General features: G+C 39.3%; 6 protein-coding genes across 7 annotated transcripts; 4 read left to right on the forward strand and 2 right to left on the reverse strand.

Annotated features, from left to right (window-relative positions):
- Positions 1-72,421: 72,421 nt before the first annotated feature.
- si:ch211-153b23.7 lies at positions 72,422-78,791 on the forward strand. The gene is made up of 7 exons (XM_041048966.1): positions 72,422-72,709; positions 75,248-75,398; positions 75,788-75,931; positions 76,127-76,255; positions 76,376-76,615; positions 76,917-77,042; positions 77,405-78,791. Exons 1-7 carry the CDS (start codon positions 72,558-72,560, stop codon positions 77,630-77,632), a joined length of 1,170 nt encoding a protein of 389 aa, XP_040904900.1. The 5' UTR covers positions 72,422-72,557; the 3' UTR covers positions 77,633-78,791.
- A 689-nt stretch (positions 78,792-79,480) lies between these two features.
- On the forward strand, positions 79,481-82,083 carry LOC121188525 (L-proline trans-4-hydroxylase-like). 2 transcript variants are annotated; one of them, XM_041048330.1, is made up of 7 exons: positions 79,481-79,514; positions 80,339-80,510; positions 80,638-80,899; positions 80,981-81,072; positions 81,274-81,413; positions 81,507-81,611; positions 81,714-82,083. In XM_041048330.1, exons 2-7 carry the CDS (start codon positions 80,378-80,380, stop codon positions 81,798-81,800), a joined length of 819 nt encoding a protein of 272 aa, XP_040904264.1. In that variant the 5' UTR covers positions 79,481-79,514; positions 80,339-80,377; the 3' UTR covers positions 81,801-82,083. The 2 variants fall into 2 exon arrangements, with proteins under 2 accessions (XP_040904264.1, XP_040904261.1); XM_041048327.1 differs by having other exon boundaries at positions 79,485-79,514; positions 80,312-80,510.
- A 792-nt stretch (positions 82,084-82,875) lies between these two features.
- On the reverse strand, positions 82,876-85,505 carry LOC121188943 (glutamine amidotransferase-like class 1 domain-containing protein 3A, mitochondrial). Its single transcript, XM_041048892.1, has 6 exons — positions 85,399-85,505; positions 84,646-84,839; positions 84,116-84,228; positions 83,692-83,863; positions 83,372-83,573; positions 82,876-83,248 (listed from the first exon to the last, which is right to left on the reverse strand). The coding sequence occupies exons 3-6, from the start codon at positions 84,221-84,223 to the stop codon at positions 83,056-83,058; spliced, it is 675 nt and encodes a 224-aa protein (XP_040904826.1). The 5' UTR covers positions 84,224-84,228; positions 84,646-84,839; positions 85,399-85,505; the 3' UTR covers positions 82,876-83,055.
- A 58-nt stretch (positions 85,506-85,563) lies between these two features.
- Positions 85,564-89,457, forward strand: si:ch211-153b23.4 (uncharacterized protein LOC335392 homolog). Its single transcript, XM_041048893.1, has 9 exons — positions 85,564-85,618; positions 85,903-86,016; positions 86,146-87,822; positions 87,909-88,008; positions 88,098-88,246; positions 88,375-88,487; positions 88,576-88,665; positions 88,755-88,877; positions 88,967-89,457. Exons 1-9 carry the CDS (start codon positions 85,564-85,566, stop codon positions 89,171-89,173), a joined length of 2,628 nt encoding a protein of 875 aa, XP_040904827.1. The 3' UTR covers positions 89,174-89,457.
- A 3,696-nt stretch (positions 89,458-93,153) lies between these two features.
- On the reverse strand, positions 93,154-98,324 carry LOC121188940. Its single transcript, XM_041048886.1, has 11 exons — positions 98,298-98,324; positions 97,160-97,365; positions 95,606-97,075; positions 95,429-95,521; positions 95,224-95,328; positions 94,980-95,089; positions 94,685-94,876; positions 94,420-94,582; positions 94,150-94,315; positions 93,856-93,950; positions 93,154-93,764 (listed from the first exon to the last, which is right to left on the reverse strand). Exons 2-11 carry the CDS (start codon positions 97,314-97,316, stop codon positions 93,679-93,681), a joined length of 2,637 nt encoding a protein of 878 aa, XP_040904820.1. The 5' UTR covers positions 97,317-97,365; positions 98,298-98,324; the 3' UTR covers positions 93,154-93,678.
- Positions 98,325-98,668: 344 nt separating this feature from the next.
- On the forward strand, positions 98,669-102,967 carry LOC121188505 (cis-aconitate decarboxylase-like). The gene is made up of 6 exons (XM_041048301.1): positions 98,669-98,780; positions 99,294-99,348; positions 99,462-99,649; positions 100,055-100,147; positions 100,716-100,921; positions 101,557-102,967. Exons 1-6 carry the CDS (start codon positions 98,763-98,765, stop codon positions 102,479-102,481), a joined length of 1,485 nt encoding a protein of 494 aa, XP_040904235.1. The 5' UTR covers positions 98,669-98,762; the 3' UTR covers positions 102,482-102,967.
- The last annotated feature ends 18,929 nt before the right edge of the window (positions 102,968-121,896 follow it).

Raw genomic sequence — 121,896 nt, forward strand, 5'->3', positions numbered from 1 at the left:
CAGCTGGGGACTTTCTGCTTGGAGTGTTTCCTCCGGGTATCTTGCCTCCCCCCACAGTCCAAAGACATGCATGTTAGGTAAGTTGGTGACTCTACATTGCCCATAGGTGTGAACGTGAGCTTGAATAATTGTTTGTCTCTGTGTATAAGCCCTGTAATACACTGGTGACCTGTCCAGGGTGCACTCCGCCTTTTGCCTGGTATCAGCTGGGATTAGCTCCAGCTCCCTCAGCCGCCCTTAACAGGATAAGCAGTATAGCTAATGGATGGTTGGATGGATGAATTTTCACTGCAAAATGTCCAATACTTGAAAGTGACAGATTAAATTTTGATGAACTGATTAACTTATTTCTCTCTAGGACTAAAGACACGTACATGCTAACAAATTTAGTTCATGTCCTGAACACAAAAAAGACACCAGCGGCTAGGTTATCTTAGCAACAAAATATTTAGGTTTTCAAGCATGTGCGAGTGTTATGTAATACAAATGGATGTCTGACTAACAAGTACATTATATTTTTCTATATGTAATTTTTCCTCATTTAGCGAACACAGTCATGCCTCTCTGGTTCATTTTCTGACAGTAATGCTGCCTCATTTGTTGTCATTTTTTTCCCCCCAGTGCAGCTGTGTTCAATTTAACTGAGTCAATTAAATTCAGTTCAGATTAGTTTGGTTCAAATCAGTTGTGTTCACTTAAATTCAAATTAGCTCATTATTCTTTAATTTGGTGACTAGAATTTAGTTCACTGACAGAATTTACAATAACAACAACATGCATTAAAAGCGTAACAAAACATGTAACGCTTGACCACGATGGGTAGCCCGCCATTTGGACATACTGTATGTTATTTTGGCAGTTTCATTCAACAAAAGAAGGGGGGGCAACCTGGAGCACTGTAAATGTCATTGACCTTCCTGGTAACTTGCGCCTGGGATTTCAGTTGTATATGGCCCACATCTGTAATCTCATAGGTTATTTTCACTGGGCTCCCCAGTCAGCTTTTATTGTTTATGATGAGAGCACAAAAGGAGCTTACAAAGAAAAAAAACATCCTTTGTGCTATGCTGAGGCAGGGTGTTTCCCACTGGGCTTTGTCCAAGCCTTCACAGTTATCCACCAAATCCCAGCAAGTCAGAAAGAACAATCATGCAGTGTTTTGTGTGTGTGTGTGTGTGTGTGTGTGTGTGTGTGTGTGTTGTGGTTTAAGGTAAACCAATTGTGCTGCACTAAAATGATAAAAGCATATGGCCGAGGGCGCTGTCCTTTGAAAAGAAAGAGTCAATCCATGCTGTCCACTTTAACAAAAAATACAAGATATGTCTTCCTATAGGTCTTTGGCCAGGCTTATCAAGGACTCAGCTGTTATTATCATGGGGATGAGTCTAAAAATAGCTTGTGGGGCCCCAACCAGTCAGAAAGCAGCACAATAGACAGACAGAAAGCAGGCATGTCAGTACAGAAACTTGGGCTCTTGGGATCCTGCGTGGGTCCCGGATCAATTTGGGGGTCTTTTTGAACAGAAAACAATCTTGCATCCCCTCCCTTTTGTGAGAACAACAGGAGGCTTGTTTATTACTGATTACAACTGGCACTCTTGCAGAGCCGCAAGAGCACACTGTAGCCTGACAAATGCCGGCTAAACTTCCTGTGAGAGGATGAATCAGCTGCAGGAGACTGACAAATACTTACAGAAGCCTGTGTAACAGCCTAACAGCACAGTTTGAGATATGACATAGGGTGTGGCCCCCTAAAAATGCCTGAGCTACTCAGATTACCATGTAGTATAAGAAAGACAGCTTGGTGACGTGCATTACCTTCCTTTAAAAATATTTATTGGCATTTTTGATATTTACATTACTTCTCTTTGAGCTCAGAGCAGCCACGATTGCTCATCATTTTTAAAAATTATCGTGGGCAGTGTTGCAAATCAGTGTTATTGCTACATCAAAATATTGTCTTGTTACTCAAGATATATTATTAGACTGTTTTCTCAGTGTCATAATTTAGGGATCTTGATTTTCTTTGGTAAAAAAAAAAATCTCTGTGAGATTACAAATTGTGATGATCAAGTTCTGTTTTTCAAAAAATTTGTTGGCCATTAAAAGTTAATGGTGAAAAATGAAGTCAGCAGACAGTCAAGTCTAGTTTCAGCCAAATATCTATGACCTCAGCAGTCCTGTGCACAGCCATTGTTCCACGTTTTTTTTTTTTTTTTTTACCCCTTTAATCTCAAGATCCTAACTTAATTATCCTGTTATCTCTTGATAAAAAAAATTAATGGTTTTTCAAGGTCACAGTTTGAGCCTAATTGTTGTTGCTTTCATGAAAGGCGAGAGTAGACCTGATAGCGGAGCCACACTGTAGACAGAATAAAAAGTGGAAACGACAGACAGTCAGACAAGAGAGATCACGGCTGATCATCACATTACGTACATTAATCAGCATTTGATGCTAAGGTTGCAACTACAGTTGGTTACCAATTTAGCTGTGATCTCAAGAAAACAGTTTATTATACAAAGGTAACAAGATAATTAAATAAAAAAGGCTTTTGCATTTTGCAGTATATAAGAAATATATTCATGTCCTTTATTTGGCGTCAACAAGTCGGGATTCATTTGTTTTTATACAATGAAACTCCACAGGGTGCCTTTAAACTGTGATTTCACACCAGAATGAAATATACATAAACAATGACAGCATTTGGCGTCCTTAGTTCCTACTTTTCTGTCTGACAGAAAATTATAAGAGGTGCACAAGAGACTCTGCTGGAGCGAAGCTCAGAATATTCTGGTTTGCTTAATCACTGTTTTGTTTGTACATGCCCTCTGCAGTACACAAGCTGCTTTGTCTCAAAAGGCAGCAATTTTCCAAAGCTAACATTAGTTTGCTGCATGCTATTGTAGCTAATGATGTGATCAATGTTTATTTTTTTACATTGTAACTAATGATGTGATCAATGTTTATTTTTTTCTGTTGTAACTAATGATCTGATCAATGCTCTTCTATTCTGTAATTACAGATTATTTGAAGGGCTAAAGGCAAAGTCCCAAATGATCAACACACAGAGCTAAGAGAGGGAGTGGTAGAGGAGGAAACATCTGCATGTCAGTCAACCAGCAGTTGGCCAAGTCGGCCATTTCCTTTGAGCCTGTTGGCTGGTTTGCCATCGTTTCCACTGTTACACTGTAAAGAAAAAAAAATCACCATTAGCCCTGGAACATTGTCCTCAGTAAAACCACTATAAATGAAGTGCTTTGCATAAGAAGAGTACAGGAAGGGTTTGAGGTACAGACCAGTCGTCATCACTGTTTGCAGTGTTTTACTATTGACCAGAGAGAAAATCTGCCACCTTGGACACACATAACAGCCTCCATTATGTAACTTTTTAAATGTTAGAAAAAGAAGGATTTCTGGGTAATCTTAATTTTAATGCAATGCATGCTGACAAGTATGTGGGAATACGCAAACAATGTTTCTGAATAACTTAAATCAATGGGTTTACTAAACAATCCAGCAGACATTTTGTCAGTTAAACTCATGATTATTAGTTCTGAAAGTAATAATTAGAACTTTCTCTATTTGTAATAAATCAAAGCTTAATAGTCTATATTCACTTTTGTAGAAATAAGACAGAGGCTTCATCCCTTGGCACAGTTTCATTTATTACTTTGAACACTGATAGTTTAAGTTTCTAAAGCCTAACGACCTCAAATTGTTATTTATGCCAAAGAATAGAATTTGCAGTTTTTACAGTGTATGTTTGGCACTGCAGTCCTGTTGTTTTATGCATTACCTTGGCTCAGAAACTAAATTCCCTGTGTTCATGTTTGTCTACCACAAGAAACAAAACAGTTTTGGTAAGTAACCAACAGGCAGACTCACTGGCCTGTCACAGTCTGTCAGCCTCCAACACCCTCCGTCGATCTAAACCCCTCTGACCTGAGCCATCTGTCTGGGCCAGCTACTGGGACCATCACTGTTTACCTCAGAGCTCTGCTCTTTGTTCATCTCACATCAAGATGGTGATGTCACTTGACCTTTATTACTGTCTTTCAATCCTTGAATTAGTTCATACTCTTGTGGAATTTCCCCTGAGGAGGATGTTGCACTAACTATGACAACATTAATCCAAGGTCACTGAACCGTCCTGAGGTACGAATCAAGTCATCTATGAATAAATCACTATGACAAGACAGATAGCAATCTGTCACAACAGCAGCCGGACATGAATGAATGTAGAAGTGCTGTGAAATGACTGAGAATATGGGGATTTGCTATAACGGAAGTTTCTTAATACAGAGCATTTAAAACGAGCATTTTCAAGCTGTAGATGTTATTTTCTGAAAACAGTGTTTTAGGATTCATCCCCCATCCTTTCTTACCACCCAGAGGAAAATGTCAAAATCAGTAGAAAACAAATTCATTCTCCCAATGAGCAGCACCGGCTTGCCGTAGCTGCAACTATGCCTGGAAACCTCCATCTATCCTAATCAAAGTGGCATTCAGTAGAGGGTGAATGCTGAGAAGCTGAAGTTATTTATATTAAAAGTAATTTAGAGAGAAGACAAGAGTCCTTGTGTGCTCAGCTAAGAATTAGTACCTTATTACTAGCAACTGAGGTAGGAAAAGATAAAGAAACAGCTACCTTTTTTTGTGGTTGTCTGAAGGTATGATGTTGAATTAGCTTTTTAATGAGGAGATTTTTGTTTTGTGAAGATAAGAAACAGGCTGTTAAGTTGTTAACACGGTATTCTGTATACTACTTTATAACCAGACGTCATGTAAACAGTTTTCTTTCTAAGTTTTCTTTTTAAACATCAGGTACATAATGATTTGTTATGCGATCATTATAGAGCCTGTTGGTGCCTGGTGTCTTGTAAACCCATATGTGGCACCATGTGGCGTAAGACACTTAAATAAATAAGTAAAAAATAAATGATTTATATTAAATGTACAAAAACATCAATGTTAGCAGAGGAAAAAAGGCACAACAAGTACCATGCACTGCTTTTTTTCTTAAAGTTTTGAGACATGTCTACTTTACAGGCCATTTTCAGTGGAGATATTCAGTGGACTTGTCATTATGTAGGAAAAGCACAGATGTTGCTTATGACATCAAGCTCTGTAAGACATGACAGCGTGAGAGTCATTCAGCAAGAACAATACTAGGACAAGCAGCTGAACAGAATCTAGCCATTATTAATTAAATTACTTACGCCTGTGCTTTTCTTACTGTTACATGTCAGAAATTTTCCGTGAAAAAGGCTTGATATGAGCTACATGTTGCCACATGCTGTCGCTGTTGCCCACATACAACAAAACAAAACAGACCTTGTTCCTGTTGTAGGACATTATTCCAGATGGCGTGCTTACCAACCCACAGACATAATGTAAAACCAGTCCCAAGCTGGTGCAAACAGGCTACAGAACTGACACATTAATTGTAACAGAGAACTACAGAGCAACAATAATGCAGAGGAAAGCACAGGAGAACAACTGAACAGATAAAACAGTGAGGCTGTGACACTTGCTAACGTTAGCTCTGCTTGTTACAGCGGCTCCTAACGAAGGAAACAATTGACCTGCGAAACCAGCTAGCTTAACAAGCACACCTTTCCTGGGCTTGTTTCCAAATTATGTGGATGAAGGAATGAATGAATTTAATACCAAGATAAGGCAGATAGTTTATCTATTTATTATGTCTGAATTTGTGCTGTGTGCTTCTGCACAGAGAAAGGCAAAGAACAGACACCTGGTTAGATGAGCAGTGCAGTAGATTGTTGGGTTGCATGTCCAGTGCTTTGCTCATTGTAACTGAAAAAGTCCACAGCAGATGCATGAGTGATTGACCTGTGTGATTAGAGCAGATCGTCTCCTTTGATGCAGCTGATTTTATTTCACAGATTATGTCCTATTTGATCACAATATTAAAGTATATTGTGATTTAGTACATGTGCTGTAATATAAATTAAGAAATAGTTAATTGATTAAATGACCAGGTCCTTTTATTAATCCTGTGAATTTAATACCTGATAAATCAAAGTGGTACATCACGATGCATAAATATATATATAGTAATCTGATATTACCATGAAACACTCCTGTTCATTGATTTGCAACACTGCCCACAACTGGCTAATACACTCAGAGATATTAAAGCAATAGCTGTTATAAACATTATGATAAAATCTCTGATGGTAAACAAACTTCTAGTGTCACACCTTGGATTACAGTCTACATTCTGCCTGAACTATGCATTTGGAATGAATATCACTGGAATAATAAATGGACAATTGTGCCTACAATGGGAACTAGTTTTGAAATGATGCAGAAAAGTTTGTTGGAGAGGAGCACAAATGGCGAATGACCCCTACTGCAACTCAGTAGAAAATTTTGGTTTTTCCACCGAGACAGCAGCTTAAAGGGATTGTTGAGACCGTGGAGGTGTTGGCTTACAGAGCAATGTCATTTACAATGGAGCACTTTGCCCTTGAAATGTGTGGGTGGGTGTACGTATATGTCAGCTCATGTTTGAGGGCGTGTTTGTTTGTGTACTCTTCCCTGTGAGTGTCCTTGATTTTTGAACAGTCTCATTCTCCCGTCATCATCATCATCGGCAGCAGGTCTCAGCAGAGTAATGTAAGTCAGTCTCAGGGGAGGGTGAGACAAATGTGCAGTGTATCACGGAGTAATACAGTCTGCTGCGCCATCACATTATGATATTTTTGGGGGGTCTGCCGGGGTGGGAGGAAGTGTATTGTCATCTGTTCTAATCCAGCAGGCATTACCCTCCTTTTACTTTCCCTGCCTTTTGTTTCTCAAGGTATATTCTCTCCTCTCGCACAATTATCCTCCCATCTCCTCACATCCTGTTCCCTCTTCTCCTACTCATTAGTTGAGTAGACGGCCGTAGTTTAGGGTAACGAGTTGACCGCTTTGTGTGTGCCTGTTTACATGCGTGTGTTATTCCCTCCAGCTTCAGCCTGTCCGCCAGTAACAGGGCTGTGTCTTTAAAAGCAGCTCATTAGTGTGTCCACTTGGACTCCAGAGAGCCCTTTCTTCTTCTACAGCTGGTCCTGGGCACATTAGGCCAATGATGCTGTCTCCCTCTAATGGAGCAGAACGACGGGGCCAGTGCTGAGCTACTCCTGTTTGCTCTCCTATTAATTATCCTTCCCCAACCAACTTAAACTCCTACAGTCCCTCATATGCATGCAGAAGCTTTGTAAGGCTTTCTTTAACATTCACGTCAGTGCCAACACGCTCCTCTGATCATCACAATGTGCTGACTGCTGAACTATTTTTACTGATGTGCTCTTTGTAACTGGTGTTACGGTGCTTTCTCCCAGCCCCAGTCCACCTTGTGAAGGCCCATGAGGTGTACAAAGCGGCTGTTGACTGTTGTATGTGACAGGTTTGGGACTCATGCTCTGGGCTCTTGCTGATGATAAATTGGAGAGCCAGTTGTTGGCAAAGCATTTTTAAATTCCATGCGTTCTTCTGAGCTTTTGCAGGGGGAGAGCAATTGTGGTAAACATTTGCTGTGTTCAAACTGTTTGTGTGTTTTATTTTGCATTCACCACCTATTTATTTTCTGAAATGCTGTACTTGCTGCACCAATTTGGAACAAACTAATATTGGCACCACAAGATCATTAGTCAGTTTTTTCTAATTAGACATGAGAGCACCAGTATACTAACAGAACCACTCAAGTCCTTCAGAACTATAAACAGTGTTTATTAAACTCTCCTTTTGTCCACGGCTTTTAAATCATTCTCTGTGCTCTCTGTGCTATACTCAGGCCAGGTTTGGCTTTAGATACAGATGATGCCTGTTGGTGCACAATAAGACTCTTTTCTCAGCCTGTCGTATTTCTTCATATCGACTTTCAGTGAAATTGGCTCCACATTTTACTTTAAGATTTACTTCACTCAGCTGTCTTTACCATTTAAAACCTATTTATAAACTTAGAGGCATGTCGCCACAACAGATCACCATCACCAATCATCTGCATGTTTGATTTGGCAGACGTTTTCACGCCGGATGCCCTTCCTGATGCATTTTTGGGTTCTGGAGAGCCTGGGGGTTGAGCCGCCAGCCCAGGAATCGGCAGCCAACCTGCTCTACCACCTGAGCCACGGCCCCCCATAGGCACGTCCATCCAAATATAAACAATAAATAAATATTAATACATTTTGAGTTTCATAGAAAAATTGGAAACAAAACCTTGTGCTACCATCTAAGAAATGTTAAAATTCAACTTTCTGTTTATTAATAGTGGTAACTTTAGGCTGTGTTGCTGAAACATGATTGTGATGTTTTTATTTAATAACAGTATAAATCTGCAAAACGAGGCTGACAAAATCTTTTACTGACCAATCACTTCCCACATTAGCTCCTGGTTCCTGCCATATGCAATATAAAGGAGACTCTACATAAAGAAACATTACATGAGCCTGTAACCTTTCATCATTTCCCTCTGATCACCATAGTCTGACTACTTGCAATGATCCAGCGATTAAAAATAAAACTGCTAGACACTCATTTCCTTTGGAGTGGACTCCCTGTTGTCATGAGAAAGGGAAACAGTTTGTTGGGTTTCTCTAGTTGGGAATTTAGTGTGTGTTGGGTTCTCCCAGTTTATGTTTTTTTCATAATTGTGCATGTCTGTTTGTTTAGAGAGGGAGCCACTGCTGTGTAAGAGTGCTCCTCAAACTTCTGTATATTTCAAATTGCATGTGTATTTGAGTAGCGTCATCATCCTCTGTGGCTCTGACTCTTCCTCCCTTCTTCCCTCTGGTGATGCTGCAGCTGTTTACGCTGTTTTTTCTATTGCTGTTTGTTCCTGTGATCACCTTGATGATGACAATGGCAACTGGGGGCCATGTTCATGCTCTCCATCAGTCCTTTTTATGTTTATTCAGTGGATTTTGTTTACGTTTCATTTTGCTGTCAAAGTGTAATCTTTGCTTACTCTCTCCTTGAACCGCATGTCTCACCCTCTCTGTGATGAATCTGTGAGGCTTCTCACACTTTTTCTGTGAGTGGTCCAAGTGTAGAAATGGCTACGACTGGAATCAGAGAAAAAAAATATAGACCTGACTAACGAACAAGGTTAAGCAGTGTTCAGGCTCAGGGGGCACTGTGGCAGCACTGAGTATGCTGTTGAATTGAAACAAACCTTCAGCTAGGAAACAGGCACTAGTGCTCTCCCCGCATACACATGACTGTCTGAAAACAAGCTACAGGTTCATCTGAGACTATGTGGTAAAAAGAGCTAATTTCTTTAGTAGAAAACTGGTTACTTTCTGTGAAAAAGAAGTGCAAACCAACAAGGAGTATTTTCTCCATGTGATTCCATACAGTTATAGTGAGACTGTCAGAAAACAACTGAACCAAACGCATCTGTGCGTGTATCTGTGATAAAGCTCCCCCAAAAAACATGACTAAAATGAGAATGTTTTCCCCTAGGCTAAATCTAATGTGCTTGTTTTTATCTTATATAAATCACTGAAGTGGAATGCATGACATTTTAAACAACACTTGTTTACGTTGCATGTAGCAGGAGTATACTAGGTCTAAAAAAGTCTTGGTTGCGTGAACATTGCATGAGCTACAACATGTTTGAGGAAAAAGGAAGTGACTATAAAATTATTTCAAGTACACATTAGAATACATTATTGCCCTTTTAATGAAATACATATAGGGTGGCCTACAAATACTTTTAATGACATCTCACTTTGAAACTCAAAAAAAAAGAAAGTAAAGATGATGGCCCCTTTGAAGGCTTCATGTAACGTGTGTGTTCTTTAATCAGAGAACAGACTCAGTACACTCAGTGTTATTCTTGGAGAGGGAGAAAAGAGACAGGGATTCATTTTTCATGGAGCTATTTGATTTGCACATTTGGCTTTCAAGGATTCTCAGTGGCATGTGAAAACCCAGAGTATATTTCAGCGACTGAAAGCTCAGCATGAATAAGTCAACAGTGTCAAAATGTTTATTTATTCATTTATGAATCTCTCCTCACTGGTGCTCCTCAGCTGCATCCCTCAGTGGCACTGCAACATATGCTTTTGTCTAAGTGCATGCAAATTACAAAGCAACTATGCATTGTTTTATAAATGTGTGTGTGTGTATTTTTCATTCCATATTATATAAGCTTTTCTATCTTTCCTGTCTTCCCTCTAACTTTTTTCTATCTCCCCTTCCCTTACTTTATTGCAACATTTGCTAGAAAAACAGTCACTTTTATCTAATTGCTCACTGCTATACCAAGAAGTGACTGAAACAAAGGCCATTTAAACAATCCTAATAGGATTCTCAGTGTGGTGGATAACTCACGGTTGGTTGACATTTTGCTTTTTGGCCGGTGTTTTCCTTTGTAATATTTCACTAGCTGTTGTTAATCCAATCCTTCTTTCATAGTGGTTCATATTCTCACTGCCGTCTGAGCAGCTTGGCTCTCAAGAAGTAGAAACTGCCTGTAATAGGAAATAACTGGCGTGTTGAATGGGGGATAAAGGTTTGTAGGTTATGCCGAGCGTGTGTGGTGGCAACTTTCGTTTGCAAAGTCAGCACTGCTACAAAGCAATATACTTAAATCAGACAAAGAATTGTAATCCAGCAAATACCTATGTCGTACATACTCATCCTCGGCAGCCGGTGCCACCTGACAGCTCATTAATGTGAAAGAAGCAGAGAAAAAAAACAAAACAAAATGACAGTCAAGTCAGCAGCTCTTCTGTGAAAGTAGTCATCTGTCTATCCTTGTTTATATGGCTTCTGTCAAGTTAGGAAAACATTTTCTGGCTGGCAAAAAGCAAAATCATTAAAGGTGTCCATTTTAAAGCTCACCATTTTTATAAGAAAGGCAAAAACCACCCATTACCGGTCCATAACTGTCCGGCTGTAAGATTTACCTTTCAGAGTCACTCTCCTGCATCTTTCAGAGATGACTGTGATTCCTGTTGTCCAAATAAACTGGAACGGCTGGAATGTTTAGACATCTTGGACTCCTTGGCCTGAATTAAAGACACTTCTTAATACTTGTCAGTATATTGGGTTTACCTGATCATTACCGACATTTATGACATTACAGAATGATTGAAAAAATCAGAGTGCCTCACCCAAACCTAGAGCTGTAGGAGAGACGGTGCTCAGACCACCTGCACATTCAAAAAAAAAAAAAACATTCAACAGATTCAGAATATGTTCATTTCATGTAATAGTGCTAATGTTGGCACACATCCAAGAAAACTCTGTTAAGTGTCAGTGTAATCTGACCAAATCTGACTTAAACTTTTCAAATTAACCATTAAATAGCACCTGTGATGTGTAAGGGTTGTGAAGAGTTCAGACGTTTGGCTCTTTTTTGTAGGTTTTTTTGGTTATTTAGTTCATATGACAGTCCCTCCTGCTCTTACTGACATTATAATGTATAAGTATATATAAGTGGGCAGCTCTTTTTTTCGCACACAACTCATTGTAAAGATAATGTTAGGTCACTATATTGCTGTAGGCGCTTATTAGAGCACATCTCCTCTTCTGCTTAAACATAATAACACAGTGTTCCTGCGTTCCGATGCAGCCTCCATTCAAATTTAATTTAAATGTTCTGTAAATAAACATTGGTTAACAAATCAGAGAATCAAAACAAAAGCGGTGATGCAGACTCAAAGTTGATGCCTGTATGCTTCATTTAGTTTGTTTTGTTGTGTATCACAAAGCCATTTTTTTTTGTTTTTTCCCAGATAATTCTTTTATTATAGTAGAAAATCATACAGTGCTGCAAAGTCTGACAGCTAAGAACTTAATTGCATATGGCGTAAGTATACAAAATTTATTTTTGCTCAGAGATACTGCGGCGTTCACAGGGTGCAGGGGCAGGTTCAATATTGTGACTAATACAGTATAGCTGCTAATTTAGAAACAAAGCAAACAAACAGCAGGTGTCAAAACTCACCAAGATTCAATACAGGAGTAAATACAGATTGTTCTAGTGCTGCAATGTCTCTGTGCTGTACAGTGTTTGCTTGTGTGTATTTGTGCTAGTGCCCGCCTCAGTGTGTGTGTTTGTGTTGTAGACAGAGAGAAGCTTTGTGACTGCTGTTTTCTTCCTGCCAACATAGCTGTTTACATTGCTGTGCCGATAATTGGATCAAACTCTGCTTATTAGCAGCATATTGCAAAAAAGGTGAAATATTGCCAACAAAATTCTGTTGGATGTATAAAAAACACGTCTATGTTTTGTTTACTATCATAAGCAAAGGCTAGGATCCAGAAAGCTGTCATATGGTAATGAAGTGAAGATAGAAATACTTATATTTGTTTCCGAGACATAGAGTTGGGAAAAGAAAAAAAAAAAAAACTCTGAGAAGCCAGAACACCTTAGAGACCAAGACCTATCACATTATCTCTGTTCTGTTCTTCCCGCAGGCAGTACCCAATAGCTTTGCTTTCAGTGTCTTGGCAGCTTAATCAAAGACACAAAGTCTATAGTGGGTTTAGAAATGTGCAGGCGGGAACAGACAGCAAAGCACACTCCTCCTTACCTATAACTGTTGTGTCTGACTCGAAGAAACGAAAACAACCCAAATTTTGTGACTCAAAGAAAAGAAACATCCATTTCAGTATTTACTCAACCACCGCCAAGACCTTCCTCGCAAGGAAAACAGCATTAGTCATTTTTTTCAAACACACAAAACCCTCTCTGTTAACATTTATCCGACGAGCAACATCTTAAGGCTTTGTGGATAAAGCTTGTAAAGGTGGACGTTACAGAGGTGAAAGCCTCTGATGGGAAGGTCGGGGCAGGTGCGTGATTGGACCAACAAAGCATGAGACTTTGACATGAGAGATTGTTATTTGTATCCTGTCTCTTACCAGGTATCTATTGGTAATATCATGTGTCCAGCTGGCGATTATAAGATCATACACCTCAGCACCTGATTGTGACTAACTGAGCTTTTTGTTTCAACTTTCACCACTCATTAAACAAAACTCTTAAGGCTTTTTTTTCCCCCCTGACTCTCTGTAAAGCGAACATACGATGTGATTGATGTCATCTCGTTATCCACGTAGCTGACAGTGGAACGGCAGCTTCCCAACTTCTGTTTTGCACATGCTTGCATGTGATCTTACTGGTCAATCTCACTGTCAATCAACATATCATTAGCCCTTGTCCCTATAAGCAAATTAATGTATTAGGCTTAATGGGGGAAAGAGGCTTTGAAAGAGCTCACTGAACAGTTGCTTCTGTTATTTATTGGTAATGAGGCTTTTGTGAAATGTTCACGTTCTAGTTGACCCTTGATGCATCAGCTAATGGATCATTGTGCCTCTTGGTCTTGTTTGAGTGCATTTTGTGCCAGCACTCCCAAGACTCTACAGCCTCTTGCAATCTTTTCTATTTGTATTTACCATTTACAGGGTTTATGTGTTATTGACTAGATGGACAGAAACAGGATTTTACTCATTAAAGCCAGATGCTTCCATCACAATGATTACAGGTGTTTGTTTCAATTAACCCACAGCTCCGCTTTAGGAGACATGGGAATACTGCTTAACACCATTCAAATGAAATCTAATGCACTAGCTAATTACAGAATTTATTATCCTTTCTTTCACACTCACCTTCAACTTAATCACAGGTTTTTCTTTTATTCTCCACCGGGGATAGAGCGAGTTTCTGGGAAATTCAATTATCTAAGTGGAAGATATCGTTCTTTAACTACACGTGACTGGCCCCAATTCAATTTATTTCTGCTTTTCTCTGCACTGTGGTATCTCTCTTTCCCCACTTTCCACTGTATCTTCCACCAGTTGAATCCTGATACTATACTATAATGTCAGGATAAATAACCTTAAACCATTTCATAATTTAATAATTATATTTCTCATAGTGTTTGTTTCAAAGATGCTGTCTTTTGGGACGGAGCAGGTTCCAGAGTTCGGCTGCTTGAAAGAGGCTTTTGTCCAGGCTCATGTTGGACAAGGGAGGAAGGGAGCTCTAGAGAAAACCATTGAGAGCTAAACAGACAGAGACAGAGATTAAAAGAGTCTTCACTGCCACAGGCCTTTAATCATGAAACTCATAAAGAGCAGGAAACAGCAAAGTCCCATGGTTCTGCACCATTCTGTTAGGATCCAAAGCGCACGCCTGCCCACACACACACACACACACACACACACACGTATATACAAACACAGACATGTTGATGGCATAAAACACCACGCACCTACACGAGCGTGCACACACATTCATAGTGAAACCTGCAAACGAAACCTGACATCACCTGTGATGGAGAATCCCTGAGGTTTTTCTCTTTTTCATTAAAAGGCCCGGTTTTTCTTTTCTGAGGTTATGGTAAGAGGTCAAATCGTACAGGCAACAGTCTGTAGAGAACAGTGTACAATGTTGATGGTAAAACCCAACTAATAACCAACCAATAATCAACTAATAATCAAAAGCCTACAACAAACTTGGATGTTATTTCTGTGTAAAACAAGTTTGACTTGTCATATAATCCCATGCAAGATGGACCATTTTAATGGTTTTGTATTACACTTAACAAAATGAATTGTGCAGAGATATTTATTATTTATTCGTTACTTCTTGGATTCTATTTTTTTTCACGTTAAACTCAAAGATATTAAATTTTCTATCAAAAGACAGGAAATCTGTACAACTGGCAAATGGAAATTTGACAATGTTTGGTATCACTGCTTGAAAAATGACTTAAACGATTTATTGATTAGCGAACAATCAGTTAATCAGTTATTCACTTCAGCTGTACACTCAAACTTTTTGAAATTGCCTGAGTACAGTAAATAAGAAACTCAGTATGCAAGACACACCTTAAGCACTTAAGCCATTATTCTTCCTCCCTGGGTGAGACACGTTGTTGTGACACAACACAAGCTTCATCACCTGCAAATAAAAGCTGCCAAGTAGTGTAATGACACAATAAAGTTTCCTCCCAACACATTCACTCGCTGCTTTGACCTTTGATGTTTTTGACCTTCCTCATAACTCAGATAATGGCTTTTGATTGAATAGCTCTGGGAATGTGTAGGCAGGTGTTTGTGTGTGTGTGTGCGTGGGGAGTGGGATGTAAAAAGTAAGTTACAGACTTTGACACCCACTCCATCAGCTCTGTGAATTGTGGCAATGCATCGATCGTTGCGACAACATTATTGTGTCTTGCCGGGCCCAGCTGGGGAGGAAGATAACAGAGATAACATAGCTCGTTTCTCATGAGAGCATGCTTCTGTCTGTTTCCCTGCCTCTGCCCTAGGCTGTGCATCTGAACAGCTGTGCATGTATGGACGTGCTCTGTTTATGTTGGTTGGATGTACGGTAATAGGCAGTGTCTCAGAGGCAATGCTGAAGATAACACAGTTGAAGCTGGTGTGTGCATAAGAGATTTCCTGTGTTAAATATGTTTTCCGCTGCAAACAAGCTGATAACGGATTCAGGCATTACTGTCAGGTATGAAGGGTTTGAAATTTGAGGGAACCACTCATGTAAACACACACAGACACAGACACACACACACACAGACACACACACACACCAACTGATATAATCTGTCTTTTATTATACTGCAGCGTGAGGAGGTAATGGTGCAATATGTTAACCAAAGACATCTCCAAGGTTAAACGTTAGCATTCCTGTGTGCATTGCCCCTTCCCAGTTATGCTGATGAGGACTGAAGATTTCCTTCTGCATTAGCCTTTTTTTTTCTTTCTAGTCCTTTGGATGATGATGAAGTAGTGCCGAACATGTGCAAGCTGCAGGGTAGTAAGAGATTAGAGGAGGTCCTATGTGAACCAATAAAGTGCAGAGTACCTGAAGGTGGAGCTTTGAGCCGACAATATGCTTTGAGCATTATGGAGCGGTGGTACGAAATTTGCAACTGGCTGAAGAGAAACAAATGCCTTCATGGAAAGAGAAAAGATAATGAATGAGCACAGGCACATTTTTATCCCCCAGCCTATCTAGGAACACCTGAACCTCTCTTGCCTGCTCCTCTCTCTCCTATTTTCCTCTAAGTTGTATTTCCAATTTCTCAACCTTCTGCTTCTTTCTATTTTCCTCACCCTTCCTTTCAAACCAAAACCCTCATCTGTCATCGGTCCTTTCTTCTTGCTCTTCCATCTTGCCTTGCCCCTCTCCATTTTCTTCTTTTGTCCCATCCATGTCTCCGTCTATCTCTCTTCTTGTCTCACCAGCTACGCCTCATCTTCACCCTTCCCTCGTGAACTCAATATGAGGCTCGTTTCACTGCCGGTTCATTGTCAGGGAGAAAAATGAGAACATGAGACACTGAGGGACACAAAGCAGGCTTTTGACAGTAATGGGATTATGGGGTGGGGACTGAATATTAAAATAACAGAGGGGAAATACAAAATGTCAAATGGACATCTGAACAGAAGGCTAGCAGCACTTTATCAGAGCTAGAAGTCTTGCCTGCACTGCTCAGTGACTGGTACTGGATGCATGAGAGGTGACAGGAAAAACAATAAAGGCTCTCACAGTCTGTTAAGTATTCCATTATGTTCCATCTTGTGCTGCCTGAATGAGTGAAAGAAAAGGTGGTTGGAGAAAAGAACGCTGGAGAAAGACATCCCACGGTGGCCATGGCTCTCTCCATCATCCAAAGGCAGCTCGCTAATAGAGTTGTTTACATGCAAGCAGCAACTCCCTGTCTCTGTCTTTCCCCTCTTTCTCACACACGCAGGTCAGATCAGACATGTATTCCATTTGCATTCTTGACGTTGACGCAGATTGCCACCAATGCAATCTCGCCGCACGCTGGAATTCATCAGATGCTAGCTTTCTGCCTGAACTTGAACATGAACAGTATGCTATACTGTAGTGTCAACAATTTGTGCCTGTGTTTGTGTATGTGTTGGTGTGTTTAGTCAGCAAGGCCTGATCTGGGACAAGCAGGCCTGTTAGTTTAACCTTGTGCCCTGCATGCATGCCCAGCAGATAATGGGAACTGTTGGCAGGAGCCAGTTAGTATCCTCTGACTTTGCATCTGCCATGTGGTCTGTCCAAGCGTGATGCCAGTTTCTGGAGAGGCAGGCTGATTCGCCTTCAGAGTAATTTAATTCACACTTCTGCATCTCTATTTTAACACACTGCAAGCCCAAGAGCATGTGTTCGTCGATGTTGTCTCGATTGTGGTTTCTTTACCCTTGTTGCAGTTTTTACTGTAAGATCACACTGTCAGATCTTTCAGAGCAGCAGCAGGGTGGCACCAGGAGCAGCGAGAGACTGTTGTTTAATCAAAGGGCCCAGGCTCAAGCTGCTGTCAGGTCCTTGAGTAAGACACAGAATCCCTAATCCCAGAGGGGAATGCATCTGGCTGACTTTTTGGTTTCTCCGGCTGACTGGTTCGAAAATGAGATCCCTGGTATCACTGTTGACAAAATATCCTTTCGAAATGACAATTTCTGCTCTTGTTGTGTGCTGTGGGTTATTTAAAGGGCAGGAGCGTCTGTCTTGAGACTGAAATGTCTTTTGCAAGAAGAACTGGTTGACAGAGGCGCAACAGTAACATGGGGGAAATTTATATAACATAATGTAACAGGGCCAATCAAAACCAGAAATATTAGATTTGATCAGCTTTCATATGTATTTTATAATGGTGACATATTCTTATTGTTTAAAAAAATGAGCAGTTCAAATAAATAATTTCAGGTAAAATGTGCGATTGAATGAAAGAGTGAAATACAGTTTATTGGGGTGGGTGGAACAAGTATCTTAGTAAGGTCTTGGACCACTACGAGCCTAGACATCAGCTTCAGTCTGCCTTAGCATGGATATCTAAAACTCTAATGGAGGGTTGAACACCTGTCATTGGTTGCTGTGGAGATGATTGTTGAGAGCTCTGTCTAGATATACTTAAGGTGTTAAGCTGGGCAGATGTGAGGATGGCTGTATGGAAGATTGTGCCTTTCAGTCCATTCAGATTCTGGCTCAAAGGGACATATTAGAAAGGGCACAAAGATGCTGTTTTCCCATTGAATACCCAGGAAAAGACATTGCACTGTTGAGGTTAATTGTACACCAGAAAGCTGTCAGCTTTCAGCTCCATGTTTACTAGGTGTGTTGACCTGAGTGTGTCTTGTATGCCTGAGTGAAACCAAGGTGGCACAGGTGACAAATAGAGTGAAAGAACCGCCACAACAACCCGAATTATCGTCCACTTAGTGATAAAAAACAAAGTTACAGTCCACAGTAATCTTGAACCACTGTTTTAAGCTGATGTGAAATCTGTCTCATACAGTTATATTGATCTTCCATTTACAAAACTCAGTTCAGCCTGACGTGCAGTTTCGGTTGCACAAATAAAAATGTGCATTTACTGTGACGATGCCTTTAATTTTTCATTAGTCATGCTTAGGACATGATTTTGTACCAAGAGTCATAAACACACACACACACACACACACACACACAAACACACCACACTTAGCCTATGCCGGAGGCTCTATGGTGCAAAATAATAAAAAGACATTTTCAGTGATTAATACGCTTCTCTTCCAGCCTGTGGAACACTGACGCCTATACTCAATCATGTCCTGAATCTATTAGAAGTTATTGATTTTGTAGGAAAGAGAAAGAGAGAGAGGGAGAGAGATGGGGGGAGAGAGACAGAGAGAGAGGGAGAGTGAGAGGAAGAGAGAGAGAGAGAGAGATAGAAATGACAGAGATGGAGACAGAGAGACAGATGAAGACAAACACGGAGAGAGGAGGGGAGAGAGTCACAGACACCAGCAATAAAGTTGTCGTCTTTCATCAGTAATTGGAGAATTTGATGCGAAGAAATGCATCAAACTTTCTTCATAACTATTCTTAAATGCACTGACACATTTGGCAGAAGTTTGAGGAATGCGGTGTGGCTCACACAGTGCGTCTGGCCTCGGCAGCACGCTGTCTCTGATGTGACCCTTTATCTTTGGTGTCGACCGCGTCCTGTCTGCTGTGGCAGTGACTGATGTGGAGAGACAAGAGCGGAGTGGGGAGAGTCGCTTTCAAGGCAAAGTCATTCACCGAACCCAACAACAAAAGGATGGGTCAGAATTCAGAGTATTCAAAGACTGACAGATCTCCTCTTGAATCACAGAAAGTCAGACCATGTCCGAAATCTCTGTTTGGAGGAGAGGGGACGATGTCTAAAAAAAAATGTTTATATATTCTTTAGGAGTAACAGTTAGAAGTGTGAGTCTGTGTGGTTTGGGGGTCAATGTTTGATTCTAATTCCTACAGACAAGTATGGCATTTCATGGTGAGTTGATGCTGTCTGAGTCTGATGCAGTCATTCGATGACGGCATTGGTCTAATGTGCCCTGTCTGCTGTTTGGGCCACTGACTGTTCTACCTCACCAGATACCAGATATCTGCTGATACATTAGTCAGTAATCTGTAATAAGTGAGAGTCCCTCCTTGCTAAAGAGTGAGGTTGGTGAGTTGCGATGACGGACACGAAGCCAGAAATGTAGATCAAAGACAAGGTAAGATCAGGTTGTGGTTAAATTCAGGGCAAAGACACATCAAACATTGAGAGGCCACAAGGCACTGCCAATAAACCATGCACTCTGTCCACCGTGCAGTCCAAGTACAGATTTCTGCTTGCTTCCATTGTTACTGTAGGTGCACTGTAATGCATCCACTTAATCCAACACAATTATGAACAATAATATCCATTTGTTACCATCTGTTTTCTAGGGACTGCCTTTCAGCATTGATCCATCCTTTTAGAAAAACAATCCATCACATTGGAGGAGGATTCCTTTCTAAGTTTTTTGGAAGTGATACTTGAGTCACATTGGATCCATCTAGTTGAGGTATAAACATGGTGCAAGGTGAAAACGGACAGTGCAGTGGAGGGTGGTGAAAACACACTGCTGCACGTTCTTTTGATCTTTTGATCATTCACCCGAATCATCTGTGAGAGCAGGCTAATTGTGATTTTGTTTAAACTGTATTGCCGACTTGAGAGGGAACTGTAGATAAATAACTCTTACATCCTGTGCTGCCTAGAAACTGGATGATTTTCTTGTTATTTGATCCTGTTGAAGGCATGTCTGAAATGCCTGTGTTAATTACCTTTAAAGGCCAGTTTACAGCCTTAAATTACTACTCCAGCTGCTTCATTTGAAAATTGCTTTTCTTTCTTTTTGCTTGACAATTCAAATTGCGTGAGCAGGTATTTTAATGAAAAGACTCTTGTAAATGTGTCATTTGTAACAACAGGCTGTTGGTTTGATTTTGGGAACTGCAGAGTGAATTTCTTTCCTTTGTAAGAGAAGGCTGACGCTTTGTTCAGGGTGTATCAAGCTGATTGTTCTTTAATCACTGGGTTGTAAAAATGATTTTTTCTTTCACCATGACAAAGAGGATATGTTTTTAGGGAGACCTTGACAGGCAGACCTTGGGCCAAGGAACATTTTGATTAGTTTTTGTTGGTGGTCTGGAACTTTCCTATATAATATGATATGACATAATGATTTTAACCCATAACAACGAAGTAAACCGACAGAGATTTGATTCCATGTCCTAGGGATGCGTTTGCAAAGCAAAGAAATAACTCTAACCTGCCATTAATGTGGGAGGAGGAACAGTCTGAAAAATCTGACTATAAATTGCAATGTCCAACTCAGTCAAGTACTGTATGTCGAAGAGATTAACATGAGGATGACATGAGGATGATCTAACATCATCCTCTTTAATGCCATGTAGATTGTCTTCATACATTAGTTGAGTGCACATTCTAATATTTATCATCCAGTGAAGGACAGCCACTCCTGCAATGATGTGTTCCCCTCAAGTTTATCCAGACTTCTCCTGAACAGTAATGAAACAATAAAAGCAACAGAAAGATGCAGAAAACTGTCCATAATGTGAATGATGAGTCATTATTACCTCTCAGCTGTTCACTAATGGAGAAATAATGGTCTATACTGGATTTGTTTCCCTTTATTGGATTCAACTTGCCCTCGTTGCGGCTATTGAGTTCCTAACTCACGGCACTAACACCTTTGAACATTGACTAAGAGAGGATAGTTATCAACACAGCTGCCATCCTCCATCCCCTCTACTGTTGGTTGAATGTCACCTCCTTTAATTAGCCTCCAGGTTGGGAATCCGCCATCTATTCTGTGGCCAGCCTTGCCTCCTAACCTGCTGTCCAGGAGGGAGACCAGATGTTTCTTACTGTGTGATTAACTCATGAGACTTGACTGGTTTCTGAAACTACAGATGGAGTTCCCTCTAAGATTTCATTGTTTTATTATGTTTTACCAGATGCCAGAGCTGGCTGCTTGTGCCTATGCTAAAGATAATTTATACTGGTTTGTTGTTACTGAGCAGAAAAAAAAAGGAGAAAAAAACTTAGATTACTGTGAAAATTTTATGTAGTTTAACTCGCATTTCTCATAATCTGATATATTCAAAGAAAAACTCTTCACTGATGCCTTCATCTACATTTAAGTTGTCAGCACAAAGAGTGATGAAAAGTAATTTTTTGATTATACTTACAGTATAATTTGGAATCATCCAATCACTCTGTGGTTAACCACTGATCAGACACTCACTCTGATTACTGATTTTAATGTCCAGTGAGGCAGCAGGCTGTCATTCTGGACACAAAGGGCCTAGTAATCTTCCAAATATGGATTCTCCTTAATTCTCCATTCATCTGCTCCCTACAAAAGTAGCCGCAGATACACTTATTTTTCTGAGTGGATCCCTGTTTACTTTGTACTGTGCATTAGGGTGCACATGCACATGGATGAAATGGTACCCATTCTTTTCTACATTTTGAATTTTGGTGTAGCAAGCCAAGCAGTGCAGCAATGGCCCAACAAAAGCAGTGAAGGAGATGACTGTTTTCCAGCATATGTGGCAAACAGGACAGCTTAGTTTAGTTTAAATGTAAACATTTGATTTAGTTGACATGGCGATGTGTTCACTGACCATGCTGGGGACCACCCTCTTCCACACTACTGTAAATACAGTGATATGTACAGCAAATACTGTACATGCATGTCATGGTAAAGATAAACATATGCCTATGTGACACCCAGACCTTGATCTGGTCACGCACGCCCAGACAGATACAGACACACACTCACTGACATTCATTTATTGACATCTAAATTAATTTGACCTGAGGGTCAGAGAGAATATTTGGAGCCATAAAGAAAACCCCAAATGACAGCTGTCATGTACTTACAAAACTAAACTGTGACAGCTCTGACAATTTGAAGGAGATATATGTAGCTCATATTTTTTGCCACGGTCTCCAAATATAATAAACCATAACAAATGTACAGTAATTAACAAGCCATCTGGGTCAAAAGGAAATGTTATTTATGAAGAGATCTGCCTGACAGTGAAGTGACAACTTTATGAGAGCTACGAGGAGCTCTGAAGTTGATGTCGTTGCTCAGTTCAGAGCATATATCAAGACTTTTCAGTCCTTTCCCCATGGCCCTCTGGTCTGTTAGTGGGATTTCACAAGTGTCAGAGCCAGATGGTGTGTGGGTGTGTATCTGACTGTGTGTGTATGTGTGTGTTTGTGCATGGTTGTATGTTTTAAGCAGAATAGAACAGGTGTGCCTCTCCATGCGCTGTGCAATATTCAATAATTACAAAATTAACATTCATCAACATACACATGAAAGCCACGTTTAAAAGCCGAATACTAGCCTGAAACGCTCGTCTTACCTAACCCACCCTCCCCCTCCTCTCTCTTTGCTAACAGCTCTCCTGGTGTGTAAATACCAGCTTGGTGATTAATGGTAGGATGTAAGTCCTGTTGTGTCTCTGTCACATCATTGATCATACAGCCCAGGATGACCAATAGCAATGACAAGATGAATGGGCCTGATAAGCCAGGTCTGCTGGCCTGTTACTTAGCTAGCTAGAACTGTTCACCTTTTTGGCTACGCCTCTCCACCTGGATACTAATTACTGCACGACTCCAGCTAGAAATCAACTTGTGAGGGGGTTCTGGGTTTGTCAACTCTGATTCTAGCTCTTGTCACTTTAGCTGCAAGAGTAAATTTCGTTCGTAATGTATTATTTCTTGACTTCTAAGGACACACAAAGAAATAGATGAGCATGAAACGTCACTTCTATCAGTTACTACTCTAAAAAAAAATCGGAACCTGTTCAGAGTAAGTTTTCTCACTTTTGCTTGGATGAAGACCAAGTGCTATATTTTCAGGCAGGTGGTTATTTGTTCTGTACCCAAGTTCAAATGGCATTGTTCTCACCTGTCAGTATGAACTAAACTAGAGAAATAAATGCTCCACAGTGTGATTGAACCGCTGCAGACATGACTGGTGTGAACATGTCCTCAGGGCACTACAAGGAAGAACAGTGTAATCAGAGAGCCAACACATTACATCTGCAGCTGAATCCACATACCTCAAGGGCATGCCCTGCCCTTTCTGAAAGCCTGTGCTTTGCTTTTTTCCACGACAGGGCACTTGGCTCTCACCTTCACAGGCCCAGCCTGGTCATCACCCGGACTCCTCTCCCTCCTGCTTTCCAGTGGGGATCTGACCTTCTCACCAGTCGAAAAAGCAGAGTCACACCCTTTCTTTAATTGTCGTCTGAAAAGTCAAGAGGTAATCCATCACTTTTTTCACCTCTGCTAGCTGACTGATGCCCTGTTTTATAGTTATAAATTGCTCCTTTTGTGTTCTTGTGCTGTATCTAAGTAAAATGACAGTGCTGTTTACCATTTGTAGACACACTTCCTGCACTCCAGTCAACTCATTTTGTTTCCTGTAACTCCTCTCTTATTTGTTCATGGTAGGATTATTTGAATAATATCATACCCTTACATTCCTGGTGTCCTTTGGTTGCTGTAATGTTTTGATACTTAAGTATAGTCCACTGTTGGACTCATTGCAAGGAGCTCTGACTGAGAATATCATCATTCTCTCAGGCACACAAAGATAAAATGCATGTGCAGTGTACCATAAATATCATGAACCTTGCCTTTATTTCTCATAAATCACACACTGACAATCTGTATAGGCCTGTATGTCATACAGTATAATATGTGGAAAAATTCACTGCCCAGAGGTGCATTGTGGGCCATCCCACTGCTTAAAGAAATACCTTTAAGTATTCTATTCGCACTGGATGTATTACCTAGAGTCCTCCTGTGAGTTGTAATAATTGGTGTTCTTAACCTTGTGTAACCTGCTGAGTTATTAAAATTGTCCTGAAATGTAAAATAAAAATTTCATTGCAAGCACCCCAATATATTTGCCCAAACAAAGAGGTAAAATAATAATGAGAGCTTTGAAAGGATTTTGGATTTTGGGTCCAAATTCAGGACTCACACAAGGTCCCCCCAGATAGTTCTGGTCCAGTGTGAACAAGGCCAGATTCCATCACTTCGGAGCACCTCTCCTCAGGTTTGAGGTTCAGCTAAGTCCACTCATGTTCCCAGGGGTTAAGCACACAGCGCTGGCTGAGCTGGCAGATCCTGGCCGCCATGCTTGACCTCCCAGTGGTCTGAAGTAATTGGCAGTCAGAAAATCTCACCTCTCATCTACAATAGGATGAGTCTGTGCTCAGCATAAAAACAAGATCTCTTCCTTTACACTTCAGAACACCAGCACTAGGTGTCATTGAGCATCGCCAGGAGAGAATGAAGAGAGAAAGGCTGGAGGAGTACTCTCTCTGTCTAATCAAAGTGAGAGATTTTCATACTTCCAATTATTTGGTACAGCTGTATTTTATTCCTGCAGATTTTATGTTAAAAAATTAAAAGAAATTTTTAAAAAAGCAATTAGAGGATGACCGAATTTAAAGCCAATCAATCCTACAGTTATTGAGATGTTTCACTCAGGACCAAAGTTTTGGACACACTGACCAAATGAGGCTGTGTTCTGTCTGTGGTCTTATCTGTACTTCTGATCTCGTGGATTTGTGAAACCTCTTCAGACACAGCCTCAATAACAGGGGGTGTTCATTATCAAGGCAGTGATAGCAACAGAGAGTTCGAGCTAGAATCAATACTGTTAGAACTTTAAGTGTTATTGTGTAACGAAATAAATTTTTGTGTTTGTTTTTTACGTTTTTCAAACGGTAAAATAATCATAAAGATTGCTGATACATGGCTGATTTATAAGAATAATTCCTACTTTAAGGTTTGCTCTGACAAATTTGTGATGTGAGGACCAGCCCGCCGGTCTTAACCGGTCACCTCGGAGGCCGTGCTGTTAGCTACTTACAAGACAGTGACCAGTGCCGCCTTGAGGATTTACAGGTGGCGCATCGCTGTCTTCGTAGCATTTTGAATGTATAATCCCTTTTAGAAGATAAACTATGGCAAGGGATGAAGTGGGATTTGGCGGAACCCTAAGACCCCTTGAAGTTGACTCTCAAATTGATTTGTACTGTGAGTTCTGGTGGACTTGCTTTCTTTGTGGACAAGTTATGTGATCAGCTGTCCTTCTTTAAAGACCCCATTCGCTGACATATTTTTCTGAATCCCACCGGTCCAAAGGAGATCCAACCAGTACTTAGACCTTTTGTAGTTGTTTGTGTAGTGGCGTTATAATGTTGTTTATATAACAGAATCTTCTTTTACAGTCAGCACAGCTAACAGCAAGTGATTTTACTGCTTGTGTCTTTCTTTCTGGATGCCCTTTGATATCTCTGTCCAACACCAGAAAAGCTGATGTCAAAAAGGTCACAGAGCTGTGACCATATGTGCTCCTCCCCATAAAACACCGTTAAAGGTGACGGCCATGCTTTTGGCGTAAAAATGTTGATTTGGACAAAAAGTGATGTTTCATTCTCAGTCACCATTCATGTGCACAGGCTGCCAGTGAGTGCTTCATTAAATTTCTGGGGTTGATTGATTTCCGCCTTGAGTCATTTTGCACCCCATGGGAGCTTCCATGTTCACCAGCTTCAGCATTCTGTCTGTGCTGTGCTCCAGGATTGAATTTTTTTTTTTGGCCAGAAAAACATCAGTTTACCTCTTAGTCATGTCCCCAGCATGAGATAGAGTAATGTCCCTTGACTGCAAACTTTCAGACAAATCTTTGAGCTCCTCCAGAGAATCACGCATGAGACCCATGTTCTTTACAAAGTCACCTGACGACAGCCTTGTAGCAAGTTCTTGAAACATGCAACTGTCATGTGAATTGTGTTCAGTATTTTCACAAGCCCTGCGCAAATGAGAATAAAGAGCACTGTGCATTGTCCAAACATAGTTCACAGCACAGTATATGATGAAACCTCCCATCTCACACCGACTTGACTAATCAATAACTTTTTTTTCTGAAATCTTTTCAAGTATTGCAACTACCTATTTGTGACTGTGTGAAGACCTGTGTTCATGTATTTTTGTCATTTCTTCATTTGTTTGGCTTTTGGCGGTTTTGGCAGTCGCTCGAGTGCCTTTGTGATCCCTTTTTGATTAACACCAAGTGATGTAGCACTTTTGCACAAAGAGCAACCTAACTTCTTGTTAGAGACAAAAATAAATGGATATGTTTGTTTGAAATAATCACAGAGAGCAAATTCAGTTCTCTGTGTGTGTGCTGCTACTCTGGGCTGCTGCTGGGGCTCTGAGGTTTACTGCCCTTTGGGGATTTAGCCAACTGCATTGTACAATATATTAGCAGATGTTACAACGGATATCATACTATCTTTGCCTTTTTCCAGCCCCTAGCCATAGTATAAAAGTGGAATTTAGCAAGTGAAACCAAAGAGCATCATCACCTTAAATTCAAACTGATGACTGCTAATCTTGACCCAACCTAGCAGGGACCAGAGATAGCATACCCTGCACAAATTAGACCAGTACTGTAAACTTTACCACATAATGTTACTACATAATGTTCATATCCGCTGTCTGATTAATTAAAGCCAAAATGAATTACATTATTTATGCAACCTTTATGTTTCTTCCAGTTTATGAAATGTCATTTGCTGAGCAGTTCTTACCCTTAAAAACATGTCACGTTCCTCTTCTGTCCTCTCTCTCTTCCATCTTTTTCCATCTTTGAGAATGAATTAATCACACATAGATAGACCGTGATCTATCTATCTAATATTTATTGCATCTCGATCAGTTTGTTTAAAAGTTATGGTTCACATCTTTATTCAACTATTGGGGTTGTACGATCCTGCGTCCATGGACTTTTGGGTACTTAAATGTACAGAGACCACCAGATTTCAAAAGCAAATTATATATTCTAATAAAAAAGAACAGCAGTAAGTTGTGTATTAAATTATGTTTTACTGTAAATGAAGGTTCTTATCTTGATTCACATGATCAGTGCAGTTAAAATCTTTGAAATACATTCACTTCAAAAAAAAAAAAAAAAAAAACATGTCAGTGGACCACTGAGTTGAGATTATTTGGTCACACCTCAGGTGTACTTATGTTGAAGTGTAATCATCAGAGACCAGCTGAGCTGTTGGTGTCAGCAATAACGCTGCTGTTCCAAGTACAAACTGACCGTACCGTGTCCTCCTGTCCTATTTGGACTCCCAATTTGAACTTGCCAATTTTGAACTCCTAAGGAGGTGAGTGTGAACTTGAAATACTCTGCACTGAGGAGGGTCTACTCTCTCCTTGGAGCCTTGTCACAGTGAGGTTGCCAAGCAACCGGCAGCGACGCTGCACAGGTCTTTGATTGCAGCAAACAGAACTCCATTCACCTCCGTTATATTAAGACAGATTGTTCAAACTATCAACGTGGCCAGATATCACATACGTGAGAAAATATTTTTTTTCGTAATTTGTTTGAATCCTTTCAAACTTAACTCAGTAAATTAATGTGAAGGAAAAAACTTTCTTTTTTAAGTGAAGAACCATATAAATTGATTTGCAGTTAGAATCATTTGTGGATAATGAGCCATAGGTTTCTGATCTCTGCTCTGGGCTGAGACATGCAGCTCGTCTGCACACTACACACACACCTTTACATGTGACTGAACACCACAGCTCTCTTTGCCGTTTATTCATTCAGTTAAGTCGTGTCTCTCTCTCTCAGAGAGTGACCTTGCCGCGTTCACATCTGTCTCATTTCATGATGATCTCTGCCATCACACCTTTCACATCTGCACTCAGAAAAAAACACTGAACTATTCACTCTGCAGCCTTTTTCCGACCTCAACACACACACACAGTAGAGCCCCATTTCCATTGACACATTACAGCTTGCAGTATGCATGACCAACCTTGCCATTATCTCAATGCAGAAATAATTTGAGTGTCAGATGTTTCATCAGGAAGCAGAGATTATTCACCCTGTCATCGAATGTGGAGTTCAGACAGGTGTTGGGCTGGGAGTGTTAAATTTAGTACCTGTATGAAAATTACAGTGGTGATGGGGGAGATCTGACCAGGAAAATTAGGTTTATGACATATGGTCGTGCATATCAGGTTTTTAAAACATGATGTGTTATCCCAGTGTTAAGATCGTTACAGGAAAGTCCTATTATCTCTCCTAATGACCTCATCATTCAAAGTGAACAAGCTTTATTCATTCTCCTCCCGATTCACAGAACAAAAGGCCAGACTAGGGGGGAAAGCTGAGTGTGTTTTTATGAGCCCACAGGAAATCATCGACCACTCTCTGCTACTTCTCGAGTGCTATTGAGTGGGAAGTTGAAGAAGTTCACGGCACAGTTATACAATCTGTTTCTTTTCAGCTTGCCTCAGCTGGAATGATGGAAAAGAAAAGATGTTTCGTCAATTGAAACTTAAGAAAATGGCCACTTTGGAAAAAACTCCTTCCGGACAAAAATGTCTTGACAAGAAACATCATACTGGGAAATTAGGATTTATAGATGGCAACCATTGTACAAGTCTCCATTTCTGGTGCTCCAACGAATGACATCCTGACTGAATGCAGACAGCTCCTTGGATAGTGTGCCAGATGGGCAGTACTATTGGGGCAATAAGTTTCCTTGAACCAATGGTTCGATCAATCACAGGAAGTAGTGGACTCTGACCATGGTTTGATTCAGAGGGGACTGTACAGTGTTGGAAAATATGAAAAATATCTTTGTGGACACAGGTTGAGGGCTGATGAAATTTAACAGAGTAAACTAGACGGCTTGAGTTTCACTTGTGCGCACCCACAGCTTCTGTGATTGACAAGTGCATTAAACCCTCAGCAATCAAACAACAGGCTCCATCAGCTGTTGGCTCAGCATGATGGAGAGCAAAAAGGCTGCAGTATCTGATTAGACTGACTGACACCGCAACACAGGTTAGCCGACACACCGGGGATAGCCTGTTTACAAAGCTCCAGCCACAGCGGTGTAACCTGACTACAGCAACATTACAGTCAGCCAAAACAATGGTCTGAGACAGCTCCGAGGGCATCAATATTTAACCAAGCAGGCTGCCAGACAAAAAGAGATTGTCCTGGTTTATCTCTCCCAAGGGGGTCAGGCACTCCAGCAGACTAATTGCATTACATTACTATGCAGAGATGTAATTTACACCTTATTCCTTTGATAGCAACTAATGGAGGAAAGAGTGCATGTGCCCAGACATGACTCCTGAACCACTGAGGGCAACAAAGTGATCACTCTGCTTAGCTCAGGCCAAACTCCCAGGTGTACACAATGGTGTAAAACATTCTGAAGCTTTGTTGTTGCTGAGGGGACTGTGGATTAGTATTGTATGAATACACAAATGGCGACAGAACAGAGTTGTGCTGCTCTGTTATTGTTTTACAAAATTGTACTGCACAGTGTTAAAAGACCTTGAAATCAGGACACCGAAACACTGTAATATACACAAATTGCTTCTGTAATATTTTATGATCAATAGCCTCTGGGTGTCTTGTCTAAATGAAATGTTTACTTTTCAAATGGAAATTGAAATGCAAAGTAATTCATTATGCAAACATGCTGACTCTTGGTGTTTCATACGCTTAGATAAACTCCCTGAAAGTGGATCTCTTGTAAATGTCAGAGAGGAAGCTTTGAAGAATATGGGCGCTGTTACAGTCAGTTTCTGGCGTTTGCAGCAAAGAGGAGCTTAAATCACTATGCGCTGGCTTGCGGGCCAGTTGAGTACAAGACAGTTGTTTGATTTTGTGCATATCTGTACCTGGAAAAGTTTTTTCTATGATTAGATTGCCTTTGGTGTCTAAATGGAACAATTATGTATAAATGTATGTTCAGAAGCACCCAAGCAAATTCAAGTGTGCTGATGGATTTAAAGTCCTGCTTAACTGGATGAAGAGAATTGATGGTCTTCTCTCTCAGTCAGTGAGTGGGCAGTGGTATACAACCCCCCCCACCCATCTCTCTCTCTCTCTCTCTCTCTCTCTCTCTCTCTCTCTCTCCCTCTCTCTCTGTCTCTGTCTTTCTCCCTCTCTCTCTGGTGTTTTAATGCAATTCATTTTCACTCCACATGTTGGACACTTCTTTTAAAAGCACTGCTTTAATTGTGCACTTCAACCTGCCCCCTGTCTTTTAGAGTCAGGAAGAAAATGCCACATACCACTTGCTTCATGTCAGGTTACCATAAAAAAAGCTCTGTGGGTGGATAAACACTTTGTATATTTAGTTCCAAGCAAGCTTCATGAATATCTGCTTTGTTCTCTAATTACATTTCTGTATGTAAGACAAAAGTCTACACAGAGTTGTATGTCTATTAAATAGAGCATAATTAAGCAGTTTCCTCCAGTGATACAGAATGTGGAGGAAATAGAGCAGACAGACTCTGAGTGCGGAGGACCAGTACTGAGACTGAAGTAACAGAAAATCACATGAAATATAATATTTTATTACAGCTTGAGTTGGCAGAGAATGAGGCACAGGTTCAGAGTGACAGAGGAGAAAGAGTCAGATGGATGGCACAGACGCACAGAGAAAGAGATGATTAATCAAGGAGACAAACTGTGACCAAAAACCTAAACAACCATGCTCTCTGTTTTCCATTTCATTCTGAATGCAGCCATGGATTCAAGCCATCTGTGTTTATATGCAGAAGCTGTATAGATGGAAGGGCAGAGAGGAAACAGATTCAGACTGTGCAGAAGCAATCTCAGGTAGATGTAAATGGGGCCAGTGGGGCCACAGAGATGTACCTGCTTGAGCTGATTGAGTCAGGAACACACTGAGGCACGTGGACCTCTCACATAACCAGGACCTTAATAGTCTGGCAATGCCTTATGCAATGGAGTATCATGATGGACATCCCTGCAGCTGTGACATCTGGGCCACTGTATTTAATTAAACACCAGCCGAGTATATGATGCCTACAGATGAATGGCGGCCCAGAGGAATTAGCCTTATTATTGGTCATGAAGGATGGAAAAAATGTCAGAATTGATTGATTGAGGAAAGAGGAAACAGGGAGATTTCCAGTTCAGAGTTCAAGCACAGACTAGTAATGCATTGTTCGTCATGAGTTCCAGGGATTGTGTCATGATTTTTTATGATCAAATCATTTACAGGTGATGCTGAGGGCAGGCAGGTCAGCACATCAAGACATACATGGCATGAAAGCATGAAGTGCCCCATTCTACTAATAATAATACTAGTACTCCAGAGTCTTAGCTGGCTCTGACTTCAGTTCATCTTCTTTTTGGCTGTTAAAAATGGCACTGTGTTAAAATGAAAGGCAAAGGGCTATTGGTGTTGATGTGTTGCTACAGGTACCTCTGAGAAAATAAAATACTCTGTGATCCAGTAGGTCCAGTGTGAATTATACATCCATGAGTTTAGCGGCTTATCAGATGCTAAAACACTACGGACGAGACTGAGCTTCTGTTACACCAGGGGAAAGGGTCTCTTCATTCAGACCTGCCCATCACCACCAGCAACACTATGGTAGTGTTAGCTGGGACAGTGACAGAAACATTACTGTGTTCGTTAAGGTCTTGTGGTCTCGTTTTGAATAAATAGCAGTAGTTTGACAAGCCTGAATTGGCTGATAATGAGCCCATCGGAGCAGCTGTGGGGTGCTCCGAAAATTTCCCAAAGGCAAAACATCAGCATACAAAAAAAACAAGAGAAAACAAAGTCCTGTGAGGATTCCAGTGTCCTGACATGTTGCAGGCACATTAGATCCATTCATAGGATCAGACAAATTATTACTGTGATTAGCAGTGATAGCAGTAGTCATACTAACTGCAGTAAAAGTCAAATATAAAATAGATAAAAGTAGTAACAGTAGCAGATGTGGTGGTCAGCGATTGCAAATGCAGCCAGTGCAATAAAAGGGAAAAATGTAAACATGTTATTATTTCTGAACAAAAACCTATAAATCTGTGGCTCTAAACATGGGGACAGGGCCCAAAACGGGACCTTAACCAAAGGTTGTGAATGACAGCCAATAGTAGTTTTTGCTTTTGTTTAGTTATTTGCACTTTTTAAAAAATTTGCCCTATTGATATAATTTTTTTACAAACAACTGTGTAATGCAAGCAATTTTTTTGTTATGTTGTTATATTGTTATATTGTTGTATTTATACAATGTTATTGTTTCTGAAAAAGTAAAATTTAAATTTCGACTTAAAAAGTATTTGCATTTGCCTAAAATCTTTGTCCTGTGTTTTATTATGATCATAATCAAAATCAATTAATTGAAAATTGAAAATCATAGAATCATTCAATGATCATGAAAATTCAAATTTTCAATTTTCATTCAAGACGCATTGCTCCGCCCTACACAAAAGTAGATAAGCTGCTTTTCTGAGTAAAAAAGTATTGATATTGGTATGGGTATCAGCAGAACTGGCCCTGTATTTACTTGGTGTATCATATCATATCATATCAAATTTTGCAGTATCGCACACCCCTATTGGTTTTTATGTTTTGTTTCGTAATTCATGACCTGTGATTTTAAGGTCTGGCTCAGTTATCACTGGCCAATCCTTAGCCAATCAGAAATGAGGACCCACCTGGTTGTTAGAGGGGTGGGACTTAAAAGGGGCAGGTGTATGCCGGGAAAACGCTAGAAACAGGCGGACACTGAGACGCTGTCCGTGAGTTCATTCAAATCTGAATCTAAAATACTGTTGTTCATCAGGTGAAGACCCGGGACTTTGAGTCAGAGTGTAACCTGATAAAACCAGACGCTGAGCCGTGTGTTGGAGCTGGTTTCAGCTCATAGTTCAGCTAAACCACGGTACTACTGTGACCACCATGGCGTGCACCGAGTCCGCCATTACCGCGCCGGTTTAGAGGAGAGGAGAGCGCGTGTGCGCGGTACACAGACTTCCACCGAGTTTCTGAGTGAGTATGGAGACAGTGCGAGCACACTGAGGGAAACAGACCAAGTGTATCAGCTTGTGAATCTCGCTTCAGATGCTGCAACAGAGACGCCCGGGTCATTCTACCGTGAGCCACAGACGCCATTTTCTGCTCACGCCCGCGCACACGCTCGCGCGCACACCCTCTGTGCGCGTGTCTCCATCGCACCGCTCACCTTGGACAGACGGTTTGGAAACGGCTTTCTGGACTTTCTACGAAAAGTGAGTACACACATTTCAATCCACGCTTTTCAGACGAGCCCCAACGAGCGCGCCAACGACATGGTTCCGAAAACAGTCACAGTTTGCGATACCACGGTGCGCTCGTGCCACCTGGGGTTATGGTTTAAGGTGGAGCTCACCTGGTTCTGTAGTAAATATTCCTTTCGGTCTTGGTGGTTTGACATATTTAAATTCGGCACCGTGATGTGGTTCATGTCGTAAAGATAAAGGCTGAATATGACACGCGGGACAGCACAGCCGCACAGAGATAATTAGGCCTCAGCGGCCTCCTCAGTTTGAGCGCGCTCAGGTTATCAGGGGTATGTGGAGACAGGCCTGTAAGTTCTCAGAGTTGGACAGAGACACAGTTTTTACCCACATAACCCTTTATTAATTATATTAGAATCCAGAGCTGACGGTAAAATACTGATGAAGGTAAAATACCGTCATCAGTTTGATCAGTGTTGATTTTCCGTTTTGCTGTTTGAGCAGAATTTAATCAATAAACGATATTTAAAGAGTGTGAAACGCTGCTTAGTGAAGAGAACGTGCTGCCATCAATAAACCACCTGCAGTCTGAAGATCTTCATCTTTCAGCTGCACCTCAGTCATCCTCACTCAAACATCACAGTCTCCAATACGACCAATAACTGAAATGATTATTCCCCTGTGTGTGTGTGTAGAGCGTGTGTGTAGTGTGTTGGACAGGATCAGTCCAGCCGCCAGTCTTCACATGTGAACTCTGACCTGCACACTCAGACTGAGCTGGTTCTTCTTCTGCTTCTTCTTTCAGGTCCACAAACAGATCAGCATGAGAATAAATCAACAAGTTGTAAGTGAAGTTTTTATTCTGCTGCTGGGGTGTGTGTGGTCGGTCCCTATGCCGACCTGTCTCTCGCATACACATACGCGCATACACACACACACGTACGCACACGGCGACAATGCCAATCTGTCTCACCCTCTTTTTCTTTCTGTCTCACACACCACCACCATGCCATAATTATTACTAGGGATGCACCGAAGTGAAAATTCTTGGCCAAAACCGAAAATGAGGAAACCAAGGCCGAAAGCCAAAACACTGAAAGAAATTATTATGCCAGTTATTAGTACCATTGCATTCATGGCTATGACTGTGTACTAACCTCACTAAAATTGTAAGGCACTGCGATCACATAAATTAATGTGAATGTTTCGAAGAAAAAAATCAATTTAAACAAGATTGTAAAATTAAATATGTTCTCTCATAAAAACAAAGTGCATATAAGTCAAGTGCATTTTAAAATTTTTGCTGTAGGACAACAACATAATAAGATCGCCATACCGCATATGTTAACCGTAGGGCTTTAACAACAACAAATGCACCAAGAATTGCAGCGCTTTAAGTTTTAAACTTCCTTGCCTTTTCAAAAACGTCTGCCACAGACGGAATGGGCGTGCTCGGAGGGATTTTCCTTTTCTGCGCTGCATTCCTCTCATATTCAGCTTAGTGATCAAGATGTTTGGATTTCAGGTGGTAAATAAACCTGACGTGGAGAAATTCTTTTCGGATGCACACAACATCCTGTTTTGGCCAAAAACTGAAAATGCCCTTTTGGGCCATTTTCGGCCGAATTTTTTCGGTGGCTGAATATTCGGTGCATCCCTAATTATTACTGTCCGCCCGACCATTTGCCTGTCTGTCTAACCCCCCCAGTGTTCTAGCGTCGATTTTGACCACGTTGGATCAAGAGGCTATACAAGGTGTGTGACTTTCATTTCTTTGATGCTGGGATGTCTGGCCGCCGTGCTATAACTTTTCCTCCTAGAGAATTTGTTCCTGTCCATCCAGTATGGCTGCCATCGGTTATATCTCTGTATTTCTGTTGGTCGGGCGGTTGTTTGTTTGTTTGTTTGCTTGTTTGCTTGCTTGCCAGTTTGTTTGTAGCGTCGATTTTGACTACGTGGGATCAAGAGGCTATACGAGGTATTTGACTTTCACGTCTTTGATGCTGGGATGTCTGGCCGCCGCGCCATAACTTTTCCTCCTAGAGAATTTGTTCCTGTCCATCCTTCCAACCTGGCTGCTGTCCGTCCCTTCAAGAGGTATGAGATTGTTTGCTTGGCCACTGTGACATCACTTTACCTTGTCTTTGTCCTTCTGTCTCTCTCTGTCCTTCTGTCTTACTCTGTCTCACACACACACAGACTCACACACACATCTGTCTCTCTCTCTCTCCCTCTAATCAGCCTGCTCTGGGTTGATCTGGGGGCCCAGCATTGGGGCTGTTTAGGGCCTGTCTCTCTCTGACCAATATGGTTGATTTTGGCCTTTATCATATCAGATAAACCTAAACACCAAATTTCCAAAGCAAACAGATGATTGACAGAATATACAGTAATATATATCAGCAGTTATATCACAAAGCAAAAATCTTCAAAGAAGACAAAATAACTTAAATTTGTGAACATAGTCACAAGTGTGGAAGGACAAATAACACGGGCAGCTGTGAAATGCATTTTTGATAAGTCAGACTGTCCTTTTAGCTTTCAATTTGGATAGTTAAAGTTAGGGTAAGGGGCTAAGGTATTAAGATATATATATATATATATATATATATATATATTTTTTTTTTTTTTTTTTTTTTTTTTTTTTTTTTTTTAATTTCTTATTTTTTTTTTTTAACTTCTTATTTTTTTTTTTTTTTTACTGTCTTCACATGTCCTTCCCTGTAAATTATTTTAATCTGTTGATTAACCTTGTTATTCACTGGTGATAACTTCTCTAAGATTATCATAGCTGATTATAAGGACAAAGACTTTGAAAATAACTTGCCTGTTATTGATGATTGGTTTAAATGGAATTATTGATAGAACATTGCTCTTCTGGTCTGATGAATTGGTTGTAAATGTGTTTCTGATGGCAGGTCTGAACAGGGAGGGTGAGTTGGACTTTGAGGTCAAACACTGGCTCGTCTCACTCTGCCAAGTTTTGTTCCAAGGGGATACCAGGCAGAGAGACGACTCAGCTCAGATGACTGTAAAGATGCACCCAGTTTGGGTATATTTGCTTCATTTTCCATCTAGTGGTGATGATGAACACAGTGGCCACTGTGAAAACCTAATAGATGTGTCAAGTTTACAAGGTTGAACAATAATGATTACCTTGCTCCTCCTGAGCTACGTGCTATTGACATACTTGAAATGAGAAGTTGTCATGGGCTGAATTGAAGAGAAAGTCTTAAGGATAACAGGCTTTGTCTTGAAGTAGAACTGCTAATCTTTATAAACAAATGTGAACAGAGTGACAGCCATTTCAGAAGGCAAACCTGAAAAGATTTTTACAGATGGTAGAGAAACCTTTCACTGTGTTTTAAAAACTTTGTCAAACACACCAGAGGGGTAGACACAGTTAAGGCCTCGTTCCAGTGCTTGAAGGAACCGAGTGAGAAAGACATGTTGAAGTTTGGACAGACCATAAATTCTGCTTAAATTATTCTGTAGCTGCTGTAGTTTGATTTTGAGTGAACTGAGGCCTTAGGTTGTGGCTGAACTTCCAGTGATGGTGCTACTCTTTATCCATGCTATTTAATTTTACATTGTCTATTGCACACATTGCTCCCTTGTTGCCAGTTCTCTGTCCTTTAGCACCTTTTCCATATACTTGTCATGTTATTTATTTTAGTTTAACTTTACATATTTATGTTTGTTTTTTTATTCTTTTGTTTTCATAGTTACCCTTTTTCTTAAACTTTTGTTATTGTTAATTTATTTAACTTTGTCACTTGGATGAAGAAAATCTTGTACTCTATTGTGTTTGATCATTTGTGTTTTGTGTTTTTCTTTCCTTTTTTTTTTAATTTCTTGCTTTTATATTTGGACTTTGTAACAAAAAGTGCAGGAGAAGACAATAGCGTCTTCTCAGACTGTCTCCATGTACATCTGGACATTGGACTTGCTAATTACTGCTAAGCTTCTGTGGAAGGATTTCCAAAGATCACAAGACCACGGCAGAACATGCTGAAGAGGAGTTCCACGGGCAATACAGAACTGGAATGTGATGAAATTTTGAGTTAATGGACTGATGGATGGATGAGTTCGGAGACTCCCAGCAGACTTTCCACCCTGCAGGGATGGATGCACTGGACTGTTCCACAACAGTCTGTGAAAGCAGCAGACACCAGAGTCAGGGAAGTTAGTCAGAGGAAGTGAGAGGGTGGCAACCAAAGGTAAGATCTGAGGTCATGTAGAAGGTTTGCTTTAGTCTGTTTGCTTTTTACTTATTGCTAATGATTGTTTTTCTCTGTTTGAGTCATATGTCCAACTTTACGGAAGGCTGGAAGGGGAATGTTGCGGCCTGACCTGATCCACCAAGCCCCGGACCTCACCTCTGAAGGACTGTTGCAGACACATCGCACAAGTCTGCAAGCTGCTCTTTAATCTACAGGACATGACCAGGAAGTGAGTCTGCTGCATCCAGGAGGTGGATGGGCTGATTTTCTGCATAGTGAAGCTCAAGTGCTGATTAAGCACAGACTGTGACCATTTATTAACTCTGTTGTTAGAACTGACGTTTTACCGGTCTTCACTTGTGGTGCCTCAAGAGGACACAGTCTCAGGAAAGCGCAAATGTAACACAGCTGGATCTGTGATGTTGGCTTTCTCAAAGTGGTTTTTCAGCTCATAGATCACGTGTTATCAATGAATTGTCCAGCTGTGTTTTTGTTTAGATTCATAAACAAACAATCTTCTTTGTGTGTGTCAGAATCAGAGAAATTTTATTAATCTCTGGAGGGAAATTCTTTAGTTACAATCAAACTCCCAATTGAAAATGAAGAAAATGCAACATAGTATGCAGAAGAGTTGGAAGACAGAAGTAAAATAAAAACTTTTTTTTTTCAATACATGTATATTAAAAACAACATATAGAATAAAAAAAAACTAATACCCACCCTAACCCTAACCCTTAGAATATACATATACCCCAAAATCAGAAAAAAATAAAAACATGTCTTCATATTTATATTTACATATCTACATCATATGTCTACTCTTTATAGAAGTGATTACTGTTGAGGTAAAAAGGTAGAGTGTGAGTAAGGAGATTGATGACTGGTCTAAATGGAATTATTGATAGAACATTGCTGTTCTGTTCTGATGAATTGGTTGTAAACGTGTCTCTGATGTTGACTTTCTCAAACAGTTATTCAGCCCATGGATGATGTTTTATCTGTACATTTAAAATCTGTATTGGCATCTGAGATGCATTTGTGATCACGTGTTTTGATATTGGGTAAAATCATTGTTAGGTCAGTAAGTTGCTAAGTTTTCCATCATTAAATGGTGGAGGTACAAGGGCAGGTCTGATGTAGATGGATTGGCGATCCTCCAAAGTAAGAGTTGTTTTTTAATAGTATTCAGCCTGTGTCCTGAGCATGGTTGCATTGCTGTACATCATCACCATCCAAACTTTGGTAGAAACTTTATTGAACAGGGAGGGCGAGTTGGACTTTGAGGTCAAACACTGGCTCGTCTCACTCTGCCAAGTTTCGTTCCAAGAGGAGACTGGAGTAGGACCTTTCTGGGTTGAAGTAGTTGTGGTGAGGAAAAGTTTTGCATTACATTTTTTTGCGTCAGCACATAGGGAGGCCTCCCGGCAGGGGAGTTTTTCCCACCCCTGTAGAGCTCTACGTATGGTCAATCGCGGACAAGATTCACTGCAGAATCAAGCGATGTAGGGTTATTTGGGTCAGGTTTAAGTGTAGGTGGGGTCGTACCTTTCCTTTTTTTTTTTTTTTTCAATTGCGTGGTGGACAGGGTAGGGGAAGGAAACCTGGCAGAGAGACTACTCAGGTAGCTCAGATGACTGTAGAGATGCACCCAGTTTGGGTATATTTGCTTAATTTTCCATCTAGTGGTAATGATGAACACAGTGACCACTGTGAAAACCTAATAGATGTGTCAAGTTTACAAGGTTGAACAATAATGATTACCTTGCTCCTCCTGAGCTACGTGCTATTGACATACTTGAAATGAGACGTTGTCATGGGCTGAATTGAAGAGAAAGTCTTAAGGATAACAGGCTTTGTCTTGAAGTAGAACTGCTAATCTTTATAAACAAATGTGAACAGAGTGACAGCCATTTCAGAAGGCAAACCTGAAAAGATGTTTACAGATGGTAGAAAAACCTTTTACTGTGTTTTAAAAACTTTGTCAAACACACTAGAGGGGTAGACACATTTAAGGCCTCATTCCAGTGCTTGAACAGAGTGAGAACGACATGTTGAAGTTTGGACAGACCATAAATTCTGCTTAAATAATTTTGTAGCTGCTATAGTTTGATTTTGAGTGAACTGAGGCCTTATTTTGTGGCTGAACTTTCAGTGATGGTGCTACTCTTTATCCATGCTATTTAATTTTACATTGTCTGTTGCACACATTGCTCCCTTGTTGCCAATTCTCTGTCCTTTAGCACCTTTTCCATATACTTGTCATGTTATTTATTTTAGTTTAACTTTACATATTTATGTGTATGTTTTTTTTATTCTTTTATTTTTATAGTTACCCTTTTTCTTAAACTTTTATTGTTAATTTATTTTACTTTGTCACTTGGATGAAGAAAACCTTGTACTCTTTAGTGTTTGATCATTTGTTTTCTGTTTTGTTTTTTTGTTTTTTGTTTTTTGTTTTAATTTCTTGCTTTTATATTTAGACTTTTCTTTCTCTGAGCCCAAAACATGGAGCTATCATACTGTTGATATTAGTCTGCAAAAGATGTAAAGTGCAGAAGAAGACAATAGCATCTTCTCAGACTTTTTCCATGTACATCAGGACATTGGACTTACTAATTACTGCTGAGCCTCTGTGGAAGGATTTCCAAAGATCACAAGACCATGGCAGAACATGCTGAAGAGGAGTTCCACAGGCAATACAGAACTGGAATGTGATGAAATTTTGAGTTAATGGACTGATGGATGGATTAGTTCGGAGACTCCCAGCAGACTTTCCACACTGGACTGTTCCACCACAGTCTGTGAAAGCAGCAGACACCAGAGTCAGGGGACATTAGTCAGAGGAAGTGAGAGAGTGGCAACCAAAGGTAAGATCTGAGGTCATGTAGAAGGTTTTCTTTAGTCTGTTTGCTTTTTATTTATTACTAATGATTGTTTTTCTCTGTTTGACTCAACTTTACGGAAGGCTGGAAGGGGAATGTTGTGGCCTGACCTGATCCACCAAGCCCTGGACACCATCTAGAGCTCCAGACCTCACCTCTGAAGGACTGTTGCATCCCACATCGCACAAGTCTGCAAGCTACTCTTCAAGCTACAGGACATGACCAGGAAGTGAGTCTGCTGCATCTAGGAGGTGGATTGGCTGATTTTCTGCATAGTGAAGCTCAAGTGCTGATTAAGCACAGACTATGACCATTTATTAACTCTGTTGTTAGAACTGACGTTTTACTAGCTATTCACTTGTGATGCCTCAAGAGGACATGGTCTCAGGAAAGCGCAAACGAACCACAGCTGGAACTCTAATGTTGGCTTTCTCAAACAGTTATTCAACCCATGGATGATGTTTTATGAATGCATTTAAAATCTGTATTGGCATCTGAGATGCATTTGTGATCACATTTTTTTGGTATTGAGTAAAGTCATTGTTAAGTCAGTAAGTTGCTAAGTTTTCCATCATTAAATGGTGGAGATACACTAGCAGGTCTGGTGTAGATCGATTGGTCAGCCAGTGTCTTGAGCATAGTTGCATTGCTGTCCATCATCACCACCCAAATTTTGATAGAAGCTTTATTGAACAGGGAGGGTGAGTTGGACTTTCAGGTCAAACACTGGCTCGTCTCATTCTGCCAAGTTTCATTCCAAGGGGGGACAGGAGTAGGACCTTTCTGGGTTGAATTAGGTGTGGTGAGGAAAAGTTTTGCGATTCTTACTTTTTTTGCGTCGGCACATAGGGAGGCCTCCCGGCAGGGGAATTTTGCCCACCCCTGTAGAGCTCTACATACGGTCAGTCGTGGACAAGATTCACTGCAGAATCAAGCGACGTGGGGTTATTTGGGTCAGGTTTAAGTGTAGGTGGGTTCGTACCTTTCTTTTTATTTTATTGCGTGGTGGACAGGGTAAGGGAAGGAAGCCTGGCAGAGAGACGACTCAGATAGCTCAGACTATAAAGATGCACCCAGTTTGGGTATATTTGCTTCATTTTCCATCTAGTGGTGATGATGAACACAGTGGCCACTGTGAAAACCTAATAGATGTGTCAAGTTTACCAAGTTGAACAATAATGATTCATTTGCTCCTCCTGAGCTACGTGCTATTGACATACTTGAAATGAGACATTGTCATGGGCTGAATTGAAGAGAAAGTCTTAAAGTGGAACAGCTGATTTTTACTGCTAATCTTTATAAACAAATGTGAACGGAGTGACAGCCATTTCAGAAGGCAAACCTGAAAAGATTTTTACAGATGGTAGAAAAACCTTTTACTGTGTTTTAAAAACTTTGTCAAACACACTAGAGGGGTAGACACATTTAAGGCCTCATTCCAGTGCTTGACCAGAGTGAGAACGACATGTTGAAGTTTGGACAGACCATAAATTCTGCTTAAATAATTTTGTAGCTGCTGTAGTTTGATTTTGAGTGAACTGAGGCCTTATTTTGTGGCTGAACTTCCAGTGATGGTGCTACTCTTTATCCATGCTATTTAATTTTACATTGTCTGTTGCACACATTGCTCCCTTGTTGCCAATTCTCTGTCCTTTAGCACCTTTTCCATATACTTGTCATGTTATTTATTTTAGTTTAACTTTACATATTTATGTGTATGTTTTTTTTATTCTTTTATTTTTATAGTTACCCTTTTTCTTAAACTTTTATTGTTAATTTATTTTACTTTGTCACTTGGATGAAGAAAACCTTGTACTCTTTAGTGTTTGATCATTTGTTTTCTGTTTTGTTTTTTTGTTTTTTGTTTTTTGTTTTAATTTCTTGCTTTTATATTTAGACTTTTCTTTCTCTGAGCCCAAAACATGGAGCTATCATACTGTTGATATTAGTCTGCAAAAGATGTAAAGTGCAGAAGAAGACAATAGCGTCTTCTCAGACTTTTTCCATGTACATCAGGACATTGGACTTACTAATTACTGCTGAGCCTCTGTGGAAGGATTTCCAAAGATCACAAGACCATGGCAGAACATGCTGAAGAGGAGTTCCACAGGCAATACAGAACTGGAATGTGATGAAATTTTGAGTTAATAGACTGATGGATGGATTAGTTCGGAGACTCCCAGCAGACTTTCCACACTGGACTGTTCCACCACAGTCTGTGAAAGCAGCAGACACCAGAGTCAGGGGACATTAGTCAGAGGAAGTGAGAGAGTGGCAACCAAAGGTAAGATCTGAGGTCATGTAGAAGGTTTTCTTTAGTCTGTTTGCTTTTTATTTATTACTAATGATTGTTTTTCTCTGTTTGACTCAACTTTACGGAAGGCTGGAAGGGGAATGTTGTGGCCTGACCTGATCCACCAAGCCCTGGACACCATCTAGAGCTCCAGACCTCACCTCTGAAGGACTGTTGCATCCCACATCGCACAAGTCTGCAAGCTACTCTTCAAGCTACAGGACATGACCAGGAAGTGAGTCTGCTGCATCTAGGAGGTGGATTGGCTGATTTTCTGCATAGTGAAGCTCAAGTGCTGATTAAGCACAGACTATGACCATTTATTAACTCTGTTGTTAGAACTGACGTTTTACTAGCTATTCACTTGTGATGCCTCAAGAGGACATGGTCTCAGGAAAGCGCAAACGAACCACAGCTGGAACTCTAATGTTGGCTTTCTCAAACAGTTATTCAACCCATGGATGATGTTTTATGAATGCATTTAAAATCTGTATTGGCATCTGAGATGCATTTGTGATCAAATTTTTTTGGTATTGAGTAAAGTCATTGTTAAGTCAGTAAGTTGCTAAGTTTTCCATCATTAAATGGTGGAGATACACTAGCAGGTCTGGTGTAGATCGATTGGTCAGCCAGTGTCTTGAGCATAGTTGCATTGCTGTCCATCATCACCACCCAAATTTTGATAGAAGCTTTATTGAACAGGGAGGGTGAGTTGGACTTTCAGGTCAAACACTGGCTCGTCTCATTCTGCCAAGTTTCATTCCAAGGGGGGACAGGAGTAGGACCTTTCTGGGTTGAATTAGGTGTGGTGAGGAAAAGTTTTGCGATTCTTACTTTTTTTGCGTCGGCACATAGGGAGGCCTCCCGGCAGGGGAATTTTGCCCACCCCTGTAGAGCTCTACATACGGTCAGTCGTGGACAAGATTCACTGCAGAATCAAGCGACGTGGGGTTATTTGGGTCAGGTTTAAGTGTAGGTGGGTTCGTACCTTTCTTTTTATTTTATTGCGTGGTGGACAGGGTAAGGGAAGGAAGCCTGGCAGAGAGACGACTCAGATAGCTCAGACTATAAAGATGCACCCAGTTTGGGTATATTTGCTTCATTTTCCATCTAGTGGTGATGATGAACACAGTGACCACTGTGAAAACCTAATACATGTGTCAGTTTTACCAGGTTGAACAATAATGATTAATTTTCTCCTCCTGAGCTATGTGCTATTGACATATTTGAAATGGGACGTTGTCATGGGCTGAATTGAAGAGAAAGTCTTAAAGTGGAACAGATAATTTTTACTGCTAATCTTTATAAACAAATGTGAACAGAGTGACAGCCATTTCAGAAGGCAAATCTGAAAAGATGTTTACAGATGGTAGAAAAACCTTTCACTGTGTTTTAAAAATTTTGTCAAACACACTAGAGGGGACAACACATTTAAGGCCTCATTCCAGTGCTTGAACAGAGTGAGAACGACATGTTGAAGTTTGGACAGACCATAAATTCTGCTTAAATGATTTTGTAGCTGCTGTAGTTTGATTTTGAGTGAACTGAGGCCTTATTTTGTGGCTGAACTTCCAGTGATGGTGCTACTTTTTATCCATGCTATTTAATTTTACATTGTCTGTTGCACACATTGCTCCCTTGTTGCCAGTTCTCTGTCCTTTAGCACCTTTTCCATATACTTGTCATGTTATTTATTTTAGATTAACTTTACATATTTATATGTATGTTTTTTTATTCTTTTATTTTTATAGTTACCCTTTTTCTTAAACTTTTATTGTTAATTTATTTTACTTTGTCACTTGGATGAAGAAAACCTTGTACTCTTTAGTGTTTGATCATTTGTTTTCTGTTTTGTTTTTTTTGTTTTTTGTTTAAATTTCTTGCTTTTATATTTGGACTTTTCTTTCTCTGAGCCCAAAACATGGAGCTATCATACTGTTGATATGATTAGTCTGCAAAAGATGTAAAGTGTAGGAGAAGACAATAGCGTCTTCTCAGACTTTCTCCATGTACATCAGGACATTGGACTTACTAATTACTGTTGAGCCTCTGTGGAAGGTTTTCCAAAGATCACAAGACCATGGCAGAACATGCTGAAGAGGAGCTCCACAGGCAATACAGAACTGGAATGTGATGAAATTTTGAGTTAATAGACTGATGGATAGATTAGTTCGGAGACTCCCAGCAGACTTTTCACCCTGGACTGTTCCACAACAGTCTGAGAAAGCAGCAGACACCAGAGTCAGGGGACATTACTCAGAGGATGTGAGAGAGTGCCAACCAAAGGTAAGATCTGAGGTCATGTAGAAGGTTTTCTTTAGTCTTTTTGCTTTTTACTTATTACTAATGATTGTTTTTCTCTGTTTGACTCAACTTTACGGAAGGCTGGAAGGGAAATATTGTGGCCTGACCTGATCCACCAAGCCCTGGACACCATATAGAGCTCCAGACCTCACCTCTGAAGGACTGTTGCATCCCACATCGCACAAGTCTGCAAGCTACTCTTCAAGCTACAGGACATGACCAGGAAGTGAGTCTGCTGCATCTAGGAGATGGATTGGCTGATTTTCTGCATAGTGAAGCTCAAGTGCTGATTAAGCACAGACTGTGACCATTTATTAACTCTGTTGTTGGAACTGACGTTTTACCGGCTCTTCACTTGTGATGCCTCAAGAGGACATGGTCTCAGGAAAGCGCAAACGAACCACAGCTGGAACTCTAATGTTGGCTTTCTCAAACAGTTATTCAACCCATGGATGATGTTTTATGAATGCATTTAAAATCTGTATTGGCATCTGAGATGCATTTGTGATCACATTTTTTTGGTATTGAGTAAAGTCATTGTTAAGTCAGTAAGTTGCTAAGTTTTCCATCATTAAATGGTGGAGATACACTAGCAGGTCTGGTGTAGATCGATTGGTCAGCCAGTGTCTTGAGCATAGTTGCATTGCTGTCCATCATCACCACCCAAATTTTGATAGAAGCTTTATTGAACAGGGAGGGTGAGTTGGACTTTCAGGTCAAACACTGGCTCGTCTCATTCTGCCAAGTTTCATTCCAAGGGGGGACAGGAGTAGGACCTTTCTGGGTTGAATTAGGTGTGGTGAGGAAAAGTTTTGCGATTCTTACTTTTTTTGCGTCGGCACATAGGGAGGCCTCCCGGCAGGGGAATTTTGCCCACCCCTGTAGAGCTCTACATACGGTCAGTCGTGGACAAGATTCACTGCAGAATCAAGCGACGTGGGGTTATTTGGGTCAGGTTTAAGTGTAGGTGGGTTCGTACCTTTCTTTTTATTTTATTGCGTGGTGGACAGGGTAAGGGAAGGAAGCCTGGCAGAGAGACGACTCAGATAGCTCAGACTATAAAGATGCACCCAGTTTGGGTATATTTGCTTCATTTTCCATCTAGTGGTGATGATGAACACAGTGACCACTGTGAAAACCTAATACATGTGTCAGTTTTACCAGGTTGAACAATAATGATTAATTTTCTCCTCCTGAGCTATGTGCTATTGACATACTTGAAATGGGACGTTGTCATGGGCTGAATTGAAGAGAAAGTCTTAAAGTGGAACAGATAATTTTTACTGCTAATCTTTATAAACAAATGTGAACAGAGTGACAGCCATTTCAGAAGGCAAATCTGAAAAGATGTTTACAGATGGTAGAAAAACCTTTCACTGTGTTTTAAAAATTTTGTCAAACACACTAGAGGGGACAACACATTTAAGGCCTCATTCCAGTGCTTGAACAGAGTGAGAACGACATGTTGAAGTTTGGACAGACCATAAATTCTGCTTAAATGATTTTGTAGCTGCTGTAGTTTGATTTTGAGTGAACTGAGGCCTTATTTTGTGGCTGAACTTCCAGTGATGGTGCTACTTTTTATCCATGCTATTTAATTTTACATTGTCTGTTGCACACATTGCTCCCTTGTTGCCAGTTCTCTGTCCTTTAGCACCTTTTCCATATACTTGTCATGTTATTTATTTTAGATTAACTTTACATATTTATATGTATGTTTTTTTATTCTTTTATTTTTATAGTTACCCTTTTTCTTAAACTTTTATTGTTAATTTATTTTACTTTGTCACTTGGATGAAGAAAACCTTGTACTCTTTAGTGTTTGATCATTTGTTTTCTGTTTTGTTTTTTTTGTTTTTTGTTTAAATTTCTTGCTTTTATATTTGGACTTTTCTTTCTCTGAGCCCAAAACATGGAGCTATCATACTGTTGATATGATTAGTCTGCAAAAGATGTAAAGTGTAGGAGAAGACAATAGCGTCTTCTCAGACTTTCTCCATGTACATCAGGACATTGGACTTACTAATTACTGTTGAGCCTCTGTGGAAGGTTTTCCAAAGATCACAAGACCATGGCAGAACATGCTGAAGAGGAGCTCCACAGGCAATACAGAACTGGAATGTGATGAAATTTTGAGTTAATAGACTGATGGATAGATTAGTTCGGAGACTCCCAGCAGACTTTTCACCCTGGACTGTTCCACAACAGTCTGAGAAAGCAGCAGACACCAGAGTCAGGGGACATTACTCAGAGGATGTGAGAGAGTGCCAACCAAAGGTAAGATCTGAGGTCATGTAGAAGGTTTTCTTTAGTCTTTTTGCTTTTTACTTATTACTAATGATTGTTTTTCTCTGTTTGACTCAACTTTACGGAAGGCTGGAAGGGAAATATTGTGGCCTGACCTGATCCACCAAGCCCTGGACACCATATAGAGCTCCAGACCTCACCTCTGAAGGACTGTTGCATCCCACATCGCACAAGTCTGCAAGCTACTCTTCAAGCTACAGGACATGACCAGGAAGTGAGTCTGCTGCATCTAGGAGATGGATTGGCTGATTTTCTGCATAGTGAAGCTCAAGTGCTGATTAAGCACAGACTGTGACCATTTATTAACTCTGTTGTTGGAACTGACGTTTTACCGGCTCTTCACTTGTGATGCCTCAAGAGGACACGGCCTCAGGAAAGCGCAAACGAACCACAGCTGGAACTCTAATGTTGGCTTTCTCAAACAGTTATTCAACCCATGGATGATGTTTTATGAATGCATTTAAAATCTGTATTGGCATCTGAGATGCATTTGTGATCACATTTTTTTGATATTGAGTAAAGTCATTGTTAAGTCAGTAAGTTGCTAAGTTTTCCATCATTAAATGGTGGAGGTACACGAGCAGGTCTGGTGTAGATCGATTGGTCAGCCAGTGTCCTGAGCATAGTTGCATTGCTGTCCATCATCACCACCCAAATTTTGATAGAAGCTTTATTGAACAGGGAGGGTGAGTTGGACTTTCAGGTCAAACACTGGCTCGTCTCATTCTGCCAAGTTTCATTCCAAGGGGGGACAGGAGTAGGACCTTTCTGGGTTGAAGTAGGTGTGGTGAGGAAAAGTTTTGCGATTCTTAAATTTTTTGCGTCGGCACATAGGGAGGCCTCCCGGCAGGGGAATTTTTCCCGCCCCTGTAGAGCTCTACATACGGTCAGTCGTGGACAAGATTCACTGCAGAATCAAGCGACGTAGGGTTATTTGGGTCAGGTTTAAGTGTAGGTGGGTTCGTACCTTTCTTTTTATTTTATTGCGTGGTGGACAGGGTAAGGGAAGGAAGCCTGGCAGAGAGACGACTCAGATAGCTCAGACTATAAAGATGCACCCAGTTTGGGTATATTTGCTTCATTTTCCATCTAGTGGTGATGATGAACACAGTGACCACTGTGAAAACCTAATACATGTGTCAGTTTTACCAGGTTGAACAATAATGATTAATTTTCTCCTCCTGAGCTATGTGCTATTGACATACTTGAAATGAGACGTTGTCATGGGCTGAATTGAAGAGAAAGTCTTAAGGATAACATGCTTTGTAGAACTGCTAATCTTTATAAACAAATGTGAACAGAGTGACAGCCATTTCAGAAGGCAAACCTGAAAAGATGTTTACAGATGGTAGAAAACCCTTTCACTGTGTTTTAAAAACTTTGTCAAACACACCAGAGGGGTAGACACAGTTATGGCCTCGTTCCAGTGCTTGAAGGAATAGAGTGAGAAAGACATGTTGAAGTTTGGACAGACCATAAATTCTGCTTAAATGATTTTGTAGCTACTGCAGTCTGATTTTTAGTGAACTGAGGCCTTATTTTATGACTGAACTTCCAGTTATAGTGCTACTCTTTATCCATGCTATTTAATTTTACATTGTCTCTTTGTTTTTTTTTTATTCTTTTATTTTCATAGTTACCCTTTTTCTTAATCTTTTGTTATTGTTAATTTATTTAACTTATAATATGGGATATTCTGCTGTTTCCAAGGTTACCATTTTCAGTTTGTACTGTGAGGTTGGTATTAACTGTTATTTTGCCCTCTCCTGATTTTTAGCTGATGCTCTGTGTCATTTCTAGTCTCTTATCAGTCTGTATTGAACTGCGATAAGTATGTTCATGATATCATGAATCAGACCCTTTTCTATCCATCCCACGCTCTCTTCTTCATCATTCTTTCATTTACAAAGGTCATGAATATATTTTGGTTTCTGCTTTACAGTAACAGTACAAACAATGAATGGCACAGCACAGTGATTTCCTGCAGGGGAATTGTCTAGTTCAGAATGTTACAGCTCGTCTGGTATTTTTGACACCACTCCTCTCATTTGGACATTGTGGGGTTTTGTTTGTTTGTTTGTTTGTTTTTTTTATTGACACATTGTTGTCAGTCTGAACATGGCTTTGAGCTGTGTGCGCTCTGTGGTGAACCAGCCAGGTGATGACTAGAAGTCAAACTGTATTACCATGTACGGGGTGTACCGTCTGAAAATCCACACAGGGGAGCGACACTTCTGCTTGAACTTCTGGTACACTTCTGTCTGGTGTCTTTGGTAGTGCAAAGTTTTTTTTTTTTCAGATAGCTCCAACATGGGGGCCAAGTCTCCCTCATGGAGAGTGACTCAGTGACAGTGACAAAAAAAAGAAAAAAGACGTTCAAACACATTCAAACTCTTGTCTTATTTCAACATTGGAGACACCAGTGAGTCTGTCTTTATACCCCTTTGAGCATCTATCATCTTTTTGCCTGGAGCCCCAAGCATTTCTAGGAACAGAGTGTGCAATGTATGCACGCTTACACACACACACAAAAGGATACCCACCCCTACTGTACTTTTCATCTTCAAATAGTACAACTAAATACAGCCAGAAATGGCTTCTGTGCTGGTGTCCAGCTGTGTTGGTGTGTTGTTGTATCAGAACAGCTTAGTGGCTATTCATTATCAAAATTAGGAGAGTGGTTAACTTCATGAGGACACAACCATAGGGGTTTTATATTTTTAATCCAAGGCTCATTGTTTAGTTTTAGACCAGTAGGCATTTCTGCAGTGGTAAAATTGTCAGTATAATGAAAAGTCACATTTGTATTCTTTATGCCCAGCCTTTGCACAGGGGTTGACATAATAGCAGGAGAACCTGGCAGTGTAATCCAATACAACAACAGCAGCTACAGTCTCCAAAGTGATTACATTCTTATTGTTTAGAAGCCCTATGACACAGTGTCAACCAAAATTAAATACCATATGCTTTATTAGTTTATATTGTTTTTTTTGTGAGGCTATGGGATTGCAGTGGATTGGATTTCATTATAAAATACAAATTTCCTTTGATGTCCAACCATCATACATTGAATATAAATAATAAATTATGAAATGTGGCAAGCACTGATTGGATAAGGTGCTGATTTTATGAAGGAGAATCACATGGGTGTTTTAGAGCGACCAGAGCATGAAATGTTGTGCAGTACAGGTTAGAATCCCATTCAGTCATTAAATTTCCAGTCTGGAGGTATAAGATCGGGCATTGGGGATTCTATTGTGCAGTCTATGAGTCTAAATTTATGCAATCACAGATAAGTGTCATATATTGATAGAATAAAGTATAAATTAGTATGTGTCCTTGTGCACAGGGGATGAGCACAAGTTTGGTTCAGCCGAATCTCTTGTAATGTTGCCCCAACTCATTACAAGGCTTCTAATACATAACTGTAACATGCAATGAATATGACTTAATGGCTAATTTCTACAGCACTATGTGTGAAACTGAAACAGTTAATGTCTCTTCCTCTTTCTCTCAGTGTGCAGGAATAAATCAGACAATGAAGTTCAAGATTACATAATGGCAAAACAAAGCACTTGCATGGATTTGACACACAAAAACAACATGAAGAGCAAGATGAAAATATGTCAAGTTGAGCCAGCTTTCTCTAAAGTACCTGCTCCTGTACTGTTTTCCCCTCAGGAGCTAATTCCGCCCTGATACAGACAGCCAGCACCGCTTTTCCATCACTGCGGAGGACACAACCTACAGTGTTTGTACATCAGTTTAAGAGAAAGGTCACAAAGAAGATGGACTTTCCATCACTTGTTGAAGCACTCGACACTTTCCCCAGCGAGATAGTTTCCAAGATGAATGGTCACCTAAGGCCCTCATCACCTCCACCTGAGACAAGCGACACTGTGGAAAGACTTTTGTCAGCTGTCAGTCAGATATAAACTGGCATCAGAGAATCAGTGGTGACACAAGGGACTGAACACTGTCCAGACCTAGTAGAGGGAATTCTGAATAATTCACTGGACTGTGAATTGTGGACTGTGTCCTTTATCTGTAACCATCAAAGAAAAACTGTTTTTGCATAGCCTATCATTGTTTATTGCATATATTTTTTAATGGAGATGTAATGGGTTTAGTTGTATTTTATGATGCTGTCTGTGACCCTGAAAGGATAAGCAGGTGTGGTTATTGCAGTCATGTCTGGTAGTCTTTGTAATGTATGTCCTTTGGCTCTTGTGTATCTTTACATATGATATAATGCTGCTGCTTTTGTGTCTTCCAGCTGAGTGTACATGTGTGGTTATGGGGGTGTGCCAGGCTAATACTGCCACGTCCACAAACTATACAGTATACCATTGTTTTTTAGATTGTTCTGGTTGCTGTTTGTGAGGTTACCCCAGTTGCTTTGAAGTTCACATCAATATCATTATTTGAAAGTTAAGAAACATTGACAGCAATTTCCTTGAGTCCCTGACTCGTGTCCCTTGGATATCATCCTGCATTTTGTTTTATTTGAACCGTTTACAGTTAAAGTAAAAATGATTGTTGCTGCTCTCTGGTGGACACACTGTGTAACGGAATTACATAAAGCGTGTCTTTGATTTCTGTGTTGCAGTTTCTTGTAATTACTGGCCGACACATACACATCTATACCTCTGTATCTTTCATAAGCTAAATCTGTCTAATTATATCAGCCATGCTGATGTGTCAGTCAGACTTTACCAGTAATGGCTTAAACTTGGCTAAGATATCTTGGCTAGGCTTTCAGAGACTAATGGACTCAGACAGGGCTGCTACTAAGCATTATTTTCTTTTTTTGATTAATCTGTTGTTTCTTTTTCCTGCTACCAGTCAAGTGTTTATTTTAAAGAATGTGTAATGAAAAAATAAAATGTTCGATCTTTAAAAATAATCTTTGATTAGATTAATTTAAATTAATTCATTTCTGTTGATTGATCAATTGATTAATTAACTAATTGCTTCTGCACATGAAGTCTTTGGAAAGCTCACCTGCTTTTCTCTCTGAACCCACCCAACTTATGACTTTAGGCTGCACGAGTGACACACACAGCAACATGTCGTTTAATAAGCTGTTGTGATATTAAATTCCTAGGCCTGAAGCACGAATGTGCACTAAACTCTGTGATGGTCTTGACTTGTGTAATTTTGTTCTCAGTTTATCTGATTCAGATGTGGCCGAACGCATGCTTAAAGCCAGCAGCATTTTTCATTATTCAGAACATTACTTTCTGATCGAGACCTAAAAAAAAGTTGCTTTTTGCCTTAAACTGTGCCCATTAATCAGGGAAAAGCTTTTACGTTTCATTATGGGATGAAGACATTATCCATCTTTTCACTGAGTTCAGGTTTGTTGTCTGGTCGCTGCATGCTTAAGAAAAGGAACATTTAGAGAGTTAGATTGTCTTTTGTCAGAAGCAGTAATGTTTAAAGTACTTGCTCTTTTCAAAAGTGTTAATCAAGGATAATGAAAATATTGAACTTCCTAATAACTCCTTCAGGTTTGGTCAATACAGTGTTTGTAGTTCAAACTGTTATTTTTGTATGCTTTTCATTTAAGTTCACACACACAGGTAAACAAGCTGCTGCAGTCATTAAGTAAGGACAGTAAACCAATAATTCTCACTCTGCACATGGTAATAGATCACTGTGCTTAGTGCAAAAGAGGTGACCTCTGTGGTCACATCTCATCTAAATCAAGTCTTGGGGGGTTTAGCTTCGTTCATTAATTGCTTTCCTTAGCCCAAGTCTAAAATCAGGCTTGTTAAACAGTTCAAATAAAATATTTAGTTCATCGTAACAACTTGAACTTTGCTGGAAGTTTTAATGGTACCGTCTGAGCCTCTGCCGAGATTCTTATTTTTGCTTTGATCTTTATCTCTCCAGGTACCACACAGCGCGTTTAAAAATCCTCATCTTCCACGAAGAGTTTCCTGTAGAACTGCTGCTTTTATAAGATATCAAAGGCAGCGGAACACACCATCAATCATTTGTTTAAACCCTTAATCATCTGAGCCCACAAGTCCATTAAGGCTAAAATTACTCCACAGCTCCACTGATACCGTAGATTTGACAAACCCTTATTGCATGCTTTAGTTTTGCCAAACGGTTTAGTCAAATGAAACAAACAGTCACTTCAGGGCCTTAATTTTACACAAACCAGCATCAGATTTTGGGGAGAAAAAAGCTGTTATAAATCTTATTAAGTACTTTTGGGACTAAAGCTTTTGTTTTTCTTCTTTTTTTTTCATTTTGTAATTAGCTCTCTGAGCACATATTAAACTGTTCTGGTGGAAAGCTTCAGTCAATTAACTCGGATTGCACGAGCGAAAACAGTGACCTTTAATCATTACACAATGTGCCGTAACTATTTACAGGTTCTGCAGATATGTTTGTAATAGAGATAGAAAAGTCTGCTTTGGAGTATGAGGTTGTTGCTTTTGTTGGGAAAGAAATTTTGCTGCTTTTTCAGCATAGCTTTGTTGTAATTAATTCTTTGCCATAAAGAGCAAATTTGAGATGTTGGAGCAGACAGACTGAGCAAAACATGTTCTGCATGTGCACCAGCGCCGCTTGAGCATAACATTTGTTTCAATGATTTTTACACATGGCTGCGGTTCTCTGGTTTTCCTGTTGTGTTCTGATAACGCACCTTCCCATAAATCAGCCAGACAGTGTTTACAAAATGAGCTTTACTAAAGATATTTTACAAGCAGTTTTTAAAAAATTTCTTCCAGACTTTGCACAATTGCTTTATTGACCCTGAATTCATCATAAACACGTTAATCTCACTTGAATGTTTCGCAGTTTTTTGATCATACATTAACTTTAATTGCTTGCCGACAACTGTACACTCACACAGTGATAACTCTGAGCCACACATGCCGTACTCTTCTCTGTTCCTCCAGCCCCTGTGAATGAGTAATAATGCTCTTTTAAATGGAGGTGAAAGAGTCTGACACCGAGCACTATTATCAGAGACACCAGTTTATTTTCTGAAGCCAACTAAAACGAGAACAAAAGAGTGACAGGGTGCTGAGAGAAGATAAGGTGCATTCTCACCATCACTGCAATTTACAGGCCTCGAGAATCAAAGGGAGGCTGTGGCTCTTATATTAAAGGTTTAAAAATGGAGTGGTGTCTTTTTTTTCCCCAGGACCTCATTTTATCTGCTCTGATCACAATGGCTTCAAGTACAAAAGTGTCTCTGCCCTCACTCCACTGCCATGCTTTTGTCAGATTATGTATGTGTGCTTGCTTCTGTGCATCTCTGCTCTTTGGAGTGTGTATGTGTGAGTGTGCATAATAAGAGCATCTGTGTAGCTAAGCTGTTTGTGTGTTGTTTATGAAACGGAATAGCCCTTCCTGAGATTTGATAGTCATTACTGTAAGAATACAGGGTCAACTGGGAGACTTTCCTGAGTGAAGGCACTGAAGTGCAAACAGTATAAGGAGGATGAGAACATTGCTTTGAAACGGATAATACCTTTGGGGGGAAAGAAAGTTAGAGAGAGTGTGAGAGAGAGCGAGTGTGATAAATATGCCTGTTGGTTGAGCTAAAGACACGCTGTCTTCAGGGTTAGAATGAGAGACCATGCTTCTGGTGATAGGTGACATTTTATTGATTTGCAGCCAAGTTGGAGCTAAGCAAGACATGAGTGAGGTAGCGTTACGTGATTGGCCGCTTAAATTGTGACAGTGATTGACTTTTTCCCACTGGATCTTCATCTCTTCTTATGTAAGAAGAGTCTTTTTTTTCTTTCTGTTTCTCTCCTTTCTTGTCTTCCTCTTTCACAGTGGGTGAAATAAATGTCTCAAATTCTTCAAGCAAAGTCCGAGATGCAGGAGACAAAACTGAGCAGGGGAACAATTGTGCACTTTCATGGAGACACTCTGCATCCCTCCTGAGCCCAAGAGTCCACCATGCTTGTTTCATTCAGTGATGCTGTGTGCACACGCACACACAGATTCACACAAACACAGAGAGAAGAAAAAAGAAAGGTGTCCTCTTCTCACTCAGCGACAGGGACCTTGAGACAGCCACTGTAATTGGCAGAAAAACAATGAAGCACTTTTTTGTCCTCCAGTGAAGAGACGTTGCCAGGCAGCAGGAGCGTGACGTCGTTACCCACGAGTAGTAGCTGCGAGGGGCAGGGATGGATGGAGGGAGAAGGTGTGTGTTTGTGGGTCTGTGATAGAAAATGTACTGTAAGTCTTTGGTGGTGGCGATCAGGGAAGGTTCTCTGTGTCAGGACCTCGAATCGTGTCCATTTGTCTACATGTCTCTGTATGTGTGTCACTTCATTTCTAAATGTTGAGGCTAAGGGGGGTTCTTACTGCCCTGGAGTCTGGCATCATTGCTTTTAATGAGCACTTCAGGCCCCCACCACCTACCAACCCCACCCCACCGCTCCCAGTCCATTTCTAGAAATGGATATTGATTTCAGGGTGGAGAGAGAAAGTGAGAGAGCAGTGGCAAGTAATATACTACTCTTATTTAAGGACATGTTGAATATAAGTTGGACATTATTCTTTAATACGGGGCTGGATATGGAGCCTTAATGCTTTTTTGAATAAATGAATGAAATGTATATGTATGACCATTTACAGCCAGCAGTATATCTACCACTGAGGACTCTGAGAACAAATCATCTGTGTCTTTTTCTGGGAAGCTTGGGATTTTAGCAACACATGGTATGATCATACTTTCTTTTCTAACATATTTAGATGTAGATGTTGTAGTATTTTCTGATTACTCTTGACAGTCTGCAGAAGCCTTTGAATTTATTATTTTAACCATTTAGACCATCCTGTAATTTGGAGAACACAATTTACAAACAGTTAATACAAAAAATACAATCGGTTACATGTTGAGACTTTTTCTGGAGGACTTGGGCTCAAAATATAACTTTTCATGTGTATTTATTTCTTTTTATATACGTTTTAATCATTTGCTTTATTATTTTATATTACTTATCTGTATTTTTATTTGACCTCAGTATCTTCTGGCTACTGTGCACTGGCACTGTATCTGGTCAGTCTGGTGATCTTTTTTATTTTTTATTTTTCTTTGATCTTATTCTTTAATCAGTTACTTCCTGTTTTTTATCTTTCAGATCACAAATGCCTTAGTACAGCTGTTATCGGCCTTTGCAGCAAAACCAACTCAGTGCATTTGGAGCTGTTGCCTTTTAGCTGTAGTTCATTGTGGAAGCAAAGACTCACAATGACACTGGATAGGAGTAGTAAGGAGACTAAATGAGAAAAGAGAGAGAGACCCAGACAGACATATATCATAAAAAAAACGAAGAAAGGAAAGGATTATGATAATATGTGCTAATTTTGTGTTAATTCTTATTCTGATGACTGTAGTCCTCAAGTGTCACAGCATCAACTCAGAGCTGATTTACACGGTTACATCTCTCCCAGCTTTATCTCCTCCACACTCTCCCACCTTGTCTGACTTCTTCCAAAAAAATTCTTTTCCCTTCTCTCCTCCTTCCTTCATCAGTGTCTCCGCTCTCATGTCGTTCACCTCCTCTCATATATTACAGAGACTCACATCAGATGCAAACTCCTCAAGGTACAGAGAGTATGTTATGATGCTAACGTCTTGGTGTTGATTAGTTTTTATCTGCCTTCATACTCAGAATCAATATGTTTTCCTGGAATGTGGCTACAATAAAATAAAGGCAAAAGCTGAAGTCAAGCAGAGTAAATGCAGTCAGTCTGTGGCAGTAAGATGTGGAATTCTAATTTTATTCACATTAAAGCAACACCAATTAAAATTTTCCTTTTTTTGTAACCAAACATCAATCAGTTTAATCGAAATGAATACAAATGAATTTCATTCATTTCAACCAACAACACATTTTCCACTCCATTCATCAGTGTTTTAAATAGGAATTATATTTATGAATATAAATGTGAATGCATACTTTTAATAAACATTATTTTGAAATAGTATATAAATGTATATAAGTATGGATACGCTGACTATTGTTTTATGGAGTTTGTGAGTAAGATCAGTTTGAGTTAAAACATGATGAGCATTTTTTTCAAAACGTTCAGTGTCTCAAGAGGGAAACTTCCCTTTCAGCTGAGCACAGGTGTGCACAGCGTCTATATTTGTGTTCACTTGCAGCTGATTAATAATTTTACATACTAAATCCTGTTTTGACACAGTTTCATGTGAGTGAAGCTTTGCCTAATGCCACAGCAGACCTGTAAGATTATGGGTTTTTGCATTGCACGCATTAAATTTGAAATGACATCCCATGTCTCCTGTCAAAGTGGGTGTTCTGCTGGCGAATGGCAGAAATTCGACATGTGCTGCTAGTTAACATGTTTTAATCTGTTCTGCCTTGTCCTCATCCGGGACAACATGATTCAATATGTCACAATGGCTAGAGGCATTAGAGCTAGAACCTTGTAGCTTGTCATAAAAATATGTCACAAAAATATAAGGATGAATGTCTAATACAAATTTGCCTTTAAAACGATTGTATTTATATTGTTTTCCAGCAAATTGCCTCATTGCTAAAAGTAGAAAAAGTCCATTAACAGGCCTTTATGACATGAAGACAGTGTGTTTTCTATCCCGTGGTTTTACACATCTTTGGCTATTTGAAACTAGAAATTCAACAGTTGCAAAGGGACCTATTGAGACTTGTTGCAAAGTGCTTTAGCTACTGTAGACTAGAGGTGTGGATTCTCAGTGCATTCATTACAGGGTGTCATTTGATTTAATGTTTATGGCAAAAATAGTCAATAATAGAGCTGTTCTGACTGCAACACCAATGCCTGAACATTACATGGTATATATTACATCCCCCAATCTTTATCTTTTATAATGTTATGTGGAAATTAATGGGAGATTTAGTTTGAACTGAGGTGAACAGAGAATTTTTTCATGTAAATGTGGAATTGCAGAAAGCTGCAAACACCAAAGCTTGAAGATAAACTGTAAACATCTATACTCTATTATTTCCACCTTCTTTGTGAAATTTCATTGATCTCTCTAATAGGAAAACCTTTGATATGAGTACTTTTGATATGCAAATAAACCAAATTATATGATAGGCCCATTAAGAACAAATACACATGTACACAGAGTTGCTTCATGTTTCATAAAGTGGAATGGCAGTCCAGATATTATGCACAAGAAAAAAAGTGTATTGTCAGTGTATGTATGTTTATTTACCTTTTAAGAAAAACTTTATTTCTTTATTCAGAAGATAAAACACAGCTTTCGTTTTTCTTATTTTGGATGGATAAATTTACTCTATGTGGTCCAAACAGACAGTGGGAGAATCCCAACTTTTAACTTGTTTTCAAAGAAAAAATTAATCAAAACCAAAGGGAAATTTAGTCAGAATTGAAAGTTTAAAAAGACTCTTTAAAGCTTTTGCTCATCCCATTACAGACTACAGGAACAGAAATGCAAGCCAGATCTGACATTATTTTGGAAAATGTTTATTCAGTCACAAGAAAGAAAAAGATTATAGCTGCAGAGACATCTTCTGAAGATTAGCCATATGTATGGTAATCGTACATTAACATTTAGTTTCCATTCCAAAGTTGCAAAAAGCGCATAACGTCTTTTACTACACTGTAGGTAACTATAAGGCAGCTGTTTTTTTGTGAATCATATTTCCTGCCCTTATGTACCTTCAGAGTTTTGAAACGTTTCCAGAATATGATGTGATTACAAGCTGGGGTCATTGATGTGTGACAAACTGAGCTGAGCTTCCACTGTGTGATTGGATTTCTGGTAGAAATTTCAGTTTACAAGAAGAAACACACATACGCCCACACTCTTACACACACACACACACACACACACACGCACAACATATACTGTGTGTACAAAATGTTCACACAGCACAGTAATGGCAGCTCATAAAAGTGTGTAACTGGCTCGCCAACAGGACAAGGTGTCACTCAAAGTGTGATAAGTATAGTTTGTTCAGACAGAAACTGCCAGTTTCTGTTAGAGACGTATCACCAAATTTTGTGATTAAATGTTGTTTTTATTTATTTAATTTTAAGGAGCTGGAGAGTTCGGCTGGTGATGAATGGGAACAAAAACTGCAGAACACTCTCATTATTAAAAAGAGCAGCGCTATTCTTCTGAAGCTGTCATTTGTGTACTTACATGTTTGCACACTGTTTAATGGGCTGATAACTCATGTTTGTCCCTTCTAAAAACTTTTGCATGGTGGAAATGTTACACAGTGAGCAGACTATCTGTTGTCAGCTCAATTAATTTCAGGTAAAAGTCAAAAGCTGTTTCGGTTTCTGCTCAAGTCTTGTGGGAAAATAACACCAAATCATACCAGTCATACCAGGTTGTTGAGATTTACAGGTGCAGAGGGGGTCTTGAAGGAACCTCCTTTACCAGACAGTCTCGTATATAAATCATCTCTTGCTGGATGATTATGATTCAACTTCTGATTATGAACTTCTTGAAGATTACTGTCAGAGATCTCCTCAGAGATTTCGACCAGGTGCAGAGGATCATCTCATTTGAAAAAGGCGTTATTACAGGAAATTATCTAATGTGTGCTGTTCACTACCATGATCTATTAGAAGTATTAGTATTAGAGACGTGTGACAGTGGGCTTAACCTCCGCTCATGATTAGAGGCAAATTCATCTCCGACCTCCTGGGGAAGGCTTTAAGAAACCAGTGATGTTGTTTCTTCAGTTTAGCTGCTCTCATCTTTATCTCAGGAGTCTAAAACATTTTTAGATCACTAGGCCCCTGAAAAAATAGGAGTGTTATTGAAAACCACCTTGCAACAGAGAGTCCCAGCTGAAAAAGGAAAGTACTGGCAATGAATCCACTAAAACCCACTGAGACAGGTTAAGTTAGTGGTGACACCTGCAGAAAATAAATTTCTGGCATGACAAGGCAAAGTGCTTTTTTCAGACAGCAGTGGTGATACATCCTCTTTGTTTTAGTGTCTTAGGGTTGGGAAACTACAGTGTATTGTCGTCACTCATACAAAACAAGACCATGCATTACACTAAGCCCAGAATGTGATTAAAAGTTGCTTTGCCCCTCTTCTTCTTCTTTTTTTTCTAAATCTGAGTTTAGATTTCAACACTGTCTAAAGCAGTTTTCAAAGATTACAAAATCTGAAGAGGAGCATGTTTCTTAAGAAAGCTGCTGAGGCCTTTTTAGTGTTACTGCTCTATTGATGAAAAATCTGCCACAGCATATTAACAACATGAAAGAACAATACTCTTTCTGCGTGTCAGACAAGATGGTGATATCAAATAAAGTAGTCTGATTTGTGCTGTAATGTCACTACTGCTAACATAAGCATATTAAGAGTCAGATATGTAATAATATAATGTTATGCTGTATAATTTGGCTGTATAAAATATACCCACTCTATAGAAACGACCAAATTTTAACCTAGAATCCGTTTCAAGCGCATGAACATTCAGCACTTGAATGCAGTGGTGGGATCGTGGTGCGCAACCAAAAAAAAGGTCCCGGACACTTTTTGAATCAGAAAAACCTTTTAGCCTGGTGTTGTGTTTCTCCCCCCGTGACTCGGAGAAACCTTGACTCAAAGCTGTTCCTCTCTGCTGCACATCACAGACTCCCTCCGGACGCTCCCACCACTCTGCTGTCACCACATGCTCTATTTCCCTTCCAAATGTGAATACTCTCAGTCCCCCTGTCCTCTGTACCGCTTAGTGACAAGTGTTTGTGTGTCTGTACACGTACAGTTTGTGTATTTGTATGCTTGTGTATGTGCTCCGTCTGTATGAATGAATGGATTTGTGTGTACCCAGTGTTTTCTCCATTTCCCCAGCAATTAAATAGACTCCTGCAGAATTCCATAAGTATCCATTTCATTGGAGAGTTTTACTGTTTCTGACATCTTTCCAAGTACTTGTCAGTGTGTGTGTATCTGTGTGTGTGCGTGCGTGCGTGCGTCCGTGTGTGTGCATGGTGAGACTAAGGCCCTCTCGTGAGGGAAGCAGAGGGAACAGTGGGACTGAATATCAGACATTTTGGATAGCTTCCAATCTGATACAGTGCAATACCTTGCTTCCTCCCCCTCAGGCTCGGCTGACATTTAATTTCTCTATCCTGGTGACCAATGCATAAAAGAAAAGGTCCTGCTGCAATTACAGCCAAGGTCAGCGCAGTGGAGTGTAGTGTGCTATGATGTTAAGGTGTTGAATGGAGGCTTTTATGGCATCACTATTCTGTGGCGCATGCACACACACACACACTTAGTATGCACACATGGGTAAAAGAGAAAGGCAATCCTCATTTTATTCAAACAAAGCCATTATTATTATTATCCCACAGCAATGCACTGCAGAGTCCAAAACCTTCTGTGAAATAATAAATGTAATGCAGCATTTCCTCTGTGTCAGTCAGGATGTTTGCATATTTGATTTAATCCAGTTATAGCTATTTCAGTCAACTGGCATGGAAGCCACGCATGTCATGAATTCAGCCTCCTGTTAATGGTTTTAACATAATGGTTTGGCTTTACTCTGACAGCCTGACAAATATGTGGGACTCCATATTCATTAATGACCTGTCAGTCAGGGAGAAACGGCACCACGGCAGCCACTGTTGTGTACACACAAGGCATAAAGCATGACCTAAACACATGCATCTAAGGATATGCAGTCACCTACACACATGCAGATATAAAAGGCTAACAAGGGCATCTGTGCAGGCGTGTGTCCATCCATCTCTAGCATGGCCATTAGCATGACGCCTCTTGGTGTGCAGATGCTGTTTCACTCCCTAATCCTGCCAAAGCATAACTTACCAGCCTATCTTAACACCTAGCCAACTGAAGCAACAGCCTCATTATAACTTCAGCTGTTTTATTTTTTTTTTTTTTACCACCTCTTACTGCAGCTCTGTCCTGCCAACTTTGTTTTTCTCTCTTTACTCTCTTACTCTCTCTCCTTTCAGCTCTCCTTATCCTCTGCTCCTCTCCTCTCCTCTCTCATTTTGTTCCCTGCTGGAGGCTCATTAAGAGCTTGCCCTGGACTCATGCCTGGTCAGAGACATTGCCAGTCAAACTGAAAGTGATCATAAGCTGTGAGGTTTCATGGCAGCGAGCGGCCACAGGGGGGCGGTGGTGTGCCACAAAGTGATTGAATTCCAAACTTGTCTCTTCTATGTTCTCAGCTTTGCTCCAAAAGCTTAAAATGGCCCCCAAAATTATATCAACTGTCTCATATTTCAGGAGTGGATGACTCTTATCTGAAAAGCACATTTTCTTTCTTTCTTCCTTGTAGAAATGATGCTGTTGGATCCTGACGGTCAAACTCCGGAGCCGTGCAGCCAAAACATGACCGACGAAGTAAGTGAAGAGGATGTGGGAGAAGACTGAAACCAAACTGTACATGAGGTGGGAGCGAGGAAGTTAGAAGGATGGAGCAGATGGTAGACAGATGGAGGCGGGAGGGCAGAGAAGAGAGATGTAGAGAGGGAGTCAAAAGGGCAGGATCCAGGGTGAATCCATCAGCGTCTTCCTGTGAGGCGTGACAGAGCGCCGGACAGCTAGATGGATGCCTGTAGGTGTGCTCACTGAGGGGCAGAGCAGCTGGCTGTTCACTCCTCTGTCTTTTGTTGGATTCACCTGGATGCCCCATTGACACGTAACGCTGACACAGCACCGGTACCACACACATACACAGATACACACATACTTATGCATCCACCCACAGTTAGTCACACACACACACACAAACATGCTTAAAATTCACAGTAAGGTGAGAGCACTGAGCAGAGGAGCAGACAACCACAGCATTGTTTGCAACAGATTGATATCAGTGTAATGCCAGGCAATTTCAGGGCTGCATTCGATCAGCTATCTCAAATGGAAATTCATGCATCTGTAGCTTTTCCAGAACAGCAAACACTCTGGGGCAGAGCCCAGTGGGTGAAACTTGGGTGAACACACAGTGCTGATAGCTCTCTGGTCGCTCATATGGAGTGGATGCAGCGGCAGAAAGAGACAGAGGGAGTTGGTGAAGAAGTCGAATGCTGAACAGGTCCTGCCTGAGGCCTGTGAGCCAATATCTGTCACTGTGGCATTAATTATATTCTCTATTCATTAGAGCACACCCTGGGGACTGCAGTTATTAGACACAGCCCAATTAGGCCTGCAGTGAGTTAATGATGCTGGGCCGGTGCGAGGGGCAGTGGGATGAATAAGGAAACCAAGAGGGTTGCAGCAGTGCCTCCACCAGCCCCTTTTCTGGGAGTGGGAGGACGCAGAGCAGATGAAAAAGGATGATGTAAGAGGAAATGTAATCTTACAGCCATATTCTCAAAGAAATCTGTTTTTGCTTTTATTCTCTTTGAGTATTTGGGGAAAGAAATAAGTAGGGTTTATCTTCTGTGGAATATTCTTGTGAAAGAAGGCCCGCGTTAGAGGATAAGACCAAAGACTAAATTATAGAAAACCATTTTCCCACACTGGCACTGAAACTTGCACCAGAAATAAATCTCTACAGAGACAATAGCACAGTGACGTAATGTGAAATCATGATGTTGACTTGATGGACATATGAATGTATGTGTGGGACAGTGTCTTACTGAAGTCAGATTGTTTCATCTCATCCTGTAAAACTCATATACTGCAGAGATTTCAATACTTTTATTGCTCAAAGAAAGCTGCTTTGGAAAAGTTACTGTCCCGTGAAAGACAATGGCATTTTCTACTGCTCAATTTTACAGTCCCAAAGGAATAAAGTGGAAGTGAGAGAGAGCCCAAGTATTAAGGAGATAATACCTCATCTTTATGATTTGGCAAAGGGCTCCCACATCTAGATGGGCATTAGCAGATGACGGGAGCTTTATAGACAGCATTGCAGCCTGGCTGTTATACTTTTTTAACCAACGTACTCCTGCATATTTCATGGCGACCACAATTTCAGGACGAATTTGTTCTTTAAAAGTAGGAGCTGTCAGATTGAACAGGAGATCTGGATCAATTCCATCCTGTTCTGATGTTAGAACACAGCGATGCTCGAACACCATATTGATCTCCTAGCAGCGCACATCCTCCATTTCCTACTCAATATCTTTTCTTTGAGGTTGTCTTTCTCGCTCTCACACGGCAACTGTATGTGTGCACATGGCTGCCCTGGATCAGGCAAAGCAGATAGGCTGTTATGGCTGGAGGTGAGGTGAATCAATGTATCAGCACTTCTTTGATGCAGAGCCTGTTTCCCCATAGCGTGTCTTTGGTTGATTAAACACATCGACTGGCCTGTCAGCAGGCTGGAGGGATGGCCCACTGCAGCACTCCGTGGCACCACTTCTCCACCATCTCTAAGCTTTAGCTGGAGGCCAAAAGGGAAGAGCAACACTGGATGTTGGGTGATGTCAGCACAATAAATTTGACAACACAGGAAAGCATGTCTTCATCTCAACTGTTTTCCCTCCTCTCTCGCCTTTGTATAATTCTACTGACAGGAAACTTTCATCGCTTTTGTTTTTTTTCCCTCTCTTCAATCTCCAAGGCTAAACAACCTCACTATCCATGGCAATAGCAGTTCCATTTGAATGCTAAATAGATGGTCATATTCTGTAATTGCTTTGGCCTGATCTCTGTCCATTACTGAATTAATCGTTTCAGACTTCTGTCTTTCTCTCGCTCTTATTTCCTCTATCTCTGTCTCGCCCTCTGTCTCTCTAACTATCTCTGCCTCTCTGAGGGTGAGCTGATGCAATGATATCGATGACTTCCTGACTACAGTGCATTCATGGGCTGATTATGCACTTTTCCCTCCAATCTAATCCAGCTAATGATCCAGGGATTTCATATTTATTAGGCAGCACACCATCATTTATCATTTCCCAGCTCCCCACATAAATAGTCATATTGGCTTTGAGTAAATGAGAAGCAGGCAAAGGCAGAAACTAACTGTCTGGAACCCAGGAGGGATAATATACCCCCATATACTATAACAGGCCCAGAGCAGGTATTTGTCTCACAGAATCATTATCTGATTCTCTGCAAAAAAAAAGAAGTAAGTTTTCCCCCTAAAAAACTGTCTCATGTCTCAAACTCCAAGATCCATAGTGTATATACATTAAATGGTTGTTTTTACATTTCCTAGCACACATAACTGACTGGAAGGTGTTTCCGCGTCAATGCAGCTGCTCCCACTGAAGATGTCAAATGCTCGAGACCACAGGGTTTCATTTAAAGGAGCACTCCACTGATTTTAAGTCAAAGTCAATGTGATCATCACAGGAAGCACTGCTCAGCTTGTGAAAACAATTCCATGATGTCCTCTTCATGAGGTTTGTCATGTGTGAGAAAATAACCTCTAACGATTTCATCAGGGTAATAGTGGATTGGTTTTGGAGCCCATGCGAGTAGCTAATTTTCACTTCCTCAAAAATGTGACTACATGTTGGCGCTATGGCAGCAACAGAGACACCACCTGCTTGTGTTTTCTCCTTCAAGTTTCTACTGATAGTTGATAGTGAAGACAACATTAAGCAAGTTGAAGAAGGCTCAGTAGTCTTCTCCTTTTAAGTAACAGAAATCTAGCAGAAACATTTCTACTGCAAATGTTCTGCATGCTGAGATTCCTGCTCTCTGTCACTATAACTGAAAGAACGTGAAGACAGCAAATGCAACCCATGTTTAATTTTAGGTGACCTTTACGACCTTGTTCTGTTTCTGCTAACTGAATTTCAACTGAAAACAAAAAGTATGCATGCGTTCCCTTGTGTTAAAGAGACATTAATCATGAATTGCACAATCCTGTCTTTCGCCAGTGGAATTATCATTTTCTTTCTTTTCTTATTCACTTTCTTTTTCTCTGCACACAATGTGCTGATCCTCAGAATATTCACCTGTGCTTATCCAAACACACACACAAACTGAAGAAACACGTAGTGGATTACAGATGGATTTGATATAGTGTTTGCTTTCACTTGGGCCCTATGTTAATTGATCCCATTGATTCTGTCAGGCTGATCCAGAGCCTGCAGGCTCACAGCAATCCCGCCCCTTCAGCTCACATCCCCACAGACTTCAGTTCATATTCCTTTAGCCAACACACACACACACACATATATATATATATATATACACACACACAGCAGTTCACTAATGCAAGGTGTGGCTTCCAGATACATATTTCACAGGTCATGGAACTCCCATTTACTTTACCCCTGCCCCGTAATGACCACACACTGTTCTGAAATGACTAAAATGGGAATTTCTGTTGTTTCAGCAAATGTGTGCTGCTCTATGCGTTTATTCATATGGCTGAGCGATCGCAAGAGGCTTGCCAGGAAATATGACATCACCTCACACCACTGCTGGAGAATTCAGCTCACCGGAAGCAACAGAATAGAGTTATGAGAGTGTTTATTGTCATGGCCAGTGTGAACTCTGCAGCTCAGGATCGATACTTGGCTCAGCTGTTCATAAGGTCACATCGTGGGCCAGTGATCAGCACATGAATGACACTGACTGACTGTCTCTTGGCTAAGCTTGGGTAAAATGTAAAATGTACACCATGGGGTTAAATTCTGAGAGTTTATTTTTGTTTGATTCTTTGCTCTGACATTTTCCCAGGTACTCCGATGCGATGCATGTTCCATACAACCCTTCCCTCTCTCCCTCAATTCAGCTCTCCAGCTCTAAGCCGGTGCACAGATTAGGGTGCAAGCATATGTGGAAAATGAAATCTTTCGGATGCAGCCTGCTGTGATATTGCAAACTCCTGCTGCCCTTAAACCTACACACACCCTTTTACCTGTACAATGTTTGCTATATACACACACACACATACACACACACTTGACAGATTCATGTGTTTATGGATGCTTGTGTGGCTCGGGGCCTTCGTCCTTCTCCATCTGCTAGTCAGTGTAGTAAGCAGAGCTACTCCAGCTCAGTGCCATGTCTAATTAAATGAAAAAGATGCAGGGAGCATTTCACTGTAATTCTCCCATCGCACTGTGATTATGATTCACAGTGTACACTGCAGAAGAACCTAGTGCTGCTCCATCTTTTTGTCACCTGTTATAATTTCTACAGCTGATAAATAGGGGTCATAACTACCCGGCGGAGGTCTAGGCCAGATATGCAAAGTGTTTGGCTCTCCTCCTCCTGTCCGGATGGAGACATAGAGGAGAAAAGACAGAAGGAAGGACAGAGAGAAAGACAACAGGAGGCAACAGAAGAAGAATAAAACGATTGAGGAAAAGAAAGAGCAAGGACAAAGAAATGAAGGACATGTAGATGGAACTTTAAATGGAGATTCAGATTACACAAGGAGATAATGATGGACCTGGCTCGGCTACAGATTTAAATTGACCAGATCAGATTTACTCCCCAACAATATAATCTAGACAGTGAACTGGGGCTTTGATGTATTGTGTCATGGCTGGGCAAAGAAGAGCCATGTTCAGAGATTGTCTCTAATGAGCTCACCCATGTTGAAGTGCAAAGTAGGGTGACATTAATTCTTAATGGGAGCATTAAAAGCTTAGTTAATGGAGAATAGTGAGCATTTGTGATTAACTGGCCAAATTAATAGCAAGTGTCACATTAAAACTTTGCAGAACACAGTCTGTCTGGCTTTCTGCAACCCAGGGCTTTTCATATGCAATCAGAAGGGACTGTGAGAAATAACAACAACTTCATGGTGTTACATGTTGAGTCTGGTGTCATTCTATTTTTGTTACTGCCCAAAAATCACATGAAAAATCAAAAGAAACCATTTATGAATCCACTTCTCAGTGCTTTCTAACTTCCCTAATTTGTCTGTGGCTCTCTGCCCCAAATCCTATGGTTGCCACTGGAGAGTCATAAACAGGCCACAGATATTCAGTTTCATTTCTGTAAAAAAAAGGTGAAGTCATTTTCAAAACAGCTCGCCACTGTAGTTTTTAGCAAATGTTACTCAAACAGGAGTAAAGTGTGCATTTTTGAGGAATATTTTTTAGCTGAGGGTTAATACACATTTAGTTCTCTAGCGAGATATCGTCTTTTTAATTCCAAGCTTTCTTCTTGAGTGTCAAAAGCCTGATGCCTACATTACCCAATACAGCATGTCTGCCAAAAGTTCGGCTGGATTTATCAGATTTCACGCAGCTCCCTCTGGAGCCATCAAAGTCTTTGTACAACTTTTTTTTTTTCCCCCACATACTGTATGCAGTACTACACCTCAACACCTGTAAACAGACTTTGATGTGTAAAACCGACGGAGTTCCCCTTCAAATCTCTTAGGTTCCGCATGTCTCTGGTCTTTTTTTTTAATCATAAAACTGATGGTGTTTGATCAGTTATAGAGCTTCGAAAGTTATCAGATTTATAAAGCCAGCCTTCATTGCTCTGAATAGTACATGACACAATAGCTGCTCCCTCTCTGTCAGCCCTTGTACCTGCCTACCTGCCTGTCAACACTAAACTTTATCTGAACAGTCTCTTTTGTCTCTGTCTCTAACTCTACAAAAGTCTGTGTGAATTTTGTTGTGGTGGGGTAGAGGTGTTACAAAGAAGAGAGGTGCATCTCATTACATGTGATCAATATCAATTTAGAAGTGCTGCATTCTTTATCTGCGCAGCTATCCTCTATTTTCCATAGACATTGGCCACTTAATAGATTCCCTGTTTGTTTTCCTGCTGTTGATGCCACCGAGTGCAGAACATTTCTGATGAAATACTGCAAGCAGCAGAGAGACCCTGAACTTACAGGAATTCTTAAGAGAATTTCAAAGCTGGAACAGTTTGTTTCATGCTTTTCTTTTTTTAAACAACAGCAGCTTTTCCATTCATAACCTTCTTTTTTCATGGTAATACTGTCAACAGGGGGAGACTGAGAATGCCATCAGATGCTTAATTAAAGAGCCTTTCATATTACTGACAGCTGCTGCATTTAAAATTACCTTCAGTTGCTTCGGTCTGCATGCAAGCACGTTCTTCTTTGGAGGATACACTCAAATCAGCATGCAACATTGTTATGTACTGCTCTTTGTGTATCGGCTTGGGATTCACTCTCAATCTTTCCTTGATTTGCCTGTCAGAGCAGTTAAATATCACCAATTCTGATGCATTTGTCTCATAAGAAGAGCACCGCATTAAGCACGAACACAGTACTTAGAGCGTGTTTGTGTGTATGGATGTGAGTGAATGCAAGTTTGCATGTATGCTCTCATGCATGAGTGTCACTTCCCTTTGTGGTTAACGAGGAGAGGACAGGTTAATGCAATGTCAAACTTTGACAAAAGTTCTCCAGAGCCTACACTTCCACTCACATGCTCAACCACAGTCATGCAGTCCAGACATGCACACAGAAGTGCTGAGTTATTTATTTTATGATTTTATGATCATTATGATCGTAGAAACATCTGGAGATGCATTCAGTCACTGAACCCGTTGGTCAGATTCAATCCCTGACACTGGTTGAGCTGGCCAAACCGTGGTAGCTGGAGACTGGAGACAAACGTACGTGCAGTTTCAGTGGGTCTACAGAGAGACTAAGAGTTAAAGAGCATTATTTGGTCCGGTCCAGTTCAAAAACCCAGACTTTTTCCTTGTAACTAGTGAAGAATTCCTGTATGTTCAGGCTCATACAGGAGCAGTATTAACCTCACTCCATGGGCTACTCTCTATTCCTCTCCACAATATCCTGTTAGACTAAAAATCAATCCCCCCGTGGAGCAGCAGCCCATTTGTCCTTGGCTTTGACAGAGGCTTGGGTCAATAAAGGCACTGCATCGCTACTTCCTCGTTGGGCCTCCCTGCAAAGCCTCTGCTTGGCACAGCAATACTCTGACTGGCATCCATGATAGATGGCACAGACATGTGAATGGAATCACTGGAGCAAGTTGGGGCCATTGGGCATCACTGACACATTTTGTTGCCTCTTCTGCTTTTATCTCATGGCGGCCCATGAGATGGTAAAATAACATGGACTTTCACTTGGCTCTTTGTATACCACAGTAGAAAACAACACTCAGTTTATAATCTTGATTTACTTTTCCCACGAGTCTAAAATCTGTTCGGTGATCTACTGCTGTCTGAACTGAGGTAAACCACAATCATAAGTTAATAAGTTAATGGTATTTGGCCCATCACACAGTATCTAAATCACACCAATCTAAAAGATAAAAAAAAGTCACTGAGACATCTTCTGGTTACAGATGTACAAAACCAAAAGTAAAACAAAGTACAACAAATAGCATATCCATGGGGAAAATGGAGCCTGCAATAGAGTCTACAGCCATGATAGTGATTCTGACGTTTTACTCAGGCACATATTGATACTTTGAGCCAAATTTGACTGCGTCATGCTAACATGTTCATAATGACAATATTAACATGCTGATTATTGGAATGTTATCGGGCTAACAATAATGATCATCACGTTCATTATCTCACTTTAGCATGTTAGCAAGATAACAATTTCTAATTAGCACCACACACAAAGTACAGCTGAGGCTGATGTTGGTTTCTCAGGTAGCCTATATGGTCAAAGTAAACCAAAGTATTTAGCGAATTGGAATTTTGGCCTCTTGGTAGCGCCAGAGGAAAAGTAAGATGATCACATTAGTCAGTAGGATTCATCCTCTAGGCGCCATGAATGTCTTTACAATACTGTCTGTACGAAGGACACCAAAGAGCAGCAGAGAGAACATAAACACAGTTAGTGACTAGCTGGTAAACACAGTGGACCATTTAGCAGCTGATGAACTAGATATTTCCCTCAGGCATTGGTGGATATCAAAGACAGGAGCCAAAAGGAGGATGACTGTAACACTTCACCAGGTGGCAGAAACATGACTCCAAATGAAAGCTAACGTTGCTCTGTAACTTTTGGATGTGTAAATAAGTAAATGTTTGATGGTTGTTTGCCATATCAGCTTAAAAAGTGATGACACTGTGTGTCAGTGTCAGACAAAGTGTTTGACCAGCCAACCCAAAGACCAACATTGCTGTCGTCAGAGTCATGCCCCTATACCATGCCTAAAAATGTCTTTCTGTTTTTATCATACCAAAAACATCAGGTGGTTTCCAATAAATACAACTTTTGACCTCTCAACTTAAATTCTCTTCTTCTAAACCTAGCTTTAGAGCTGGACATTTTATAGACTGCAACTGTAATGTTTGTTTGGACCTTTTTCCCAGGCATTACCCAAAGTGGCCTTGAATCTATTGGACTCGGGAGTCGGTGGAGGAGAACGTGTAGCAAACGAGGTTGGCAAATTAATTCTCTTAGTGTTAATAAAAGACAGCTTAGCCTGACTAAGAGGACAATAATTAACAAAAATCCTTTAATTTACTTGATTGTCTCTTGGATGAACATGTGATTTACTAATTAACCTGTTGCAGTCCACTCCCCTCAATCCCAGTAATGAGCAGACTGGTGAATGTAATCAGCTTGACCCTATCATTATTTGTCATGAATTAATGTACGTATTACCATTATTATCAATTACACATCCTGCAATATGTAATCATGCAGAAATTATGCAGATCTATTCAGCTCCCCACCTCTTAGCTCGTTCCTGAATTGCTCATTTAAAAACACAAGACGCAATAGCTCAGTTAACTGGCAACAGTCTCCAAGCACACAGACACACACACACACACGCATGCACACACTCATACATACACTTACTACCACGGAGTGGAGTTTCCCAGATTCTCCAAATGATGTCAAAACTAAACACTATGTCAACTCGGTAAAAACTTTGAATACAATACGATCACACAGTGTGAGGTACATTACATTTATACAGTTAACCACAGCGGGACAGGCCCTCTTTAAGATAAAGCTGAAACAGTTTGGCCGTGTCACTTCCTTTTCTCTAAACTTCACATCATGGGCCTCTTGGTCTCGACTACTTCCTCTTTTGCTACGTATCAGTACTGACGACACTATTTACTTTCCACCACATGCTTAGCGGAGGATTTGAAGAGAAACTTCACCCCTTGTATGTACAGCGGCGCTTTAATTTTGTTTCAGACTTTATGAGGATTTGAAGATTGGATCAGTCATGGATGGAGACGTACTGTCTTTATCATCTTCTTCATCACTATCATCCTCACCAACAACAGCAGCAGCAGAAACACAGAAAGATACTTCGCCTAAGAGTGACAGTAGACTCCCTCAGAGCGAACAGAAACACAGTTCAGCTGAAGAATTATGGTGAGTATGTTCATATATTTCTACACATGCGGGGTGGACACAAAAACAGGAACATCTATCAGTAAAATGTAACATTTTAATGTAGGAACTTTGCTGACTACAGCCTTAAATACTACCTCAAAGTTAAATAAGATCCCTCTGTGAGTGAACAAATATTAAACTCTATACAATAAGTAATAAGTTAGAAGCGATCATTCTCTGTAATCCATGAAATTCAAGAAACAGTTTGAAAGTAAAAGTATAGATAGATTATATTTCTGATCATGTTTTCAGAGGTGCTTGATGAAGAAGTTTAGTCAGAGGAGGAATAAAGAGGGGCTGTGGAGTTTCCAGTGAGGTCACAAAGATGTAGGCTTCAGTTCATTATTTCACAACACTGATAAGCTGACACGTAAAAAAAAAAAAAAGAATGAAGAAAAGCAAAAACTAATAACAGTATCTATTAAACTCTTCCTTTTGTATTTAAGTGAGTGATAGTGATGATTTTTCATGTGGGTATGTCTGGTAAATGTCGTGACCACACTACCTACACAAATGATTAGTCTGCCCTAAAATAGCCATCTTGAACTGTGAAACTCAACACTTCTCTGTAAGGGGATCCGACTGTGGCCATCAACCAGCTACACACGGAGATCCATCTAGAGTGATATTTGTCAGAGTTGCCATCAGCAAGAAGGAAAGATATTATCTCTCTCTTTATCATATGCCATGACAGTGAATTAGCATATTGCTGCAGGAAGCAGTGGCATTTTGGTGTCCTTCCAAGACGCCATTCAATTGAAAACTTTGTGAAACTGGGTCACACAGTGTATATCAGCTGTCAGAGAAACTGAGAGAGAAAAGGCTCTGGATCAGGGAGCCGGTGTGGTCCCGATAGGATGGCTGAACACTGCTGACTTGCCAAGACCAAGCTATTGGACATGGGTATGTTGACAGTTTGTGCTCATACTGGCCACTAAAAAATCAGCTTCTGTCTTCATCCTACACTGCAGACCCTGTTGGTTCAGTGTGGATGATTCACTCATTAGTGGCCATAAACATCCTTCACTAAAGCCCCCTCCTACCTTGTTGAACCCAGAGGGATGCAAGGTGGTTCAGAGTGTAGATTTAGACAAATATTTTGACTCTGGGTCAACTTACGTGATGACCCATTTTGATTATCTCATGAGGTCATGTAGGTTTCACATAAACAGCGGTATATTTTGTGGAGGTCATCTGCTCTAGGATGATATCTTTTCTGGAAATGTCGTTTTGAGCTTGAAAACATATCTTTAACATTATTCACAGGCTTTGAGAATTAAGAAAAGTTTGTTTTGGGAAAAATTCTAAATACAATTCTTTACAAGAGTCATTTAAAAAAAAAAAGAAACAAACAGCCAGCAGCTGGCCAATTGCTAGCCAATAGCAAGAAGTTGTGATTTTACCTGGGGTCATCGCTGGTTTCCAGGCAGCAGTGGAAACTCCAGAAAATCACTGGTCCCAGTTGACAAATAGTCCCACACATGACCCCCTGTAAAACTGCAACGAGTTGGGTTTTTTTTAAGGGGGAGGGGTTTTTTTGTTACCTTTGGACACAGTGACATTAGCTGTTTCCCCTGTTTCCTGTCTTTATGTCAAGCTAATCTAACTCTCTTCTGGCTGTAGTCTTCATTCAACAGACAGATATGACAGCTTAAGAAGACAAAGAATTTTTCATCTTAAATTTCTGAGATCCCACAGGGTGAAAACTGTAAAAAATACTTATGTGTCATTTTAGCATGAAACAGACCTACATCTTACCATTTGTGCTGCCTTGACCTGTGATTGTGTAACATCAGTTTTCACATAGAAGGACACTACACAAGTGGATGAAAGTATGAGTTTGCGGGGGAGTTTAGCCTTAAGGGGGATCAGAGGTGATCGTGGATTGTGGTTCTTTGTAGCACTTAGCTCTCTGAGGTGACAGCAGTCCAGCAGTATGTTTGTGTGAAGAAGCCCCGGGGGATACATGCATGCGTCCCTGAGCTGCTGACCCCCCCTGGCTTTAGCTCTCTGTCAGCTATTCCTTTTGGACAAGACCTCACAACATGGCTGGCGGAGAGGAAGCTGGTTTGACTAATTAATCTTTGCAAATATTTTTTCTTTTCTCCAAGTGGTTTAATGGAAATCAACATTTTCCAGGGATCATCACCCGCATTGTTTCCAGAGGCTATCGAGATGCAAATACATCAGATTATAAACAGAGATTTTGATTGGCCAGGAGAGCAGATGCAGAGAAATGCGCCTGTGTGTGTGTGTGTGAGTGTCTTGAGTGCATAATGTGACTGTGCATGCATGTGTGTGCGTGGGTGTGCATAATAACTCGATTCGATTCTCTGTAAGTGCACTCTATGTGAGTGGGCGTTCAAAAGTACCCTGACATTCTTGTGTGCGTACGTGTGTTTGCTTATTATTGGAAATCCTCTGCTAATGTTCATCATCATGACTTTATTTATGGCACATATCTTGTGCGTACGTGTTCAATGTGTAAACCGTTTGTGTGTGTCTGTGTGTGTGCAGGACAGAGGATGTGAGTCCCGTGGGTGACAGGTTGCTGTCCACTGAGGAGCAAGTCACTCTGATCACTGAGAGTATGACAGTCACCTCCACTGACCAGGAGAAATTGCTGCTGCTCAACAAGAACACTGAGCTCCGCAGAGTCAACAAAGAGGTACAGCATCACCTTATTGCTGATGTTGGCAATTACATTTAGTTCTCTCTGAATGCCAGAGGAGGACTGTGGGCGTTGTGTGAAAACTGCTGCTAAGCTGTGAGGAATCATCATTAAAGTCAAATTTTTCACAATAATACAACCATTGCTTCCAGATTTTAATTAGATGCTGCTTAACAAAAAGGAGGCAAGGGAAAATGATTCTCTCAACCGATGTAAGCTGTCATGTGTTCAGTGAGTAGAGAGTATTTTAACTCTCTGACCTGAATTCACTTCCTGATGCCCACGTTGTGGTGTAACGATGAAATGAATGATGCTATCAATGGCAACAGTGGAGGCAATGGCAGTGGTGATTATGTGATGATGATGAAGATGATGTTGTGGTACAGCTGATGAAGCTGAATGAGGACTGGGACCAGGTGTACCGCAGCGCCACGCTGAGTCTACAGCAGAGACTGGAGGGTTTGGAGCTGGAGAACACTGCCATCAAACAGCTGAACAGCAGACTGCTGCTCAAAGTGGAGCACCAACAGGTAAACACGCAGAAGTACCTCAAGCACGCTGCAAAAAACCCAGATCGGTGCACTGGCATATACCATCAAAAGTGGATGTAGATACAGTGCACGGGGGAATTCCTAAATTCTGGGTTATCGTCTCGCAGGTTTACATTGTGATACACAACATTTGTGGTTTACATGTGTGATTTTTACTTTCGCTTGGGGCTGCAGAGTGCAAAAGAGTACTACGAGCAGGCTTTGATGCAGGAGCTGAAGAAGAACCAGGAGCTGCAAGAATATGTCAGGCTGCTGGAGAACAGGATGCACCACTCAGAGAGAGCCAGCCCCCCTGCCAGACAGGTATGAGACCTGACAGTAGGTCTGTGCACATGATCAGTGTGAACATTTCCATGTCCGTCAATAATCTCTTATCTATGACTTGAATGCCGCTCATCACTTTATCTTCTGTTTTGTCTAAAGGGCAGTTTCAGTGCTGTGGTTAGTGGTCCTGTGTCCTGCCCCACGAGTAATCCACCCACCCTGTCACCCAGCCACTTCTCTGGATGCAACCCTTCACCCACTATTTTCTCAGCTTCCTCAAGCCCAGAGGCACAGTGGCAGGGAAAAAGCCAGAGCAGCAGTACCTCACTGGGAGCACTGGGAGACTCCCAGCAAGAAGTGCAGGATCTAAAAGAGCAGCTGCAGGCGCTGAGATGTCAGGTGGGGCTGCTCTTTTCCACACAGCATCAAAAAACATTCTCATTTCTGATGTGATGAGAGCAGAACTGATGTCAACTCACTGTTGCCAGGGAAAGATTTGCTTAACGCTTAGAATGAGACTTGAATCAGACAGTGAACTGCACCACCAGGTGGTGGCTGTGTGCTGTTCTGAAATGTGCTCACAGCATAACAAGAAATATCTGCAGATATTTCTTGTTATGCTGTGACAAGAAATATCTGCAGATCACAAGGTATGGCTTGGATATTGGCTCACTGCCACATTAATGTCTTGTGTCAGCAGACTCAAATTTATGAAGCGGAATTTCAGACAGAACATAACGACCACAAACACACACTGCTGGAGAACCGGAGGCTGAGGAGGAAGAGGGAGGAGATGCGCCAACAGGTGGCACTACTGCAAGAGCAGGTAATGTTTGTCTGTGCATGTGCACATAAAACACACACACAAAGTCATGTGCACATGCACCATAAACATAAATTCTTAGTCCATTTTTGACCCCCCCAAAGAAGAAATATAGTTAAATTTGTGGTGTACAGGTAGTGCAGTAGCAGTTTAAGCATACTCTGGTAATCATATGGTCGATGATGAAGCCTAATTAAAAATAAATAAATAAATAAACTCCCGTGATGAGATATTTTTACAGCTCTACATCTCCTCCAAGGGTTTAAGAAAATGTTTGCATGAATATCCCAAAGATGTGTTTTGTCTGTTCACTTTTTTTTTTTTTTTTTTGACTGATTCTGTCTGGTGTTCTGACCTTGCTACAGCTCAAGGTTTATGAGGATGACTTCCGAAGGGAGCGGTCTGACAAACAGATGCTGCAGCGGCTGTTGTTAAAGAAAACGCCTCAGAACAAGGACCCTGTGCTTATCCACCGCTGCAATAATGAACAGCAGCCGCCAGGAGGAGACAAGAGGACACAAAGTGGAGAGAAAAGAAAACAGCATCACCCACTCTGCCCCAAGCACCAGAACAGGGACAAAGTGTCAGACTGAGGCAGAGGGAGAGAAAACCCTGACCATGCACCATGATGTGTAAGAGTTTAAACTCTTACACTTCATGGAAAATGAAAGTCACACGTGTCAATGATTTGTTTTCACTCTCATTTGAAAAACCAGCACAGAGGTGTTGCAGAGGGGCTGCAGTAATTCTTTTGGACTCTTTTTCAGATTTCCAAATGTCCATCTCTCTCTCTCTCAAACAGCTGCATTATCTGAATAATGCTGACAGTAAATAGCATGTACTAAAGGTTTAGGGAAGTAGCCCAACATGAACAAATCTAGGGTCAAATGTTTCACTTGCCCTTCAGAGTTTCTCCTTGGTAAGTTTCATAAATATATTGAAAGGGTAAACTTCAGTTTTAGATTATAGTTACTTGGGGCTTTAGTTTTTTAACACTTGTTAACTTTGCTATCTCTATATATTTAATGTAGCTAATATAATTCTTTCTAATATATAATTTTCTCCATAGTTAATTTTCTATATTCACTCTCATGTGGATAGTAAGTTTTTATATTTTGAAAAGCCATAAATGGTTATAATTATAAAATAAATACTGAGAACTGATCTAATTGTGCTGGTGGTTTGTCACCTGCTTCAACAGGAGGGTATTACCCACATTTATCACCTTATGATTGATGATATGTCATATTGATGATATGTTTGTTTCCTTACTGGATTCCTCTGAAGTCTGTAAGAATATTTTCCTCTCAGTCTCCTTATCTCATTAAAATGTATAATGAAATGTGTTACCAGTGATACAAGAAAGCCCCCGGAAGAGCTGTTGGGGAAACGGTGGATCGCTTCTGGACTGTGCTGCAGAGCTAATGTTTGCTCTGTCACCAGGAAGTTGAAAGGTTTACTGCTTTTCTTTCCCGGTCACTGGTCCACTGAAACTACTGACACATATCATCACATTGCAGAAGGGGCCAAAGGGTGATTAGGGGTTTTCCTCGGTAAATTTTCTCAGCATCCTTGGAAAGTTCCTGTCAGGCTAAAGAAAAAAAACTTAACTTGTCTTTTGTATGACACACAGTATACATACAAGTACTATTTTGTTTTGTTTTATTTTGTGATCAGTGATCAGTTTATCAATTAATCATGTCTACTCACACATTTTCACACACTGTAAAATAAAAATGACGTTTCGGTATCTTGGTGTTGTAATAAGCACAAGGGCTCCACGTGGCATGAGGCATCATGTGTTTTTAGTTTGTGTTTTTAACTGTATTTGCATCCTCAAATATGTTTCACTTTTTCTTTTATCTTTAAACTAACAATTTGTTGAACAATGAACAATAATAATGTTAAAAGTTAAAAGGAGAGGGTGTTTTCCATTTCACCAACCACACCACACAGAACATGAAATACTGTATGTCTTTGTCTTGTGGTCAGTCATGCCTCTGTCAGTCAAGGTAAATATGAGGTAGTGATGATTGGGAAAGTTCATCTGACAGAATAATGAGTTGCTGTGAAAGAAAAAAGTATCAGTCAAAGCACTCTAATTTCAAAATAAAGGGCAGCACCAGAAATGTTTCCTGGTGGTAAAACATGACGTTAGTCTTGGAGCTAACACCTGGCACGTTTCTCCTGAGGGGAAGAGGTTTCATGTTACTCAGTCAATAAGTGCACCAACACACCTTGACTCCACAACAATGCAAAGGCAAAGCATACGTCATGAGGTTATGGGTTTTCCTCTTTTGTTTTACTTGAAAGGTAGGATCACATGATGTGGTGATGAGATGATGTTGAAATTCTGAAAAGGGAAGTGGAGTTTCCTTATGATGCTCTGTGCAGTATATAATACTTGCCACAGAGGAGCTTTTTCAGAATCCAGAGTCCAGACTCACAGAAAGAACAAGACTGAACAGAAGACAGGTATGGAGATAATCCAGTACTTACTAAAACAGTTGTGGTTATTGCTTGTTGAATTTGTAGGACTTTACATGAAAAACAAAAAACAAAAATGGGTGTAAATGTGTTTAAACTGCCAACAGTGCATAGTATTGATAAAGTAATTAGATATGACACTACTTGCACAAGGTGCTGCTTATTTGTTAATGCAGCAATTTTCAATAATTTAAAACGCTAAAAAGAGGAACTTTCAGTATCTACACATTTCAGTGAGTTACATTTTTGTTCTTTACTTGAGCAAATTAGGAACGCAAGAATTTAAAAGTTATTTCACTTGACAGTTTTACTTTATGAATCTGGCTTTGGTTCTGCAGGTCCACTGCAGGACATGTCTGAATATTTTATTCACAGGATCATGGAGGCTAAATGACTGTTTTCAGTGCTCTTTCCCTTTTCTGCTATAACAAGTGTAATGTTCTTTTCTGGGCCTGTTTCAGGCCAACAGATAATTATAACTTAACAGAGAGACTCTTAACACACCCATCTGAACCGAGCTGACTGTGTGTGTTAACAGATAGTTAGATACTCTTAACACACAGTCAGCTCGGTTCAGATGGGTCCTGAGGTGTAGTAACAGGGTTATATTGGTCTCGAAGGACAGGGAGAATAAGGTGGTGCTCACTGTGACCCACCTCTATGTGGTTAGATGTTTTTCTCCCCATCAGGCCAGATGGAAAGCAAGATAATTATTCTTGCACTGAATTTTTCTATAGTTAAACCTCACTGTTCTCCCCCCTGACCTCCACCAACACCACCAACAGTCTCTACCTTATAAATTTTGGAAGCAGAGAGCCCGAAGCATCAGCAGAAGAAACAGTCTATTAGAGATGGATAAACAGCAGAGCTCATCGATCAGAGAGACCTACAACCAGCAGGGTTTCGTCTCAGCACTGCCTGTACTAAATGAGACGGAGCTGAGGGAAGCCAGACGTGCCTTTTCTGAGCTGGAGAAGGAATTTGGTAAGTATCACTGGAAGATACACAGGTCTGGGAGTTAGTCATGGAAAGAGGGGAGAGCAGAAATTACTCAAACTAACCCCTAACCATTTGTCAGTGAATAGGTATGTTTACATTTGTGTACATCCAGGTGAAGAGTACACCCAGTACAGCCTCCACAATGTTCACCTTCAGTATCCGTGGGTGATGGGCCTGATCAAACACCCCCGCGTCCTGCAAGCGGTCAAAGCTGCCCTGGGTCCTGATATCATCCTGCTGGACTCCCGCTTCATCTGCAAATACCCAGCACTCAAACCAGCCAACATCCAGGAGAGTGAAGAAGGAGAAACCAAACCTGATGGGAATACTGGAGAGAATGGACTTCCATACGTGGCCTGGCATCAGGACATGAGGTAGATTTTAAGTAGTGAAAAAACATTTAAAGGTTTTGTTTTGCTTCATTTTGTTTTGTCTAACTGTAATTGTGTTCACAGGTATTGGGGTATTGCTGGTGGCTCTGTTCTCTCTGTGTGGCTGGCTTTAGATGACTCACTGAAAGAGAATGGAGCCCTTCAGGTCATCCCAGGTACCTCAGCTACTCTACATTTTCACTTTTCTTGCAAGTTTATATCTTTTAGTCACTGTCCTGTTTGGACCTTAGCTAAATAAAATGAAAAGCTTTTCTTGACTCCCAGCCAAAACTATAAAGACAATCTTGTCTGCCAATAAAATGTACTCTCTAAAATCTGCAAACTGATCACATAGGTTAACTTTTTTCCTCCTATAGGCAGCCACTGCTCTGGCATGTTGCCCCATCGTCAGGCCATCCGCCCTGGAAACATGCTGTCAGTCAACCAGGAGATCCCAGAGGAGCTGGTGCAGGTTGATGAAGCTGTGTTTTGTCCTCTGTTGGCTGGGCAGATGTCTGTGAGTTTATTTTTTATTTATGATGAGATGATTATCAATAGATTTGAGTACAATCAAAGTGAATAAATCAGGATTTTGGATTTGTTTTATAAGATCCATGATGGACTCCTTGTCCATGCCAGTGATGCCAACACATCGCAGAGAAGGCGCTGTGGGTTTGTGATCCGTTATGTTCCCACCTGTGCTTACCCCATAGAGGTGAGACAGACATGAGTATATATGTATTCCTATATTTGTGCCCATGATAATTTTGTTAGGTCTGACATTTTTAATGATCCCAACTCTTTCTGTTCCTGTTAGGATCCTGATCGTCCCAGGAAATTTCATGCCACAGCGTTGGTTTGTGGAACAGATCAGTTCAACCATTTCTCCAACAAAAGCACATGAATACTTCCTGGATTTGTTCTAATTGCAGGAGCTGTTACATTTTACAGGAATTTTTTATATGTTCATGAATGAGATAATATATAACAATAACAGATTTCTATGGTGTAGTTTGTACTATATTGTTTGTACTGAAATGTCTCAACACAGATTATGAGTTGATACAATTTTATTTTATTGTTTGGAAAAAGTGGGCATTGTATTATACCACATGCAGATTTAACTGGACTGTTTTGTAAAGCTTTAAAATAAATGACAAAATAACCTGAATTTCAGTTGAGCTGTTTTCCCAGTTCACCTAAAGTTTGCAATACATTAAGATGTTATGTAGTGCGTTCCGAACTGTATATCAATAGAGGACTGCAATATGATCCAATATGATTTTGTAATTAGGATTTGGTAAAACAAATACAAAACCCTCAAAATCCACAAGTGAACACTTCAGTCAGAGAGGGACAAACACAGCTTGTTTTAGTGTGAACTCTGTAAAATATCCACATATAAGCTCAATGTAAATTACTTCCGGGTTCACCGGAGTGTCACAAATTCAAACTGAGCTCTGTCAGTATATCATACTCAAAGCCCTGTTCCACTTCAAGTTTCACTTCTGCACATTTATACTGCACAAAAACTATATGTACTGTTACTTAAAAAAAATTAACAACTTTAAAAACCATTTCCTGTACATTAAATAATATATAACATTAAATAATTCCAGAAGCAACAACTGTATGTGTGTAACTACTACATACATGAATCTATCATTTCATAGACTGTGTTGATATTATTTAAAATTGACTGGTCGTTCAAGAAAATTGAAAACCAATGTTTCTTCTTTTTTTCAAATACAGCTCCATGTTGTTTTGGTAAAATCACATAGATCAACATAAAAATCACCCTAGACAAGAGCTGGTAAATTTTCCTACGGAGACATTCTAATGAGCTCTCTGTCCCATCATTAGACACTGTAAATATATATGCATATGAGAAAGGCATCCCAAAGTATTGGTGTTGTAGATATTTTGTGATTTCCATTGTTTTATTCTAGTAAAAAACAAAATAAATTGCAAAATTGTAGTTTGTAGAGTAGCTTTTATTGAATGTCTCAAAACAACACACTGATAATATAACATAAGACGAATGCTCAGAGATACTGTAAGTGCAAGTTAATATTAAATACGGCGCTTGTGTAGAAAATCACAAACAGCTACTTTTTTAGTAAATTAAAAACAAACATTCTGAATGTAATAGAGACTTATTAAGCCATTTTCAGTGTCTCTTTAACCAAGACCCCTATTCCATCAAAAACTTTGTGAATGGGAGCGTTGCACATGAAGGCACAGGTGGTGACCAGCTTGTTTTTGACATCAACATGAGCTTCTTCCACATCCTTGTTCACGTGTTTGCAGCCCATCTCCTTCAGAGCACCTGCTGTCTGAGCATAGGGCCACCTGAAGAGGGCAACAGAGAGACAGTTAGTTGTAGACTCATTTACAAAATCATTATATTATTAATATTATTATTGTTTTTACATATCAATAGACATCCAATGAAGACAAAACTATTTCACTCACTTTTCACACTCCTTGTCCTGCCCCACGGTGAGCTCACAGCCAGGCAGGATTTTGGCAGCCAGGACTGGGGAGATGCAGCACATGCCCAGAGGCTTTCCAGCTTTGTGGAAAGCTTTGATGAGCTTCTCCAGTTGTGGCTGGATGGTGCAGTCCTTATTCTTCACTGCCCAGTCACTCAGGTTCTTAGCCACACCAAAACCCCCTGAACAGAAACACACACAGGGAGGATATAGCTAGCATATCACCAAAAGTTAGGTTAAAAAAAAAAGAAGTTAAATATTTTACTTTATAGTGTTTATTTATGGCTGACTCTGTTTCACCTGGGATGATTGCAGCATCAAATGCTGACACATCTAACTTGGCCAGATCAGTCACATCACCCCTGGCGATACGGGCACTTTCCTGCAGGATGTTTCTTTTCTCCTCTGTAGGTTTCCCCTCGCAGTGATTTACCACATGCATCTGATCTGCATTCGGAGCAAACATCTGCACCTGAAATGAAACACTAACATGTAAAATGTTCTATTTCTGATCTTTTTAGAGTTGTTATTAAACTTAAATTGTTGTAACTGTATCTCAGTGGGTCAGGATTATGATAGAGATGAACTGAGCTCTTGCGTTGCTAAACAAATAGACAGAAAAGTAGACGTGAGCACTAAAATGGGACTGGATTTCGAAGTCTTAAATAAAATAACAGATAAATACAGTGTAACATGTTCATTTCTCTTCTTTTCTTGCCCTTACTTTTGCTCCAGCACGACTCAGGTGGACGAGGACAGCGGAGGCCTCGTGGATCTCTGTGCCATCATAGACGCCACAGCCTGAGAGAATAACTGCAACACGCTTCGCCATGATTCCTGTAAATCACACACGCAAAAAGAACTATAAACTCAAAAGATATGTAGACTATCTGGACTTCAAAACTTTTCCTACTCAGACATCATTAAATGTTTATCCCCTATTTGTTTCACCATCAGATCTGTAGAACATTTGATTAACTAAGCAGTGTGCCTGTGCCACCTGTTGGGTGTTTACATTAAAAATTTACAGAGCTAGGTGAGAAAGGAGTCTCAGGTGTGCTGCTGTTGCTGCCAGGTAACAGTGCTGACACCAGTAAAGAGAAGTTACAGGAAAAGGCTTGTAAACTCTGCCAGAATAATAAATGCAGTACTTCCAAATGAATATGTAACAGACACTTATAAAATATTACATAGAAAGTTGTGATTAAGTTTAGACAGCAGAAGTAAAGATATCATAGATTCAGTAGATCTCACCTTGTATATGCAGGTGGCCTGACCGTGTGTGTGATCGAGCTGTTCAGTAGAGGTGTGCTGGCTGAGCTCTGAAGCAGACTCTTTGTAGTCCTGCCTGCCTCTGCTGTCTCCTCCCACACCAACCTGCTGTCCCAAAGGCTGATGTCATGCTACTTACAGGAAACCAGGAACACTGCTGGATATTAATGGTCACCCTGGGGAATAAAATGCTGAATCATTCCTCTCAATGTTTGAACAGTGACACTGGAAACAGGCTTACTTTCAAAGCTCTGTGGTCGAGACTCTCTCTCTCTCTCTCTCTCTGTGTGCGTGTGTGTGCGCGCGTGTGTGCGTGCGTGTGTGTGTGTACCTTTACATGCCCTAATTTTTAGATATTTTGTTCAGTTAATGCATATGGAGTATTAGGTATTTGCACATTAGTAAGCAACAGATGGAGGCAAAAGTTTAGTCGAGCAACCACACATAAGGTACATAAATCCTCAGATCTGTGTTATTAATTATTCACTGGCTAAAAGCCATAAATTAAATTATTAATATTTGGGTTGATGCAATACAAGAAAAATGCGCGTTCATATTTAGACTTGAAGAAATATTACGGTTTCGGACAAACATTTGGTTCATATGGTTTCACATAAACCATATGAAGTATGGAACACAGGTGTATTTATTTTTTATAGACGTAACGTTATATCCTTGCCGATAATACATAATAATACGGCAGCTGAGTAACTTTAGATTTCAGATATTTCTTACTTGCGGGATCATTGCGACAGTTGCCTGTTTTCTCTCCGTACAATGACGGGTCTGTGTTATTTCCCGGTAAAGGCGCAGCTTCTCCTCTCAGGTTTCTCCTGCGTGCTGACGTCACACAGAGACGTATAAAATGCAGTCTCACGCTTTCAGAGATCCACTTCAGCTATGGCTCACCTGCACTCACTACACCTGTCCGTGGGCATTCTGGGCATCTGTGGCGGTAAGGTTTTATGCGCATCAGTTACGATTTTTTTTTTGTTGTTGTTTGTTTGTTTAACATTTGTATAAAGAAGCGAATTTTATATACATATGCTAAAAATCCTACTGCACTTTGATATCAAAATTCAGAAATCATGCAGTGTAATTTTTGAAAACTAAAACCTTAATTAAAAACAAAACAAAAAGAACGTTCTTGTTAATAATGAAGAGTCATGGCACTATTACACTATTACTTAACAAGGTAACAATGAAATAGAACTTTTTGGCTTTTGTTGTGACTTATAGGTTCACTCCTGCTTTTGGTGAACAACTATGCCAGCTCACCTGAAGAAGACTTCATCCCCCATACTGCTCTGGGGATTCTGCTCCTCATCATTGCAGCCCTCTTAGCTTATGCAGGTTGGTTTTTGAGAATTGCATGCAAGTTTTATTTAATTTGTTTTTTAACTGGTTGTTGATTTATTTTTGTGTGTAAAACTCATAATTCTCTCCCTGGTCCCTCTCCTCTGTTTACTCTCTGTCTCTTAGGTGTCCGTCGCAGTCTGTCCCACGCCCAGCTGTTTTCGTCTCTGTGTCTGACTGTCTCTGCTCTGTGGTGTGGTTCAGGTCTGGTGTACATCCTGGTGGGGCAGGGAGTGCTGCAGCCCACAGAGCTGAGATCCTCTCTGGTCCCTGGTCTGGCAGCATTTACTTTAGCTTTGCTCATCATAGGCAGCGTTGCGCTCATAGTAAAGAAGGGAGTTCTGTCTGTCATAGCTGTCTCTATTAGCTTAGCATGTGCCCATCAAATCGCTGGTCTGTCAGCTGCAGGTTTTGGTCAGTCTGCCACAGCTGCTAACTACCTCTTTGTCTGTCTGGTCGGTGCTTACTTCGGATTTGGGCGTTTGCTGTCAGCTATCACTCATGGTAAAGTGGAACTTCCAGGAACCGGCCTGAAGAGAAAAGCTGAGCTGAGAACGGAGCAGAACCAGGGGTGTGGTGATGCAGTGTCGGTGGGTTTGGTAATGAACTTGTTGTCTGCCTCGGTGTTAGCCTGTCCTCTGTTAGGTGTGGTCCCCCGGCTCTCCACCAGTCATGTCCCCTGGCTTTGGACAGCTGGAGTGTTCCAGCTTGGCATGTGTGTGCTCTTTTACAGAACCATGGACACACTAGCTGCCACTTTTTATGGGTTCACTGCTCTGTTGAAATTTGCTGAAGGTTACAGTGCTCTCTTATCCTTCTACTCAATCCAGCCTTTCTCCCCTGTTCCCTTCCCCGTCGTCTTCTCTGTGCTTTTCTTCATCCTGGCTCTGTTCAGTTGTCAGAAGAACCTGCTGGAGGGGCTCTACCAATTATTCTTTGTAGCCTATTGTATTGCCATTGCAGCCCAGCCTCAAGGCTTCTTCCAAGCAGGCACTCAGGGTGTACAGGCAGCTATATTTGTAGTCTCTGCCATCATGCTTTTAATTACCACATTCAATATGGTCTCCAGCACCGCGATTCCCACAGGAAAGGGCCATTTCAAAGCTTTAGTAACCAGGATTCGGGGTCTTACTCTCAGAGCACAAGATAAAGAGCTGCATACACCTCACCTGGGCTATTCCAAATATGCAGATGCAGAGGTGTTAGGCCACGCCTGCAGTGTTTTGGCTGCTTTTGCTGTCACAGCCACAGTTGGTGACAGAAATCCTCTGTCTGTGCTGGTTCTACCCTGGGTGGTGGTGGCTGGTGGGGTCCTCCAGCTGCTCTGTGGCTCAGTAGCTTTTGCTCGGGGTAAAACCTTTGAGAGCACAGTTTTTATCCTGTATGGGGTGATGTGGACAGTGTGGGGGTTGACACGATACGGCGGCCTGTACGGTGAATCCAGAGGCTTTAATGTGGCTGTCGGGATCATTAGCTTCATGCTGTTTAACTGTTTAGTGACAGCTGCGGCACTGTTTCTAAATGTCACTTGGTTTGCTTACGCCCTCACCTTCCAGCTCATCCTCATTAGCTTCCTGCTGGATGCAGTGGGTGCTCTGCCTTATGGTTATGACATAGGAGTCACTATCATCTTTGGTCTCGTCAGTTTTTATTGCTTCCTTTGCCACATTTTCAACAGCACCTTCCAGTCCCCCCAGATCCCCTTAGGGAAACCTTTAGTCAAGCTGAGTGGTGTTGGGGGAGGCGCACATACCTGTCCTCATGTACCAGCCCGCAAGGCCACATCTGTCCAGCAGATTGCAGGTGAGATATAAAAGACAGCATGATATTGATTTATAAAATAAATTCATTTATGTACATGATATGAATCTTTTTTTTCCCTTCTGCAGAAATCATGAAAAACGGTGGCATATGTGGAATGCCTACTGACACTGTTTATGTGCTGGTGGCAGCTTGCAACAGGCCTGATGCAGTTGTTAAAGCTTACAGGTGAGTTTCTGTTTTCCAGAGAAAGCCTTTATCAGAATCCATTTATTGATTCACTCTCATTACTCTCTAATTGCTGTGTTTGACTTCAGGGTGAAGAAGCAGGCGCAGGACCGACCCATGTCCATGTGGATCTCCTCCATCAAGCAGTTGGAGCCGGTGCGACACCTGCTGAGCCCTCTGCTGCTGGACTTCATGGAGGCTGCATGGCCCTCGTCCATTAGCATGGTGATACCCAGAGGTAGGTGTGTGTTTTTGGACGTTTGCTCATTTGACTGTGTAAGATTTTTGTGTGTATTGCTGTGAGGGTGCCTTGTGTTGCATGGTGAGTGTATTTTGAGCATTATATTGGTCTCTTGTCTTACACAGGTCCATGGATGGACACTTTTGGTTTGGGAGATGCTGCCCAACACATAGGGACTCCACAAAGCATTGCTATCAGAAACCCAGACTGTTCTGTGGCCACTCACCTCATTAATCTGGTAAAGGCTGCGTATGAGGAACACTGCAGGTCTGAGTGAAACTTGTCAGCAGAGCTTTAGTGAATACAAATACTCCTTCTTCTGGCAGGTGGGGCCCATCGCAGTAACCTCAGCCAACCCTACAGGCGAGGCAGACACAACTCATCACAACCAAGTTTATGCCAAACTGGGAGACAAGGTAATGATTATAATTTAGTTTCTGTAAAGAGGCACTTGTTGTTGTTTTTTTTTTTTTACAGTAAATGTGTGTATTTTTTTTTGGTGTAGGTGGATGGTGTACTATGTGATGGCCCCTCCCCAGAGAACATTGCATCTACTGTGGTTGACTGCACTAAGATTGAAACAGGACACATTGGTTTCTTCAGAGTGGGTCTCATTCCTAAATCCAAGGTAATACATTGCTCTGTTCATCCTGAGGAAACAGTTTCACTTTATTACATGCTCACACTAATGTCTGCCTCTGTTTGCCTGCTTCAAAGGTTCTTCAGATCTTTGAGGAGGTTCAGAGGAGACACAGACAGGGGCAGACCAATCCGGCTTTTGAGTATGATCTGCATCTACCAGAAACACACCAGGACGTAAGTTCAGAAGAGGACAACACAACAGAGTCGGGAAGAGGAACAGGAAGCGCAACACCATCCACAGTTTCATCTGAGCAAAGTCCAGTGCTCAGAAATGGATCATAGTATCAATGCACTGCTTAAAAATGCTGCCAACTGTAGCATAAAGTCGAAAGTACACAACATAACTATCACTAAATAAAAAATAAAAAAATGACATGCACACAATCGTACATGCTATCACTCGTAAAATTACTATATAACGTAATTTATGTTTTATACTGTACATAAATATGTATATATTGATATTTTTTGCATATTAGCTGCACTTTTGCAAATGTTGTATTTTAAATAACATTAATGCACTGTATATACTTTAATGTTAAAATTATATTAAATTATTTCCAGAACCAGTTGCAATTATATATACAATGCTGTTTTAATACATGATTGATCATGTGTTTTATTCCATTGAACAATAATTATAATAACATTTACAGATCACTGCCCAATATGAAAGTTGTCTCTTGCACTGTAACTGCACATTATGGGCAAAATTTCTTAAAGCCTAACTGCAAGGAGTAGATAAATAAGGAAACAGGACATCCAAAGACAAAATATATGTGATAAAATTAGTAATAATTACATCACAGGTTCAGTTTTGGATTCAAAAATATCACGTTTTATTAAATATAGTCTGATGTTGCCTGAATCAAGTGGATCTCTTCCAAATATGGATAAATAACATTTTGGAATATTACCTGTAATTTGTAAGGCACTGTTCTAAGCAAAGTAAAGAAGCTCAGTACAAACTATGAACAGCAGCAGCAATAAATGTGCGATTATTGCAGTTGATGTGCTCATGGAAACCCACTGTTTTGATACTTTTAATATCATACTTATTTTAAAGCACCAACACACCCAAAGTCTGAATGACACAGGTGTTTTCTCTCCCACTCTCTTCTCAACACTGTGTAGTCAAGAACAGACTGTGCTTGACTGATGCTCCCCTCGCTCTCCCGTTAGCTTTGTTGCAGCTGTGAAGGGAGGACAGTTACAACAAAATCATTGTCATTTGTTCGTAGAGTTTGGTGATTTCACGAACGATAATTCGCGGTATTGCTTCACCCAAAATCAGCTTGACTAGAGGTGCTACACTGGTGTCTGTATTTGCAGACACCAGTGTTTGCAATACCATTAATATAGAAACCCTGAAATCACATCCAACATTTCCTTTCAATAAACTGCAAAGGATGTCAACCAGTTTTGCACTGGATTAGGATTAAGGTTATTGATTGATCAAGTCAAGATTTTATGACATCCTGTCTAAAAATAGCCACAAACACAGGCCTTAGTGCAACTATGGAGATTTCATGAATTGTATTTTGGGAATCTAAAGTCAGGAAGCCAGTTTCAGCACTGTTTGTTTAATTTTCTAAACAAAGTTCAGGTGAGACTGAATATAAATGGTAACTGAGCCCACTCTGTAATGTTCAAAAACTGGAAAAAATGTTGATTAGCATCAGTTTGAGTGGAAATTAAATCATATCATTACAATGATTAAAAACAGAGTTAGGATCAGGGTAACGTGATCTGTAGAGACCTGAAACCCAGGTTTTGTTCTCTGATAGGTGACAGTGAACAACTGGGGACCATCTTGTGATGGGATCACACCAGTCAAGACACCCATCAAAACACTGACTCTCAGAGCTTCTGAGTACACAACAGTCATAGGTGGGACCACACCCATTTTAAACTTGGACTTTATTTTGATCTCAACTACATACCTGTTTTGTGACTGCATTTTGCTCAGTTATGACACTATAACGATGACAACATCTGTCCACATACAGCAAACAGAGACAGTACTCAGAAATGCCTTTCTCACCAGGGGAGGCAGTTTTGCAGGTTCCCGCTACAGTAGATGTATCCAGGACTACATTTTGCAACGATGACATACACACACTCATGAGTTGGGTAATGATCTGAAAAAGAAAGATTTACCAGAAGAAACACCTTCAGCATATGTAAGGTGTTTCTTCACCTGTTTCTTGCAAACACTACTGTATCCTGATTTTACGTCACTAAGCTCTCTGAATGAATGTTTTGTCTCCTGAAACTACTTCCTTACTGCGTTTTCTGTTACTGTAAATTTACTCAATGAGAGTCCTTTGGTATGTACCTGATAAATAAGTAAACAGTCATTGGAAACTGAGGAGCAAAGAACCATACAAACCAGGGCAGGGTTTAATCTTTTCAGAAATCTTTTCATGTCATTGAATAAACAGGCCACTCTTTGGACCAAAGAGTGCAGCAGTGTATGTTTTTCAATGACTGTTTACCACAGCGACTGAGCAAGCAATCTATCTTCATTTGCAGCCAGAACTGTAGAGGGACTTAATAAGACAGCATATTAATTCTGAATTGCTCTAAAACTACTCTGACAGTGTTAAAGTGCTTCCTGGTAATGAGTTACTTAGTAAGAGCAGCAGGTTCCTAGTTCGTTCAAAAGCAGCATTTATTATTTAAACAGGGAAATCCCCAAAGATAACATATCTTTGGGGAGCTCAGCTTGTGTTTGAGAAACTTTGAAGGTGATGTACCAGGAAAATTATCTACTTCAATCTGAACAAGTGGGATAATTACAAGGACATTTCCTTGTGGTTGCAGATATTCCAGTTTTTTGAGGGGACGAGACATGTCAGGGAAATAATTTACTCCAGTGATAAGAGTTTTGGTTATATTTAAATGGAACTCAAGGGACTCAAATGGCTATTTCCTCATCACTTAATATATCTGTATCTTTCTTTTTTCTGTCGTGATGTATCAGGAAATTAATCTTTCGTCCCGAGTATGAGGTTTTTGATTTAATTTAGAAATGACTTCTGTTCTTAAAACAGTCAGATGACAAAGAATCTGATCTTGCATTTGTGTTTTTTTCACGGTCTCATATTTGTTGATAATTACTACATCACCATCAAACAGTATGTAAGGAAATTCAAATAATTTGTCTGCCTCTTTCAGAAAAAGTCTGAAAAATTCAGCTTCTAAAAGAATTACTTTTTGTAACTTCTCATAACAACTACATCCAACCTTATCTGATCCCTGACTTAGAATAAAGTAAATAAAATCTTCCTGCTGTGGCAAGCAAACCAGCCTAATGAGGATAATAACTTTGGTGATCGATTTACTTTTCATTAATTATCATTATTAAGTCAAAATATTTAACTTGTACAATGGTTTATGACCAAATATCTCCAACAACATTCCCAACAGCCTCGTTGGTGCTTTGTGTTTTAGTGCTAATTAACAAATGTTCGCTTGCTAGAATGCTAAAGTATTAAGATGGTGAACAAGTTAAAAATTATGCCTGCTAAATATCAACATATTAGCACTGTTAATGTGAAGAAGTAAGCGTTTAGCTCAAAGCACTGCCGTGCTAAAGAACAGCTTCACAGTACCAGTAAAGCTGTAAGTCTGTAAATGTAAAACTGTAAATCTTTTCTCATTTAAAGAAACAGTATGGTTTAGGTCCTGTTACTGTTTGTCTAATACGGCATGTTTACAGTAATACCTTGTGCCACTGCCTATAATTCTTTATTGGTATGTGTAAAAAAGGTTGTGTCTCGTCCCTTGGATGTTTCCTGTGTGACACATCCATTGCTGTGCTTGTTCACCCTGTGGTGTGTACTCTGTGTCATCATAGGTTTCCAGTGTCTTATCTCATGTACAATTTTGCAATTGCGCTAATGGAAAAAATGCAGCTGGTTGTGTGAGTTTACTGGACTGCATATTTTCATTTTGGATTAGTATGTTTTAATGTAGAATGTGTTTGAAAAAAAAAATTATTTAATGAATCTGGTTTTCCCCTTAATGCATCAGTTACAGTACAAATTCAAACTTGGAGCACCGTGATAGCCTGGTGCTGAGACGAATACAATATACAGTCATTGCTACACATCTGCATTTCATTTTCCCGAATGCTCTCAAAAATAGGTTAAAAATTAATTTATTATTAATTTATTGAAGCCCATGTTACAGGTAATATTATTATTTTGCTTTTAGGACACAGACATCATGACATTCGTTAAATTCACTGTTTATTTTTCACAGAATTATTAAGTGCAAGAAGACACAATGAGCTTAAATACACACAGTAACATAAGACAAAATTTCAGTTCCAACCTTAAAATTAACATAAGTGCAAAATTCACATCAACATACAGCATAACTTAAATGAATAAACATATATTTACAGAATGATTATAGTTGTATAACAGTCATCTCACAAAAACAATAATATTTATCAAATAATAACATAAATGTCAAAGTTCTTAAAGTTCCCTGCCAGAATGATACTTCATGTAAAATAAATCCTTCACTGATAATTGTCCATTAAGGATATTGTGAGCTTCAAATGGATATATTCTTCTTCATCAAGACATCCACATTTACACATATACATAATATAAGCAACTGTACTCCATTTTTTCTTTCATTCTTTCTCATCATTTTTTCCCAAAATGTCCCAGAGGTTGTTGAATGGATATAGCGGAGGTGTTTAATCAGATCTTGTGGGGAACCAGGTGTTAAGAGGCTCTTAGAAAGGAGAGAAATAAGGTAGGTCACAATCACACCATACTGCTTTTCACTCTGTCAAAGATCTGTTGGACTTTAACTGCAGGGACACAGCCTTCCCTCACAATGGTGATGGTCCCTGTGGAAAGAGTAAGATAGGCCTGAGTTAGAAAGTGTCTGTTAAAACATAAAAAAATAGAGAATGTAATGGGAATATTTTTCTATTGTACCTTCATCAATCTTTAGGCAGTTGACCACAGTAGAGGCGACAACTTCATTAGAATTACCATCACACAGAACTCCTTGGATCTTGTGTCCCAGTCGGCTGCAGCAAAATAAAAGGCAGCAGAAGGGGTAAGTGAATGTGCAGATTGAAGCCAAAAGGAAATTAAATGCTGTCATAGTTTAAGTCATAAATCAAATTCAATGAAGCGACGTGGTGTAGGGATTTGTGGGTGAGCAGAATAACAGAAGATGTGCATGAGGACTTAAGAACAGTAAAGTTCTGTTTAAAAGATGCTTACTTGATGACCATGCTGTGGTGGGTGCTGTCTGCCTCTCCACTGGGATTGGCTGAGGTTATGGCAAGGGGCCCAGTGATGTCACAAAGGTGGCCGGTCACAGTGTGGTCAGGGACGCGGATCATGATGCTGTCCCTGGTACCAACCCGGTCGTAAGCTGGGCCCACTCCTACACATGATAAATTAAAAGGTAAGGCAAACACTCCTATCTGTACTTTATTTAAGCTCAGCTGAGTTATTAATGTTTAAGTGAAGCTGCCAAAGACTGTTCACCGAGCCTGAAGAGCCAGTCTCCTTTGCTGACGATGCAGCTGATTCCTCCTGGATACACATTCCTCATAAACTCCCAGAGCAGAGGACTGAAGGGAGGCTTGGCAGCTACCAGCTGCTCCACACTAGAGATGCAGATACAGATGGGCTTCTCTGCTGGTCTGTCCTGGAGCAGGTCACAGAAAACAGGAAACACACAATGTGGAAACTGGATTTAATGATCTGTCCCATATTACATTTCAGCTAGAACCTCATGTTTCATCCTTACTTTAATGTTGTAGATTTTCTCTATAGCCTGAGGATTCTTGCAGGAGGCGGCCAGGGCATAGACTGTGTCTGTGGGGATACCACATACTCCACCTTTCTCCAGAAGACCAGCGATCTTCAGGAGACCACTGGTGAGTCGTGAATCAGCGACAGGACAGGACAGCTCTGGAGAGGTTTCCTGCTTCACTTTCTCCTGAGACAGGCCACAGAGGTAGGGACACATTCATAAAGTGAACAGGATGAACACCATTATGGAATCAGATGAGGAATGCAATATGAGTCCTCAGATTAGTTACCTTTAATAAGGAAGGTCCCATAGGTAGAAGTCTCTGTGAGAAGATGCAGTTGACCAGTGATGCCAGAGCTCCATATACACAAATTATTGAAAGCAGAGCAAGCATGGCCACTGTAAAAAAAAAAGTGTTGTCACAATATTTTGATAAGTTAATGGCTTTTTGCAGAAAGAACTTTAATTTAAGCCTATTTCCCCATTTAAAAACCTGTAAGCTATGTGTAGGATGAGGCTTTGTCTATGCTTACTTTCTAGTTCGTACGGCAGTCGCTGCAAGGTGGACAGCAGGAAGCAGACCAGAACAACCTCCATGACTGTTGTTAGAAACAGCAAAACTAGATTCCTGTATGCAGCTGATATAACCAGCGGAAGGAATTACAAGTGGCTCCGTTAGTAATAGCAGTATTAATGATAATAATATTTCTTTCTGAAAGACAATGTGGTTCACCTTACCTATGAGCATGAGGAAGACATTAATGACCAGGAAAGCAATGGCTCCTGCTGTAAAACCATAGGAGGCTTCTGTAGAAAGCTGCAGCAGGTTACCTGGAAATAAAACAACTTGTGATTAGGAATTTAAATAATATAGCCATTGGAAATCTCTTTTTAATCACATTTGTACAAACATACCTGCAAACCTAAACCAGGTCCAGGTTGCCCACACTGCTACATAGAGGGCCGAGATGACGGATCCAAAATGGCCACCTCCAGTAACTTGCAGCCGGCTGACATAAACCTGGATGATGGCTCCAGAGATGAGGACCCAAGGGACTGTCAGATTGAGGAAGGTGGGGTTTGAGCTTGACACGCGTGTATGCAGGGCAGAGAGAGCTGCAACTCCATTTGAAAGGTAGAACAGGGCGTCTGAAGCCTGATGCACCCTCTGGTCTCCCTGATTAGATCTGCTGCACTTGAAGGCTCTCTGTAGCTGTTCAGTGGAGACGGGCTGAGAGCCAACAGGGATGAGAGACTTCTCTGCTATTGTGTTGATGAGACGTGAGAAAGTACCATAAAGGGAGGCTGCAGTGAACAGGGAGCAAGCTACACCAAAGAAGATGTAGTAACCCTGGAGAGGGATCTGAGGGATTGTTGAGACAGTGAGCAGGACAAAGAGCATGTTGTGGATCAGTTCCAGGACATCCATGTTCAGGCTTCCCACGCAGAGCAACAAGCCTGCTACCACAAAGAACCAGTCCCCCACCATTGATTCCCTCCCTGAGACCACTTTACTGTCCTCTACAATCAGAGCAGATACCACAAACTCATCCCACGCTTTGATCAGCCAATATGTAGCATGAAGACCAAACTTGGTGGTGTGATAGCAATCTTGGCGCAGATGGGCATAGTAACTTGAGAACAGCTGAGCGACTGAGATGATTGAGACCCATGCAGCACCTAGGCCAAAGGACTTAACATACCCAAAGCTGTAGAAAGCGAAGATGAAGGGGGCAACAGTGTCACAGAAGAAACCCAAGGCCATGGGCTCTGCGTATTTTGTGTTTTTCTTTTTCTCTTGTCCAATGCTCTGGGCACTTGCTGAGTTGGCAGTCCCTAGCAGGAGAACGTTAAAGAGAGGGGTACCAAAGCCTTTGAGGACCAGACGCTGAGTCAGACCTTTGAGGAGCAGCGCAGCTGAACCGTAAATGGCAAAAATTAGAATGAGCAACTCGAGGACCCCAGAGACCACAAGAGCCCAAGAGCTCGCCACCAGACCTACTGCTTCAAAAATTAAGGTGGCTGTGATGGCCCCAAAAACAAAAGGCATGATGTAGTTGACTGTAGCGGAGCAGAAGGCTAGGAGGAAGGACAGAAGGATATAGGGGACCAGACCAGCGATTGCTGACTCTTTTATGGACAGAAATAGATATGTGTTGTTCGTCACATTAGTGGACAGGGACATATTGTTTATCATTAGATGTGGTATCAGAGCTGGGGTTTGAGTTTCATCTAAGGCACCAAAGTAGATTCGGGTGGCACCATAACTGCCCCAAAGAGCAGCATAGCCAATGAAGGCAGTGCCACTCAGATGATCATATTTTCTGAAGGAAAGCAGTCCGGCCACCAGTTGGCATATACCACCAATTAGGATCAGATGGACACCTGTAACAATTGTTGTGAATTAGTACAAATCAGTTTTATTTTACTTTTTAATATATTTCCTTGCACATTTACTACAGGCTTTACCTGCAAGGATGTTCTCCACTCCTACTGGTGCAATGCCAGTACGCGCTGTATTGAAGTTCTGCAGAAGTACAAGGAATGCACTGATCCCATTGGATAACATGCCCAGCACTCCTGGCTCACCATAGAAACTGGCTGGAAACCCATCTGATGTTGCCATAGTGTTTTGGTTGTTCTTAAGGTTTCGTTGCACTTAAGTGTTACTGAAACTGAAATGATACATATGACATAGAAAACTTAAAGTACAATACCAAATGCATAAATGATGCATAAATGACTCAAAGGACAAATTGAGTCTACTGTCTTATCTTTGTTTGTGTGTGTAACAGTTTGTTTGGCAAAGTGGGATAATGCTGGGATTTTGCAAATGGATATAATATGGATGTGACACAATCCAAGTTATATGCGGAGAGAGAGGTCACTGTTGTTTGTGGTTGGAAAGAACTTCTTTTTTAGAGCCTCTGAGTGAAAAAATACTCACAAAGACAAAGTTTCTATTTGTAGAGCATTAAACAAAAACAAAATGGGGGGAAAACAAGACTTTATTAATACTTAATTATACTAACTTTAAGAAACATGAATATACACTGGAAATGACAGGCTATCAGTCCTCAGTTATGTGTTATTAATAGAGTATATCAAACTTAAAGTCAAATTGGAGGGTTTTACTCCTTTGGGCTGCTTTCTGTCTTATCTCTCTAAACACTGACAGAAACTTGAGAGTCCCTGGCCCTACCCAGTCTTAAGAGGGCTGACCCACTGTTGCAACGAGACAGCAGCAAGAGACACAGAGGAGAAGCCGTATTCAACTTTCCTGCTCTAATGACTTGAAAGCAGAAGGTATCCACATGAGTAAGGATTTTTATCCTTAACAAACATACTTAGACCATACTTACCCCAAAAACAAGCAAGGTATTATTTTTGATTCGGTCAATTACATTTTATCTGTGTTGTTTTAAAATGTCACAAATAACAACTTTAAATTGTAATAATTTTGTTCTGTAATACAGCATCTTTCAACTAACTTTTATATTTTTTAGCTATTTAGCCCAAGTGAAAAGCATGTTATTACCATCAATTGTTACATGTAATAAAGTCTTTGTGCTGAGCATTGATAAAGTAAATGAAAATAAAGTCTTACCTTGTAAAGATGCTCAGACAGATGAACTGTTGAGTTGTTCTGAAGCAGGGATGAAAGTTTGTCATAAATAAGCCTCCCCTATGTGTAGGAGGAGTTCATGAAAATTCCCCCTCATTATCCTATAACCTGCAACCTGAGAGGTGAGATCACTGTTTCTTACATCACACAATATAGTGCCACTCCTTCTTCCTCCTCTTCTGAGGATGGTGGTGCTGGGTATGATGATGTCTACCGTGGAAATTCCTCCTTTAAATCTGATAAAGGTTTTGTTTTGGATATGCCTGCCCTTCTCTGCTCCTCCCTGGTAGGTATCAGTGTCCATTGTCAGTCCTGGACTATATAAGACAGGTGCCCTCTCAATCCGAAAAGCATCAGCATCCTCAACAACCTGTTGACTGCAAAACTACTGCATCAGTAGAGAAGGAAGAAGGAAGAGTAACGTGAGAGAAACAACTTACTGAAACCATGATCTCCACACTACAGGTAAATATTTAAAGATATTTTTCAAGCCTTTTTTTATTAAATTAATAGAGATCTGAGGTGTAATAAAGGGCATTAATCTTGTTCATGTCTGAGTGGGTAAAGCAGTTTTCTGGGGACACTTAAAACTCTAAAATCCTAACGCAGTTTGTACTGTGTAGGTGTTTTTGTGAGTATGTGGCAGAGGAGAATATAACAGAGCTCTTGTTAAATGTTGAGTGTATTAGATATACAGTACCACACCTGTTACAGCACTACCTCACCAGCACAACGGCTCTTTCAAAAGAAGCACACAGGCTGACTTATATTCATGGTTTAATCAGATCTGAGTCTGACAAAAAAAGGCTTAAAATCTCAGCATGTGTCCACAACCTGTCTGTGTGTGTGTGTGTGTGTGTGTGTGTGTGTGTGTGTGTGTGTGTGTACAGATAGATATTTTATAGCAATATAATAAATGATCTCCTTGCTGGTTAACAGTAGTCAGTAAAAATATTCTGTTTCCTATTTGTCCTGTAGAAAACCATTAGACCAATGTGGGCTGCCAGAGGACTGCATAAGTCAGCAATGGAAGGTAAACTCAACTTTTTTTGTACACTTGGTTCCACTTGACTAGAAACAGAAAGTGTACTCGTGGACAAATAAACATTTCTCCTTTACTTACTCCTGTTCTCTTTTCCCCTGCAGTTTTGAAACACCCAGCCCCTGAGGATACAGTCACAGCTAGCTTTGGGAAGTTCATCAGTGAAATAAAGCCCCAGCACTTGTCCTCCTCAGTCCTCCACCGCAGCAAAAGGATGGTGCTGGACAGCATTGGAGTTGGTCTGATTGGCAGCACAACAGAGGTGTTCGAACTGGTCCTGCAGCACTGCCAGGTGAGGGAGAGGGGAAAGAAAAAAGGGACAAAATAACATTTTCATTGGATCTGAGGCAAAGAGACAGATGAAAGCGAATGCCTGACCTTATATAAACAATCGCCCTGTCAGTATAAACGCTGTGTGGACAGGTGAAATGAAGGGAAAAAAACAGTGGTTATTCTTGTAATAAATGTAGTCATAAATCTTGGGAACAAACAGGGTTTTTATGCCCGATGACCTTTTCCCATAAATTCCTTTTACACAGAAACTGATTCATCCACCACTAACTGAAGAGTGATTACGTGCAAGATATTTAAAGTGAAGTTCAAGTAATGCTCATATGTGATGACTGTAAAATACTGTAATAAAAAAAACACCCTTGTGATGATTCCCTGTTTACCTGTCTCTGTCATTTCCCCTCAGCACATGTATGCGCCTGATGACATCAGCTCTGTATACGGACGTGGGGGCACCAGGCTCTCCCCGACACTGGCAGCTTTTGTCAATGGAGTGGCTGTGAGTATGAATAAAGATGTATCATTATTGTCCCAAGTACACCGGCCAATTTCAGACGCACCAAATCCGTTACCACATCCAGCTATGGTTATTGTGTACCCAGCAGTAGTACAGTCTGGGCAGCCAACCACAGGAGGGGTTGATGAAAATTCTGAATTGACCTTTCCGGGTTGAATTTCCATCATTATGTCTGCAAACACTGCTTGGCCTCCATTCCTAAAGAGGCCACCAGGATGCAAAGCTAATTTCTGCAACGTGCATTTGCTTCTAATGGCTGAAGCCTGTTAAGGCAATTAAAGAGATCTTCCAATTAAAATACATCGGCCACAGAGAGCAGTTAGGGAATGAGTGTTGACCTAGAAAGGAGATGGGTGTAGAGAGCTACACTGCATCATTTGAACACAGATGCAGAGGTTGCAGCTAGCTGCTGTGTTTTTTTCATGAAGCACAACGACCATATGTTCTTGCTCACAGCATGGAAAATTTAGCAGTGACCATCTAAGTGTTCTCGGTATTAAAGAAACAATTATGTACAATCATTTGATTATCAAAATCTTTTTGCTTTCAGACTCACTCCATGGACTTTGATGATACGTGGCACCCTGCCACTCATCCCTCAGGAGCCGTCCTCCCTGCTGTGTTAGCACTCAGTGACATGATACCGTCTAACAGCAAACCTAGTGGCCTGGACTTCCTGTTGGCTTTCAATGTCGGCATCGAGATCCAGGGTCGACTGATGAGGTTCTCTAACGAGGCCCACAACATCCCCAAGAGGTGAGTGCCTCAAACCATGAGTCAGGTGAAAAATAGATCATGTAATTCATTGGCTAACAGTGATCATTATAATCAATATAAAGGCAGTTCCTTTTTGAAGAGCTTTATCTTTTTTTTCTACACAAAGAACAAGTATCCACATGAGTCTAAAGAGATCCATATTTGACTCTGCTGATCTCTGCAGTGTGGTTTACAGGAACGCTGGTGCAGTGTAATGTGCAGTCTCAATGAGCTGTGAAAGGCGTGTTATTATGTTCAACTCAGGGACAGCAGAGGCTCTGTTGGTAGTGTTAGCACAATTAGCCATGTGGAGGAGAATATCGCTCAGGACTCCATTTGGCAAGTGTTTACTCCAAGTCAAATGACCCACCATATTATTTGCTTGTTTATCAAGTACTGAAATGACTATAAAATCTACTTCCTTTAACACCCCTGAAATACGCTGTCTCTGTATGCGAAGAGGACAGTCACGTAAAAGAGAAACTGTTTATACAAAGAGACCTTTACACACAGGAGCTCTGCTGTAACCGTAATGAAGGGGAGTATATATTTAAAGTGCTCCTTTAGCCAGAAGACTAAATTGCTCCAAAACAACTGACCAAAGTGTCTCTTCTCTCCTTCTTTCTCATCACCAGGTTTCACCCTCCCAGTGTTGTAGGGACAATGGGAAGTGCAGCTGCCTGTGCTCGCCTCTTGTCCTTGGATCACTCCCAGTGCAGTCATGCATTGGCCATAGCTGCTTCTCTGTCTGGAGCTCCAATGGCTAATGCTGCCACTCAGTCTAAACCCCTGCACATTGGCAACGCTTCACGTTTGGGGCTGGAGGCCGCTCTGCTGGCCTCCCGAGGTCTAGAGGCGAGTTCCCTGGTCTTGGATGCTGTTGCAGGGGTGGCTGGCTTCAGTGCTTTTTATGAAGACTATGTGCCACAGCCCTTAGAATCGCCCAATGATGGCCATACATTCCTGCTAGAGGAGCAGGACATGGGCTTCAAGCGCTTCCCCGCCCACCTGGGGATGCACTGGGTGGCAGATGCTGCAGCCTCAATCCATAAGCTTCTTGTGGGAGTTGGCCCTGGCACTGTCTCCCCAGCTCAGGTCCAAGAGATCCAGCTCAGAGTCCCTAAATCAAAGTACATCAACAGGCCTTTCCCTGAGTCTGAGCATGAAGCACGCCACTCCTTCCAGTTCAATGCTTGCAGCGCTCTCCTGGATGGTGAGGTGACTGTGCAGTCCTTCACTCCCGCTGCCATGAACCGCCCTGAGCTGCTTGCTCTGCTGAGCCGTGTTCATGTGGAGCATCCCCACGACAACCCTGCTAATTTCAACCACATGTATGGTGAAGTCCAGGTGACACTTGTTGGGGGAGACATTCTGAAGGGACGCTGTGACACCTTCTATGGTCACTGGCGCAACCCACTGACTGATGAGAGCCTGAGGAAGAAGTTCAGAAACAACGCAGGGGTGGTGCTTCCTTCAGAAAAGGTTGAGAGGCTGATTGAAGTGGTGGAGGAGCTGGACAGACTTGGGAACTGCACCCCCCTTCTCTCACAGCTGCAATGAACACTCACATTCATAGAAACTGGCAGTAAAACAGAAATTATTGTACATAAATATATGACAAAAGACACTATAGTGAACAATTAACTGTCAAATTTACAATTAAATTAAATTTTATATAATATTTGTCCAAATCAGTACTGTAGAGTATCACCCAACCAGATTAAAACTCTTAACCCTAAACCCTGTCTCTTTTACCAGTGCTGAAAAACACTGAAATACCTATTGAGCCATCTCAGAACATATTTAACTCATGCATATTTCTCAATTATTTTATTGTATTATTTTTATTTTAATTAGAAATCAATGACTTGTAAAATGTGATCTAGTTATTTTGCAAAGGGAAAATGAGGAAGATTTACATACTTTATACTTTCAAAAATTTATGTTACACATATATTGAGTACTGTACTTTATTTGTGCCAAACAATGGATTATTAAACTGTTAATTTTAACAATGTAAATACAGGAATATTTCCTCTTTGAGAGTCAAACATCTTATTACATAAAAGTAGCATTTCTGTTTGTATGTTTTTGTAGCAATAAAACTACTCAAAAGCACGACCTGAGAATGTTTTGTTTTACAGAGGAGAAAGACGAGAAGATTTTAACAGGTTCTCTTTGGCATAGCAAGAACTACTCACATCTCTTCCTGTGAGTACTTAACCACTTCAATAAACTAGAGGAGTGTACAGCACATTTGCAGGTCACTAGGTCAATTGCTGCCAATAAATCATTTAAAAATAAGTGGATGTCTGTAATCCCATTGTCATGAGAAGGACAAACACTCTTGTGAACTTAAGTTGAAACAACAAGGAAATTTGCAGAGTAAGGAAACAAGTAACTGCGGTGCGTGCAACATTATTTTTCAAGTGTGTGCATTTTGAGAGCAAACAAACATGAGAAGCTGTGTTTTAAATAAACAGCAGTGCTGGGAAAAGAGAGTTTTCCTCATTCCCGTCTGTGGTCCCTTAGTTAATGTTTGGTAATAGGTCTGCAAAGGAGGAAATGGACACCTGTCTTGGAGACACTGGAGCTCTGTTTCATGCACCTGCCCAGTTCAGCACTATATGGCACAAGGAGAAACCAAGAGGTCTTTGCCTTGTCTGGATAGGCCTGTGTGTGCTGGCACAGCTGAATGAGCTGAATGTGTTAAACTAATTGTTAAAGTGTGTTGCAGGTCGTTCAAAAAAAATTGAAGCACATAGTCTAAAAGCAGCCCTCTCAGACAACACAAGAGAAATTCCAAATCCTGTCATAATTGTATTTGTTTTTCACTGAGGCCCAAAAAGAATGAAGGCAAATATTTTGAAAACCAGATATGTCCAACTAATTTAACCATAATGAAAAATACATACTAAAGAACCATCTGCAACAAAAGTCAGTGCATCATTCAATAGTGTGATTGTTATATATATATTTTTTAAATATTTTTAATATTTTGGATACCCAGCTTTGTTTTTGATGAAAGATGTGATGTGGTGTGTGTGTGTGTGTGTGTATGTGTGTAGGTGTGTAGGTGTGTAGATGTGTAGGTGTGTGTGTGTTTGCAATCACTGTCATGCTGGAAAATTCCTCTCCTGCCAAGCTTTTTGAGACTGGGAGTCATATTTTTATTCAGTATTTCAGAACACAAACTTGTATTCATAGTGACGTCTATAAATGTCATCTCTCCTACACCTTTTGCAGCCCCATACCAGCACACTCCCACCTCCATGTTTCACAAGTGTCACCGTGCAGTCACTATGGTTGTCCCTAGCCAGGTCCATGCCAAACATGCTGGATTCTTACTTACTTTTGTTTCATATGACCAAAATATGAGCTGCCAATTTTCATCAGGCCTCTTCTCTTGTTCAGTTTTCAAGATTAAGGTTGCAGTTTTGTGTAGTTTTTTGAGTAATGTTTTTTTTTTCCCCTTGGATGCCTTTCGCAGAGGTTGACATGCAATGTCTTTCACACAATCCAATCAGTCACTGAAAAACCAGTGTCCACAGACAGTCCTTGTACCATGTCAAAAGCACTAAACCATCTCTTTTTCAGTGCAAGTTTGCGTAAATAGTTTCCCACTGCATTTTCTGTTAGTTCTAGCACGGCTCTTTCATTGCCTCCTGGCTGCTGCTGCAGCTCTGTTTTGGCTTGTGTTCTGCTGGGCCTACTAAGGCTCTTGGACCATCTCCCATCTTTATGAAGTTTCACAGTCTGATGTCTTACTTGCCCAGGCAGTTGCTTACCATGTGAAGCCATGTAGCATCAGACACAAACCAGGCCAAAGCTGAGAAAACTGTTTTGTTCACAGGTTCATTAAAACCATGTTCATGCATTTAGTCAGCACAATGTTCTCAGAGTCCACAGCAGACACTGTATTATTTGAAATTAACAAATTAGCAGAGACTGTGTTGTGCTTTGTGATCTGACATGAAGTCATATTGATTTCAGCGAGCACAGATGAGTGAGCCAAAAATGACTTTAGTTGTCTAATTAAAGTCATTTGGAAACCACTATTTTGGTCACTTCAATCACTTTTTTCATGCTTGGTAAAGGGACCACACACATATAATGTGTATTCCCTTACATAGAAGCAGATTTCCAGGCTACATCTACGTAGTACACTTGTGCTCTGAATTAACAACAAAGAAATATAAACAAAAGTTCCTTTTGGGGCAAAACATTTTGTACCAAGTTTTCTTTCATATACAGCTGATGGGTCAGGGACCGACCAGGATACATCTACTTTTTAGACTTTTTAAACTTGCCTCCCCAGAAAAAGGTTATTTGTAATGGAAACACAGCAACAGAGGCAACATCTTGAACAAGTACAAAGGGAATAATGGCCTCACTGACTAGTGCCATTTTGACTAATAAGCAAATAACTAATAGTGATTAAGACACTTCTGAGTTTTGAACTTCAGGATAAGGGACTCTCTGATTTACAACAATACCGTGAGCAATAAGGAAAGACTGGCTCAATAAAACAGGGAAGTGTTGTCAGGTGATCTGTCCAGGTGAAAAACAATGAATATGTCACAGGAATTCTGAGTAGTGCCAGTGGAAAACAAGATTGCTTTTCCAGTGACACTTCCTGGATTATTGTGATTCATCATAAGGAAAGATTCCTACAGTGAATACAGAAATGAAGATAAAAGACACTGGTAAGCTGATAATATCCCCTTAGATGTTTCAGTGTAACATTACCAGTTGTTTTGAATTCTGCCACAATAAGCATGAATTATGGGTGAATTGTTTTCATACACTCTCCACCAACAGCCATACACCCACGATACAATAGTGGTGCAATCTCAGATGTCCAAAGACAAGAGCCTCTCTACAGCTATAGCTATGACATAGGTGGAGTTTCCATTCAACAGCTGATGAACAGGTTACTGCTGATGCTGAGGTTTACGGACAGGAAACAAACAATGGTGTAACCGTGCTTTGATGGTGAGTGGGTGAGAAATTCACTTAGGACAATCACATTTGAAATGAGAAATGACAATGGAAACAATCAGTATTGAGCACGATTATGAGGAAAAAGCATGATGCTGCCAACACTATGCTTCGCCATAGGAATGGTATTGCCGAGGTGTTGAGCAGCGCCTGGTGTTTGTCAGACACAGTGTTTTGGGTGCCCACAGAGTTCTTTTTTTTTTTTGTCTCATCAGACCAGAGAATCTTTTTTCCTCCTTTCCTCCTTAAGATGGAAATATTCAGTACTGAGAAAATACCTGGAAGCGGAAAAAAATTGTAATTGACCCCATATTTTGGCTTCAACATTTTGTACAGTGGCTTCAGGAAGTATTTAGATATTTGAATCATTTCACTTTATCCACACATTATTGTCTTGTAGACTTAATTTTAAGTGGATAAAATTGTAAAAAATTTTGCCCACTAATCTACACTCAGTAATGCATATTGAAAAAGTGAAAGCATGACATTTTTGCTGGTTTATTTAAAATCTGAAACTGAAATCTGTTATTTATGAAGTATTCAGGCCCTTTGCTGTGGCACTCCAAATTGTGGTCCGCTGCCTCCTGTTTGCTTTGTTTATTCTTGAGATGTGTCTAGAACTTAATTGGAGTCCTGTAGGAAACTGAACTGACTGGGCATAGTTTAGAAAGCCACACACCTGTGTATATAGGAGCCCACAATTCACACTGCATCACTCTGTAGATCTCTACAATAAAATTGTGGTGAGCTGTAGATCAGAGTAAGGTTATTGAACCATTTTTTAAACTTTAAACTTTAAATGGAAAAGAAGGGCCTTGGTCAGGGAGGCAACCATGAAACCAGCAGTCACTTTAAAAGAGCTTCAGAAGTACTGTGCCGAGATAGGACAACCTGCTGGAAGGATGACCATCTCAGCAGCGCTCCATCAATCAGGTCTTTATGGTAGAGCAAATAGATGGAAGCCACTTTGAGTGAAATGCATTTGACAGCCTGCTTCTAAAGGACTCTTAGAGCATGAGGGGAAAGATTCTCTGGTCTGATGAGACAAAAAAAATGAACTCTGGGCACCCAGAAAATACCACTCCTATGGCGAAGCATAGTGTTGGCAGCATCATGCTTTTTCCTCATAATCATGCTCAGAACTGAATGTTTCCATTGTCAATGCACATTTCAAATGTCATTGTCTTAAGTGAATTCTCACCCACTTACCATCAAAGCACAGTTACACCATTGTTTGTTTCCTGACTGCAAACCTCAGCATCAGCAGTAACCTGTTCAACAGCTGTTGTATGGAAACTCCACCTATGTCATAGCTATAGCTGTAGAGAGGCTCTTGTCTTTGGACATCTGAGATTGCACCACTATTGTATCATGGGTGTATGGCTGTGGGTGGAGAGTGTATGAAAACAATTCACTCGTAATTCAGGCTTATTGTGGCAGAATTCAAAACAACTGGTAATGTTACATGGAAACATCTAAGGGGATATTATCAGCTTACCAGTGTCTTTTATCTTAATTTCTGTATTCACTGTAGGAATCTTTCCTTATGATAAATCACAATAATCCAGGAAGTGTCAATGCAGGAAAATCTTCCCAGTAATTGATAATGTGTATAATTATACCAGCAACCTTGAGAATCATCACTAAATAACATAGCCTACTTTTTTCTACTAGCTTAATCAAAATTCTGATGACATGTTCATTGTTTATCTCTTCTGCTTCATGGTTAATTTCAATATGAGCCACAATGAAACCAGTCATATAATAACTGCGTTGTTTTTAGGACAGGCCGCCCAAGGGCATTTCCCTGTTTTTCAGTGTTTCATTGAGCCAGTCTTTCCTTATTGCTCACAGTAATGTTGTAAGTCAGAGAGTTCCTTATCCTGAAGTACAAAACTCAAAAGTGTCTTAATCACTATTAGTTGTTTCCTTATCAGTCAAAATGGCACTACTCAATGAGGCCACTGTTCCCTTTGTACATGTTCAAGACTGTCTGAAGACTTTGCCTCTATTGCTTTGTTTACCACATAGGGAAAGATCCTGAGGCTAAAATAACACAGAGGGTCAATCACAGGAAAAAACTTAAGATGATCCTTCCATATTCACCAAGTGCCGTGTTTCCATTACAAATATCCTTTTTGGGGACGAAAGTTTAAAAAGTCTAAAATGTAGATGTATCCTGGTCGGTCCCTGACCCATCAGCTGTATATAAAAGAAAACTTGGTACAAAATGTTTTGCCCCAAAAGGAACTTTACACATTTGTTTATAAGTTCTTTGTTGTTAATTCAGAGCACAAGTGTACAATGTAGATGTAGCCTGGAAATCTGCTTCTATGTAAGGGAATACACAATACAATATATGTGTGTGGACTCTTACCAAGCATTAAAAAAGTGACTGAAGTGACCAAAATAGTGGCTTCCAAATGACTCTAATTAGACAACTAAAGTCATTTTTGGCTCACTCATCTGTGCTAGCTGAAATCAATATGACTTCATGTCAGATCACGAAGCACAACACAGTCTCTGATAGTTTTGTTCATTTTAAACAATACAGTGTGTCTGCTGTGGACTCTGAGAACTTGCTTTATTTATCTAAAAGCTGTGGATACTTAAACAACACTGTTTTAAATAAATCTGCCTTACAGTGTCCAGTTTTAGTAAAAATTCAGTGTACAAATGAGGTTACTCCTTCACATTAACAGCAGCCATCACCTCACAAGGTTGAATTAAATTTTCAATAATCATCAGCTTCATTAAGAACAATATTAATTAAAGCTGCAAGCAGCGATGGGCAGGCCCTCGCACCCCTTGAGAGCCGCGGGAATCGCAGACAGCGCAGGCACACACAGGAGTCCTCCTATGTCCTCTCCTCTCTCCTGCTCTTCTCAAAAATGGTCATAGTATAGTAAGGCGTCAAAATCGGCCAAAAAAAGTCAAAATTTTTTTTGACCTCAAAATGTCACAAAAAACGTCATAGTATAGTAAGGCGTCAAAATCGGCCAAAAAAAGTCAAAATTTTTTTTGACCTCAAAATGTCATAAAAAACGTCATAGTATAGTAAGGCGTTTTTTTCGGGCAAAAAAAGTCAAAAAATTTTTTTACCTCAAAATGTCATAAAAAACGTCATAGTATAGTAAGGCGTTTTTTTCGGGCAAAAAAAGTCAAAATTTTTTTTTACCTCAAAATGTCATAAAAAAACGTCATAGTATAGTAAGGCGTCAAAATCGGCCAAAAAAAGTCAAAAATTTTTTTGACCTCAAAATGTCATAAAAAACGTCATAGTATAGTAAGGTGTTTTTTTCGGGCAAAAAAAGTCAAACTTTTTTTTGACCTCAAAATGTCATAAAAAACGTCATAGTATAGTAAGGCGTTTTTTTTCGGGCAAAAAAAGTCAAAATTTTTTTTGACCTCAAAATGTCATAAAAAACGTCATAGTATAGTAAGGCGTTTTTTTCGGGCAAAAAAAGTCAAAATTTTTTTTGACCTCAAAATGTCATAAAAAACGTCATAGTATAGTAAGGCGTTTTTTTCGGGCAAAAAAAGTCAAACTTTTTTTTGACCTCAAAATGTCATAAAAAACGTCATAGTATAGTAAGGCGTTTTTTTCGGGCAAAAAAAGTCAAAATTGTTTTTGACCTCAAAATGTCATAAAAAACGTCATAGTATAGTAAGGCGTTTTTTTCGTTCAAAAAAAGTCAAAATTTTTTTTGACCTCAAAATGTCATAAAAAACGTCATAGTATAGTAAGGCGTCAAAATCGGCCAAAAAAAGTAAAAAATTTTTTTGACCTCAAAATGTCATAAAAAACGTCATAGTATAGTAAGGCGTTTTTTTCGTTCAAAAAAAGTCAAAATTTTTTTTGACCTCAAAATGTCATAAAAAACGTCATAGTATAGTAAGGCGTTTTTTTCGGGCAAAAAAAGTCAAAATTTTTTTTGACCTCAAAATGTCATAAAAAACGTCATAGTATAGTAAGGCGTCAAAATCGGCCAAAAAAAGTCAAAAATTTTTTTGACCTCAAAATGTCATAAAAAACGTCATAGTATAGGAAGGCGTTTTTTTCGGGCAAAAAAAGTCAAAATTTTTTTTGACCTCAAAATGTCATATAAAACGTCATAGTATAGTAAGGCGTTTTTTTCGTTCAAAAAAAGTCAAAAATTTTTTTGACCTCAAAATGTCATAAAAAACGTCATAGTATAGTAAGGGGTCAAAATCAGCCAAAAAAAAGTAAAAAAAATTTTTGACCTCAAAATGTCATAAGAAACGTCATAGTATAGTAAGGCGTTTTTTTTCGGGCAAAAAAAGTCAAAATTTTTTTTGACCTCAAAATGTCATAAAAAACGTCATAGTATAGTAAGGCGTTTTTTTCGGGCAAAAAAAGTCAAAATTTTTTTTGACCTCAAAATGTCATAAAAAACGTCATAGTATAGTAAGGCGTCAAAATCGGCCAAAAAAAGTCAAAAAATTTTTTGACCTCAAAATGTCATAAAAAACGTCATAGTATAGTAAGGCGTCAAAATCGGCCAAAAAAACTCAAAAATTTTTTTGACCTCAAAATGTCATAAAAAACGTCATAGTATAGTAAGGCGTTTTTTTCAGGCAAAAAAAGTCAAAAATTTTTTTGACTTCAAAATGTCATAAAAAACGTCATAGTATAGTAAGGCGTCAAAATCGGCCAAAAAAAGTCAAAATTTTTTTTGACCTCAAAATGTCATAAAAAACGTCATAGTATAGTAAGGCGTCAAAATCGGCCAAAAAAACTCAAAATTTTTTTTGACCTCAAAATGTCATAAAAAACGTCATAGTATAGTAAGGCGTCAAAATCGGCCAAAAAAAGTCAAAATTTTTTTTGACCTCAAAATGTCATAAAAAACGTCATAGTATAGTAAGGCGTCAAAATCGGCCAAAAAAAGTCAAAATTTTTTTTGACCTCAAAATGTCATAAAAAACGTCATAGTATAGTAAGGCGTTTTTTTCGGGCAAAAAAAGTCAAAATTTTTTTTGACCTCAAAATGTCATAAAAAACGTCATAGTATAGTAAGGCGTCAAAATCGGCCAAAAAAAGTCAAAAATTTTTTTGACCTCAAAATGTCATAAAAAACGTCATAGTATAGGAAGGCGTTTTTTTCGGGCAAAAAAAGTCAAAATTTTTTTTGACCTCAAAATGTCATAAAAAACGTCATAGTATAGTAAGGCGTTTTTTTCGTTCAAAAAAAGTCAAAAATTTTTTTGACCTCAAAATGTCATAAAAAACGTCATAGTATAGTAAGGCGTCAAAATCAGCCAAAAAAAAGTAAAAAAAATTTTTGACCTCAAAATGTCATAAAAAACGTCATAGTATAGTAAGGCGTCAAAATCGGCCAAAAAAACTCAAAAATTTTTTTGACCTCAAAATGTCATAAAAAACGTCATAGTATAGTAAGGCGTTTTTTTCGGGCAAAAAAAGTCAAAATTTTTTTTGACCTCAAAATGTCATAAAAAACGTCATAGTATAGTAAGGCGTCAAAATCGGACAAAAAAAGTCAAAAATTTTTTTGACCTCAAAATGTCATAAAAAACGTCATAGTATAGTAAGGCGTCAAAATCGGCCAAAAAAAGTCAAAATTTTTTTTGACCTCAAAATGTCATAAAAAACGTCATAGTATAGTAAGGCGTCAAAATCGGCCAAAAAAAGTCAAAAAATTTTTTGACCTCAAAATGTCATAAAAAACGTCATAGTATAGTAAGGCGTCAAAATCGGCCAAAAAAAGTCAAAATTTTTTTTGACCTCAAAATGTCATAAAAAACGTCATAGTATAGTAAGGCGTTTTTTTCGTTCAAAAAATGTCAAAAATTTTTTTGACCTCAAAATGTCATAAAAAACGTCATAGTATAGTAAGGCGTCAAAATCGGACAAAAAAAGTCAAAAAATTTTTTGACCTCAAAATGTCATAAAAAACGTCATAGTATAGTAAGGCGTCAAAATCGGCCAAAAAAAGTCAAAAATTTTTTTGACCTCAAAATGTCATAAAAAACGTCATAGTATAGTAAGGCGTTTTATTCGGGCAAAAAAAGTCAAAAATTTTTTTGACCTCAAAATGTCTTAAAAAACGTCATAGTATAGTAAGGCGTTTTTTTCGGGCAAAAAAAGTCAAAATTTTTTTTGACCTCAAAATGTCATAAAAAACGTCATAGTATAGTAAGGCGTTTTTTTCGGGCAAAAAAAGTCAAAATTTTTTTTGTCCTCAAAATGTCATAAAAAACGTCATAGTATAGTAAGGCGTCAAAATCGGCCAAAAAAAGTCAAAATTTTTTTTGACCTCAAAATGTCATAAAAAACGTCATAGTATAGTAAGGCGTCAAAATCGGCCAAAAAAAGTCAAAAATTTTTTTGACCTCAAAATGTCATAAAAAACGTCATAGTATAGGAAGGCGTTTTTTTCGTTCAAAAAAAGTCAAAAATTTTTTTGACCTCAAAATGTCATAAAAAACGTCATAGTATAGTAAGGCGTCAAAATCGGACAAAAAAAGTCAAAAATTTTTTTGACCTCAAAATGTCATAAAAAACGTCATAGTATAGTAAGGCGTCAAAATCGGACAAAAAAAGTCAAAAAATTTTTTGACCTCAAAATGTCATAAAAAACGTCATAGTATAGTAAGGCGTCAAAATCGGCCAAAAAAAGTCAAAATTTTTTTTGACCTCAAAATGTCATAAAAAACGTCATAGTATAGTAAGGCGTTTTTTTCGTTCAAAAAATGTCAAAATTTTTTTTGACCTCAAAATGTCATAAAAAACGTCATAGTATAGTAAGGCGTCAAAATCGGACAAAAAAAGTCAAAAATTTTTTTGACCTCAAAATGTCATAAAAAACGTCATAGTATAGTAAGGCGTTTTATTCGGGCAAAAAAAGTCAAAAATTTTTTTGACCTCAAAATGTCTTAAAAAACGTCATAGTATAGTAAGGCGTTTTTTTCGGGCAAAAAAAGTCAAAATTGTTTTTGACCTCAAAATGTCATAAAAAACGTCATAGTATAGTAAGGCGTCAAAATCGGCCAAAAAAAGTCAAAAATTTTTTTGACCTCAAAATGTCATAAAAAACGTCATAGTATAGTAAGGCGTTTTTTTCGGGCAAAAAAAGTCAAAATTTTTTTTGTCCTCAAAATGTCATAAAAAACGTCATAGTATAGTAAGGCGTCAAAATCGGCCAAAAAAAGTCAAATTTTTTTTTGACCTCAAAATGTCATAAAAAACGTCATAGTATAGTAAGGCGTTTTTTTCGGGCAAAAAAAGTCAAAATTTTTTTTGACCTCAAAATGTCATAAAAAACGTCATAGTATAGTAAGGCGTCAAAATCGGCCAAAAAAAGTCAAAAATTTTTTTGACCTCAAAATGTCATAAAAAACGTCATAGTATAGGAAGGCGTTTTTTTCGGGCAAAAAAAGTCAAAATTTTTTTTGTCCTCAAAATGTCATAAAAAACGTCATAGTATAGTAAGGCGTCAAAATCGGCCAAAAAAAGTCAAATTTTTTTTTGACCTCAAAATGTCATAAAAAACGTCATAGTATAGTAAGGCGTTTTTTTCGGGCAAAAAAAGTCAAAATTTTTTTTGACCTCAAAATGTCATAAAAAACGTCATAGTATAGTAAGGCGTCAAAATCGGCCAAAAAAAGTCAAAAATTTTTTTGACCTCAAAATGTCATAAAAAACGTCATAGTATAGGAAGGCGTTTTTTTCGGGCAAAAAAAGTCAAAATTTTTTTTGACCTCAAAATGTCATATAAAACGTCATAGTATAGTAAGGCGTTTTTTTCGTTCAAAAAAAGTCAAAAATTTTTTTGACCTCAAAATGTCATAAAAAACGTCATAGTATAGTAAGGCGTCAAAATCAGCCAAAAAAAAGTAAAAAAAATTTTTGACCTCAAAATGTCATAAGAAACGTCATAGTATAGTAAGGCGTTTTTTTCGGGCAAAAAATGTCAAAATTTTTTTTGACCTCAAAATGTCATAAAAAACGTCATAGTATAGTAAGGCGTCAAAATCGGACAAAAAAAGTCAAAAATTTTTTTGACCTCAAAATGTCATAAAAAACGTCATAGTATAGTAAGGCGTTTTATTCGGGCAAAAAAAGTCAAAAATTTTTTTGACCTCAAAATGTCTTAAAAAACGTCATAGTATAGTAAGGCGTTTTTTTCGGGCAAAAAAAGTCAAAATTTTTTTTGACCTCAAAATGTCATAAAAAACGTCATAGTATAGTAAGGCGTCAAAATCGGCCAAAAAAAGTCAAAAATTTTTTTGACCTCAAAATGTCATAAAAAACGTCATAGTATAGTAAGGCGTTTTTTTCGGGCAAAAAAAGTCAAAATTTTTTTTGTCCTCAAAATGTCATAAAAAACGTCATAGTATAGTAAGGCGTCAAAATCGGCCAAAAAAAGTCAAATTTTTTTTTGACCTCAAAATGTCATAAAAAACGTCATAGTATAGTAAGGCGTTTTTTTCGGGCAAAAAAAGTCAAAAATTTTTTTGACCTCAAAATGTCATAAAAAACGTCATAGTATAGTAAGGCGTCAAAATCGGCCAAAAAAAGTCAAAAATTTTTTTGACCTCAAAATGTCATAAAAAACGTCATAGTATAGGAAGGCGTTTTTTTCGGGCAAAAAAAGTCAAAATTTTTTTTGACCTCAAAATGTCATATAAAACGTCATAGTATAGTAAGGCGTTTTTTTCGTTCAAAAAAAGTCAAAAATTTTTTTGACCTCAAAATGTCATAAAAAACGTCATAGTATAGTAAGGCGTCAAAATCAGCCAAAAAAAAGTAAAAAAAATTTTTGACCTCAAAATGTCATAAGAAACGTCATAGTATAGTAAGGCGTTTTTTTCGGGCAAAAAAAGTCAAAATTTTTTTTGACCTCAAAATGTCATAAAAAACGTCATAGTATAGTAAGGCGTTTTTTTCGGGCAAAAAAAGTCAAAATTTTTTTTGACCTCAAAATGTCATAAGAAACGTCATAGTATAGTAAGGCGTCAAAATAGGACAAAAAAAGTCAAAAAATTTTTTGATCTCAAAATGTCATAAAAAACGTCATAGTATAGTAAGGCGTTTTTTTCGGGCAAAAAAAGTCAAAATTTTTTTTGTCCTCAAAATGTCATAAAAAACGTCATAGTATAGTAAGGCGTCAAAATCGGCCAAAAAAAGTCAAAAATTTTTTTGACCTCAAAATGTCATAAAAAACGTCATAGTATAGTAAGGCGTCAAAATCGGCCAAAAAAAGTCAAAAATTTTTTTGACCTCAAAATGTCATAAAAAACGTCATAGTATAGGAAGGCGTTTTTTTCGTTCAAAAAAAGTCAAAAATTTTTTTGACCTCAAAATGTCATAAAAAACGTCATAGTATAGTAAGGCGTCAAAATCGGACAAAAAAAGTCAAAAATTTTTTTGACCTCAAAATGTCATAAAAAACGTCATAGTATAGTAAGGCGTCAAAATCGGACAAAAAAAGTCAAAAAATTTTTTGACCTCAAAATGTCATAAAAAACGTCATAGTATAGTAAGGCGTCAAAATCGGCCAAAAAAAGTCAAAAATTTTTTTGACCTCAAAATGTCATAAAAAACGTCATAGTATAGTAAGGCGTTTTTTTCGTTCAAAAAATGTCAAAATTTTTTTTGACCTCAAAATGTCATAAAAAACGTCATAGTATAGTAAGGCGTCAAAATCGGACAAAAAAAGTCAAAAATTTTTTTGACCTCAAAATGTCATAAAAAACGTCATAGTATAGTAAGGCGTTTTATTCGGGCAAAAAAAGTCAAAAATTTTTTTGACCTCAAAATGTCTTAAAAAACGTCATAGTATAGTAAGGCGTTTTTTTCGGGCAAAAAAAGTCAAAATTTTTTTTGACCTCAAAATGTCATAAAAAACGTCATAGTATAGTAAGGCGTCAAAATCGGCCAAAAAAAGTCAAAAATTTTTTTGACCTCAAAATGTCATAAAAAACGTCATAGTATAGTAAGGCGTTTTTTTCGGGCAAAAAAAGTCAAAATTTTTTTTGTCCTCAAAATGTCATAAAAAACGTCATAGTATAGTAAGGCGTCAAAATCGGCCAAAAAAAGTCAAATTTTTTTTTGACCTCAAAATGTCATAAAAAACGTCATAGTATAGTAAGGCGTTTTTTTCGGGCAAAAAAAGTCAAAATTTTTTTTGACCTCAAAATGTCATAAAAAACGTCATAGTATAGTAAGGCGTCAAAATCGGCCAAAAAAAGTCAAAAATTTTTTTGACCTCAAAATGTCATAAAAAACGTCATAGTATAGGAAGGCATTTTTTTCGGGCAAAAAAAGTCAAAATTTTTTTTGACCTCAAAATGTCATATAAAACGTCATAGTATAGTAAGGCGTTTTTTTCGTTCAAAAAAAGTCAAAAATTTTTTTGACCTCAAAATGTCATAAAAAACGTCATAGTATAGTAAGGCGTCAAAATCAGCCAAAAAAAAGGAAAAAAAAATTTTTGACCTCAAAATGTCATAAGAAACGTCATAGTATAGTAAGGCGTTTTTTTCGGGCAAAAAAAGTCAAAATTTTTTTTGACCTCAAAATGTCATAAAAAACGTCATAGTATAGTAAGGCGTTTTTTTCGTTCAAAAAATGTCAAAATTTTTTTTGACCTCAAAATGTCATAAAAAACGTCATAGTATAGTAAGGCGTCAAAATCGGACAAAAAAAGTCAAAAAATTTTTTGACCTCAAAATGTCATAAAAAACGTCATAGTATAGTAAGGCGTTTTTTTCGGGCAAAAAAAGTCAAAATTTTTTTTGACCTCAAAATGTCATAAAAAACGTCATAGTATAGTAAGGCGTCAAAATCGGACAAAAAAAGTCAAAAATTTTTTTGACCTCAAAATGTCATAAAAAACGTCATAGTATAGTAAGGCGTTTTATTCGGGCAAAAAAAGTCAAAAATTTTTTTGACCTCAAAATGTCATAAAAAACGTCATAGTATAGTAAGGCGTTTTATTCGGGCAAAAAAAGTCAAAAATTTTTTTGACCTCAAAATGTCATAAAAAACGTCATAGTATAGTAAGGCGTTTTTTTCGGGCAAAAAAAGTCTAAATTTTTTTTGACCTCAAAATGTCATAAAAAACGTCATAGTATAGTAAGGCGTTTTTTTCGGGCAAAAAAAGTCAAAATTTTTTTTGACCTCAAAATGTCATAAAAAACATCATAGTATAGTAAGGCGTCAAAATCGGCCAAAAAAACTCAAAATTTTTTTTGACCTCAAAATGTCATAAAAAACGTCATAGTATAGTAAGGCGTCAAAATCGGCCAAAAAAAGTCAAAATTTTTTTTGACCTCAAAATGTCATAAAAAACGTCATAGTATAGTAAGGCGTTTTTTTCGGGCAAAAAAAGTCAAAATTTTTTTTGTCCTCAAAATGTCATAAAAAACGTCATAGTATAGTAAGGCGTCAAAATCGGCCAAAAAAAGTCAAATTTTTTTTTGACCTCAAAATGTCATAAAAAACGTCATAGTATAGTAAGGCGTTTTATTCGGGCAAAAAAAGTCAAAATTTTTTTGACCTCAAAATGTCTTAAAAAACGTCATAGTATAGTAAGCCGTTTTTTTCGGGCAAAAAAAGTCAAAATTTTTTTTGACCTCAAAATGTCATAAAAAACGTCATAGTATAGTAAGGCGTCAAAATCGGCCAAAAAAAGTCAAAATTTTTTTTGACCTCAAAATGTCATAAAAAACGTCATAGTATAGTAAGGCGTTTTTTTCGTTCAAAAAATGTCAAAATTTTTTTTGACCTCAAAATGTCATAAAAAACGTCATAGTATAGTAAGGCGTCAAAATCGGACAAAAAAAGTCAAAAATTTTTTTGACCTCAAAATGTCATAAAAAACGTCATAGTATAGTAAGGCGTCAAAATCGGCCAAAAAAAGTCAAAATTTTTTTTGACCTCAAAATGTCATAAAAAACGTCATAGTATAGTAAGGCGTTTTATTCGGGCAAAAAAAGTCAAAAATTTTTTTGACCTCAAAATGTCTTAAAAAACGTCATAGTATAGTAAGGCGTTTTTTTCGTTCAAAAAAAGTCAAAAATTTTTTTGACCTCAAAATGTCATAAAAAACGTCATAGTATAGTAAGGCGTCAAAATCAGCCAAAAAAAAGTAAAAAAAATTTTTGACCTCAAAATGTCATAAGAAACGTCATAGTATAGTAAGGCGTTTTTTTCGGGCAAAAAAAGTCAAAATTTTTTTTGACCTCAAAATGTCATAAAAAACGTCATAGTATAGTAAGGCGTTTTTTTTCGGGCAAAAAAAGTCAAAATTTTTTTTGACCTCAAAATGTCATAAGAAACGTCATAGTATAGTAAGGCGTCAAAATCGGACAAAAAAAGTCAAAAAATTTTTTGATCTCAAAATGTCATAAAAAACGTCATAGTATAGTAAGGCGTCAAAATCGGCCAAAAAAAGTCAAAATTTTTTTTGACCTCAAAATGTCATAAAAAACGTCATAGTATAGTAAGGCGTTTTTTTCGGGCAAAAAAAGTCAAAATTTTTTTTGACCTCAAAATGTCATAAAAAACGTCATAGTATAGTAAGGCGTCAAAATCGGCCAAAAAAAGTCAAAAATTTTTTTGACCTCAAAATGTCATAAAAAACGTCATAGTATAGGAAGGCGTTTTTTTCGGGCAAAAAAAGTCAAAAATTTTTTTGACCTCAAAATGTCATATAAAACGTCATAGTATAGTAAGGCGTTTTTTTCGTTCAAAAAAAGTCAAAAATTTTTTTGACCTCAAAATGTCATAAAAAACGTCATAGTATAGTAAGGCGTCAAAATCAGCCAAAAAAAAGTAAAAAAAATTTTTGACCTCAAAATGTCATAAGAAACGTCATAGTATAGTAAGGCGTTTTTTTCGGGCAAAAAAAGTCAAAATTTTTTTTGACCTCAAAATGTCATAAAAAACGTCATAGTATAGTAAGGCGTTTTTTTCGGGCAAAAAAAGTCAAAATTTTTTTTGACCTCAAAATGTCATAAAAAACGTCATAGTATAGTAAGGCGTCAAAATCGGCCAAAAAAACTCAAAAAATTTTTTGACCTCAAAATGTCATAAAAAACGTCATAGTATAGGAAGGCGTTTTTTTCGGGCAAAAAAAGTCAAAATTTTTTTTGACCTCAAAATGTCATAAAAAACGTCATAGTATAGTAAGGCGTTTTTTTCGGGCAAAAAAAGTCAAAATTTTTTTTGACCTCAAAATGTCATAAAAAACGTCATAGTATAGTAAGGCGTCAAAATCGGCCAAAAAAAGTCAAAAATTTTTTTGACCTCAAAATGTCATAAAATACGTCATAGTATAGTAAGGCGTCAAAATCGGCCAAAAAAACTCAAAATTTTTTTTGACCTCAAAATGTCATAAAAAACGTCATAGTATAGTAAGGCGTTTTTTTCGGGCAAAAAAAGTCAAAATTTTTTTTGACCTCAAAATGTCATAAAAAACGTCATAGTATAGTAAGGAGTCAAAATCGGCCAAAAAAAGTCAAAATTTTTTTTGACCTCAAAATGTCATAAAAAACGTCATAGTATAGTAAGGCGTCAAAATCGGCCAAAAAAACTCAAAAAATTTTTTGACCTCAAAATGTCATAAAAAACGTCATAGTATAGGAAGGCGTTTTTTTCGGGCAAAAAAAGTCAAAATTTTTTTTGACCTCAAAATGTCATAAAAAACGTCATAGTATAGTAAGGCGTCAAAATCGGCCAAAAAAAGTCAAAAATTTTTTTGACCTCAAAATGTCATAAAATACGTCATAGTATAGTAAGGCGTCAAAATCGGCCAAAAAAACTCAAAATTTTTTTTGACCTCAAAATGTCATAAAAAACGTCATAGTATAGTAAGGCGTTTTTTTCGGGCAAAAAAAGTCAAAATTTTTTTTGACCTCAAAATGTCATAAAAAACGTCATAGTATAGTAAGGAGTCAAAATCGGCCAAAAAAAGTCAAAATTTTTTTTGACCTCAAAATGTCATAAAAAACGTCATAGTATAGTAAGGCGTCAAAATCGGCCAAAAAAAGTCAAAATTTTTTTTGACCTCAAAATGTCATAAAAAACGTCATAGTATAGTAAGGCGTTTTTTTCGGGCAAAAAAAGTCAAAATTTTTTTTGACCTCAAAATGTCATAAAAAACGTCATAGTATAGTAAGGCGTCAAAATCGGCCAAAAAAACTCAAAAAATTTTTTGACCTCAAAATGTCATAAAAAACGTCATAGTATAGGAAGGCGTTTTTTTCGGGCAAAAAAAGTCAAAATTTTTTTGACCTCAAAATGTCATAAAAAACGTCATAGTATAGTAAGGCGTTTTTTTTCGGGCAAAAAAAGTCAAAATTTTTTTTGACCTCAAAATGTCATAAAAAACGTCATAGTATAGTAAGGCGTTTTTTTCGGGCAAAAAAAGTCAAAAATTTTTTTGACCTCAAAATGTCATAAAAAACGTCATAGTATAGTAAGGCGTTTTTTTCGGGCAAAAAAAGTCAAAATTTTTTTTGTCCTCAAAATGTCATAAAAAACGTCATAGTATAGTAAGGCGTCAAAATCGGCCAAAAAAACTCAAAATTTTTTTTGACCTCAAAATGTCATAAAAAACATCACAGTATAGTAAGGCGTCAAAATCGGCCAAAAAAAGTCAAAATTTTTTTTGTCCTCAAAATGTCATAAAAAACGTCATAGTATTGTAAGGCATTTTTTTCGGGCAAAAAAAGTCAAAATTTTTTTTGACCTCAAAATGTCATAAAAAACGTCATAGTATAGTAAGGCGTTTTTTTTGGGCAAAAAAAAGTCATAAAATTTTTTGACCTCAAAATGTCATAAAAAACGTCATAGTATAGTAAGGCGTTTTTTTTGGGCAAAAAAAGTCATAAAATTTTTTGACCTCAAAATGTCATAAAAAACGTCATAGTATAGTAAGGCGTCAAAATCGGCCAAAAAAAGTCAAAAATTTTTTTGTCCTCAAAATGTCATAAAAAACGTCATAGTATAGTAAGGCGTTTTTTTCGGCCAAAAAAAGTCAAAATTTTTTTTGACCTCAAAATGTCATAAAAAACGTCATAGTATAGTAAGGCGTTTTTTTCGTTCAAAAAAAGTCAAAACTTTTTTTGACCTCAAAATGTCATAAAAAACATCATAGCATAGTAAGGCGTCAAAATCAGCCAAAAAAAAGTAAAAAAAATTTTTGACCTCAAAATGTCATAAAAAACGTCATAGTATAGTAAGGCGTCAAAATCGGCCAAAAAAAGTCAAAATTTTTTTTGACCTCAAAATGTCATAAAAAACGTCATAGTATAGTAAGGCGTCAAAATCGGCCAAAAAAAGTCAAAAAATTTTTTGACCTCAAAATGTCATAAAAAACGTCATAGTATAGTAAGGCGTCAAAATCAGCCAAAAAAAAGTAAAAAAAATTTTTGACCTCAAAATGTCATAAAAAAACGTCATAGTATAGTAAGGCGTTTTTTTCGGGCAAAAAAAGTCAAAATTTTTTTTGACCTCAAAATGTCATAAAAAACGTCATAGTATAGTAAGGCGTTTTTTTCGTTCAAAAAAAGTCAAAAATTTTTTTGACCTCAAAATGTCATAAAAAACGTCATAGTATAGTAAGGCGTCAAAATTGGCCAAAAAAAGTCAAAAAATTTTTTGTCCTCAAAATGTCATAAAAAACGTCATAGTATAGTAAGGCGTTTTTTTCGGGCAAAAAAAGTCAAAATTTTTTTTGACCTCAAAATGTCATAAAAAACGTCATAGTATAGTAAGGCGTTTTTTTCGGCCAAAAAAAGTCAAACATTTTTTTGACCTCAAAATGTCATAAAAAACGTCATAGTATAGTAAGGCGTTTTTTTCGGGCAAAAAAAGTCAAAATTTTTTTTGACCTCAAAATGTCATAAAAAACGTCATAGTATAGTAAGGCGTCAAAATCGGACAAAAAAAGTCAAAAAATTTTTTGATCTCAAAATGTCAT

Source organism: Toxotes jaculatrix, chromosome 10 (genome assembly GCF_017976425.1).
Source record: "Toxotes jaculatrix isolate fToxJac2 chromosome 10, fToxJac2.pri, whole genome shotgun sequence".
In the NCBI taxonomy this organism is placed as follows: Eukaryota; Metazoa; Chordata; class Actinopteri; family Toxotidae; genus Toxotes; species Toxotes jaculatrix.

Bases quoted from the DNA above. Each gene is read 5' to 3' on its own strand.
- LOC121188943 (XM_041048892.1), bottom strand. From the start codon at position 84,223: ATGGCGAAGCGTGTTGCAGTTATTCTCTCAGGCTGTGGCGTCTATGAT. The intron at 83,864-84,115 runs GTAAGGGCAAGA...GTTTCATTTCAG, and splicing joins TGAGTCGTGCTGGAGCAAAA to GTGCAGATGTTTGCTCCGAA. The intron at 83,249-83,371 runs GTGAGTGAAATA...TGCCCTCTTCAG, and splicing joins CAGGACAAGGAGTGTGAAAA to GTGGCCCTATGCTCAGACAG.
- si:ch211-153b23.7 (XM_041048966.1), top strand. From the start codon at position 72,558: ATGGATGGAGACGTACTGTCTTTATCATCTTCTTCATCACTATCATCC. The intron at 75,932-76,126 runs GTAAACACGCAG...TTGGGGCTGCAG, and splicing joins TCAAAGTGGAGCACCAACAG to AGTGCAAAAGAGTACTACGA. The intron at 76,616-76,916 runs GTGGGGCTGCTC...TTGTGTCAGCAG, and splicing joins TGCAGGCGCTGAGATGTCAG to ACTCAAATTTATGAAGCGGA.
- LOC121188940 (XM_041048886.1), bottom strand. From the start codon at position 97,316: ATGGCAACATCAGATGGGTTTCCAGCCAGTTTCTATGGTGAGCCAGGA. The intron at 94,583-94,684 runs GTAAGGATGAAA...GACCTGCTCCAG, and splicing joins AGAAAATCTACAACATTAAA to GACAGACCAGCAGAGAAGCC. The intron at 93,765-93,855 runs GTACAATAGAAA...CTCTTTCCACAG, and splicing joins CTGCCTAAAGATTGATGAAG to GGACCATCACCATTGTGAGG.
- LOC121188505 (XM_041048301.1), top strand. The intron at 99,349-99,461 runs GTAAACTCAACT...TTTCCCCTGCAG, and splicing joins GCATAAGTCAGCAATGGAAG to TTTTGAAACACCCAGCCCCT. The intron at 100,148-100,715 runs GTGAGTATGAAT...TTTTGCTTTCAG, and splicing joins CTTTTGTCAATGGAGTGGCT to ACTCACTCCATGGACTTTGA.
- si:ch211-153b23.4 (XM_041048893.1), top strand. From the start codon at position 85,564: ATGGCTCACCTGCACTCACTACACCTGTCCGTGGGCATTCTGGGCATC. The intron at 85,619-85,902 runs GTAAGGTTTTAT...TGTGACTTATAG, and splicing joins CATTCTGGGCATCTGTGGCG to GTTCACTCCTGCTTTTGGTG. The intron at 86,017-86,145 runs GTTGGTTTTTGA...TCTGTCTCTTAG, and splicing joins AGCCCTCTTAGCTTATGCAG to GTGTCCGTCGCAGTCTGTCC.
- LOC121188525 (XM_041048330.1), top strand. From the start codon at position 80,378: ATGGATAAACAGCAGAGCTCATCGATCAGAGAGACCTACAACCAGCAG. The intron at 81,073-81,273 runs GTACCTCAGCTA...TTCCTCCTATAG, and splicing joins AGCCCTTCAGGTCATCCCAG to GCAGCCACTGCTCTGGCATG. The intron at 81,414-81,506 runs GTGAGTTTATTT...TTGTTTTATAAG, and splicing joins TGTTGGCTGGGCAGATGTCT to ATCCATGATGGACTCCTTGT.